At 35.2% G+C, this 144,179-nt stretch overlaps 4 protein-coding genes across 6 annotated transcripts in view; 2 read left to right on the forward strand and 2 right to left on the reverse strand.

Moving 5' to 3' along the window:
• Window positions 1-20,894: 20,894 nt before the first annotated feature.
• SA1 (stromal antigen) lies at window positions 20,895-91,079 on the forward strand. 2 transcript variants are annotated; one of them, XM_071589618.1, is made up of 23 exons: window positions 20,895-21,100; window positions 21,497-21,677; window positions 22,431-22,584; window positions 32,327-32,447; window positions 34,239-34,456; window positions 36,092-36,265; window positions 37,051-37,255; window positions 37,373-37,598; window positions 38,189-38,342; window positions 39,660-39,808; window positions 39,926-40,148; window positions 41,290-41,508; window positions 47,256-47,438; window positions 48,820-49,032; window positions 49,281-49,442; window positions 52,503-52,688; window positions 52,860-53,013; window positions 53,752-53,885; window positions 55,821-55,991; window positions 56,928-57,136; window positions 58,779-58,939; window positions 63,307-63,382; window positions 89,454-91,079. In XM_071589618.1, the coding sequence occupies exons 2-23, from the start codon at window positions 21,499-21,501 to the stop codon at window positions 89,797-89,799; spliced, it is 4,017 nt and encodes a 1,338-aa protein (XP_071445719.1). In that variant the 5' UTR covers window positions 20,895-21,100; window positions 21,497-21,498; the 3' UTR covers window positions 89,800-91,079. The 2 variants fall into 2 exon arrangements, with proteins under 2 accessions (XP_071445719.1, XP_071445721.1); XM_071589620.1 differs by lacking the exon at window positions 89,454-91,079 and adding an exon at window positions 85,708-88,022.
• A 3,601-nt stretch (window positions 91,080-94,680) lies between these two features.
• LOC139691932 (P2X purinoceptor 4-like) lies at window positions 94,681-105,043 on the reverse strand. Its single transcript, XM_071589884.1, has 10 exons — window positions 104,790-105,043; window positions 104,601-104,712; window positions 103,993-104,145; window positions 102,275-102,450; window positions 99,154-99,249; window positions 97,837-97,978; window positions 97,566-97,699; window positions 96,855-97,002; window positions 96,136-96,237; window positions 94,681-94,930 (listed from the first exon to the last, which is right to left on the reverse strand). Exons 1-10 carry the CDS (start codon window positions 104,918-104,920, stop codon window positions 94,901-94,903), a joined length of 1,224 nt encoding a protein of 407 aa, XP_071445985.1. The 5' UTR covers window positions 104,921-105,043; the 3' UTR covers window positions 94,681-94,900.
• Window positions 105,044-105,081: 38 nt separating this feature from the next.
• LOC139691931 (protein MTO1 homolog, mitochondrial) lies at window positions 105,082-141,117 on the forward strand. Of its 2 annotated transcripts, XR_011701700.1 has the most exons (14): window positions 105,082-105,686; window positions 105,795-105,913; window positions 106,294-106,507; window positions 111,412-111,588; window positions 112,718-112,830; window positions 113,820-113,965; window positions 116,993-117,150; window positions 119,314-119,477; window positions 121,690-121,861; window positions 129,170-129,332; window positions 133,737-133,976; window positions 139,018-139,078; window positions 139,182-139,351; window positions 140,383-141,117. XR_011701700.1 is itself a non-coding variant. In XM_071589883.1 (13 exons), the coding sequence occupies exons 1-13, from the start codon at window positions 105,470-105,472 to the stop codon at window positions 139,275-139,277; spliced, it is 2,040 nt and encodes a 679-aa protein (XP_071445984.1). In that variant the 5' UTR covers window positions 105,082-105,469; the 3' UTR covers window positions 139,278-139,442. The 2 variants fall into 2 exon arrangements, 1 of the variants encoding a protein (XP_071445984.1); XM_071589883.1 differs by lacking the exon at window positions 140,383-141,117 and having other exon boundaries at window positions 139,182-139,442.
• A 473-nt stretch (window positions 141,118-141,590) lies between these two features.
• The window catches only part of LOC139691947 (zinc finger protein 84-like), a 10,434-nt gene continuing 7,845 nt past the window's right edge, over window positions 141,591-144,179 (reverse strand). The window contains exon 3 of the mRNA XM_071589907.1: window positions 141,591-144,179. This exon is cut by the window's right edge and continues 5,662 nt beyond it. The gene's annotated coding sequence lies outside the window, so the exon portion shown is untranslated.

Here is a 144,179-nt window from a genome sequence, read left to right on the forward strand (position 1 = left end):
ACTTAATAGATTACTTAATGCTACTGTGAAACGACGGCCAGCAGAATACGGAGAAACGATGCAGAAAGGGATGACTAGGACGCGTTATCATCACGAAACAACCCAATTATGCCCCCGTACATAAGTAATCCCCTGCACACGCCTTTTTACCGCCTAATGACCTCGAGAATTGTGGCTAGCCAGCAAACTATTTAGTACCCCCACGGCAAAAAGCCCTCTACTCCGTCACTAGGCGTCATTTCAATTCCACACGCTCATTCACGATGGTTATTACTTACTGCGAAAAGGGCCTCAACCCCTGTCGCTTTCAGGCAATTGCAGTGATGCAATTCATTAGCTCTAAAAATTTAGGTCTTCCGAAAAGTCTGGCACGAAGTGTAGTTTTGACAATTGAAATACATTAGGAGCTATCGTGTGTTTAAAAATTTACCGTTAGCGACAATTCTCTTTCTCTTTTTATTTTCTCAGGAAACTTCACTGTTCACCTTAATAGATTTATTACGGAGCTAGCCATTAAAAATAAAGTGTTTCCTTGTCGACGTGAAGTGATTGTATTTGGGAATGCAATCAAGAGCTGTTGTAAAAGGTCTGATTTGTGCTCCAAATCCTATTTTGCTGTCTTAAGGGAAATTTCCCTTATCACACAACCTAGTTCCGCAACCTTAACCAATTTTCTCGACATACGAGTAGGCTCACTCGCAAATGACGTCAACGGAAGTAACCAAATAGAGAAACAATAGTAACAATTTTTCTCTAGATAAGTTAAATAGAACGACCGGGTTTCGATGTATCGCATCATCTTCAGGTCCACCTATTAAACTTATCTAATAATATTAAACCTATCGTACTATTAAACTTATCTAGTGGCAAATTGATGCTATCATTTCATTATTATGTTCGAATTTCAGCACATCATGCCTGAAACTACTCAATTTGAGAAATAATCATGTTGAACGTTTTTTTAGGTATTTTTTTTACAAAATATTATAAGGAAATCTATGAAAGACATTGTGACAAGAACTCCCTCATTTTGAGGCATTTAAGATGAGCACACATGCATTTTCCTCGGAAATTTAAGTCCATTTTATCATGCCACAACCCAATTACTTATTGGTTGGTTTATCACGTATTAATTGGTTACCCAAAAAAATACACGTTTCCTTCGTAATCAAAGATCATCCAAATGAAGCTAACACTTATCCCTATCAGATACAACTACAAAACTGTTGTTATGGTTACAGAGCGTAGGTTTAATCGCTATTATTTGGATTATTGCGTACGATCATCCACAGCCGCACTTTAAACGGCATGCGTTTTAAGTTGCTCATCCAAAGTTTAGAGCGTCCATATTTTTGATAATTTTCGATTGAGCTTATTTCAAATAAGAAAAATAACCTCGTAGTTAACTATGGGATTGAAAGTTACTCGCTTCCCAATAAAAAAAAATCTCAAGCAAAATAGTAAGCGTTTGGGTACAAAAAACACACCCAAAAATTAAAAAAAGAATAATAAAATAGGTTGTTTTTCCTCACATTTGGGGTACTTCTACATATTCAGTATCGTCGCTATAGACACAAGTAATTTAAAAAAAAAGGTAGCGACGCTGCGTTCAACGACAGCCGATGAAAATTCAGATATGGTACTGATTGAAAGCACTGCGAAAGACATTTTGAATGCATTGAACGTTGCCGCAATAACTATTACTTACTCTACAATTCGTTAAAGGAGAAACTTCTTTCTCCGTTTTTATGTAATTCTTAGGTATACGAGGAAATAGGCGTATAATGGAGACCCAAAAGTACCGTAACTTATTTGCATCATGAAGATGCGAGACTACACTAAGAAAGCAACATTTATCCTTTTATGTTAAGCCAATAATCGGAAATTTCACGGCAGCCATTAAATATATATAAATCTTAAAAATGCCATCTCCAAAATACAATTAATGAAATCAGGCCTCGAGCTTCTGTCGGGAACCGCAGCATGAAGTCTAGGCTTAAACAATCAATTCATGTTTTTCCCGTTTGCCTTGACGTAGAAGAAGTAAAGGCTTGGCCCGGAAAAATGTGTTATTCCATGTCTCGTCGGAGAAAAATCGCGTAGCAATAGAAAGCATTTAGAATGGTGGGAGCATTCTAGAAAACCCATAAAGATACTAAGAAAACTAGTTCCGTCCATTGCAAAAATATCTCCTTTAACACGAGTACGTAAATTTTTTAGGTACTTGGAGGAAATTTTGCGCAGACGTCCATTATATTTTAGTGTATTGCTTGGGAGAAAGATACCCATACTCTAAGGTTGGCTGTTCGTAAGGCATGTGACATTCTTCACAACCCTTCTTTGAATAGGATCTCTTAATGGCATGAGATCACACCCCCATCAGTGCTAATATAATTATTCCATGGAAATAAAGTGTAGGTAAGGGAGTCCATGGCAAGGGACAACAGATTGTAGCCATGCACTGAAGACGAATCAACCATATTGATTAGTGTCTCCGTTGAAAGTGCTTTTTATTCAAGGTGAAACGTCATTGCCACTCTTGCCTTTTTTCCGAATCCACCCCATTAGCTTCTTGTACACATGACTCCGTGAGTTGTAGACCCTCCTCATTATTTGACCCCATTTCAACCGAGTAGGTGGGGGACCTTTCCACACCCACTTTTTCTATCACCTCTTCTCTTCCGATGTACCAGACGACAGAGAACACCACTGGAATTTAGCAATACTTCGTCCTTTTGTTTAACCGTGTTTTTTAACAACTCACTCGTACACCACGTTGCGACCCAATTTGCTAAATTATATGTCTACATCTTAAATCATCTTGACTTAATAGCATAACTTAACGACGTTAGAAAATAAAGAATATCTTTGCATTGATCAACTTTTATTTTATCCAACATTAAGAAAAATACTACTTATATGTCGGGCCACTTAGTACAGCCTTATTTTCTGACACTTTCTCAAAGATTTGTCCACACTATAATCACCTTTTAATGATTGAGCTCACCATATATTACGTCGCTTTAGGTTAAAAATATTTCATTATCTTATAAATTACCCTTACATAATTTAATAAAAACATTTCGATTGTAATGGAAAGGTAAAACACAAGCACTTAATAATTATTGAAAAATTAAAGTAAATTACCCTTTCAAGTACCAAGATATCAATAATAATTCGAACAAAAAATGATAAATCGATTACATTAAATATTTGTTCATTGCTAGTGCCGCACTCCTCTTCCCATCATCTGTTAAAATGTACTCAGACAAACAAAGATACCGCGCAAACAAATGCTTAAGCAAACATTTTCCTAATTCAAGTTCCGTTTTTTGAGAGAAGAGAGGTTCGATGACACCCAAAGCATCATTTCCTCTGTCCTTTTCTTCCCTCCCCTTCCCATCAAACCCGATAAAGAAAGAAGAGGAAATTACTGGAACCAATCGCACCGACTAAATGACTCATCAGCTCGTTCTGTTTACATCTCCAAAAGGGTGAGAATGTAATCAGAAAGGAAAGGGTGAATGAAGCCAAACTAACATGAGTGAAACCCACTAAAAGTGGTCGAACGAAGGGAAAGATATAATTATCAGCAGGAAGACCCGTATTTGGATAGATACGAGTACGTCTACGAAACCAGTCGAGTACCATATATCATAGCTGACATCAGTTGCAAGCTTGCATAGTTATCACAGAAACATCGAATTACAACGGTTACGGAAAACTGATGGTTCTAAAAGAGAGATATGAAATAAAAAGAAAACAATGCTTTCAATTTTAATAATAAATCACCTCCATGTTGGACGCAAGATAATTTTGTGATTATTGTCAAACAAACACGAACTACATAGATATCTACAAAAAAATCTCAAAAGCATAGAACTAGCTGTTGCGGTTTGTTGAAAGTTTGGTGTGTACTTTCATTGATAATAATAGTTTATCCTATTCTTTGATAGTTTTAATGCTATTTTAAAATTTGACTTAGTATTCCATAGTTTTTGCGCTATTCCATTAACATGAAAACATCATTAAAACTGGGCAGGTCGCAAAATGATTATGCTAAGAATAACGAAAAATATCTTAATTTAAACACTAACAATAGCTCAATTCAATGGACACGTTGTTTGATATTACTGAGTACAAAGTGAGCGTCGATCATATGCATAACCGTAACGCAGGCAAAGGAGTTTTTAGAGTACAGCAAGCCTATAAAAAGTCCTGCACACAGACCCGGCAGTGTCACAGATTGTGCTGCATCTCGCCCTAGATCTCGGGCGATTGTATGACGCCTAGGAGAGGGTAGTGGGAAGGGTAAATGACGTCGTTGGAGAAATGTTTTCTCCTCGCGTAAGTAGATGTCTATAGGGACATGTCACTGCCTCTCTTTCCTCCTCTTCTGGTCAGTCCCATGTCCATGTATACTCCTACGCTTATTCCTACATCAAGTACCCCACCCCTTAATATTTACAGGGTACTTGCGAGAGGTCCCCGAAGACGCCTTCCAGGGTGCCTACCGGTCATGGCAGAGTCGCTGGAAAAAATGTGCAGAGGCCAAAGGATAGTGCTTTGAAGAATTTTAAGCGTTTGTGCAAATCCGTTCAATAAATTACTTTAATAAAATGATTGCATTACTTTTGGAAAGCACCCTGCGTACAAATTCTTGACCAAGTCATAGCTCTTCACTTATACGATAGTTAAGCATAACTGATGGCACCTGAAATGTTGTAATGTAGTAATATCATTGGATAGGGAAAGGTAAACGTGGAATGTGGAATTTTTGCACTAAATTGCTAGATGGCTCTGAAGTCCGAAGCAAATGAACTTCGTGATTTGTATGTTTAATTTTGTATTTTTTGTGAAGAGTCCTGGTAAATATCCACACTTTGGGAGAAAAAGCGGAGATACGTTCAAGTAAAACTGAATAGTTAAATTTTCGCTCAACTTTAATCTAAACGCGGAATAGGACGTATGGTTGGTCGTATACTTCTCGGTATTTGAAGTTGTTGGATGGTTGACTTTTTTTGCAAGTGTTTGGTATAAACTCGCAAATTTCATCGCGAGAGAAGTGAATTTGTGGCTTGAGATCCAAATATCGATCTCAAGCCACAAATAATACATTCTCGCTACATGCCCGTCGCGATCCAATTCACTGACAGCATAACTAGCAAGTAGGTCTCCTCTTAGAGTCACTTCATGGAAGCTCTCCTCTTTGCTGTTAGTATAGAATTTCCACTCCCAATTCACAACAGCCCCATCCAAGAGGTGTCAGAGTTGTGGGTAACTTTACTTGAATTGGGCAGGACCATGTCTTGACTGAGTGCCCTAAGTTCGACTCGGTACTCAGATGCCCACAATCAGCCGAGGAAAACTGTTGCCCGGTAGACAAGAGTTGGCTGTTGGCCCGTTGTTTCGTGCCGTTGTTGTGACAAGTTTACCTCCCCCCCCAAATTATGCAAAGAAATAGGAAGAAATAAAGATTTCGATTCATGGTATTAATGAGGGAAGAACATGTCCGTAAAAATTTGCAAGGTCGGCATTAATCCCCATTCCAAGAAAGATAGAAACAGCAGTTTATGAGGACTATCTATAGGTTTAATTCCGCACGCTGCAGCGGTATTACTAAGGATTTTTAACAAAATAAAGATGAAGAAAGCAAATGGCAAATAGAGAAAAGATGTTGGAGCTTAGAAATTTAAAAATTAGAAAAGAAAATTATCGAGACGTGTTATTTTATATTCACTATTAGATAATTCATAGTAATACAGAATAAAACAGGCGTGTTTTCGTTTTCTTCGAGGGTTTTGAGAAGTTTTTGACAGAGTACAATGGATAAATTAATAAAGGTGCTTCAGAAGATACGTAGGAGTGGAGTGGAGGGGCAAGCGTGTTGCTTAAAGCCCCTTCTTAATAATATCAGAGTGTCATGTTAAATAAGATACCGTTGTCAATTACGACCCATGCAACTATACTAATGTAATCCATGGCATTCATACTCCGCCCTGATTCACATCATTTTCCGTTGGTTTTCACAGTGGCTTTCGACAGTTTGAAGATGGCTTTGTATTGCCCCAAATGTAGTTTCTCAATTAAACCAGCCAATCGGAATACACTGGCTAAGATGTTTGGATACGTGAAGGGAAGATTGAAGAATATTTTGTACGAGAGTTTAGAAATTGGCAGTTGCTGGAAAGAGGAAGGCCCAAGTTAAGATGAAAGAACAAAGAATCAGAAGGATATAGGATGGGAAGAGAATACGTAAGTCCCAGATAAAGTAAAACGGATAAAAATAATAATTGGAAACGTCGATCCCAGTGGGATGAAATTAGGCGAATAGGGAAAGAGAGAGAAGGCATTTAACATATATAATATAACACGGAAAAGAATTACCTATCTAAAAGATTTCTAAGCATTTTTTTCTAGCTAATTCATTCATTGTTTTTTAACTTGTTAACCGTCTCTTTCTCGAGTTTGAACCCCTCTTTTTCCCCGTACAGACTAACAAAATACTTTCTGCGCCAATTATGTGGATTTAAGTTTGCAAAATTCGTGATTTTATTCGTGCTTGTGCCACAAGCATGTACTTATTTGGACGCTCAACAACTGGAATTGCTCCAACTAGAGAAGAAGTTCTAAATAAAAAGGAAAGCCATTTGGACGGGTAACTTGAATAGTTTACCTGATTACATTCTGCTGGTTCAAAAAATAGAAGTGTTAACCTCAAATTGGCGTCGCTTGAAAAACTAGCGATTGGGCCCTTCTGAAACCTGCCTACAAATGAATAAGCTTGGCCACTAATGAAATTACGCGGCCCATTAGTACTCAGTAGTGTCCATCAAATACAATAGTAAAATCTGCACACTACATTTTCGAAGTAATGCGATTTTTTGATGCTCACGCTTTTTTTTCATTATTTTCCCAGAGGTCTGGTGCCGAATATTTTCCAAGCATGGCGCCCCGCAAAAATATTAAATTAGTGCTAATTTTTCAGAATAATTTGTTTAATTAAGCATTGATTTTTCATTGCTGTCAGCGTTTTCGTTGAGCAATTTCAGAGTTCAAATAATGTACAAGTTTGGGTGAAATATAAAAGCGGTATTGCGCGATTGAAGGCGGATTGGCTCGTAGGCATTATTGGTTTTGGTCCATGTGCCCAGCGAGATTCCGAATCTAAAGTGAAATGTCACAGATCATAGACCAATGCATAAAGCAAAGCTAATAACAAAGGTTTTAAAGGAATTTTGGCTTCATCAAAGGGTAGTCAGCATTTCCTTTGTGCACTTACGAATCTCCTTGTGGTACTTACTCAATACTTGGACATATGCAGACATAAAGTCTAATGTCTAATCATCGCTACTAGAGAAATTGATCCAATGACGCATGCGATCAAACCATGATGAGCACCATTTTTATACTACTAAGCATTTTTTAAAATACGTATTCGACCAGATTGAAGAATGTTTTATTTTACATTCATATACCCGCCATATCCCAACGTGTTACTTTAAGTTCCGTTGAGTGGCACATGGGAGTTAAGAAGCTGCCATTGACCAGCAAACCATTTGCCCCCATATGAAGTTTAAACTTAAATTTAAGATAAAATGTTTACTACGGATCCATTCATTTCATCAACCAAATCATCAAATTTGCGTAATTTAATACCTTAGGATATTTTCTTTTAACAACGTTATAATTCAATTAAGATGCATCCTGTAATTTAAATGTGTTCATCTGAGTTCTGTCATTTAGTCATTTGTAAATATGCCATTATTAAAACGAACATCTTATACCTCGCCTATGGTACGGACATGGTATTATTTGAGCGAATTGTCCTTGACATCAGGAAACTAGTAAATCGTATACGCAAGAGAGAAAGCGTCCAGTGTCACGCTCACTCTGCAACGAAGAGAGCTCAATCATCATTGATCGGTTGAATCTTCGTTCTCATCGCGTGTAATCTGTTTACTCTCTGTTGGTGACTCTGCGGTGAGAGGGGATAAAGAGACACATATGTCACCCAAATGTCACCCTCGAATGTATCCACTTATCCGTATTCTAGTTCCTCCATAATCTCCTTCCACCCTTGGCTCAGAGGAAATGAACGGCCGTGGAGAGATAAGGAAAGGCGAAAATTCTTTCCCCAACATTTACTGCAAATTCGAACTCGGAAACTTTCGTAATTCGCGATAACGGAGAGGCTGTCCTTAATCGAACAATAATTCTACTTTTAGTTACATCATGCTAGGCGTATCTTCTCCCACGCCAAAAACACATAATGTTGTCAGTACGACCTCACTAATAATTGATTAAGCATCCATTAAACCTTTCCAGAAACTAATTTAATTGCGTGGGCAAGATCCAAATCAAACATTTCATAGCCATGCGAAGAAATGGAGAAATTATTGAAAATCTGGAGCGTCAAATCACTAGCAATCACTCGTATTTTCACAAAGATCGCCTTCTTTCAATGAGGACGTCAGCTAGCTGATCATATATGAAAATACATGGCAATAGGTAGCTACGATACAGGCGAATAAAATATTCCATTACAAATAAGCTAATGTTGAACATGCCATTGTATGAAGCGATATTAAGTACCTTCGTAACTATGTACATGGCAATTAGTTTGACTAATGAAAAAATACATCATGATGTGTTACGCATTGAACACGCATAATACGTCAGGTGTTACGCATTGAAGCCTTTTATATATATCATTATGACTAATATTTTTGATGTTCTACCGGTTAAGGTAGGTCCTAAAATAGAAAGACATATACCAGTGTTGAAAGTATGTTGAAATGAAAAGACAAAGTAATGAGATTCGCAAGTTTCCTGCCAACCGCCAAAAAAGTGCAGTATTGGAAGCTTCCAGGTCAGTGTATGGGCGCACAAGCAATGTCCGGTGTCCCTCAAGAAAGCGGAAAGGTCCCTAATGATCCTTAAAACGAAAACGAAACCAATTCAAAACAAAATAGCATATTGCCTTTGATGACACCGATATTTACAGAAAAATAACGAAGTATGTGGAGCTTTCACGAATGGTGACCCTGATGAGCCTTCATTATATGCTAAAATATGTTTCCGAATGCATACATGTACTTTTTACAATGAAAAGTAGACAAATTTACAGGTAATAGCTCGGAGGCGTCCAAAATGGCATTACTGACCATTCCTCCTACGTGGGTGTCCTACCTACCGTATATGTTTATTCCATCTTCCGGAAAATGAATTCATACTCTGCATAACCATTTCTAAAACGCGTAAATTGAAATAATAGTAAAGAAAACGTGGAGACAGTATTCATTGTAAGTCAGATCCCAAACGGATTATTTTAGCAGTCATAATGGGAGGCAACGGACACTAAGGCCATTTGTATCATTACGGATAAGTAGGAGGATTCTATTCATCTAAGAAGGAATTTCAGGGAGTGGGAGAGGGGTAGATAGAAAAACAACTTGGATTAGTCTACTCTTAACGAAAGGCACCAAGGGGTCGCACAATTTAACGTCCCATCCCAACTTTTAAGTGCTCTCCACATTAATTTAAATCTCCAACTGACTTTCAATTGGGGATCGGAGGAACACTGGAAAATTCTACCGCCGGCGGGATTCGAACCAAGGCCCCAGAGGTGATAAGCCAGTATATTAGTACCTACTACCCCCTACTCCCTTACTCTTACTGAAGCAGCCTTCCACCCGATGTTTTTAGTCTGCGGATTCGATGCACTGCTATTGACAAAATGAAACTGTAAATAAATATTTTATTTTCCAAGGAAGAGATTAGGATAGATATAGGCCTTCAACTATAGGAGGTAAAAATATGAATAGATACGTTTCCTTGTCAGCCATCCAGCATGGTAACCTGCAATACGTAATGTGTGCAGTTATTACGGTATGCAGTAACACGTAATGTCTTAAAATAAATATTCCAGCAGCCATTCTAGATATAAATTCCAGGATTTTTTCCTCGATTTATACTGGAAATGTCTCTTGAAAACCATTTCTAAATCGGAAAAGCTCCAGAAGGATAACCACAGGGAACTGGCAGAAATGAGTATTGGCGTCATTTGCTTATTTAGTCAAATATAAAAACATTAACAAAACCATTTCAGTTCTTAAGCTACCATTTGAATGAAAGTGCTTTCACCGCTCATGTAAAATTGACTCACTCCCTTGAATTTAGTTTAAAATAATGTGTGAACGTGAACATTTTGGTTAGAGTGACAATGTATGTGATCCCTCTAACAACTTGACAGTTTGGTGAAGCGATCACACGCTGACCGAGGCACAAATAAAAAGGCTAAATGATTCTTTTTGGCTCTTGCCACTAAAAATCCGAGATACAAGTATCGAAAATTCCTGCCACTTAAGTTGTCAATGGGAAACCGTAATTAAATTAAACCGCACTTTTGATATCGAAATTCCGATTGATCACGGTGATATTTTTTAAATTAAAATTTGGACTAATCATCCCGAACCCTTAAGAAATCTAATGAGGTCTTGTTTTCAGTAATTTTGAGCTTGAGAGGCAATACGAAACATTCCGCTTAGATTTCAAACTGCCTTCTACAAGGCAACCTATTAGCGATCGTACACCTGTGCTAATCGTTGTCGGCCCGGATGCCTAACCTGAAGCGATATCGGTCGTTTCCTCCACCACTATATTGAGTTTACAACTACGCAACCTAAACAACGACACTATTGCTAGACGTGACTCATTTACCGTAGGAGTCAAACAACTAAATTGAAATTTTCATGAAGGGCCATTGCTCATTCCTCTGCGCAGAATTCGTTACGATTCAAAAAACGATGAAGAGCAGAGTCTAGGCTTCTCTCACAAGGGATTTGAGCATCATTTAAGAAATGTAAAACCAGAGAACACAGGCTTCCTTGCTCTCCAAGGGTAAATTGTGCTGGTGGTGAAAAACCACTTAAATAACGCGAAAGATATCCAAGTCCCTGGTACCGCGAAATTTGTTCATCAGGCTAACGCTTCTTACAGAATGATAAAATCTTAAACTATGTCGAAAGCGGAACAAATCACCACAAACGCGAAATGTATTTCATATGACACTATCAAATGACAGAACCGCCGTTTATTTATGGAAAAGTAAATATTTTAGTATGTTCCTACCTGCCGTAAGTGCAATGTCTCCTCAAAAATCTTAAGGTAAGCTCAGATTACTTCGAATATTTCGCTGCAACCTGACTACCGAAGACCACTCCTCACTGTCTCTGGTGCAGTCTTGACAGAGGCTAAAACTTCAAGCTCAGGATAAAATCTACTTTTTCTCGCCTTCAGCCCGAATCACAGTCCACCACGGAGAAATCTGTTCTTCCCTCCTTCCCTTCGAACGTATGTTCACCTTACGACTGCCGCCACCAAGTGTTCCACACATTTCGCAAATAAACTTCTATCAGCCCGACAGGTGTCACGACTTGTCGACTATGGGCGGCAGTGACGTAATGTTTGAAGGGCAACGAAATAAAAACGCCCACCAATTAATTACCATTATAGATCGCCAGAAAGTAATAATAATTTTTAAAACTGAAGCTTTTCAATTCTTAGTCGTCAGAAAAGGCTTCAAATCGATTAAAATAAAGTCAAATACTTCCAGATAAATTTCCCATTTTTACTTATGGGTTGCATTTCGTTCAGCCTAGATTAACTGCTATTTATTACTTTTTAATTCCAATTGAACATCTCTGAAACCAGACATAGGGACTATAACTACAAATTTATTTATATATATATATATGGGTCGCGGTAGTCCAGTGGGTAGAGGGTTGGACTGCTGACCGGAGGCTCCCGGGTTCGATTCCCGGGCTAGGCACTCTGGGCAGCTGCAGCTACGCTCCACATCAAAGTTTTTATGAGTCTTTTCTTAACATCCTTACTCGATGTCCCTGTCATCAACTCCCTCCTCCTTGTGAAAGCCTCTTTGCCTAGCGCAATTCTTCTCCTTACGTCCTTACTACCTTGACCGTGTTGGTCCAAAACACTACCGAGATACGTAAACTGTTCTACCTGCTCTAGTTTTCGCCCTCCTATTTTAATGTTAAGCTTAGCCTTTTCATTTCAGAAAATCGCATAACCTTTGTTTTATTAATATTGATTCTCATCCCATACCTGTCGCACTGAATTTCCAATTCACTCAGCAATACTTGCAACCCCTTGGCTGACAGACAAATTAAAGCTTAATCATCAGCAAACTTAACTGATTTTATGAATTCCCGGCTGACTTTCATTTCTATCTCCAGTTCTTCTGATGCCTCTTTAATCATTTCCTCTGCATACAGGTTGAACAGCAATGGTGATAATGGGCAACCCTGTCTTACACCTCTTCCTAACACTGCCCATCCGGACTTCCCGTTCTCCCACCAGCACCTGAGCAGTCTGAGACATATACAGGTTGTGGATTAGCCTCCTTCCCCTCCAATCTATTCCTACTTTCTGCAAAATACTCATTAGTTTTTCCCAATTCACTCTATCAAACGCTTTTTCGAAATCTATGAAACAGGCAAATACCTCCTGGTTGTATTCTATATTCCTCTCAATTAATAATCTCATTACTGCAATAGCATCATGCATACCTTTCCCCTTCCTAAACCCAAACTGATCATCCCCTAATTAATCATTTGCCCTACTCTCTATCCTTTTGTTAATGATCCTGAGAACACTTTTAGCTACGTGGGATATCAAACTTATTGTCCTATAGTCCTCACATGATGTAGCATTTACCTTTTTCGGAAGAGGAAATAAAACTGATCTCAAAAAGTCTTCCGGCCAGATTCCTTCCTCATAAATACTACGAATCAGCCCATATAGCCTCTTCCTCCCACATTTTCCTAAACATTTCAATAGTTCCGTGGGAATGTTATCCTACTCCATGGCCTTATATAGTTTCATCTCCCTTAATTCCCTTTCTATCTCATCATCTAGTATGCCTGGACCTAAGCTATCTACCTCTATGTCATATGTATTCTTTTTCAATGTCTAACTTTATTGGTCGAAGTTCTTTACTATACAGTTCTTCCATAAACTCCTTCCATCTCTCTTGGATCTTTCCTGTATCAACTATTACCTTACCCGCCTTGTCTCTAACTGTTAGCATAGATCTCCCTTTCTTACTTCCCGATAAAGATTTAACTTTGCTGTACAGCGCACCAATTTCACCCTTCCTCTGCAGACTTTCCTTATCCTTGCACCGCGTCTTCCACCATGCTTCTTTTGCTTCATTTGTTGCCCGCCTAAATTTATTGTTTAATTCTTTGTACTTAATTTTGCCTAACTCTGTATTGATATTCTTCCATTTTTTCCTCTCATCTGTGATCCATGGTTTCCTAGTCCTTTTAGCATTAACAGTTCCAATAGGGTCTTTTGTGGCTTTAGACAACCCTTTCTTGATACTTTCCCACTTTTCTTCGATAGTACTTAGCTCTTTACCATCCTCCATGATTTCCTCTACCACCTGTTGGTACTCCTTCCTTTTCAAACCATTTAATGCTTCTGCATTCCATTTTCTAACTCGCCGCCCCTGCCTTATCTTTTTGAAACAGACGCTACATTTCATAACAACTAAATTGTTTTCAGAGTCCGCATCTGCTCCCAGGAAGCTGTGCGAATTTATCACACTGTTCCTAAACCTTTGTCTAACCAGGATTTGTCTAATCTAGGTGATACCTTTCTGAGTCACCTGGCATTTTCCATGTATACCTGCATCTTTTGTGGTGTCTAAACCAAGTGTTGGTGATTACTAACCCCTGTCTCCTACAGAACTCAACTGCTTTTCCCCACGGTCATTCCTCGTGCCTAAACCGTAGTCCCCGACCTCGTCACCATCTCTTCCTTCGCCTACCGTCGCATTCCAATCCCCCATCACTATCAAATGTTTCCCTGAAGGAACACACGCGATTATGTCCTCTAACTGATCGTATATCCTATCGACCTCTTCTTCCTTATGGTTGCTCAGTGGCATGTATACCTGAATAATAACCAAGTTCGTCGGTTCTGCTTTTATCTTTACTAGTAGCATACTATCCGTTACCTGCTCTATGTTGACTACGCTTCTCCCTACCTCTTCATTTAATGCTATGGCAACCCCTCGTTGGCTCTCATCCCTGCCGCTGTATTTTATTCTATACTTATCACTCCAGTAATCCCCACTATCTTTCCATCTCACCTCGCATAGACCTAAAATGTCGATATTTCCCCTTTCCATCTCTCGCTTGACATTCTCCAATTTCCCTGTCCTCATCATTGTCCTAACATTCCTCGTTCCTATTCTAACTAATTTGGTCTTCTTCTCCTGCGTCTTCTGTCCTGCTGCTGCTGGTTTTCCCTTGCAAGGGTTTCGTGGGATGACGACCGCGGAAGCCTTGCCTCCCCCGCTGCCAGGCACGACACACGGCCGATTGGGCCGAGCCCCGTAGTTGCCAGGACTCAAAATCTCTGTTTTGTCCATCATGTAAATCTTGGGAATGATAATTGAGGTGGTTTCCCATTGCCTTCCTCAATAGTGTTTTTAACGTGACACCATCACTTACTGGCCGCCCCACTGGGGTCAGACGCCATTGCAGCCGCCTCACTGAGGAACAGACGCTGCGTGAACTACCTTTCGTCTGGCTCCTAACCTTCGACCTATCTGGCATGGGTACCCTACCAGGAGCAATAATTATTGCTCCCGCCAGCACAGCTCTAGGGGTCATCGGAACGCACAAGCCCTTCCACCACGTCAAGGTTGTAGTCCGGGGAGGGATATATATATATAAATATATCTTAAAATTCACCTTGTACCTAAATGTGTAGATGCTAGGTGACAAAGATTGTTAACTGTCAGACGTACTTATGTCTATAGTGAAGAGGAGCAATACTTTCCAAGAGAACAAGTTAAGTATTTTAGTCCTTGACCACCTAATCTCATTTTAACTTTCACCAAAAATAGTGCTAATTGATTTTGAGTGTTCAAACAATAACAGCATTCTTATCTGGGCATCTTTTGTGAAAAATTAAGGAAGATTACTTAACCAAAATGGAATCCTTATTTCACTGGAAGAATTATGAAGTGCAAAAAATTAATTAAATTACCGCTAACCATGGGGCTGGCTTCCAATATTATTATTTTCTTCAATATTCATACTTCTAGGACCACCATTGAATTTCACAACCCCAGAATGTTCTGTTAAGGTTTCCAAGATGGAATAATAATAACAATAAGGGATTACAACAATACAAATTGTAGATTCCTCTTTGTCATTCACCTATTATATAATCATTTTCTCTACTTCCTGTGTCAGCACTTAATTCTTCATGAAAATCAGAATCATAATCAGCTATCAATTTGTCTTCATTTTCTAAAAAGTTAAGTTTGCATTTGGAAACCATTTCTGAAGGGTTAAATATTCTCTACACATTAATGTATAGATATGGTCACTTTTGCAGTCCGTTGATGATTAGGTAAAGCACTTTAAAAGACTAAACTAACATGTAAATGGATCAAAATGGGTCAAAATGGTACATCATATTACCTAGAGAAATTATAAATATGATGCTCAGCTGATCTGCTTTATCACTTTCTTTGTTGATCTGCATTTAGACTGAATATTCATTCTTACAAATATCTCCATGATGGGCATATTTTAGCCCAGCATCAATTTCCACTTGAATCTCTGACATGTTTATTTTGAGCATGAAATGTTTTTGGTGGACTCTAATGAATGAGACATTCTCCTGTAACTCAATCATCCTACTCAGCCACCTCGGAAATTAAGTGGCCTGCTGTGAATGGTGCTTGTACCTAGGGAATATTTTGGGTACTTACAGCAGTAAGTGAAGAAATTTAAAGAAGTATTTATAGTACTCAGGGTGGGTCAAGATTAATTTACTTTTGAATTAAAAAACATTTACTAATATGGAATAAAAATGAACATTTCTCTCTACCCTCCTATTTACCCTTTCACTAATCTCCTACTTCCAACCATTTCCCCTCTATTAATTAACCTATACCAGTCCATCTAACTTAGGAAGCGGCTTTGGATGATTATAAACAAAGGATTCCACAGTTTATGATTAGCTTGTGTCAGCTTTTTCATTTAAATGTCTTTAGCAAACAATACATACTTATATGAGCTATTTATTTTGAAAAAGGCCTAAGTCCATTTGTCAATTATTTCCGGTTGCCCAAGGTTACATGTACAACTTCAAGTTATTCATCAATAAAGCATTTGAGCTCACTTATATTCCGAGTAGATACGATAATCCTGGACACAAGTTTTCAGAGAGCATTTAATATGTGAGCTATTTACTTTGAAAGTGGCCTAAGTCCAGTTATCCTTAAATTAAGATATTAATTATTGATAATTTCTGAAGGCAGTCATGAAGATAATTTTGAATCATTAACATTTAACATGTTAACCTCAGTTTTTGGACAATTGAATTAGTTGATTAATCAGTACCTTTAATTAATGCAGTTTAACAATTTAAATATAAAACTTAAAATATAACATTAAAATTTAGAAATTTTTTCACCCATTGGAAAGAACTAAGCGACAAGACCATTCAGTTCAGATAGTGAAGAAGAATTACCTTATAACTAATGATTTCAAAGAAAATCGAAAAAGAATTATAGAATAATATTTGTCTTCAGGGGATGTAGATACAAATAACAATGGTGAGGCAGATTCACCTCACATGACTGCATATACTACACACCTATTTGTGCATAGGATATCAATGCACAAGTTAATTGCATAAGCGTCCCAGTAGTACACATGCTGACACGATACAGCTCCATGGTTCACATGCCTTTCTTAATATATTACATATGTTATTTGGATAGAATATTATTTATTCGTCTATATCAATACCAATATTGAACTCAATCTTTGGTGTAGCTTTTAGTTCTCTCAGCAATGCATTTTTAATACCAATTATACTTGTGGAATGACCGCCCTCTAAATTCTCTTCATTTTTGGGAACAGAAAAAAGTCACATTGAGACATGTATGGCGAATATGGAGGCTTGAATTGCTTCGCCACAAAAATGGTTGTTTTTTAATTGCTTCATATACACCGTGTTGAAACATGTTAGTAGCACTCTTTATTGATTGTTTGACCTTGTGGCAAGAACTCATGGTGCACTATGCGAAATTATAAAATTCTGCTACTTTTTTAACAAACCTCATACATGTGATACGATCACCGAAACGTGAAACCAACAATGGATGTTTGCATGGACATTTTAACAGGAAATCACATCAATTGGTACATATTTAATGAGTATATATTTAGTGCAGAGCATTTGTAGATGGAAGGAGTAGTCAGAATTATCTCGGCCATGAAAAATTTATGTGGTTAAACAGATTTTTTCCCCATATCACAGGAGATAAAGAAAGGATGTGTTTACCCACATATTTAAATCATAAAAAGCCAATGAAATAATGATGTCAGTACCATTATTACATATCTAACACTTGGAATATTGCAAGAATAACAAATGGACATGGTTAACATAAAGCAGATGTAAAAAGGTTATTGATTGAAAAAATCAAAACTGGGGCTCAACCACCAGTATAGTATGATTTGCCATCATTATAAGTCTACTTTACTTCCTTAATGATAAAAATCATAGACCATATTCTCCAAATTTTAAAATCAAAATACATAGGACGACACAAGAAGACAACATATAGTACTCTAAAAAGGAATAATAAAGAAATAGCTCACTTCATACTACCAATGGAGTATCAGTCAAGATGAAATGGTCACCATGGTCCAGTATCTTTATTGTATTCCAATGGATCTTATGGGGGCTGCACTTTATCTCTTCCTCCTCCATGATTATATTTATGGAGTTAAATGGAAAAAACTGAACGGTAACCTATAGGAGTAAAGCCAGGAAATAAATATGTACCTATCGATCGTTTTTAGGGCTGAATGTCTCAAAGAGTGCTCTTGAAAATATTTTTAATTCAGCATAAACAAAACCTTTTATGTACTCAGCTCACAGCCAACATCTCAACTTCTAGACACGATTTTTTGGTTGGTTAGAGTTAGTGAATAAAACTTAAAAATTAGATACTTTTTCAGTGGAAAAAATAATAGAATATGCATTTAACATTTAAAGCAAAAATCGTGGCATACAAAGCTAACTTTTTAACCTTTATTTATGAATACACTTTATAAATACCTGATCCTAAGCAAACTAAATTTGATAAACATTTTAGACACATTATGTGGAATTCTTTCACAGTTAAATGAAAAATTAAACTTTTCATTCACCTGGAAAACTTTTAAGCAGCCAGCCCTGGGACTCAACACATAATCATTTAAAACTTTTATTTTGAAAACAAAGACCTGATTATTTTGGCACTACATGAATCCTGCCTACACTTTCTCAATGAGAGAGGTCTTTGTAGCATGCTTGCTTTGTCTATCATGTTAAGAGGTAGTGACTTTTGTTTGCGTACCATAATTCAAATTATACATTACAAATTTCATTTATGACTATGAAAATGGAGCGTTCTATAGGAATTTTAACTGAAAAGGACAGTATTGCAAGGAATGTGGTAAAGTAGCCAACAGTAAAGCATCACAGGCTCCATGGCTGTAGGACTGAAATGAGTCATTATTTGAAGCTACAAGGGAAATTGAGAAAATAAATAGGTACAACTCTACTGGAGATTTTTCCTAATTAAGAAAATGGATTCTATCAGATATTTCTAAATAAAAAATAAAATAACATTTTGCTAACAGTTAAGCTGCTGAGGCTACAATCCAAAAATTGTCAAGGGATCCAGGCTCGAATCCTAGTCATGGCAAAGATTTTTACACTCTGAAATTATTGCATTGTACGGCACATTTAGCAAATGACCCCTTTAAAAATGACTGTTGCAGCATCTCCAGCAGTTTCTTGGAATTGGGAATACTTCTATTGGAAAATTGCTGGTAAGGAATTATCTCTTCTATTACGAATATAATAAATATAATAAGGAAATATACACAAATAGATTTTTGATTCTAACAGTCTAAATCAGAGCATAATTAGAAAGTCATACCATATTTAATCATACCATATTTAGAAAGTCAAATTCCTTCAGTCACAATTAGAATTGGCCAAAATCTTTGCACATGAACACACACTAAAGAGAGATGGTAAGGGCTCGGGATAAAGGAAAATTTACAATTACAAGGACATTAATTTTTATTTTATTTTGTTTTAATTGTTGGTGGTACATTATTTCATGGGATAAATAATTACAGAATCACTATGATAAACATGGAATGAGATCAAAGTAAATAAAACAAGGGCATCGTGATTATCCAAAAATAGGAAGTCTAAGATAAATATTAAGGTTGAAGGGGCTTAAAATATGAGCCCAGTAGACCCAGTAGAAAAGTTCACCAATTTAGGAGGAGTTTCTGAAGAATGTGGATGGAGTATTTGCGGAAAGATGAAAATTTTGCTACTGAAGCAAAGAGATGGGCATAGATTTTGAGATCTAGATGTAGAGGAGAATGGAAGGAAAAGAATACAAATGAGGAAGTACTAAGTATGGTGCGAGGGGAGAGTGTTTTTGAGAAAAATTCCACTAAGCTGGGAAAAGCGGATGCAGGGGCATTTTGAATGATGATGTGATATTGAGTTGTAGTAGTAGTAGATTTAGGTAGGATCCCCACCTTTGAGTGAGTACGCCATCCCTTGGATGGCGTACTCACTCAAAGGTGGGGATCAGGGGACTGCTGAAATATATTTGCCACCTCTGGGATTTGAACCTGGGCCCACTGGATGGGAATCCAGTACGTTAGCCGCCACACCATCCTGATCCCCATTGAATAAAGAAGACTGTGAATGTGAGTGAGTAGCGGGGAAAAATGTTTAGACAAAAAGAAGAGGCATTTTGGTCCGAATTAAGGAAGTCAAAAGGTATGCAAATTGAAAAATGTTTTACTGTGGTGTTGGGTACCATGTAAGTTTAGGCTGGGAGATGTAATAGTAGAGCAGTCTGAATATCCATATGAACCTACTTTAACCAGCAGACTACCATAAATAATAAATCACTATTTGCAAAATGAAAATTTTTTGACAACTGCCATAAATTGTAAGAGTCAGTCACAATCAACACTTTGAAACACATGAATATCCAGAAAATGGCACTACTGTCATGGGTACCACTAAAATCCAAACGCATAATCTGGAATCTTTAATGCAACTAACATTTGCACAGACTTGTGCATACTAGTGGGGTATGGAGCCAAACAAACTGACAGCAGTATTATGAAAGGAGATTCATAGTGGACTTATATTCATTTAGCAGGAGTCTTCACACATAAAACTATAGATAGTTCAAATTTATTTATTTGTGTGGTATTTCTTTTTCAATCACGTGTATGAAGAAATAAAAGAATTTCTTTCACATTCAAATTTGAATTTTAACCAGCTTTCAAGCATATGCGTAAGTTGCATGCGTACCACATTTGGTTCTGGATAATTTTATTCTCTAAATGATTGAAGAAAACAAAACTAAGCTTCAAATGAAAACTGTAAAAAATTGTCCTTTTTGGAAAAATAATAGGAATATTGCAGAAATAATGAATAAATGAGGAACATTTGGAACATCTTAGCCAATAGAAATAAGTTTTCGGAATTTGGCGGTCGTCGTAATTTCAACGCTCACCTGAAATATTTCTCATTGATGCAGTACGATATCATAGCTCTACAAAATCGAAGATATTAAAAAGAAGAAGATAATTTTTATCCTGCATGGACGGGTATAGCTGCTGAAACTACTATTCAAATTTAGAAGACTTAATTCCAGGTCGTCATTGCGCATGCGCGATTGCACATTATCAGAGTGACAAGGAGGCCGAGAGTGGTTTGAGGGCAGCACTATCACTCCATTCGGCTGTATTCATCAAAGGGTTTTACCGCGATTCCGTTAGTAGCCGCATCATAATGTTGTTAACTTCTCCAAGTCTAATCAGCGTATTCGTGGGTCTGATTGGCGTGATATTTGTGTTTCTTTTAAAGTGAAATCTATAACTTCCTGCGGAAGAAAGAGGGAAGTGTTTATTATTGTGTAGGTGACATCTTTTCTGCCCCGGTAAGGTCGTAAGTTATTTACAAAAACGTTTTAGATTTTTCGTTTGCTTCTCTATTTGTTAAAATCGTAAAATTTATTTGGTAAATCCTTGTACATTTTGAATAAAATCAAAGTATTGGCATAGTCTTAGGTATTGCAGTTTCTCCTAAATGTGTGTTCGCTGCAATGGTTGCGAATCTTAAAAATTTTGCGTAAAGTAATTGATATTAGCGCATTGGGTTCCTTGTAAGTTGAATGACATATGGTTACGCTGGTGGCATCACTGTTGAAGTACCCATTAATTAGCTTTCCTTGTAATTTCCTGGCGCGTGATATTTTAATTAATTGCATTTGTTTGATTTCCTATGTATGATTGAACTTGCGTATGATGTTTTCAATTAATGAATTGTCTCATAGATATGATGCAGAGAAGAACTGGTGGGAAGCGAATCCGTATGGATGAGCCTCCTCCCCCTGAGTATGATTCTTCTCCTCCTGCGACCCCTCTTGGTGATGGTGTAACTGATGGTCTTGAGCAGCCGTATACGCCTTATACCCCCTATTCAAATCAACCAGAGACCCCGCTTACTCAAGGAGGGTAAGGCTTATTTTGCATATTTGGACCAATAGTTTTATTCAATCTTCTTTTTATGAGAATATTTACGAAGGAGTTTTGTTTCACAAATATAGATTGTACAATTATGCATAGTGATAACTTGTTTAGCATTGGGATCTATGAATTTGCCTGCCTTTTTTGCCTAGAGCAAAATGTATGCATTGTTTTAGAGTCTAATGTAAGAAGTGGTCTAAATGACCCTTGCTTGTATTTACTTGGATAGTGAAAATAATGACAATGACCCGACTACTTGTGTTTCTCATTTTGTGATAACTATGTGTATCCGTTATGACTTTTAGCGTGATTGGTATTTATTTTTGTCATTGTTATCATCAACAAATAATATAAGCAGTTGGCTGCATAATTGAGTGTCGTCATTTTAAATAAATTCGGTTTACAATTGGGTAATTAGCCATTACAAGTCTAATGAAATACCCACCATTAAGATTTTTCTTTGAAGTAAGTGGCAATGCTAACTATCGAAGAAATAGTACTAGCATGACTGGAGCAGTAGAAAGTAGCAATGCCTGAGGACTATCTTGATAAGGTTTAGCTAATTATCTGATTTAAAAAAGTATGAAATTCTTGAACTGTGACAAAAAATTTACTATGATTGAAAAGAGAAGTAGGTTGAGCAGTCACTAAAAATCATATTCATAATAGTTACTTGCATTTACTGTATTATTAATAATTTTAAGATGTATTTCTAACGTTTCAAAATTAATCTTAAAACAGGCTTGACACTAGTGGAGAGCATGATGGTCTTGTGCAGCTTCATGCAGTGCCTCCTCAGTCACATCTCTCACACTATGTGCAGCAACCTCAAACTCCGGCCGGGCCTTTTGAGACACAGTTTGATCAACAGTGCCAGCTTCAGACAATGTCAAAGGTAAGGTTTTGAATGAAACGGTGGAGGCAGCAGCATTATTGAGATGACCATCTTGGATTGAGTAGTGATAACCTATTTATTTGGTGAACAAATCATTCTCGCCCAAAGCAGTGTAACAAATACTACTGCAGTTAGTAATGATACTGCCTCAATCACTTAAGGAAATTAGAATTCTTCTGATTTATAACAGTTATACCACAGGAATAGCAATGTTTACCAGCTGAACAGTGGTGAGATGAAAGTAGAAGGGTCCCATGCAATGTTTATCTTAAATTTGGCTCATCAAGGAAAATCTTATGTCGGGGACAAAGTCGTTAGGTCATGGTTAGTCAGACATTTATATCTGTACCCCTTCTCTTCATTGAAGTTAAACTTAAAGTGAGAGTACATAGTGCGAGAAATCATGTATTTAAAGGTCCTAACCACTGCGAGATGGATAAGATTTAATGTATGCGGATATTCATTCAAGTCCCATGGATACTGATGGAAAATTCCACTAGTTACAATAATTTACCATTGCATTAAATTATGGTTCGGCAAGAGTTTATTAATAGTCTCTTCAGCTTGCAAAGTTTGCTTATTTTTACCATAATATAGTTTTAATGAGATGCAGTTTAAAAGTCAAAAGAATTAGAAGGGATAAGAAGTGTGATAGTGAAATGTGGACGGGGATGTAAGTAGAGGATAGCAAGAAACTTTCAAAAACATTTATTTGAGGATACAGGGAATAGAATATATTAAAAACCAAGTACAAAGGTGCTTCTGAGGAAAAGTTAGGGAGGATAAATGGAAAAAGACCAGATCTCCAGAGTTCACTGAAGAGATGAGCGAGAGAGAGAGGAGGATGTGGAAGAAATTTAACGTAGACCTGAGAAGAATGAAGTCAGAAAGAGTGGTGACATATACAGAAATATCAGTGTAAAAATCATTTGCCTTGGCTGAAATTAAAACCTGGAATCCTTGATTCCTGGAAATTTAATAAATCTGTTTTAGATCCTGGTTCAGGCAAATAATTGTCTATTCAGTGAAATTTCTGCATTATAGTACACCTTGAAAAATGGCTCTTACAGTATCTACCACATTCTTTGAATTTATAAGATGGAGTTAAACAGTTTGAGGATTTAGAGAAATTCGAGAGGTGGAAAAGTGGAATTTTTCTATAGTGAGGTGAGGTTTCTAGGGAGGAGATGAGGATATTGTTGGGATATGTTGAAGAAAAACTAGTCCACCCAAGTGGGATCAGGTAGAAAAGTAATCATGGGAACTGGTAGGGATTCTGACAAGGTTGAAAGAATTAGTAAATACCTTAATGAGGATCGTATGGTTGTATTATTTTAACTATTGCCTTATGATGCCAGATTTTGAGTGTGGAATAGAGGTGACTGTGATGCAAATATGACAAAGTCTAATAGATATAGCAATTGCAAATTGGAGCGTGAATGGCAAAGTTTTGTTTATTGTTTGGGAAGGTAAGAGAACATGGTTAAATTCAAGTTAGACAGGAAAGTGGGTGGAGGAAAGATTGAGGGGTGGTGGAGTGCTGAAGACCAATAGGCAATTGGAGAAGAGAATACATGTACATTTTGGTTAATGTAAAGACATGCATGAAGAGTGAAAAACTGCAGAAAAAATAGTGTAGGACAAGCAAGAAGAATACCAGAAAAACTGTAATGTCATTAGCAAACAACTTCAACCTATTTTTAATGATGGGACGTGGAAATTCATAAAGTATGAAGTTGAAAAAGTTAACACAAAAAATAAATTACAATAATATGAATCAATATTATTTTTAGGAGTGTGCATTATGTTATACTAGCTGAATACCCGGCTTTGCACGGGTTAGGGAGAAACAGTAATATAAATATACTACATAAATAAAAACAACAAAATAAAGTACAATAATACACTACTTCATACAAATTTAAGAATCTTTTTTATTTAACACCTGTTTATAAACTACATTTTTTGTTTCATATCCAGGAGAAAGAATATATAAATTTTTAGGCGAACCTACTCTGGAGCAAGCAACATAAAGTTGCCCGTGGCTAAAACATGGCGATCTTAGATCAACACCACAAAACTTTAAAGACTGTCCCTGTGATTTATTAATGGTAATTGAAAAAGCTAGCCGGACTGGAAACTATAATCTTTTAAAGTTGAAGGGAAGATCAGTTGGGATTAGAGGTATCCGTGGAATAAAATTTATTTCACCTTTTCCTTTTAGAGTTAAAATGACTGCCTGGATTATATTTTTCATCAATTTTGTCACACACAATCGTGTCCCATTGCAGAGTTTTGGTGGATCTAAATTTCGCAATAAAATGATTGGAGATCCTACTTTAAGTATAAGGCGATGTTGTGGCAATCCAGCTGGATCAAGTAAATTTAGGAATTCCGTTGGATAATTGACGGCTTCGTCAGCATCCACTACGGTATCAACCGATTTATATTCAATCACGTCTCCTGGCAGCATGGCTAGTATCTCCTTGTTAATTTCATTAACATCATCGTTCTTAGGAGCAAGAATGGCTCTTTCTCGAACCAAATTTTTATAATTTTGATTAATGTTAGGATAGACTGCTTGTATCATATCGCGGACAGTTTTCACCGATACACATAAATCTGATGACAATTTTATCATACCAGATGCTTCAATAACTAATGTATCTTCTCCAATCTCCAAAAGTTGATTTGCAAAATTTTGAGCATTCCCATCTCTTAAGAGGATTCGCATGTTTTGTTTAAGGCTAATTTCTTGGACATGATTCCATAGAACAGAATGTTTTAAACAGGCATGAATTTCATCGGCTGGAGTCGATTTTGGAATGACAGGCAGAGTTTGACGGAAGTCTCCACACAGGAGTACCAGAGCTCCTCCCATTAAACTGCAGTTTCCTCTAAGATCTTGAAGTGTTGCGTTGAGGGCCTCAAGAGATTTTTTATGAGCCAACGTACACTCATCCCATACTATCAATTTACATTCTATAAGAAATTTTGCCTGGCCGCTTGTTTTATTTATATGACATGTGGGATTTTCTTGTCGGGAAATATTAAGTGGCAACTTAAGGGCAGAGTGGGCTGTTCTTCCTCCTTCCATTAATGTCGCTGCAATACCTGAATATGCAACGGCTAGAGCAATTTCTCCATGAACCCTGATTTCAGCGAGAACTAAACTAATTAAAAATGTTTTTCCCGTGCCACCAGCAGCATCAAGAAAAATGATACCTCCTTCTTGTTTATCTGCTTGATCCATTATTGTTTCGTACGCGAATTTCTGATCTTCATTAAGAAGTGGCTTTTTAACCGCGATGTATGCTTCTAAGTCTAAGACATTGTAGCTAGTTTCACGTATATAATCTGGATAAAATACACCCTGTTGATCTTGTACAGGTGCAAAAAGACCGAGTTCCACTAAAGTCTTGTTAACCATGGTGATACACTTTTCCTCCAAAATAATCAAAGTTTTATTAAAAATGTCGGAGTTAAACGTAATATCCAATGTAGGATTTTCACTTCGAACTTTAGCCAGTATATCCTCACTTATTGATTCTTTATATTTTTCCCATAGTGTTTTTGGGTTAGATGGATTACAGGAGGTTATTATGATGGCAAACAAAATTCGGATTTGTCCTGGAAGAGAAATCAAACTGGCCTCTCGCAATGAGTCATCCCAGTGTTGATCTCCTTCTAGCAACCCTAAATTCTGGCAAGCTTCTCTGAATGTCTCACATATTTCTCCGTTTACCGTTCTTAATTCTGCAAATGAGCGAGGTCCTCTAATGGTATGTAGAAGCATTCTTAAAAAATAACATTCGGCGTTGTTAGGATGGACTGTGTAGACTCGGCCCAATGCGTCACATGAATAAATATTATTCTCAGGATCAAAGTTGCCCATTTTTCTTCTACAAAAGACTTTCCTTGATGTATTCCACGTATAGTATCTCGGCACTTCTGAATACAATAGTGTTCTTGCAAAAGTATCCTGCTGGCATAGTTGGAAAAATGCTGTTTCTATGACAGCAAAAAAGTAAACAAATTACATACATACAAACAAACACTCTCCTTTATATATATAGATTAAGTACATTAATTTTTTAACTGTTTAATTTTCTTTTGACTCTTATTTTGCAACAAAGTCCCCTTTCTGTGGGGTTATGTAGTTATGAGCCACATGAGGAGATTTTAAAAATTAAAGTGCAGGATCCTGAAAAAATACAAACGCCCTACATCTAAAACACCCTGCATACATCTTCAACACCCTAAACTCGGCTATTGATTGCCCTGAACTGCTATCTTTCTTCAACTTCAGGATACCAACCCGATCCACCCGCACCCACTCCCTACTCCATCTGCCTATTCCTAGAATATCTCTCACCAAGCGCTCACTGTTATTTTGCCTCTCCTCCCTTCTAAATTCACTCCCCCACACTGTTGTCCCCTTTCACTTATCATGCAACAATTTCACCACCCAAGCTTTATCCCACCTTTCAGTAAATTAAAATTTTCCCCGGTCCAAGCTTGGTTCTCGTTGTTATTGTCTTTTGTCCTCTTTCATGTTTGTTATATTTTTTACTGTAAAATGGCACTACTGCTGTATGTGAATAATATTTTAAAATAAAATAAAAAATGTGATTAGAGGAGGAACAATCAGCACCATTACTCAATGTAATTACTACGTAGGAGTATCTTACAGTATTATTGAATTCAAGTAATGAAGGTGAATGTAAGGATAGCCTAATGCTAGAATATCACCCTGTGAACTCCTATGGGAAAATATTTATGTCAACTGGAAATCAAATCAAAATGCTTAGCTCATCCTGGTTTTCTTTAGGATTTAATTCAAATTTCTTTTAAATTAAAGTTCTTCCAAATCTTGTCTCTTAATATTCTATTTTAACGTGATAATGCACTTGGACCTTCATCTATGATGCAAAAAGCTAAGGTGTTCAAATACAACATAGGTTTAGGTTATTGCATGTTCATAATATTATTGGAAAGCCACCTGTTACGGTAGGTTTTGGATGGACTCAGGTGATGCATTGGCACAGCACTATGTTCCTACTGCTTTGACCATCTTATTCCAAAAACTTCCAAGATAGGTAAAGTGTTCCAACCTGCTCTAGTTTATGAACACCTAATGTTATACTTATCTTAGCCTTTCTCTTCCTAGAAACAAACATAACCTTTTTTCTTCACATTTATTCTCATCCCATTCCTATTGCACTGCCTGTCCGATGCACTCAGCTATGCATGCAATTCCTTGACTGATGGGCAAAATAAAGTTTGATCATCTGCAAACCTAACCGATTTTGTGATTTCCCCACCAACTTTCATTCCTGCATCTTCTGGCTTCTCCACATCTTCCCAAGCCTCTCTTTACCATTTCCTCCACTCCCCCATTGAACAGCTCAGGTGATAATAGACACCCCTGGCTTACTCCTCTTCCTAACACCGCCCATCCAAATTCTCCATTTGCGGCTTGCATCTGAGCTGTCTGAAACATGTACGGGTTGTGAATAAGTCTTTTATCCATCTAATCTACTCCTATATACTGCAATACATTCATTAATTTTACCCAGTTCACTCTCTCAAAGGCTTTCTCAAAATCTACGAAACAGATGAATACATCCTGATTGTATTCTATGTTTCTATCTATTAGTGATATCATTACTGCTACACATTAGTGATTTCATCTCCCCTTCCTTATCTTCTAGCACTGGCATTGAAATATTGCGAAATATTGCGATTTTTCAAATCCATTTTTTACACAAGTCACTCTGACACCCTGCCAACTTTTCCAGATCCACCGGCTTATTTCTTCATAAGACACTCTTTTAATCCTTCCAGATTCTGTGTAGTCTCTTATACCAGACATAATCTACTTTTCCCAACTAGAACGTAACTTTGATTTCACAGATTTATTAGTGGATAAATCCTGGCAGCCTTGTGATTTCCTTTTTCTTTCATGAAATTGATGACTTCTAGCTTAAATATTGCTGAATACGATTTTCTTCTCCATGGGTAATTTTCTTGAGAAAACTCTGAATTACCAAAGCTTAACTCAATTCAGGTTTGTAACAATCACCATATAGGTGGCACTTTGATAGAACTTGGAGGGTCTATAGAACAGCTTAGTGCCAAAACTAACAAAGCGAAGTAAAGCAAACAAACCAAGAAAATTCTAGTTCATTCATTCTCTTATTTTTTTATATTTGATTAGCTGAAATTTAATTTATATAGCAAATAAAAGGGCACTCAAACTTGTCTTGTTTTCACTTACAAATCATAGCGAAAAAGCAATAACGCGGCATATTGTGGCTTGTAAATATTGTTTATTTTTTTATCCTTTTGTTGTTTGGAATTAATTTCGAACACCTGGCTCTAATCATCTGTATACTTTCGGTAGAAGTACAAGGTATGCTCAAAATGTATCGTGATTTTGCATTTCTCAAAAATTAAATATTTATTCATGAATATTTATTTAGTCCCCTTCGAAGTAATCCCCATTAGATAATATACACTTGTGCCAACATTTTTTCTAATCCTCGAAGCACTTCAAAAAATCATTTTTTGTGATCTTGTTCAGCTCCTCCTTCAATGCAGTTTTTATTCCGTCAATCGTTGGGCAGCGTCGTCCTTTCATGGGCCTCTTCAGTTTCAGGGACAAGAAAAAGTCACTGGGGGCCAGATCTGGCGAATACGGTGGCTGCCGCATCATTAGTGTGTTGTTTTTGGTCAAAAATTCGTGCACAAGTAATGATGGGTGATCAGGGGCGTTGTCGTGGTGAAGAAGCCAATTTCCGTTCTTCCACAAAGCCGGGCGTTTATGGCAGATTACCTCGCACAAATTTCACATAACTTGCAGGTAATATTCGTTATTTACTGTTCAACTCTGTGGCAAGAACTCATGATGCACCACACCCCTGCAATCAAAGAAAACTGTAAGCAAAATTTTCACATTCGACCGAACTTGGCGTGCTTTTTTTCGGTCTTGGCTCGTGCTGCAGCTTCCATTGGGATGATTGAGCTTTAGTTTCCATGTCATAACTATAAACCATAGCATGATTCGTCATCAGTTATTACCCACTGGAGCAAATTTGGGTCGTCGTGGGCAGAGTCATTAGCAATGTTAATGCTTTGCTCTTTTTTGTCAAAATTGAGCAATTTTGGTATCAATGCAACCCATGTCATGTCCAAATAATTGGTAAAAATCGAATTGCACGAGTCAATTGGTATGATTAGGTCCTCGGCAACTTCTCTAACGGTGATTCAACGATTGGCCAATACTATTTTCTTCACTTCATCAATGTTTTCGTCTGTTGTTGATGTGCCCGGGCGTCCGGCACGCTCTTCGTTCTCAACATCTTCTCGGCCCTCTGAGAACATTTTGTACCACCGATAAGCGTTGCTTTGGTCCAAAGTAGCTTCTACATATGCCACAGTCAACATTAAGAATGCGTCCACTCACTTAATTTTGTTTTTCGCCCAAAATTTGATACAAATTCTTTGATCCAATTTTTAGAACAGGCAAAAATCGAATACAAGCCGAAACATGTCCAAGCAAAACAGCTATTAACAATTAATGGAACATTTTAAATGGCCAAACATTTCGGCATAAAGGAGAGACATAAGTACCAACATAATGCCACAAAAAATCGAAATTCAAATATACGTAACCCGCAGAAATTCAAAATTCATGATACTTTTTGAACAGATCTCTTAGCCACTGGCAATTATGATTCCATGTAGTCATTGGTTGTTACCATATGTTAGTAGATGGATATAGACTTATATTTACACACTTTCCGTTAATAATAACTCTTACTTCCTTCTATATAGCTCTGTATATACATTCTTCCATTTTCTTTGTCAGTCTTATGAATCATCTCATTCATTACCTAAGGTCTCCTTGTCCTTTTCCTATTTACTGTTTATGTTGTTTCACTTTTTCTTTTAAAATACCCTTTTTTTATGTTTCCATTTTGCCCCTATGGTAGTATCCAGCTCTCTCTTCCCACTCATGATTTTCTTTAAAGCCTGCTAAAACTTTTTTCTTAGTGTGCCAGTTAATTCTTATACATTCCATTGCCTAAACTATTCCCATACCATAGTCTCATACCTAATTATCATACCTAATTATCATATCTTCCTTTGGCTAATATCACATTCAAGTTGCCTATCACTATCAAATATTTCCCTCCAAGAACTCCTGCAATTATGCCCTGTAACTGATGATATACCCTGTCGACCTCTTCCTTCCTGTGATTGCTTGGTAGAGTGTATACCTGGGCCATGACTGAGTTCCCTGGTTCAGCTTTTTTTCTACTAGTGATATTCTGTCAGTCGCTTGCTCAATACTTATGATGCTTCTTCCTTCCTTTGTGTTCAATATTTTTCTTGTCCCAAATTGTTTTTATTCTGGAAGAGGGGTTTCAGCAAACTAAACAATGTTCAAAAGTTAATGGGTGTACTATTGTAGTAAACAGTTAACTTTGCATTTGTTATGCCCAGAACTATTTATGGAGTTTATGCCTGACGAACTCATCTCCCAAAATTTCTCACTCCTGGAGAATACTACAAGACAGAAATCCTAGCATTTTTTTATCCCATTAGATGTGTATGCCCTGGCTTCATGTCTAAAGTAGGGCAAGTGAAAAAAATGCTGTAATAACAGCATCTATCTGAGATGCTGGCCAGCTGGCAGTTATGTTACTGATCTAACTGAAATGAGTTGTCTTTTTGTGATACATTTGTTTATGAAGCTAAGGGATATAACTTTAAAAGTCATTCAAATGTTTCACATCAGTAGGCTTCACAAATTGATAGTAAAAGATGAATTTTATTGGGAAAATTCAGACCTTAACCTATGTTTAAAAAACATTATTGAAATTGTGTTAGACATCATTGTGTTACCTTAGAGAGAAAAACTATTTAAATAATTGAAAATATTGCAGTAATTAATTTAATGGTGGCCGATCAGATGTTTGGAGTTTTGATTAAACTGCTTATCTGTATTTGAGACAAGAAATCACTGTTAGGAGCCTTTACTAGATTGGCAGTTGCTAGACTGAAATCCTCAATTCAAAGAATAAGAACGATAATAATAAATGCCAACTTTGAAATGTACCCTCCGAATCTTGGAGGATTATATACATAGTATTTTCAGGTTACTGTGAGTGACATGATTAGTATGTAATGAGAAGTACAGAGGAGCTTTATGTTTGAGGGACTTTATAATGAGACACTCAGTAGTTATAAAATTTTAGCACTCAATTTTTTGTTTTCTATACTGCTCAAGATGCTGAGATGATTCAGTGGCTAATATAATGGCTTCCCACTCTAGGGGCCCATTGACTGCAGATGGGACGTTAAATTGTGAACCCCTTGGTGTCTATCATTAAGAGTGGGCTATTACTGAAGTCAGTTACTCTTTTCCTATCTATCTCACTCCTAACAAATTATCCACCTATTGTTAATGATGTAAATGGTCTTAGATGTCAGTTGCCTCCCCTGGTAATTAATGCTCTTCTATTTATTTTCATTCCACAAAACCACTTCAGCTGAAAAGAATTTCCAGGTAGACTGACCTCTTATCCTTCCCCTATCAACAGTGAATTTGGATTATTGATCTCAATATTTTGGTAGAGGAGAAATACCAATAAAGCTTGTTAAACATTGACCTAAGATTTTAGCTGATATTAATAATTTCGTTCTTCCCCTTGTTTTCTTCCTTGATTTTTAGGTGCCTGAAGTACAAGGAAATGGCACTTATGAACAGAATGAGCAGTTTGAACAGCCACCAACCCCACCTCCACCATCCCTGAGTACACGACCTGTTAGGACTGCACGGGGTCGGCAAAGAGGTGAGGTATAGGAATGTATAAGTAATGTGCTACGTGTGTTCTTTTCGTGTTTTGTTTTCTTATGCATTCGGTAAAAACTTGGTTGACCCATCTCAGGATACTGATAAAGTCCACAGATCTGCTAAGACTTTTTAAGAGTTGTCCTAATGATATCTTTGCAAATATTATCTGTACTAAGTTACTATTGGTTCTTTGTTTATTTTCATGATATGGTAATATATCATTTGAACATACATCACTAGGAATTCTTAGTATTAACTTTTTCTCAGCAATATGGGCTCAACATTTGCTTGTTAAATAAATATTTATTTGTAATTTGTTGCTGATATTTCCTGTGGAACCTCGTGCAATGAACATAATTCATTCAGGCATCTTTCTCATGAAACGAAATGCTGATTTAGTGGAACAATTTTGCCCATATAAATTAATGTAAAATACGATAATCAGTTCCATACCAAAAACATAAATTATATTCTAGTTTTATTTCAAGAAAATTAATGGTTTCTGGCGTAACTTTATGGAACCGATTCATTATAAATAAATGAAAGGACTAACTTTGTAGTTCCACACGAAAACGATTTATTCACACGACCCAGGTTTCGAAGTAAAACTTCATCTACCTGATGATGAAGTTTTACTTCGAAACCTGGGTCGTGTGAATAAATCGTTTTCGTGTGGAACTACAAAGTTAGTCCTTTCATTTATTTTCAAGAAAATTATTAATATATTGTTCAGGATCGTGGATCATTTTTATCTTTCATTCTATCGCAGAATGAATCAACCTGGAATGCAAACTCAAGTTATAACAACAAAAAATCAAAATAATATGTTTATTATTTATGATACATTCCTAATTCTTTTTTATCAGAAAACTATCTAGAGGTATTTGTTTTGGCCGACACTTCAAAATTTTGTGCAAGTCCGCATTATCATTAACCCTTTTGATATAGCTCACTCTCGAAAAACGTGCTCCTTACATGTGCGAAAAAGGGAGGATATTATTTCTCCATAGCTATCATTAATTGAAGGCATTTTTTTTGTTACATCTTACTGTCCCACTAGAACCGGTTTAATTCTTGAGCAAAAACTTACAAAGCACTAGACCTGTGTTGTATTTCTTGATGTATATAATATGACTTTTGCCTAAATATTTCCCAATGATTTTTTATACCACTTCACCAGACACACCTAAATGACAACTTGAAGACTTCTACTCGTAAAAATTCCTTTTTTCTCCCTCTACACGGCTAAAAGCCCAGTCAATGTTATCACCCAAAGGTTGTTTGACAAGTGAGAGGTAGAGCTTACCCAGTACTCAGCCCAACAGCTTGTAAAATTCCTACATCAGGGCAGGGGGGGGCAGCTTTCCCTGTGTTTCCTGCAACCTCCCAGGAAGATCTGGTACATGTGAAATGACACAGCTTGGGTGAAGGTGAGCACTCAGAGGCATCACACAATTGAATCTAGGCCCTCCTGTCAGTCGGCCAACACTCTTCCCAGTATACTACCATATTCTACGTACATAAATATGTGAATTTATTTAGCCAGCATCTGTACACCATCATAAATTTAAGTAGTAATTATAAAATAAATTGTATTAGTGAATGAATGCAGTTCGAGTCAATCCTTAAAAATTCAAGAAGCCCTGCACTCTACCCTCTGGTGGTCTATAACCTCTCCCACCACGCAAAATGCACATGGAATGGCTATTTAAAATGAAAGACTTTACATTTTTTTACACTACACTTTTAACATAAAGTTGGTAATTTGTATATTTGTCATCAATTACAGCTGCAGTTACTCCAGCAGCTGGAGGAAACACAGCTCACTCAGTGAGACGAGCAGCTGTTGTTGCTGCAGTAGCTGTAGCAGCTGCAGCAGCGGCATGTAGCTCACCGGATGAGCCAGTCAAAAAGAGACGTCAGAACAAGAAGCCTGTTACAGAGTCACTTTCTGAAGATGAGAATAGTTTATGTTTTGTTATTCGACTTGGGCGAGCATCTTTACAGGTGAGTAATTAAGGTTAAATGAAAACTTCAATTCATGAAAATTCAATAAATTTTTCTCAGGATTAGGCAAAATCCATACCATTTGACACATGTCAAATTGAAGCATTTTTGCCATCTATTTCGTGATTCCTTGGTGACTGTTGATTCCTAAATATTTTAATGACGTTTAATGGAATCCCTCAGGTGTAAAACAATGCCATATAAATATTGTGTAATCCTACTTAAATGAACTATAATATCCTTAATATGAATACCTTTAAGGACCATTAACATCGACTGCAAGACCAAATGGCTTTGGTAGAAAGGCGATGCTCTGTGTTTGATGGCACTAAAAGGGTGTGGTCTATAATGAGCTGGTAAACCTGGTAAAAGGGTTAATATTGAATGCTACCAACAACAATTGTTTGATTTTAATTGTTCGTTGCTTGAAAAAAGACCAGAATACCAAAAGAGGTTACATATTTTTCTTCGTGGCAATGCTCCATAGCATACAGCAAAACCAGTGCGCGACAGGTTGGAAGTACTCAGCTGGGAAGTCCTACCCTATGTGGTTTATTCACCAGACTTGGCTCCATCTAACTATCACTTGTTTGCATTAATGGGTCTCAAACTTGCTGAGCACCGCTTTGGTTCATACGAAGATGTGAAAAAATGGCGAGATGAATGGTTCACAGCAAAAGGGAATCATTTTTACTAGTGTGGTATCCACAAGTTGCCTGAAAGATGGGTGAAAATGTCTAACTAGCAATGAGGTATACTTTGAAGCTCTTATTTATCATTCCGAATTTTTTTTTTGAGAAAAATCTGCCTTTCATACTTGTACTCTTGGTATTTGTCTGTTTCCTAGATTTTGTAAAAGTGTTTAATAAAGTGAATTGGGTGGAATTAATGAGTGCATTGCATAAAATAAAGAGTAGATGGGCAGGATAAGATCATAGGCTTTCGAAATGTGAGTGTGGATCAGAATTGAAAAGGTGAAATTGAAGTATAGGAAAACAAACATGGAAGTGTTGGGCATGGTTGGAGAAGATGGAGAATTGTTGGGAGAAATCAAAAGGAGGCCGGAAAGATGGTTTCATAGTGTTTTAATTGGGAATGGGATGTTGAAGACTGCGATAGAGGAGAGGACATTAGACAAACAAGAAAGGGGAAGGAATAGTATTATAGGCATAATGAATAACTGATTGAAGCACTTTTCCACTTGATGAAATTTTTATTTTTCGACCGGGTTTCGATGTATTACTGATGATGATGTAATACATCGAAACCCAGTCATAAAATAAAAATTTTATCAAGTGGAAAAGTGCTTCAATCAGTTATTCATTATGTTCGACTTCCACCATATCACGACTGAAGCTACTCAATTTATTATGGGCATGTTAGATGAAATGAAGGGAGGGAGAAAGTATATAGAATTGAATGACTTCCTTTAATGTCCGATGTTAGGTTGAATTTTTTGTTAACTGGGTCAAGTAAATGCATTGTTATACAATTGTGTTGGCTGAGTCCATGATGGTCCACGCCTGGTGTACAATTGGCCCATTGCCATGCACTCTAGTATAGGCTTATATCGTGTAGATAATTTATGGTTTCAGTTCATTACATTTAAGAAATTCATTTTCTCTCTATTTGCAGCAAGTGGTTGATGACTGGATTGAGAGTTACAAAGCAGATAGGGATGGTGCTCTTCTGTCTCTGATGCAGTTTTTTATTAATGCCTCTGGATGCAAAGGAAAGATTTCACCCGATATGCAAGCAAGCATGGAACATGCTGCTATCATCCGTAAAATGACTGAAGAATTTGATGAGGTAAAGTTTTATTGTTTTGTCATAGGTAAAGTACCTAAGTGTTTTGAATTGACTTTTTAAGCATATCATGGCTCATGACTGCAGCCAATCAGCTTCGATGTTATACCATTATTAGGCTTTGTGTCATTATAGAGGTTGTTTAGATTTTGAAGGATATCAAAAAGATAATTATCTTTAATATGTAGCTACTAACCTGATGCTTGTTATCTTCAAATGATAATCAAATATCAAAAAGTAGTTTTTGAACTTAATTTATCGGTTGTGGTAAACTCTTTTGAATCTTCAGATCTTTTTTCAATCAAGTTTATTAAATAAATCTCAATAAATTAATCAAATAATAAAAATCAAATTAGGCCGAATCTGAGCAGTAAGACTGAAGGTTCTCTCATATTTTAATGAAAATAAAAATTTTACTGTGCAGAGTTATCAACAACTAAAATTAAGTATGTTTTGTATTTTTGGAACTCACTAACTAATATAAATACTAGGAACTGCAGTCTATAGTATAATGGAAGAAGTAAATATTGTGTTAAATTTGCAGTAAAGAGAGTATATGCATGTAGGTGAATTTGGAAACGCCTTATGATGGCTTTAATTAGGGCTTTTGATGAGAGTTGCCTTTTTTTTCAATAATATTTTTATTAATTTTATTATTTTAAGTTAAATTGTTTTTTTAGATATATTTATCTTTGGATATTAGTTATCCAGTATTATCTCCAGAAAAGCTGTCACTTATTAGCCTTCCTGATAAGGCATCCCTAATGGTTTCTCTCTTGCTCTTGTAGGAGAGTGGCGAGTATCCCCTCATCATGACTGGACAACAGTGGAAGAAATTTAGACAGAACTTTTGTGATTTTGTGCAAGTTTTAGTGAAACAGTGTCAGTATTCAATTATTTATGACCAGTACCTTATGGACAATGTTATATCCCTTTTAACGGGATTATCAGATTCTCAGGTCCGAGCATTTAGACATACTGCTACATTGGCAGGTTTGTATGCATTCCACATCACTTCGACATGGACATTTTAAGATCTGTTTTTTTCCTATTTATTTGATTTATGATACCTGATTTATCCAATTAATGATAATGTTTCTCTCTTTGAAGCTATGAAGCTAATGACAGCTTTAGTAGATGTGGCACTGACGGTGTCGGTAAATTTAGACAATACGCAAAGACAATATGAAGCTGAGAGGCAAAAGGCAAGGGATAAAAGAGCATCTGATCGACTTGAATCTTTGATGGCCAAGAGACAAGAGCTGGAAGAAAACATGGATGAAATAAAGAATATGTTGACCTACATGTTCAAGTCTGTTTTTGTACACAGATACAGGTAATCTTGAGTAGGAAGATTGAATTAATAATAATGTCTGTTAAAGTTCTAATGTTCCTCTAAGCTACAAAGCAATGTTTTCACCGTGGATAATGTATATCATGCTGGTAAATCCAGTAGGATTAAAACATTGAGCATTATTAGCAATTCCTTGTCAACTGATTCTTAAAATGTTTGATGTATTACTTGAATGAAGCTGCAGAAGCCTCCATATTCACATAAGTTGATGCCTAAGTTATAATTATTGGAAATTTCAGCATGCATATTCCTGCACACAGCCTTTATTGGAGCATGTGTAGTATAAATATGTTGAAGGGGACTCTTTCCTGATTCTCCTAAAATGGACAATTCATTAGTAATTTATTTCTGACTTAGTTTTAGGGCATCAATAGTTTCATCCATTGGGTAGTAGCTCTCTTAAATATGTACTTTTTTCCAACATTTTTTATTCTTTCGATTGTAATTCTCAGTTGCTAGGGAGGTATACATATTTGAAGTATGGCCTAATATTTTTTTGTTTTTCCAGATTTGTATGTCTAAGTTATTCCTTACCTTATCCTTTTATTAAATGTTATTAAAATATCTTCCAGGGACACATTACCTGAAATTAGATCCATATGCATGGCCGAAATTGGTGTTTGGATGAAGAAATTCCATCAAAATTTCCTTGATGACTCCTATCTTAAATACATTGGATGGACATTACATGATAAAGTTGGAGAAGTCCGCCTCAAATGTCTTCAGGTGAGTGGTAGGTTAAACAGGTTATCTTCAGAGTAGTAAAATTCATTTTGTGTATTAAAGTGCCATGAATGTTTTTATGCCAAAAAAACTAATTGGGATCGCACTTTGAATTCTTAAATATATTTAAAATCTTTTCATTGAGTATGATTTTCACTCTTTTTGCAAAATGTCTACATTAGGATTAATTTACAATTGGAGAGTAATGTGTATGGGCCAATAATATTTAAGTATAGTGCTTCAATTGTATTCCAATGGTATTAAGTATAGTGTTTTTTTTATCAAATACTGTTTTTTTTTAATTTTATTTTGTTGTGATAAATCTGTGTATTTCTCTTATAAAAGCTTTGAAAGCTCTTTTTCATTCCATGAATTTAAGGTCTTTGGTTGATAGTGATATTTTCCCTGTGAAGATCTTCAATTTAAGAGATGGAGACAATATGCATGCAGATGAATAATGTAGTGCTGATATGCTATAAGTTTCTCTTTAAAAAATACTGGTATTTGCTGTACCTATGCTGTAAGCCATCACTAGCTTTTAAGTTATTTTATCCAAACCTTATTAACTTTCAATTCATCCCTGTGCACCTGTGTACGAGAATCAGCAAGAGCATTTTCATATTTTTATATCTTGCATTTAGTTAATTTGTGTCCTATGTAATTGATATTTTCCACATTTTCAACCTCTGCTAGAGGGGAGGTACTGATGAACTCTGGAGAAGAGCTAATTAAATTCTGCAATGCTAGATACATTTTCTATTCACTTGAAAGTTTTTTACTGCTCCATGATAAACATTCTTTATCACATGCCCTTGCGGTGGATTGTGGGGTATGATGTAGATGTATCACATGCAAGCCAGCACATTCTTGAAATTTCCATTGTCGTATCCTTGACTGTGGCAGGAGGCTTAATTGAGATTGCCAACCATACACTCTTTGCATAGTATTACTTAGTGTTCCAAATTTTTTCAGAGTACAGAAGTATAATTTGATGTTGCTTAAGGCATCATATATGCCAATCCTTGAGGATCATCTTCCACTGTGGCCAAATAAGTCTACTCTCTGTGTCATGGTTCTACTTGTTACAAGACATTTCTCCAGTCTTGTAGAATAATATAATTTGGCTGTACTTCTCAACATAAAATTTAATTATGCCACTGAAATGTGTTATGTGAAATGAGTAGCAGCAGTTCATTTTCAAGATTATGTCCGAATGTAACTCCCTTGCTGGATGAAATCCTGAAATAGGGGAAGGTTATGTAGTAAGGAATTTTGTGCAAATCTCTGGTGCTATGATAAACTTTTCATTTTTATTTTCAGGCTCTCCAGCCTCTGTATGCGTCTGAGGAGCTGAAGGGAAAGCTAGAGCTCTTCACAAGCAAATTCAAGGATCGCATTGTTTCTATGACGTTGGACAAGGAGTATGATGTAGCTGTTCAAGCTGTGAAGCTGGTTATCAGCATCCTCAAGTGAGTGGTTTTATAGTTTTCTCAGAAGAATACACTCAATTCATGCATGTTAATTCCTATTCGCCTGTGACCTATATATGCTTGTCTTTCAATTTGTAACAAACAATTCCATAATAGGCACCACAGGGATATACTCACGGACAAAGACTGTGAACACGTGTATGAGTTGGTGTATTCATCTCACCGAGGTGTAGCGCAGGCTGCAGGAGAGTTCCTTAACGAGAGGCTTTTTGTACCAGATGAGGAAGCTGTTGCAGGTGTGCGCACAAGGCGTGGGAAACATAGACTTCCAAATACTCCTCTTTTGCGTGACCTTGTGCAGTTTTTCATTGAGTCAGAAGTAAGTGAAATTATTAAGACTAGTTAAATTTACAATCCTTACCACACTTTAGGTATTTCAGGGAAATGTCACAAGAATGTGCATGAATTCATACTACATTTTGCTGATTTCATATATTTTACTTGAATTGTCTTGTATGGTGCATAGCTTTTATGATGAAATAATATATATAGATAAATATGGGTCGCGGTAGTCCAGGGGGTAGAGCATTGGACTACCGACCGGAGGGTCCCAGGTTCGATTCCCTGGCAAGGCATCTCCACCCAAGCTTTGTGATTTTTCGGGTACCAAATCTTCCTGGGAAACCATAACCGGCACAGGGAAAGGAACTGGCCCCCCTACTCTGATGTGTGAATTTCACATGCCATCGGGCTTAGTACTGGGTGAACTCTACCATCACCTACCAAACCGACCTTCGGGTTGATTACTGTGTTTATGGTTTTTTATATAAATATAATATATACAGGTATACATGTGCACAAAATTATTGCAATGATTCAGTAATTTACTATAATACATGTTTCCAAAATAGAGATTGACTCCTGCAGTTATTTTCTGAATAAATTGACTGTAGCATTTCCTTGTGGCAATTACAAATTAATTTTTTATAAAAAATATCATTAGGCCTTCAGAAAATAAGGTCCCGTTTAAGTTTTACTGTGTTAAAATGTCACAATGTGTGTCATTTTCAAATATTTGATGATTATCTGTATGATTTATGATTATCTTAATATGTATATTAAATATGTATATGAAATATATATTTTCATCATTCATGTTATGCTCAAATTTATAGCTGAGGGATTTATTGGTCTATTTTCAAGCACTGTTAAACACAAAGGTAACGTCAGGGGCTGCATGCTACATGGCCTTCAGTAAAACATTGATCAAAAATTCATGCTTACTCTTTAAGTGTGTGCTTTCATGACTTATTTCTCCTGTGCAATTTTATTAATTTTTATTTTCTTGTTACAATACTCACGTAATAGTTCCCCACTATGAGAGAAAGCAAAGGGCTATAAACAGAGGGAAATATTCAGTGTAACAAATTTTCTTGACACAAGAAACATTTGGCCATTTAAACTTAAAATGTATTAGGTTAGTATTTTGTACCTCCTTACATAATTTTTCTCATTTATAGTTACATGAACACGGGGCTTATTTGGTTGATTCACTCATTGAATCTAATGAAATGATGAAAGACTGGGAGTGTATGACTGATCTTCTGTTGGAAGAAGCTGGTCCATCAGAAGAGCCCCTTGATGACCGACAGGAGACCTCACTAATTGAAATAATGGCATGCTGCATCCGGCAAGCTGCTACTGGAGAACCTCCTGTGGGAAGGGGTCCCACTAGAAAGGTATGTACAGAGATCATTTCAAATACCTGAATGGTTGACACCCAACAACCTGAGGGTAGCTTTCATTGTTTTTTTTAAGGTGAATTAGCCAGCCATCTAAGCCTTTAAGCTTTCAGTAGAATATCATTTACACACATTTCAATTTCATTATGGGTCCAAATTTTAGCATTATTATCTATGTTACCAAAACCAACCAAAGAGGGCAGATTTTTTATTTATTTGGGATACATTGCTGTTAGGCGATAAGCCGGGTGGCAATGACATGATATAACAAACAGTAGTCATTCTTAAAACATATCACAGTGTCATTAAATAGTCGCCATTAAATAGATTTGATTTTAAGCGGGTGATCATTCCTGCCGAGATAACATGGCTTATTTACACTCTCGTTCAGTTCTTTCCAGCCTCCGTCAGCTTTCAATATTTTAAAAATGGCACACAGTCTATTCAGCTTCCGTCTGTTCTTTAGTGACCCCCATCCTAGTGAGCCTAGCATGTCACTTACACTGTCGGTCTGCCTATGTCGCCCTAAAACGTACCTGGCAGCCTTCCTTTGCACTGCTTCTAATTTTTTCACATGCCCTATTTCAAAGGGATCCCATACTGTGGTCGCATATTCGACAATAGGCCTTACAATTGTTTTGTAGGCCAATTCTTTAGTTGATTTAGTGCTTCCTTTGAGGCTCCGCATGACCCAGTGGAGCGATTTAAAGGCCTTGCCTACCACATAATCTGTGTGAAGTCCCCACCCTAAGTCTTTACTTAGGTGTACCCCTAGATATTTACAATTATCTTTTGTTACAATCGTTTCTCCCATTATTTTATATACCCTTCCCTCACCTGCCTTCCTTTTGGAGAATGAGATGTGGATAGTTTTTGCAATGTTTATCTCCATTTTGTTGATTTTGATCCAATTAGCCACGTTATCTATGTCACCCTGCAGAACGTCGCGATCACTGCTGCTGCTGATTTCCCTATAGAGTATACAGTCATCAGCGAACAATCGTATTTTGGAATTGACACATTCCGCAAGGTCATTCACGTAACAAAGAAACAGAGGAGGACCAAGCACGCTACCCTGAGGTACTCCGGATGTGACGCGGGTTTCTTCTGAGATTTTGTGCCCAACACGAACCTGCTGGGTTCTATCTTGTAGGAAGGCCTTCGTCCATAGTAGTACTCTTTTATCAATATTTAGTTTTCCAATTTTATCTAACAATCTGTCATGGGGAACCCTGTCGAAGGCTTTTGAGAAGTCGAGTATAACTGCATCTATTTCTTTACCTTTGTCTAAGCAGTCTGATATTTCCTGGCAGAGTCCAAGTAGTTGGGTTTCGCATGAGTACCCTTTGCGAAAGCCATGTTGGTATTTAAATAGCCAGTCCTTATCCTCCCAGAAGTCACGTAGATATTTTGCGACCTTCTTCTCCATTAGTTTACAGGTTACAGACGTTAGGCTAATCGGGCGATAGTTCTCTACACTGCTATTGGTCCCACCCTTAAAAATTGGTATTACATAAGCCTTCCTCCAATCATCGGGGATTTGATGATTATTTAACGTAATGTTAAAAATGGTGCGCAGATATGGTATCATTGCCTCTGACCCTAATTTGAGTGCGTCTCCAGAGATGTTGTCAGGGCCAATCGATTTGTTGACTTTAAGCTTTTTTACTTTGTCCATAACTTCGCGGTCACAGATCTTCATATACTTAGGAATAACAATATTACTCTTTGAAGGTGTGATGACTAGTTCACCCGGACATAATACGTTCTCCCCTTCACAAACATGAAAAACACGTGGGGGGAGGTTTCCACTGAAATCCTTGCTAAACACACTTCCATACCACTTGTTGAGCTCATTTGCTTTCCCTTCATCATCTGTTATAATGTCCCCCCCTTGGGTTTGGATCACGCCTACCTTCACCTGGCTGTTTTTTCGTCTTCTTAAGTATTTGTAAAATTTATTTGTATCGTTTTTAGTGAGAATGTTCACTAAGTATTCTTCTTTTGCTACCCTCTTTTCCCTATTCAGTTCTTTTACTATCGATTTATATTTGCACAGATATGGATTCCCATACTTGATCATAGAGTGACTCCTCCTAGCCTTTCTCTTTAGTTTTTTTATTGCGCAGTTATAGTACTCGGGGTCGGTGTTACTTTTGAGAGTCATTTTTGGAACGAATTTTTCCAGCCCTTCGTTGACAATGTCTTTGAAACTGTTCCAGATGTCGTTTACAGTTCCCCCTGTACAAGCCCAGTCCTGAAAACGTTCCTTCAACAAGGTACGAAACCCATTGCTATCTCCTTTGCTGTATCTCCACACCGAATTTCTTACTACCCTATTCTCGGGTACCCGGAATTCCCATTGAATATTGATACATACCGCTGAGTGGTCGCTTATACCAGGAATTACCTCTCCTTCCGAGAACATATTGTATGGTCTAGCTAGAAACACATCAAGGATGTTCCCCTCCCTTGTGGGCTTGTTTACAACTTGGGTAAAACCCTCTCTTTGAATGAGACGATTAGCGAGCTCTTGGGCTTTGCCACCTCTTGCCGTGGGGCCACTCCAATGAACGTTGGGGAGGTTAAGGTCCCCCGCTATTAGGGTTCGACTACCTGGGTTTTCCGCGCACGAGGCGGCAAGGGCCTCTATTACCTGGAGGCCATCGGTGGGTTTTCTATAAACGGCAATGATGTTTAAGAAGTTTTTGTTATTCTCGCTTAATAATTTTACGCAGATCATTTCATGGTCCTTATCGGACCATTCTAGTACATTACGAAGGCCTTCCTTAACGCAGATAAAAACACCCCCTCCTCTCGTATCTCGGTCTCGGCGGTATATTGTAAAGCCTTTCGGAAAGATTTCATTCGAGAAGACGTCACTACTCAACCAAGATTCCGTTCCTATTACAATGTCAGCCTCGCTGACCTCGACCAAGGTCTGAAAATCATCCCGCTTATTGATTATGCTGCGACAGTTGACCTGAAGAACTTTTAAGCCCTTACCTTGCATGAACCCATTACTGCCTGGTATGTCACTTCCTGGATCGGCATTTGGCTCAACTCCGCTCTCTTTGCAGGTCCGGTGAACATCTCTGGTTTCCTTTAGTAGTTTCCCCGTTTGGTGATCTTCTCTACAACTTCGTTTAACAATTCCGCGAATAAAAATGATCCTTTTCTATTCAACTGAATACCATCCCGTCCCAGGTGATAGTCACTTATTCGACAATTAGGATCAATGAAGGTAACCCCCATTTTGTCACACACCCATTCTATGCCTTCATTTACGTATCTGATTCTTTTGTAGTTCACGTCTCTTCTTTGAATAATACCTGTCACTACAATTTTTGCATTACTAAACTTTGATTTGGCAGCGGTACACAGGTCCCATATATAACCGGTTACGTGGTCATCAGATTTGGCACTTTTGATGTCTTTGGATCCAACATGTAAAATCACTACTTTTTCTTCTCCACGACTACTCATGTTATCGATTTGCCTCTCCAATTGTTCCGTTCCAATACCCGGAAAACACTGAACGGAGGCTCCCTTCCTTCTGCAATGGTCTCCGGCAAAACGTATAAGGGAATCCCCGATTATCATCGCCTGGGGTGCTCCCGAACGTCCGCCATTCGCCGGGCTGGCCGCCTCCGTCGCTCCGCCGTTGGCCCCTCCGCCGTCTCTCCTTTCTCGCTTGCTTCCACTCTTCGTACGCGGCGATCTCCACTCCGCCGCGGCGGCTCGCAACCTCTCATTTTCGGCAGTAAGAGATTTAATTCTCTTATTCGATTCCTCCAACTCGGCCCGCAGCTCAGCAATGGTGATTTCCCTCTCCTTCAAGAGTCTCCGGCCCCTCTGAATGTCGCAATCACAGCACTTCCATTCCTCTTTTACACAATCCTCCAGCTTGGATTTAGTACATTTAAAATGGTACCAGCAGCTGCATGCTTGGCACTGGACACCATTTTTCAGTTTTTTACTGCACACTATGCATTTAACTTCAACAGCGCTTCCCTTACCCATTGCACCTCGCTCTGGGTCCCAGGTACGGATGCTTTCACTACGGGAGGAGCGGTGAACACGACCTTTCTCCTCGGCTGACCACTATAATGTAGTTGTCCTCTATTCCACATTTACATTGGATGACCATGCTTATGGAATTGCATGGCTTATTTTATTTTTTTAAGTTTTGGATGTGTGATGTTAATGTTTAATGTCCCTAAGGATTAAGTTGTCTAATTGAAATCTCAAAGTTGCATGGAAAGTAAATGAGCTGTGAAAAGTTAGTATGAGGAGAAAATATTAGGGAGTTTCATCACCAAGTCAAATACATAATTATTTAACTTAAATAACATTCAAGCAAACAGGCATCCATCTAAGTTGCCTCTTTTTTCTGGATGGCATATTAATTTTTTAAATCACTGTTGGTAGGGTTAAGATAGTGAAAATCGCAAATGATTAGAAGTTCTTCTCCTGTCAAAATAATGTACACATTCACCATGGTACAGAAAAGTTTTTTTTAGATTGAGGAAAAGGACACACTGCAGTGTTGTATGAGTGTACATAATTGCTTAAGGACTGACCATCTGTACAAATTGCTAAACAATTTTTCCAAACAATTTTTGTATTACAAAAATAAAAATGTTGACAAAAATTTTTGTGCTAAATAGTTTATATGATCATAATCAAAACATTTATTCAATATATCCCCCATCTCCTTGAATGATGGCCTCTATTCTCAATCTGAAGCATTCACGGGCCCATTTTCTCATGGTACGGTCCATGTTGGCGAATATCATTTCAATGATGGCTCTCAATGATGCGATGTTGAAATGTCTGGACTTGTTGGTGACTGTTTTGGCCATGCTCTACTCGTAGTATTCCAACAGATTAAAATCTGGGTTGTTGAGAGACCAGAATTCTTGGGACGAAAACAACAAAATTGTCAGACAACCAGTTTTGTATCAAATGACTCGTATGGGCTGCTGGAAAACGAATGACCTTCCAGATGACACAGTTTCATCCACTGCTTCAATACACATGAATAAACTTCTTTGTTGATTTTTCCCCTTTGATATAGAAATTTGGTGACATGACATCATCCTCACTGGACACAACTCCTAGGCTCTGAACATTTGCCAGAAATTTTGTTCTGGAAACAGTGGGGACATATTCAGGGTCTTGGGCAAGCCAGCGGTTGTTCCTATGATTGAATTTAGCTTACAGAATAAAATATGTCAACTGAAAAAATCTTATTCGTCAAGTAGCTTTGTTTTTTAAGGAACATAAAAGCAGGTTGCAACATTCAACTTGCTTTCTGAACTGAAATAACGGAAGAGCAAATTGGGCTCTATTGGTCTCATACATATGCATCCCCTTTTTGTTAAATTCATTCACATTTTTGTTTGTATATCAATATGTTGTTATCTTTGTGGAAAGTTTTTCCCTGTGCTCATTCCTTAGGGATGTGATTTTCTGGCTTTCTTTACCCTCTGCCCGTATGCTTTTTTTTACCATCTGGGAAATGTAAACATATGCCACAAGTGATTGTTCTGAACTGAACTGTTTCGATGTAGTTTTGAACTTTCCTAAATTCTTACAGCTGAACTTCTTACAGAAACTGAGATGATATTATTATATTGCAAATTTAAATGTGCTGCATGATAGATATATTTTCTCACTTTGTGTACCCTTTTTGTCATTATTTCCTCATGTTTTATGTTCTCACTTATTTTTTACTTTAGGTCCTTTCAGCAAAAGAAATAAAGCAGGTGCAGGAAGATAAGGCTCGCCTCACTGAACATTTCATACAAACATTACCAGCTTTACTGAGGAAGTACTTGGCAGATCCTGAGAAAATTGCCAATTTAATGTCAATACCCCAATATTTTGATTTGGAAATGTATACTACATCTAGGCAGGAGAAGGTTTGAAAATTTTTGTTTATCCTTATAATATTGTTGTAATCATTTTATACATTTAACTTTGTAGTCCTATAATTGATTATAGTATTGCTTGGTTTGTTTTGAAATACAAGGGTAGGCTGAAGAGTAATGCCCACATGCTTGTAGACTTTGAACAAAAACAAATAGTAAGATCGGGCAGAAAGTGCATTAAGGTACAATTCGTAAGTTTCAGAATCATATATTTATTTTTCAACATAGTCACCATCAAGGCTAACTCATTTCTCCCAAAGTGTAACAAGTTTTTTTCATTCCGTCACTGAAAAACCCCTCCAACTTTTCTTGAATCCAAGACTTGGCAGCTGCCTTTACTTCATCGTCCAAGGTGTAATGATTATCCTTGAGGTTTCTCGTGAGTTGAGGAAAAAAATCAGTTCAAATTTCAGGTTTCGCAGGGCCTCTCCAGTTGTGCGCAAGGTGTGTGGACAAGCATTGTCATGTTGCAAGATTATTAGCACCAGGCTACCTTTAACATGACCAACTTCTTCCTTGAATATTCCAATATGGTTTGCGATACAATTTTGAGTGATTTGCCGGTCATTTTGAATTAAATCTGCAACAAGTTTGCGATGTTTATTGTCTGTGGCAGTGATCAAATGTCCACTGAGTGTTTCATCAACAATTATGGCTTTTGCAGGCCCGCAACCACGAAATTTTACTATTGGTCGATTTACAGTGTACCTATCAACAGCATTGTCACCATAAACAGCCTTTAAAGGACGATGAAGCTCAGTAGGAGCCACATTTTCAGCAATTAAAAATTCGATAACAGCATGCTGTTTAATTCGCATTGATATAGCACTAGAACAACTCCATACTTCCGCTTCTCAAAATACAAATACATTGGATGAATGAAACGAACTCAAACCTGCGCATGCATGTTAGGGGGAATGTTACTTCCACATGCCACCAGGAGTGCTCCTGAAGGTCATTTTGTTTATGGTCTACAAGCATGTGTGCATTAGTTTTCAGCCTACCCTTGTATTTTATTTAAATCACAAATTATTGAAATTCACCATTGCCATTTCCCTGCTGATATCTATCTTTTTAAACTATAGGTGTCGGCTTCAAACCTTAATCCTTTTACTGCACCTTTTATATTATTTTAGAATATAACTTTTTGTTGTTTGTCGTAGTAATGGATACATTTTTATAGTGTGCTATGTATTTTAGTACATATTTTTATAGTGTGCCATGTATTTTAGTACGTATTGAAACTCTTAATTCCTGGATTCTTAATAATCACCCCAGTTCTGGGGAAATGCATTAATTCTTATGAAGTAATCTGTAAAATTTAAAACCTTGTTCTTTGGCAATGTGTAATGCCATGACTTTATTTTCATAGAATTTGGATTCCTTGTTAAAGCTGATAACTGAAATTGTGGAGAAACATACTGATTCAGAAGTGTTAGAAACATGTGCCAAAACACTTGAAGTTCTTTGCACTGAAGATACTGCCATCTATACACGCTGTGATGTTGCTCGGTCTACATTAATTGATGGTGTTGTTAATCACTTCCGGGAAGCCATGGATGACTACATCACTCTCATTGCAGGGGTTCGTATTTACTTATTAATATTTTTAATCATTTAAGTGTTTTTACATTCTGTATGACCAACTGGAGAAGATTTTGGTCAAGCTGTTTATGACATTTAGGGAGGCATTTGGTGTTAAAAATTTCAGTTTTGATAGCTACTGTAATTTCCTAGATGATGAGAGTTTCACTGAATTTTATGTCATTTCTAAGTATTCCTTAACTTTTGTTAGTTCGTATTAATTTTGATTATTTATTTTCTTATTTTTAGGAAGAAGAACCTGATGAAGATGAAACATTTTCTGTTGTCCACGGTCTCAAAAAGGTTTCAGTGGTTTATTCCTGCCATAATATGGGGCCATGGCATCTTTGGGATCACCTGATCCGGTGTATTGTTGAAGCCAAGGATGGTGGGAGAACTCTTCCGGATGAGGTGTGAATAATTTTCTTAGCCTGTGTCTTGTGCTTGTTAAGTATTAAGTTGGTTATATTCTTCTCATAATAAGAGGGAAGATAATATTCTGATTTAAATACTACAAGAAGCCATAGTAATGTGGAATCATGCAGGAGATTATACCACAGTAATCAGCGCAAAGATTGCTTTTAGTAGGTAAGAATAGAGCTCACCTAATGCTATGCCCAACTGTGTTGTGAAATTCACTCGTTGGGGAGAGGGGTAGTTCATTTCCTTGCAGAAGAAACTGTAGATATTTTTATTGATAGTGAACCTATACTGTATGAACTGTCATTCTGCAAAAACTCCTGCAGAGGTAAATGAAGTCCTGTTCATGGTCCCATTGCATGTATAAAACCTTCTTGGCAATGAACTCCTTTGAACCATGAAATTGCCATGGTATAAAGCATAAAATGCGATCACGACATGAAGTTCATCTTTTTGCAATTGAATTGATACGATATATCCAATTTCACTGGACCATGTGTGTGGTACTGTTGTAGCCGATCTATCATTGAGCTGAGGGAATGCATCACACCTACATCTTCATTCTTTCTCCCAGTTACCCAGCCTGTGGTTTTTCATGTGAAAGTGTATTTCCTTACGCTATCTCTGCAACCCGAAAGAGGAGCATCCTCTTTGGCCAAATGGAAGAAGTTTTTCAGTGTCTTAACTAACTGACTTTAGGTGGAATTCTTTTGGAAATGGCCAACTCAACTGCTTGCTAATTATTCCTTCAGAGGTTCCTATTGTCAATGACCAGGTCTTTAAGTATATACTATGAGTCAGTCTTTTATTCAGATTCGTCCCCTGGTTGGAATTATTTTTTCTTTGAATTTGTCTCTGTTTTAAGGAATTTATTGGCAATGATTATGTGATAGACATGCTACTTTTCGACCTTATTAATTTAACTAAATAAATGATGTGGAAAATTAAAACTTCTTTGAATATATTTCACTTTTACGAAGTTACACCTGAAGTTTCTTTGCCATGGTATTTATTTTGATTAGAGGAAGGGAAGCGGTTGGTGACCAGCAGACTTTGGCAAGGATCAGGATTGCTTGCTCAAAATCCCTTCTTGCAAATAAGAATAGTTGTCAAGTAGAACAGATTAAAGCAAAATGATAAAATATTTTTTTTTAAAAATAACGGCATGCACACCTGTCCTTATCTCTTTTTTGCTGTTTAAATTCCTGCTGGGGTAACTTTCATGTAGTATTGTTAATACTGCGATACATTTGTTGTTATATGTTCCTTCCACCTGATTATAACCTTATCTGAATTTAACATTAGATAAATATTTAAATCTTATATGTTCTCATTTTTTTATTGCTTTTATTATGTATAAATGCAATTCAAACTAGTTCATCAGTTAGCAAGTGCATGCTATGTTCCTAACATTTCAAACTGGTTTCATTCTGATGAAGGATCCATGCTGCTTAGGGGCATTACCGTCGCATTGTTTGATTGTTAGACGACTGTTTTGTATCCAGTCCTGGAGGTGTCGTCAGGTCAAAGTGATTTGCATCGAAATTTTGCTGCTATATATAGGAGAGACTGGCTGGTTTGAAGAGCCCTGATTGGCTCTTTCTTGGTGGCAAATACAAACCCCCCTTTACACATGGAAATAAGGATGTAGCCGTTTTCACGGGTGAAATTATTAGGCCTTTTCATTATTTCGACAGATTCTCTTATGATTCTTGGAAAATAATGTTTCCATCTTGCCAGCACGTTTGCTCGGTCAAACTCAATTGTGTTTCCTTCCAGGTTAAATTTTCATGGAGAATTTTTAGCAGAAAGCAAGTCTTTCCCACAGAAATCATCTCTTTGAATCCGATATCTTGATGACACCTTAGTCATCTGGGCACACTAGAATCGTTCCGAAAACTCTTAAATCAGTAACATTCTGCCATTAAATTCACCATGAAAATTGAACGAAATGCTAAATCCTTCCCTTTCTAGATGTATTGGTGAGCAATGTATCTCAAGAAAACCCAGCCTGACTGGTATTTGGATGCGCAATCACACCACCATCCCACCCAGAATAGCTCACTAGTCAATACACTAGTTAATCATGCCTACATCATCTCAGATGCCATATCGCTTCCAATGGAAAAGCTATAATTAATCTCAGCACTAGACAAAAATGGATACCCTGAACTAATGGTCCAAAGAAGGACTGCCGAGAAAGAAAAAGAGCTGACAAAAAATTGGATTCTGACATAGAAACAGAGCTAGGAGAATTCTGAAAAAGGAAAACCGACGACATATGCTACCATCCCGTCTATCACCAGAAAGATAAGTAAGCTCTTACGGAAACATGATGTAATTACTAGGTTCTTCACCACAAGAAAAATCAGCGGCATTGTCTCTAAACCTAAGGACCAAATCCCAGATATCATGTACGATGGAGTATATGAGTTCAGGTGTACATGTGGAAAGTCCTGTATCAACCAAATGGGAAAGTCTATTAGATGCAGAATAAAGGAGTACCAAAGGGCCACATGCAAGAAACAGCTTTGATTCTCGGCAATTGCCAAACATGTGTGGTTGGAACCTGGACACATGATTGAGTTGACCAAGCAAAAGTGCTGGCAAGAGAAACATTATTTTCTGAGAATCACAAGAAAAGCTGTTGAAATAATGCAATATTCTAATAATTTCAACCGTGAGGATGGCTACTCCCCAACTTCCACATGAAAAAGGGTTATTGCTATTCGCTGCCATGAAAGAGCCAATCAGAGCATTCCGAGCCAGCCGGTGTCTCTTATATGTAGTGATCAAATTGCGACACAGATCACTTCAACCTAAAGATGCCTCTAGGACTGGGGGTGAAACAGTTGTCTAAAAATCAACCTACACGATGGTAATTCCCGGAAGCAGCATGGATCCTCCATGAGATAGACATCCCGGAAGCCTTAGAATTACTTTGGTTTCATTCTTGTTTTCCTAACTGAGTTGTTTACAAACAATCTATGATAAAGTAACTATTTTTTTCTCTCTGTAATAATTTAAAACTTTTTCTTGTCTCTTGTCAAGGCTGTTAAACATTGTATGTCTGCAGCATTTTATGCTATCCTCTGGGAACAGAAACATGTTGAAGAGGTTGCAGAGAGAGGAGGTGGAGGAGAGGAATTAGAGCTCTTGCGTTCTCACCTGCATTCACTCATGGATCTCATGAAAGAAATTCTTCTCACCTCCAACAACCAAATGCTTAAAGAAGAGGTATTGAATGCTCCCTCTCATTTTAAATTTTTACCTCCCATGTCTGCTCCTATAATGGTATATATGTGAATTGTTACTGCGGAAAATTCTCATGTATTGTGCCCATTCATTACCTGCTGATGTAACTTTGCTAATATTGGATAATGTAGTGTTATTTTTTTAATTTTCTAGGCTTATATTACCATATGTGACCTGTTAATCCAATTCTGTAAACAATTGGAGAGCAACCCATGGCAAAGAGCCCTCGTGTATGAGCCAGATAGAGCCCTTCAACAAATGCTCAATGACTTCATACAAAGTTATGTCTTCATTGAAGATGATGATGGTAAGTTCATATATTCAGTGCAATATCAAAGTATCAACAATTTTTTAATTTTATATTGCCTTTCTTAGGCATTAAAAAAAAGGCAGTAATGAATGTTAAGTAGTAAGTTTTAAGTAAGAAGTAACCTACATGTCAGCCTAGCTTGGTGGTGGGTTGGGCTAGAGCCATCATCTTGGTGTCCAAATGTTCCTACACTCAGTATGTATCCTGCTGTGGTAGTGTACAGACTGCAGTTCTACTTTGCTCAGTGTAAATTATTCAAATTTGCCCTGCAATAGAAAATCCTGAGAGTTGCCAGCGAGGCCTTACCAGAAAGTAACTTGCTCTTTGAAATAATATATGAACTTAGTGACAAGACAAGTTTTATTATTTAAATTGGAAAAGCACATTCTTAACCTATTTTGCTACATAGTCACCTTTCCGACTGAGGCATTCATCAGAACGATACACATGCTTTTCAATTCTAACTCTAAATAAATCTGCTGCCATACATTTCAACTATTTGTTTACACCAGCATGCAATTCTGCATCACTTTCAAAGCACTGCTATTAAGCCCCATCTAGCGAGAAATCTGTCTTAACTTAAATTGAATTTTTTTAAAACTATTTATATTTATTTGTTCACTAAGAAATCTTTTATTGTTAACATTATGGGTAAATGTATGTGTTTCAGTGTGATTAGCTATTTAATTCAATAAAAATGACAATTGCATTAATGTAAACCCTCTTAATTTACAGATGAACAGGATGAGCATACAAAAATTGAAGAACTTCACAAAAGACGAAACTTTCTTGCATCTTTCTGCAAGTTAATTGTGTACAATGTTATGCCCACCAAAGTTGCTGCAGATGTGTTCAAACATTACGTGAAGGTAATTATAAATATTGATGAATTGTTGGTGGATGCGCATCCATCATCCCCTCACGCAATACTCTGAGACCTACATACAGTGGTATCCTGATGTAATAAGTAAAACATGTTTTGAGAATCTTGCTATAGCAAGTAATACCCAAGATAGAGTTAATTGCATATGATTAAAATGTAAAATAAATCTATGATAGTGAGGGTAGGTATGGCATCATTGGTGTTCGTTCAAAATCTGGTGATTGAAAATCTATTTAAACATGATTTTCATTAAAGTGCATCTTTACTAAATCTCCAAGCATACATTTTTCACCATCTCAGCCTGTTGGTTCATAATTTTTAGGCGTATCTGCTTTACATGACTTATTTGTTTTCCATGGGCATAAATGGATTTGGATTTAAATTGTGGATGCCACAGAGCTTGTTATAACTCTATAAGCTCATGTGAGTGCATTAGTTCTACATCTTGTTGTTTACATATCAGTTAAAGTGTTCTATGCCTATATTTATCATCTTTGCAAATTTTGATTTAAAGTAATACACTCTTGAAGTACAAACAAATATGACACAGCAACATCTGCTGCCCTATAAGGAGTATTAAAGATGCATTTACTAGTTAAAATTAAATGAAAAGGGAAAAAATGTAGTACAAGTAGATTACATTTTCTACTCATTCTAAGACCATTTGTAAGTTACATGCTTTAATGCTAAACTTCCAGATTAGCCAGAATTCCCAAAATTGTTCAGATTAGATATGTCCTAATTACTGAAGGTTTACTGTACTTGTACCTCTTATACCAATGCATGGATACCAGCTACATTTGTGGCCTGGGAATTTCCAAGTGTCACCAGTTTTCATTGATTTTTTCATTAAATATTTATACAGGAACAATATTTATCCAATTTTATAAGTGTGAATAAATGATATCATATGTATGCACCTTATGTATTTTTTGTGCCATTCACAGAAACTTCACTCAAAATATGGGAAGTGCAAAAAGTTGAAACTTTAATTATAAGAGAATGACTTACAGTAGTGACACACTCTAAGCATATCCTTTAAATTTTACAATGATCATGTTCTACAAAATAAATAATAATTTAAAACATTTCTTACAATACATTTAGCTGAGAATTATACCATTGGTTATTTAGAAAAGCATTAATAGACAGGTATTTGAAATCACTAATTGAGTGATCATACAGGTTTCAGATTTAAAAGTAACTTGTTATAGCGGGATATATACTCCATTCATTTTACCATTCATTGGCAGTTTCGAATCTGAATGAAAAATGTCCTCATTTAAACTTGACCATAATAAAACTTCCTAGTAAAGTATAAATGAATGCAGAATGTGTACTTTTCTACTTACTGGAGTTATTTTAAATTTTTTCAAGTGGCACTTGACATGAAGAGAAATTTTTTTCTGTATTGGCTTCTTTAGTACCTGTTCCATTGTTGACCTTCCCATTGTCCACTTTTCACCAAGACAGTATTTCCCTATTACTAATTTGCATGGAGAAAGTAAAGAAGCAAATTTAGGGCCTTATAGTTAAGTACTTGGTAAGGTTTCCAGAGTGTATTCTCAAGTGTTTAATATGAATATTAAAATGCAAACTCAAATGCATAAATGAAGCAAATGTACTGTGCTGCCTCTTTATAATGATTTTGTGACTTTATAATAACATCATAAAATGTGGCAGAATGAATGTTCTCTCTAAAATATAGTTGTTTTGGGGTATTTAACTACTATCCACATTAGCAATTAGTCTCATCAGCTGCCCTTGGCTTTAATCTCTTGTGAAATGTGGCCAAGTTGTATTTTATTTTAGTTCTGTGTTTTTAATCAGAATAATTGCATACCAAAAGTATTCATCAAAGTATCTGTTGCATTTGATAGAATTTTGCGAATAGAAGTTTAATGTTTATTGTTTTTTTCAGTATTATAATGATTATGGAGATATCATCAAAGCTACATTAGGGAAAGCAAGAGAAATCAACAAAGTCAATTGTGCTAGAACAATGGCTCTTAGTTTGACCATGCTATTTAGGGATTTGAATGGAGAAGGTATGAGAATCAACAGACAAGGAGAGGATTTTATCAGCTTGAAGGTAGGTCATTTTTTCTCATACACTTTATGAAATAGTATTACGATTAGCTTTTATGATTGCCTTTTAGGGGAACTCAGACAATCCAGTCTGCTGTGCATTCCATCATGGTACAATCATTTAAAGGTCTATAGGTAACCCAGTACATGAAGCACAAGATGTCCATACAGTAATAATAATGTGGTTCACTCTTCCTTATTAGGATTGGAAAAGAGGATACATGCATTGCATGTAGAATGTTACTGTTCTTATTAAAGGAATTGGTTTTCTTACTTAATGCCAAATCATTGAGTTTACAGTCATTGCATGTTATAAATTAATTGAAATAGCTGTTAACTTACCATGGTTAAAATAATCATTTGGAACTGCCTCATTCAAAATCATTGTAGGATAATCATTGAGTATGTTTGGCAATATTTCTATTAATGTCTTATATGTGTACTTAATAGAAAATATTTTAAAAGTCAAAACATGTGGAAGTTGGTAGAACCTTACCAAACGTACTATGTAGTTGCAATGGGTACAAATAAATATAAAAATATATTACATTACCAGGTACTCTATCAATATCTAGTCTTCAAGCTGGTCATTTTCAAGAAGAGAAATACAGGGTGCAGCAACATAACTTATTCTTTTGAAAGCGTTTTGTGTTTGAAAAAATGGAGTTATGTTGCCTGAACCTGTATATGTAGAGACTTCTACTTAAGAAGAGATTGGTGCAGAGGCTCTGTTCATAGTTAATTGATCTCAGGATAATCTAATTTAAACAAAGGCCACTATAATGGGATTTTTTTTATGATTTGAAATAATGCATCCCAGCTGACTGACTTTGATATGTTATGTTTTATTTCTCTTTAGTAGGTAGAATAATTATAGCAGTAAGTAAGATGATTAACGGATTTTAATCAACCATGCTTTTGGTGAAATTTTGTTTTACAGGAATTGGCAAAGCGATTTGCTCTCTCATTTGGACTAGATGCGGTAAAGAACCGTGAAGCCATCACTGCCTTACATCGAGAAGGTATCCTCTTCTCAGTAGATCCCTTGGAAAATCCTCAGGATCCCACAGGGCCACCACTTAATTTGCCATTCTTGGAAATCCTTACAGAATTCACCAATAAGCTCCTGAAGCAAGATAAGCGTGTTGTGTAAGTAGTGAAGCAATATTGTTCATACCTTTCAAAGCATCTTTCCTTCTTCTCTAGTTTTGTCTAGCAGTTAATGAAAACGCACAAATAGGCTAATGTTCTCCAGTGTATCCCAAATCTCAACAAAAATACTTATTATAACATGTTTTTCCCATTTTTATTAACTTTACAGCTTTATTTCCTGCAAAAAATTAATGATATTATATATTTTTTATGTTGTCAGTGTGTGACAGAGATAAGAGTATGGAATGTTTTTTTCCCAGTTTTTTCAGCTTTTTAGTTATTTAGATAAAGTCTTAATAATTTCATATACAGTATAGGTATATGCATCACTTATAAAAAATCTGATTGATATTATATGAATAATTTTGAATCAGAGAGGTTTAGTCCCCGGTAATTAATGCTCAAAATCAGATTGTATCTACAGTGACAACTTGGCATTTTAATCTCGCAAAATGTTATCCAATACAAAGCTAGGTGCGGGTCCCATTCAAAAACTTCACATGCTTATAAATATGGATAAATCAGAATATTTTGAAAATGTAGTTCTAAGTCCCAAATCTTCTTCCAAAGCATAGCATCGTTTCTATAAAATACTAAGTAAATGCATTACAAAGTTCTGTTCATACACTATAAAGCGTTGAGTTTCTCTTCTTTAATTATTTCAATACAACTCTATTGCTCTGGAAACGAAATTTCTTTTTGCTTAGTCTGTAAGTCAAGAAGGAATAATATTGGATATGATATGAACAAAGTGCATGGAACCTTGAAACACTGGGCCTATTATGAATTATTGTATTTGCTTTTGGTATATTTTGTAATTAGTTGTCCAACCATGTAGGGCTCCTTAATTCCTAAGAGTATGCATTTTATTTCCCCTCTCCCTTTTCTTATTCAGAGGATTATTTAAACCAAAGGGAGGTTACTTTAAATATACCATAAACCCTTGGCTCTCATAAGAAGGGTAGTTAGTTGTTGGAAAAGTAATTGGTAAACTACTGAGATAGGGGAGTAAGGAGGTGGTGGTTATTATCCTCCACCAATAAAATGTAAAGAATGAAAATGTTTCAAATATCAAGTTCCGAAAATGTTAGATTAGTTTAGAATCTGTATTCTAACTATTATTTTTCTGAGTTGTTTTTCATTGCAACTAAATAATTAATAATATTCCCCTTTTGGAAATCATCAGAACTCTAAAGAAGTTTGTAATCAATCATTTTGAGATTTCATTCATGTGGGGTTCATGAACAGTGTTGCTTGAAGTCAGGGTAGAAAAGACTCTGTCAAGGGCCCAACTTTCCAATCAATGCATCTTAATGAACTGAATATCAAAGTTATTTTGAAGTGTAGGTCCACAAATATAAATTGCACTTTGGAAAAAGCTGAATGACCTTTTTGTGATCTTCATTTGGGGTTTCCTCTACATTTTCACCTCTCTTTCAAATCTTGTGACTTTTACTACTTTATACTTTTACTTGTGACTTTTACAACTATTACCTTGGTAGTAGGTACTCCTTTCCAATTTTTAGGAAAGGAAATAGTTGAAAAGATTTCAAAGTAAGATTTTATATCAATAACCTTCTCTAATAAAGTAATCTGTAAAAGACTATGTAACTAAACTATTAATATCTTAAAAATACAGGCTAGCATATTTGGATCGCCGAATAACAGCGGGTATGCCATCAAGTAGAGGAGAGGATTGGCAGCCTCTTCTAATGTACCGCAACAGTTTGGTGCATGGGGAAACAGATCTTCCTCCACAAACTTCCAAGAGAGCCTACAGTCGCAAGAAGAAGGAAAATGGTAGGTATCTAGTGCATGTACAATATTAATTTGTTGATGATCATAGGACTAATGGATTGACTTTGTTTCAGATGAGTCAATCAAGTTGAATATTTATTTTTGCATGCAGTGAAACCTTCTTTTAATTTAAAAGTCTCTTTCCTTTCATAGTAGAAGAAATCATTAGCTGTCAAATTGTTATATCTGGTATTTACATATTTTCCGTCTCATTGTATTCTTAGAACATCCCTGCTGATCCTCTAAATGACATAGTTTCATAGTGCTTTTTTTGTTATTAAAAGTAAGCTTATTTTTGATGTAGTGAATGAAAAGATTACTTTTTATGGAGTGGAAGTATTGATTTTGATACTTCATTACTATGGCAGCAATAATATTTGATGAAAAATTACATGATTCATGTAATGTGTTTGGTTAAAATAAACATTAAAAGTTTCTTCATTTACTGATTTAATTGTCAAGAGAATGGTTCATCTCCATTCACAGGGAAAATTTTAGTGTCACTGAGCTGATATCTCTTTGTTGTCATTGAAAGTTCTATTAATTTGAAATCACAATTTGCAAGAAATCTTTTATTTTGAGCTATTCTTCATTATCACTTCTTTAAATGTGGTTACATCTCCAGTAGCAATTTGTTTTTGACCTTATACAAAGTCAACAATGCTTTCAATTTTTGCAATAGTTTGCACATGTTAGTTTTCAGGAAAAAAGTTTCTTAACCCTCAGTGGTTTTTGTGATCAACTCTAAAATGTTTAAAGTAAGTAGTGCTCCATTTTTTTATTCCACAGTTATTGAACATTTTTCTAAAAAATATCAAGTGTACAAGTCGAAATAAGACAACTGATTTTAAAACTTGTTTATTTCGATGGATGCAGCTTAGTTGAACTTGTTGCCCTCAAAGTACATGCCTTGGCTGACGACAGACCTTTGCCAATGTTTCTTCCAGCTCTCAAATATTGCCTGGTGAGCTGCCTTTGGGATCCTCGTCAGGTCTGCCTCTTTCGGCTCACTCCGGCCCTCAGCCTCTTAATATTCTTTAAGTAGAAATCTTTGTTGACGGTTTGACCTTGAGGGATGTATTCGTAATGAGTCAGCCGTTGCCGATCAAAGAAACACACTAGCATGACCTTCACATTGGACCGGGACTTGGACCGGGATTGGAAGCTTTCTTTGGTGGCTGAGAATGAGGATCTTTCCACTGAGAAGGCTGGGCCTCTGTCTCAACATCATAACCTTAACCCCATGTTTCGTCACTGGTCACAATGGTTTTAAGAATCTCTTAGTCGGCATTGGCTCTATCCAGGAGTTATTGACATATGTCCATACTTTTTTTCTCGGTTCATCAGTCAGCACACGTGGGACGAATTTTGATGCGATGCCCATCATGTCCAAAATGTCTGTCAAAATTGTCTGACAGGATCCAAAACTAATGTTCACTTCCTTGGCTATCTCCCTAGCAGTTAAATGGTGATTTGCTCGTGCCAAATCGTTCACCAATTTGATATGGTTGGGGCTTGTCGAAGTGGAAGGCTGCCCTGTTCACGAATCTTCATCTTTCGAGTTTCTGCCCAATTTAAAACAACTGTGCCACTCAAAACAGTGCCTTCGACTCATAGCTTCGTTAGCAAAGGCTTGCTGAACCATTCGAAATGCCTCCGTAACACTTTTGCCAAGGTTGAAAAAAAATTGCACGCACACCCGCTGTTCCTCTAGCTCCTTCATTGCTGCCGTTGCAACGATCAGGTTAAGGCACGTACAGCAGCTGCTGCGTAACGACTTGACGTAAACAAACGCAACACCTCTCGTTTTAGTCATCAGATGTGTCGCTAGATGGCACACTGTCTCGTTTTGATCCGTTGAACGGTTTGCGCATAATAAAATCAGTCCAGTCTTTTTTGATAACACCTTGTATTCCTTATACCATTATGATGCTTAAACATACCTCTTGGACATTTCAATGTGTTGTGTGGCAGTATCACATCTCAGTTTGGTTTTTCCCAGAAGTGCTGCTAAGTACTTGTCTATAGTCATAATCACTTCTTGAGTGGAAGAAAAACCTTGACCGGCAAGGAAAATTTTGAGTTTTCGGAAGAGTTGGAAGTCGGAAGAAGCCAAATTCAGGGACTAGGGTGGATGCTCCAGCACTTCTTGGCGCTAATCCCTCAATTTTCGCATTGCCAAAAACACTTAAGTGGGTGGGTGTAATGTCCTGAGGAAAATGGTTGTTCTCCTCCACAAGGGTTTGTTTTCACAAATTTTCCTATCCGGTTTCATTGGAAGATTAGAAAAGTACTCTTCAGTTATTGTTTTACCTTCATCAACGTAGTCGATCAACAGAATTCCTTTTGCATCCCAAAAATCAGCATTATGACTATTCCCCTGATGACACCCTCTTCACCTTTTTGTCACGGCATTGTGAGGTCAGTTCTTCGGCTGAAGAACTGACCTCACAATGCCGTGGATGCCAGTACTTTTCATAATCTTCTTGAAACTGGCATGGCTCCCGTTAAATACTTGTTTGGCCTTTGATGATCCTGACATCTTATTAACGAGGTCAGAAAAACACTTTCCCCTTCTTTCAAATCATATTCCTGCTAATGGTTTTGTATTGCGATTACTTTTTGTTTATGCATTTGAGAAACTTTCAAAGGAGTGAAAATGTAACTGTTGCATCAATGATCTTTTCACTATTTGAAGCTTATTACTTATATACACTTATATGTTCTTGAAGAAAAGGCCAGTCATTAATGTCAACCGATATTTGATGTGCGTACTCAATCAGCCACACTCACACACCTTGCTCTCATTTTTCAATGATTTTACTTTTCATTTCTAATGTTATTTTTAATTTTGACTCAATTAAGGCTTTCTTCTTCAGGAATTTTCTTCAGGGTCAATTTTAAAACTAAACAAAAATTATGAAACTTTGCACAAAAAAATTACTAATAATATATATGAACACAAGTTTGGAAAATGGTGTGATCACTTTCAACACTAAGATCCTAGCAGAACGAGTGCTAGAGACCAACTGAAGTGGCAGGCATGTAATGAATCTGGGCATTCCCCTCTTCTCGTCACTCAAAATTGGCAAAGTCACTCGTTAATCGAGTTGTTTTCTGAACCAATGTTTAGCTAGTTGTGGAAATTACTTGCTTTGTAAGGTGCTTGTTAAGCAAGGTTCCACTGTACTTAATGCAGTGACACACTTCCGCATTCCCCGCTAGTACATCATTTTATGTAAGAACTGCCCCTTTGTGAAAATAAGTGATAATAAGCAGGTAGTATCATGCTGACAATATTTAAATCATACTGATCACATTTAAATGAACAAGGTTTGGTTGGTTTTCAAATAATTTATAATCTTTTTATGTTTTTCGTGTCACTCAAATTTCTAGTATGTACAATTTTTCATATTAAAACTACCATTTTACCAATTATTGTTTAAATCATTTTCCCCCAAGCATTTAAGCCACTATTTGAAATCATTGACCTACTGATCTACAACATTTTGAGGCCTTAACTTTGCCCTGGGAACATCTTCTTCAATCACACATATTCATTGTTCAAATAGTTAGGTTAAAAGAACTGTCCAATGCTGCAAAAATATGGTACCAGTTCGTATGGTGAATTTATGGTATACTGCCTCATACTTTGACTTTTACTTGAACATAAATAATATATTCAAGCTACGTTGAACTATCAAGCTTGGCTTTTGTGGATCATTAATAGGTGTCAGATAGTGATACCAGTTTTTTCAGTTATTTAAATAGTTCTTGTGCTTATGAATGTAAAAAAGTAAGATGACATGAAAACAAGTACTTTTTTCAAGAAATCAAGTTTGTGAGAAGTATGTTTGACTTGTTGATGGGATAAATTTTGCCAGTGAAGCAAATGACCTAAGGGTGCATTATGAAGGGTTTTCATGGAAAATTCAATTTTTTCCCACATGATAAAGGATTTTTATTTTTAACTTCAAACATTAGCTGCCTTATAAGCATTTTATTTTTAGATTTTGAAACTTGCATCCAAGTTTTCCTGAAAGTATTAGAAGCCTTAAATATTAGCCATTATGGTATGTCCATTATAATATTTATTGAACATGTAGGGTGTGATACAGTATACAATATAGCAAACAATCAAAAACAAAAATTTTTTCCTGTGTGAGATCTATGTACATCATGTTTCTTGATATTAATTATAATAATACTTTATTTTTAATACTGGTTAGCTACATGTTAGCATATCTCATTGAGATATTAGTATTGCAACAATATCGGTAATAAATTGTTTTCTTTGAATTTAAGTTTAATGCCCACACCGACTAAGTTTTAACAGCCCCTTAATGAATCCTTGAATATTTTGTTAAAAGGCGGTGCTGCTGCAGATGAAGAAGATGTGGGAGATGATGGAGACGATGGTGGTTCAGACACTGAGTTCCAAGCACCGTAAGTGTACACTTTCATTTTACCTTTTTCATCCATTAATTCTTGTATTATATATTGATGGTGATGGTGTTAACAGTGCTTATGGATCGTATGTTTACCAGTCATTGGCTTTTCTCCTCTCTGCCAGTAAAATGCAATGAAAGGTTGTTACTTCAAGGTGACTCTTACATGTGTGTATATATATTGTGATGTACATTAGAAAAAGCTGAACTAGCCATGGTGAATGGGACAAAGGAATTTACTTCTCTCCTATACATTTATTTCCCTCTTATAGGTGTGATCACTTTTATGGACTACAGGAGTTTGTTGATCTATCACTATGCACTCCATTTTAGTCATATAAAGAATGATTTGTTATATGCAATAGGGATACACTTTTACTTGTAATTACCTTTCTTGTAGATGCTTAAGGTTTTGGGAACTCTTTATTTTGTGGCCATGTACTTATCTTGTCATTCTCTTTGCATACCAAAGTCTTGAAATGCTTGTTCACTATCAATTTTATTGGGTCATCTTTTGTGTTGGATGAAATCAATATTTTTACCAAAATATGTATTTACATAGTTTTGGCATTTCTTGTAATGAGTTGTGTATGATTATTAACTACTGGAGCATGTATAAGCATTAAGCATGTTAGGTCATAGAACACCAAATGAGGACTGTACAAAGTGCCCCTAATCATTAGCAATGTAAATTAGTGGTAGAATAAGCCACACCAAAAAGGAACATGAAATATTCAGGGAATTTAAGTTATGGCTGGAAATATAAATTGTGTGGCTGAAAAATTAGCAGCTATTTGTTGGTTAACCTAAATGTGGATGGTGGCTTGGTAACTGGATTCAGAATTTTGCCAATTGGAGAATATTTTCAGCTAGTGTCTCTTGGTTGAAATTTTGTATAAACTCTGGACTCCATGGTGGATATCCCCCAAGAATGAAACTAATCCTGGCCCTGGTTTTTGCCTCCTTCCTCTCAATAATTCCTGCATCACTAATTGACTTCGGCTGCTCTCAGAGGTGAATTACTGCTACTATACAACTACTGCCTCTAATGGCTACTTAATATTTTACTAATCAAGGCTTAATGGTTGCTATTACTGATTCTTATAATTATCTTTCTAAAAATAATAAACCATAAACACAGTAATCAACCCTTAGGTCAGTTTGGTAGGTGATGATAGAGTTTACCTAGTACTGAGCCTGACGGCATGTGAAATTCACACAATAGGGTAGGGAGGCAAGTTCCTTTCCCTGTGCCGGTTAAGATTTCCCAGGAAGATCTGGTATCCGAGAAATCACATAGCTTGGGTGGAGCTGCAGGTGCCCAGAGAGGCTTGCCCGGGAAGCGAACCTGGACCCTCCGGCCAATAGTCCAACACTCTACCCCCGGACTACAATTACCCATTCTAGAAGTAATATTGACAATTATTTCTTTTTTATTTTTTTGTGTTAAGGAAGGATTCATACCCTTCCATGCATCAAGATTTCAATAAAATCAAGATGCAAATAGGTTATGAATTCACAAGTAGAAAATGTGGGAATAGGATCAGTATCACCATATTTAATGACATTAAAATTTAGTTAAACTCGATGGTTTCAGGCTTCACTTTGTGGAAATCCATTCTAATAAATCAAAAGAGAGATGGTACTTTTTTCCACACTTTATTTAACAAGTCGACCGGTTTCGTCGCATGTCGCCTATGCGACGAAACCGGTCGACTTGTTAAATAAAGTGTGGAAAAAAGTACCATCTCTCTTTTGATTTATTATTAAAATTTAGTATGTAAAAAATATCATAATCATGAAAATTATGGTAACTGAGATGATGATATGTAATGCTATTATATTGGGATGAATAACAGCAAAATTTGGAGAATTTGGTTAGGAAATAAGGTTAATTAATGGAATTTGAAGCATTAAAGCTGTGTGATCAATGTAATTCAACTATATCAAACTATTTAGTGTGGTTTTCTATGTATGAAGCGCCCAGCTATTAATTTGATACTTAAGTGGACCAAAAATGAGAGGCAAATTGCTTTAAACTGAGAATGTTGAAATATATTCCTGACAAAATATCTTGAGCGCAGGCTGATTGTATTTTGCTCGTATCTTTTGGAGAGTAATCCTACTGTGTCAACTAATGACTTGGTAAGTTAAGATCCTAATAAATGAATCCCCTAATAAGCTTATATTCAGTTTCCAAATTTCAACCTTTGAGATATTGATTGCAATTAGATTGGTAGAAAGTTTTAAGAAATCACTGTAATGACATAAAAATGATATTTCTTTGGAGGAAATTATTTCATGGTACATATTGTCTGTCAATATCAGTGAACTACCAAAATATATGCCTCAGGTGCAAGGAGCAGGTGAATTTAAAAAATGAATTAATAAGGTAGTGAGTCTTTCTAAAGTAAAAAGATAGCACTGTTTTTCTTGAAAAATAAATCACCAAAATCGAGTCCATATGATGCACCAAGATGATTGTTGTCTTAGTTCTATACAGATTAAAATTACTGTACTTAAATATAAGTTGCACTCTTACTTATTCCAACTGCTTTAGTTTTTGGACTAGATCAGAGTGAAAAATTTTGCGTCTAATAAGTTTTTCAGTCCCTAGTACTGTATTTCCAGTGTAAAATTTTACAATCTAATTTTCCCTTCCTATGCATAACAGTTTATTTAATGATGCCTGTAATCTATGGTTTTTAATTATTTTTTCTAAATTCATTGACTAATGCTAGTACTGAATATGATTTCCAGTTTGAGAAAAGGTGATATAATTGTTTCATTAATTTTATTAACACATTGTTGGTTGAAGTTTGTCTTATAAGTTTTGGTTAACAGTATTAGGTATATTAAGTATGAATTTACTATTAGGGATCTCTCAGTTTTTGACTACTGGGTTTTAAATTATTAGGAAATCATAATACACACTTTTTAAATGGAGTTTGAATGTCTTCATTGAAAGAAATGTGATAAAATTAAGAAGAAAATTTTGATTGAAAGTATGATATTATGTATCTAGAACTTTTGTTAATGGCATGAAATGGCTATTGTGTTAAAATTGGAATAGTCAATTATTGAATAATTTTAAAATAACTTTTATTATTTGACCCCTTAAGAAATATTATAATCATCTTTTTAATAGCACTTATCTGAAAATCAATTTCTTTTTCAAAATTTAAACCTTAAATTAACACCTTCATACAGCATTTATATTTTGCACCTGACACTCTCATACACTTATTTATCTAATGCACCTGGTGATATGGTACATATTACACAAAGAAGCTGTTTAGAACCATTGTGTGTAGTAACTAAAATTAGTATTAAGACATTTTTATTTATAAGAAATATACAGTATTCCTTTGAACAGAATGAGATAAGGATTTACTCTTTTATTGGAAAAAATCATAAAATGTTGTTGCTGGAATTAAGTCTCGTAGGAAAAGCATAGGAAATATCTTATCCATGAGGAATATTTTTATTGCTGTATATGCTCTAAGTATAACCTATTCCTAAATGTATATTTTGGACATGCATCTAGTTTACTTCACTAATCTTCTTTGTGGAATATAATTCATTAAATTAACCTTTAAGCCATGGTCTTGGATGGGTGTCATCACATGCAGTGTGAACTGGAAGCATGTCAACTGAACACCACGTGTTGTAATTGACAAAAACATGTTCGGTTTGCCAAAAATGTTACAATATATACTTCTGACCTCTATTATATGCCATTCTCATGAAAGGTCAATGGAATATACATAATGCAAATGCAAATTAAAATTCATCATTTTGCATGTAATAGGTTTTGTAAATGTAGTTCATTGAGAATTGGTGTTACTAACTTTGTACATCAGCCTAGAATTAGTCAGTGTCCTATTTTATTTAATTGTATAAAATTGTGGTTAATACTGCATGCATCATAAATATTCTAACATAATTTTTCCAGAGGTGTTTAACAGTTGGTTTTTTAAAGCAAATTTTTTTAAATGTTGCTTCCTTGTTAGATTGCATAGGAACTGAAGGACAGTTAAAATGAATCAGTGCTTATCATGCTCCTTTTGCACTAAGAATTAATGGATACAGGTTTGTCAAACCCTATTTTCATCAGTTGTGGTGTCTAGAACTGAACCCTCTTCCTCTTCGTAAGCAACTCAACAACATAGTCATACTTTTCTGGGAAGTAATTGTTGTATCAATGTCATGTTAGTAGCCATTTAAAAGTTAATAATAATCAGTTACTAGATTATCCTTAAATTGTGCAGATTTGTTGGAATTACCACCCAATGTTTGAAAAAAAAATTGAGAGTTTGCCAAAAGATTTTTTGGCACAAAAAATTATGATTATGTTCCAAATCAACATTAAATTGCCTTTCAAGTAATTTTTTTTTTTTTAATGGATCAGTTTGGATGTTCAGTTCCTGGCTTCACCATTGGTTGATATATGACCTGGAATTAAATTTTAAAAGTCATTTCTAGGACCAATATTTATTCTGAGTTAGATTTTCATATTACTAAAGCGTTGTAGAAGATTTTAGTAGTCTTGATAGATAAATAAAGATACCATAAAATATTTTTTAATTAAGCTATTATATCATGTTAATCTTTATACATGTAGCTGTCTCGCAATTAATTTGGATGCGTCTAAAAATATTTATCTATCAAAACAATCTAATAATTTGAATGAGAGTAGAAATCCGCTGGAAATCAATTCAGAGAAATTAGCCTTGAATATTTATATATGTGGTTTTATTTACTCAGTTCATGATGAAAATACATTTTAATTTTTTATGTTCTATGTGCATGATGTATAAAAGTATCTCATTGACTGTGCATAAATAATTTCAAATACGGAAGGTAGCTGCTGGAAAATGATGCACAAAATGGAATGTACTTATTTTTATAGTCCATCCATCCAATATGTGTGTGAACACATCATATTGTATTTGCTTCGTGCTTAAAAACGTTCTAGACTTAGATAGACTTGGTGCAAGTAATTTAGTATTGGAGAAGGTACAGCTGAAAATCTATGAGTAAAAGCTGGTTGTACTTAAATAGTTTCATCTAGTCTGGTTTGTGGATTTATTTATCTCACCATGTGTTGATACAGTTGTTACCTTAAAGAAGAACTTAATAGGGATTGAGAGCTAGGTTGTCAGTTTAAAATTAATTTTAATTTTTGAATTTTTCAACTCATAAATACTCATTTAAATATTTCTTAATTTTATAATAATATTAATCATGTAATTAAAATACACATTGATAATTTTATCAATATGCGAGCAAACTAAAGAGACAGCGAACTCATTCGAGCAAATTTTGTAAAATGTGTGCAATGTTCAGATCCTGCCCCCTACATATTCTGTTATCATCATTACTGCCATCTAGCAGAAAACCTATTTACTTCTTGAATGTCATTTTTACCAATAATGGTTGCAAATACAGACAAAAGCAATGAAATAAATCATCACTTCCATCTTACTGCAGATGTACTTTGAGTGGAAATGTAAATATTAATCCAAAGATGGGTGGTGGAACTTTGGTTAGTATTGCGATATTCTTTCGTGGCCACTATCTTTTGGGGTCATATTACCCAATGAGTGTTTAAGCAGGAAAGAGTTTGAGTAATTGTTCTTTTTTATTTCATTCTACAATAAATATTGATGCCATATATTCAGATGTCATTGAATTGGAGCCAGTCTTTGACAGCTAATCCATACTTTTTCTATTATTCAAGTTAGTCCTCAGAACATTGTCTGTCACTGATGTACTTTTTTCACCTTAATTAGATGCCAATTTAAGTTTCTGATATGTATTAAGCATCTTTTACTGCAGCGTAACTCTTCTGTCAGCACCATTCGAAAAGGGCAGATTCCATTATTTTTCTTAAGGGAAAAATTTCTACTAATATTTCATTGTTGTCTATATTCTACATGTTGTTCGTATGATGATAATGCATGCCTGTATGCTAGCTGTGACCTGTATTAATTAATGGGTCAAGTCAACTGGTTTTCCAGTCTTAGTAGAATGCCTGTGAAATAATTAGGTGCATGGGATGCAGTGTGTGTGATTCCTTTTTGGAAAATTAAAAATAATGTGCCATTTTAAGGAGTAGGAGAAAGAGTTATGGGAGAACAGAAGAAGAACCTTGGTACAAAGAAATGCATATGCCTCTTAAGGTTACAATAAGTAGCACTCTGCTCTTCCTGGTTTAGTGAAGGTTCACATGTCCTGGTGAACCCGCTGCTACCCACACTTTTTCTGATTTGCATCCAAAATTCAATGATTTGCATTTGTAAGCCTGGAATGAATGGAATGCTTTTTCAATCAGAGGATTGAGAGAAAGACCTGTATTCTGGTCTATCTGAAAGTCAACCCCCAGATCTGCTCCTAAGCAGCAATCCATACTCAGTCATCAATTGGCATACTACCTTGATCAAAAAGTTCCCGGAATAACCACCGTGTGGCGCTCCCATCGTTCCGATTTGGGTTCTGTTTTTTTTTGTTAAATTGGTACATCTGTTGTTGATATTCCCTTTAAATCTTAGTGTCATAACTTGACATTTGCAAAAGTTACGTAGCCAAGAGTACATCTATCTCTGTGTGTGTTGGCGATTTTTTACAATTTCAGAAATGGATTTAAATTTGCAACAACGAACTTGTATTAAATTTTGCGTAAAAAACGGATTTAGTGGCGCACGGACGTTGGAAATGTTGGAAAAGTGTTTCGGCAACGATTCTCTAAAAAAAACGGTCGTTTACCAGTGGCACGAGCGGTTCAGAAGTGGTCGTGAGTCAATCGAAGATGATGAACGCAGTGGCAGACCATCGACATCGAAAGTCGGTGAAAAAATTGATAAAGTAAAAGAAATGTTGGTCAATAACCGCAAATTAACCATCAGAGAAATAGCGGAGGACTTGAACATTGCCTATGGATCCGCCCAAGACATTGTGGTTAATGATTTGGGTTTCCGTCGTGTAGCAGCAAAGTTGTCAAGTGCCAAAAGACCTCAATTTCATGCAAAAAAGAGACAGTGTTGACGTCGCAAAAGACATGATTTGCGAGGCTGAATCCGATCCCACATTCATCAAAAGGATCATTACTGGAGACGAGACGTGGGTTTATGAGTACGACACGCAATCCAGACATCAGGCAAGTGAATGGCGTTCACCAAATGAGCCGAGACCAAAAAAACCACGTCGTTTTCAGTCAAAAAAGAAGGCAATGCTGACGGTTTTCATGGATTACAACGGTGTAGTGCATCATGAATTTTTGCCAGAAGGCCAGACAGTAAACAAAGAGTATTATTTGGGCGTTATGAGACGTTTGCGTGAAGCAATTCGCCGAAAGAGACCAGAAATGTGGGCAGAAAACTCGTGGATTTTGCACCAATGATAACGCACCGTCGCACAGTGCTATCATTATTCGTAATTTTTTGACGAAAAATGCAACAAATACCATCCAACAGCCACCGAATTCACCTGATTTGGCTCCCTGTGACTTCTTTCTGTTCAATCGAGTTAAAAAACCATTACGGGGAACGCGTTTTAGCAGCCGAGAGGAAGTAATGGAAAAATCGCAGGAAGCACTGATGGACATACCGAAAACCGACCGTAACTTTTGCAAATGTCAAGTTATGACACTAAGATTTAAAGGGAATATCAACAACAGATGTACCAATTTAACAAAAAAAACAGAACTCAAATCGGAACGATGGGAGCGCTACACGGTGGTTATTCCGGGAACTTTTTGATCAAGGTAGTATGTAGCATAGTGGGCCCTACATACAGTATTCTTAGATGCTTTGTATTGGTAATGTCGCTACTCTTGGATGCCATATAGGGAATTGTAGCCAATAAGCAGTGCAATCTACCTAACATTGGTTAGCAAAGTTGATCTGTCTCACTCTGCGATGAAATTATCACCTGCTTTAAGCTTGATGCAAGTTTTGCTTTGTTTAGAATTTTGTTAAACAGGGAAACTGAAATGTTTTGTTACATATTGACTACCGATTCAAATTATTTTTATGGGAATATACTAATGTCACCATCCAGTAGTGCTCAGTAATCCAATTGATATCAGAATGTAATAATTCATAAATGCTTTTAGTTCAACAAAGTTCCATTTTATTGTACTTCAATGGTTAATACAAAGGGTATATTGCGACAATCAAATCCAACTTTTTCTTTTAAGCTGTATCGGTTTATCATGCATATTTTTATGTAGAGCATGCATCTCTTTTGGATGTGATTGCTTGACATTATAAATTGCTAGTGAGTTAATTTGATCATTCTCGCTGGAAGGGAAACCATTAGGAAATTATTATGAAAGAAAAAGTTTTGCTAAAAACGTTAGAGGTTGGCATACAAATTGCCGAATTGAATTTCAATTAAATAAGTTTTTATAAAATAATAAATGTACGCATCCTAGTACTAAACTGTCAGCATATCATAATTCTAACATCTTAACCATTACATGCTCGTTTACAACGCGCTGTATTATTCAAAAGAACTAATTTAATGCATGACGTTATATTATAGTAATCTGTAATAGAAGTATTATAAAACCAAAGTGATGAGATTTTCCAGAAAGAGAAAGGACGAGGGTAAAATTAAAATAGGAGGGTGAAAACTAGAGCAGTTAAAACAGTTTAGTTATCACAGTCCCTTCATGCACCTAACCCTTAGCCATTACATTGAAGACAATTACGCACAGCCAATCCCTAAATGAAGGAAAGTCCACCTAGGCGAGAATGAAACCCCCACAACCTCTTTAAGTTGGCAGGCAAGGACATTACCCAGTCACTACTGGGGCTGGCATTGCATTTATCACCTTTTTTGCTGTTATACTGTGCAGTTCATAGAAAATTCAAAAATTCAAAATTCATAGAAACACATGCACTGCATGATAACTATCATGAAATTGTGGAGGAAAAGTGGCTTCTAATACTTTTTAGATACTTCAAAAATTGTTTTCATAAACATTTTTTGGAAAGGAACCCTTTGCTTCAGTTTCTCTTACTTCCTACTGACAATGAACTGAAATTAATATACTTTACAGATGATAAAGTTCATTAAATTCCATGTTTGAATTTAGAGGAATAGTTTAAAAATTATGGAGTTGCATGACATTATAGATGTTAAATGTTCATCAATTAAAATTAGCCTAACAGCTTGTACACAATAGCATTTCTTTACGTCATAAGATGTGATGACATGGTACTGATGCCTAACAATATGTTCAAACAGGAAAACTGGAATGTGTTGCTGATGTGTTGAAAAGGTTTTACCCATCACTTAAGTTATAGTGTTTTCTGTTGCAGTGAAAATCTATGTAGACTGAAACTTTTTCTTAACTGGGATTGACATCCAAAAAACATTTTCATACAAAACAATGCAATAATTTTGGATCAGACAACTCTGCCATGGGAAACAATCCTCAAAAACCAATAATTTAATAGTTTCTTCAACCTGATCAAGGTGATGAAGATACATATAAATGGTTTATTGCTTGTGCTTCACCAATAAAAATATTTCATATACTGAACATAAGTAATTTGAAGCCTGGAAGACTATTGCTGAAAAATATAGCCCAAAAGCTGATCATATTCACTAGTTCTCTTTACCCTGTGTGATAAAGAAACATATCATACTTGACATTCTTCATGCCTTAAAACATCTCAGAGATACATCTAAATAATTTGGAATTAGAGATGGCAGCTGCAGAAAATAGATATGGCAAGGACAGTCTTACTTAGGAGTAGGTGCAAATGTTATCTTACATGCACACTAAATTGGAATCAAGAACTAGTTTGGTAGATCAGAAATTCCTCAGCTAAAAGTCAATAATCCCCGTTTGCTGAGGATGCATCATCAAATCAGTTTTTAACTGTGGAGGCCAATGGAGTTGTTGGATTTTTCATAATATTTACAAAATCAATGTGTGCTAAACAATGTTTATACCGTGGAAAGTTTTTGGGTTAGAATATGTGCATGGTGGATAACATCTGAATTGTGCTGGTGGTTAGGGCTTAGTGTTAACTCTAATTTAAAAAATTACATTCTACAGGAGGAGGGATACCTATGTAAATCCTGCATTTTTCATTTGTGGAGAATTTCCCCTGGGATTTTCATTATTCGGGATAATTATTTCCCTTTCATTCTAGATAGTCGAGTATGTATTTCCAAAGTTTTAATTAAGGTCTTGGATTAAGTGTGATACACCGATAAATGTGATTTACCGTACATTTAACTTGTACTTACAGGTGTGCAAACAGATAATACATAAAACCATGTTACACCCCACAGATATTGCCGAGTGTTACTCTCCATCCATCCATTTAGGATGTTTAATTTTAGTCCAATTCTTAATTTATAAATATAAGATTTCTACTTCATAGTGGTCAATAAATAATAATAATAATAGGCCATAGAAAACCAGTGGAAAGTCATGAAACTGGCTATCAATAACATTTTACATGTACGGTTTTCGCAAGCATACATGCAGTGTGACTTCTATCTGTATATCTCCTAAGTAATTAGCTGAGATTACATGTTTGACAAACTCATCTTGCTTCAATTGTTATAAGCAGCATATAGCCATAGGCTACTTCTACAAAATATATATAGTTAAATGTTTTTCTCACTAACCGGCCAGCTATTAATTTTGTGTGTGCCTTTTGGGAAATGCCTTGAACCTTTCTTCTGTGCTTTATATTGTATGCAAACTAACAATCACTAATGATATTTGGTATTTAAGAAAGTATGCAATTTGGCAACCAGTTATGGAGTCTTCTCAGCTAGCGAATCATTTGCAGATGATTCAATTCATGGTTCATTATAATTTTGACGCATTTTGCTTCAAAATAGGTAATAACTAAAGTTTCACCTACCCCTAGAGACCTTGTAGATCCTTGTTTCACTCTTACACTCTCAATTGACCCACATCAATTTTATAGTATCCAATAATTGTTCATTAACTCCATATTTTTTTCAAAATCATTCACAACTTTCATTTATTTACTCAATGATATGCCTCCTAGAAAATGACAAATGCACAATTAAATTTTTTGCGCCTCCATGTATTTTCCTTGTACTTGCCGAAGAGTTAATGTTTTTGCCGTACATCCCTTACCAGGCATTAAACCACATTGCATTACACTCCCTAGATTTTGTCTAAAGTTACCTTCCATTAATATTATTTGAAGTGTGACAAGTTTAGAGTGAATGCATTGAAAACCACTGGTAAAATTAAACCTAATTTTAGGGTAAAGTTCAAATTGGCGTAAATTAAGATGTAGTAAGTAAGTATTTAGAAATTCTGTAAATATAATGATCAACAGTATAAAATTACCCTTGCCATTCATATTCTTAAGGGGTACACTGGGAGGATAAGCAATCTATTTTAAACATACATAATCAAACTGCACAGGTGAGAAATGGGATAGCTAGTGAGAAACAGGAGTGTGAGACAGGGTTGATAATTATCACAATTACATTTCTACATTTATGCCTAGGATATGTTAAGGGTGGCACGGGAAGGGGCATGAGCTGAGAATAAAGACAGAAGGTGAGATGATTAATTCAGGTTTGGAGATGTTCAAGCAGTCGTAGTTATACTGACAAGAGGTTGCAGTACTATTGAGTGCTCTACAGAAACAGTACAAGAGGTTTGAGATGAGGAATGTCTACAAGAAAACAAAGTAATAAGATTCTTAAGAAGTAGATAAGCTTGGTTATATGTTAAAGAAGAAGGAAATGAACAAGAGCAGTTGAAGTATTTGGGCATTATTGTAGAGGACTTGTAGTGGGAGGAGTGTGGGATAAATAAGTGGAGGTTCTCGTAGTGCATGGAAAATGATAGGTGATAGGCACCATCAAAATACCTACTTAATTAGGTACAATACATTGAATGAATGTATGATGATATGCTGATGACAAATTACAATTAATAGTAATAATGTACTCTTTTTAATAGAAACAGAAAATTTATTAATTCTTTCCTTGAGCTGTTATTAAATTTCTGTTATCAAAATTCGGTCATATTAAGTCATGTGAGTTATTCTTGTGGTATACTATGTGCATCATCCCATTTCATTCGCCTCATTCACATTTCTATAAATTTTAATGCAAAAAACTATCATACCTATGGGTTAATTGATTAATGCATTTCTCTCTTTCTTACCCATTGTAGTAAGTATACTTTTTAGTATTGATTAATGCAGTTGAATTAGGAATAGGTCTTGACTTTCTTTTGTCATAATTGTTGGGAATTATGTTATATACTGTCAATTAGATATTTATGCCTATCTTCAACGAGTTATTTTAGCTGTTTTAAATTGGCCGATGTTAACGAAATGCTACAAATGAAGTAATCCTGCCTGCTGACAAACATTTTATTATTGTTAGGAATGGGATGTCCCCTATTTGGTATCTATGATCTAACGTAATTACCTCACCATACTATGCATAAAATTGGTTGTAAATACATTTAACTAAAACATTTTAGTTTGGATTGAAAAAGAATTGTTTCATCTGTAATTTAATACTCAATTTGTTATCAGAGTAATAACTCTTAGCATACACTTCTTAACTAGTGAAAAAGGGACTGTCTTTTGTCCACCAATATTCTTTGAAATCCGTTCACAATGTTACGATCAAATCGGAAGATCAGGTGAAAAAATTGCATTGGATTGCTCACATCAGTTTTCATAATAGAATGTGTTAGATATTCATCTTCATGGACTAGGGAATTTATACCATGTTTTATTTCATGACCGTAGTAACATTCTACAATATTATATTAACAGTTAATTAAGTTCCAAGAATCACTTAAGAAGGCTGAGGTTGAGTTATTGTCATGTATCCTTTCATCTGTGACCATGAGAGAGCATTCATGCTTGAACATTGATGTAGAAGCATTGGTTTGTCAAAATCTTGAAACTTTACTTTACCATAGATCTAGTTGTTAAGCTGATCTTTATCTTACACATGCATTATCCTGTGGTTAGGTAGCAAATTATGGAAGACAGCATGAAAGAGCTAGTGCAATGATTGTGAGGCATTAAATGATTTTCAGGACAGGCAGTTGATGTTAGCCCAACCAGAACTACCCAGAATTTTGTGGAGGCATGATCATTTAATTAAAATACATACCTTTAATAAATGTCATAGCTGATTCTTTATGTGCGTCATTGAAAAATAAGTGCAGTTTGAGAAGCCATAATCCTTATTTGTTTAGAAAATACATAAATGTTGTAAATTGGATTAAGATCTGGCAATGACAGCATATCTGTGCATGAAAGTAAATTTGATTCATTGATAAACTCATTGCATACAGTGGAAATATATTGTGCTGTAAATAAAAATCTATGATGGAATACAAAGTTCTCTTCTTTGGCCTTATTATGGAGAAATACTCAGAGTTATGGATGATATGGTGTATTTTATTTTTCTGGCTCATGTTCATGAAATATTTTCGTATGTGTGTGGGTGTGTATATGTATGTGTATATATATATATATATATATATATATATATATTTTTAAATATGTATATATATGTATATATATGTATATGTGTATATATATATGTATATATATGTATGTATATATATATATATATATATATATATATATATATATATATATATATATATATATATATACTATCTTGATCAAAAAGTTCCCGGAATAACCACCGTGTGGCGCTCCCATCGTTCCGATTTGAGTTCTGTTTTTTTTGTTAAATTGGTACATCTGTTGTTGATATTCCCTTTAAATCTTAGTGTCATAACTTGACATTTGCAAAAGTTACGTAGCCAAGAGTACATCTATCTCTGTGTGTGTTGGCGATTTTTTACAATTTCAGAAATGGATTTAAATTTGCAACAACGAACTTGTATTAAATTTTGCGTAAAAAACGGATTTAGTGGCGCACGGACGTTGGAAATGTTGGACAAGTGTTTCGGCAACGATTCTCTAAAAAAAACGGTCGTTTACCAGTGGCACGAGCGGTTCAGAAGTGGTCGTGAGTCAATCGAAGATGATGAACGCAGTGGCAGACCATCGACATCGAAAGTCGGTGAAAAAATTGATAAAGTAAAAGAAATGTTGGTCAATAACCGCAAATTAACCATCAGAGAAATAGCGGAGGACTTGAACATTGCCTATGGATCCGCCCAAGACATTGTGGTTAATGATTTGGGTTTCCGTCGTGTAGCATGCCAAAAGACCTCAATTTCATGCAAAAAAGAGACCGTGTTGACGTCGCAAAAGACATGATTTGCGAGGCTGAATCCGATCCCACATTCATCAAAAGGATCATTACTGGAGACGAGACGTGGGTTTATGAGTACGACACGCAATCCAGACATCAGGCAAGTGAATGGCGTTCACCAAATGAGCCGAGACCAAAAAAACCACGTCGTTTTCAGTCAAAAAAGAAGGCAATGCTGACGGTTTTCATGGATTACAACGGTGTAGTGCATCATGAATTTTTGCCAGAAGGCCAGACAGTAAACAAAGAGTATTATTTGGGCGTTATGAGACGTTTGCGTGAAGCAATTCGCCGAAAGAGACCAGAAATGTGGGCAGAAAACTCGTGGATTTTGCACCAATGATAACGCACCGTCGCACAGTGCTATCATTATTCGTAATTTTTTGACGAAAAATGCAACAAATACCATCCAACAGCCACCGAATTCACCTGATTTGGCTCCCTGTGACTTCTTTCTGTTCAATCGAGTTAAAAAACCATTACGGGGAACGCGTTTTAGCAGCCGAGAGGAAGTAATGGAAAAATCGCAGGAAGCACTGATGGACATACCGAAAACCGAATATAAAAAATGTTTCGAGGATTGGATCAAGCGCTGGCATAAGTGTGTTGCAGTCGATGGGGATTACTTTGAAGGGGACAATATAGATTTAGATGAATAAACTTGTATTTTTAATTTTCTGAATAAATTCCGGGAAATTTTTGATCAAGGTAGTATATATATATAATAATGGGCTGACACAATATAACACAAATATAAAAGAATAGACACATTTAAAAGAACACTCACACGGTAAATTGTTCGAGCTTTCGGCCCTCTCAGAGGTGTCTATTCTTTTATATTTGTGTTATATTGTGTCAGCCCATTATTGTGCCGCTCGTGTGAGTTTTTCCGTACAATCTTTATATATATATATATATATATGTATATGTATATATGTATGTATATATATATATATATATATATATATATATATGTATGTATATGTATGTATATATATATATATATATATATATATATATATATATATATATATATATATATATAAAATATCTTCGAAATGGAACGCTCTTCGGCGACACACAAATATATGTGTATATATATATATATATATATATGTATATGTATGTATATATATATTTGTATATATATATATGTATATGTATGTATATATATATTTGTATATATATATATGTATATGTATGTATATGTATATATATGTGTATATATATATATATATATATATATATATATATATATATATATATATATATGTATATCCCTCCCCGGACTACAACCTTGACTTGGTGGAAGGGCTTGTGCGTTCTGATGACCCCTAGAGCTGTGCTGGCGGGAGTAATAAAAATTGCTCCTGGTAGGGTCACCCATGCCAGATAGGTCGAAGGTTAGGAGCCAGACGAAAGGTAGTCCACGCAGCGTCTGTTCCTCAGTGAGGCGGCTGCAATGGCGTCTGACCCCAGTGGGGCGGCCAGTAAGTGATGGTGTCACGTTAAAAACACTATTGAAGAAGGCAACGGGAAACCACCTCAATTATCATTCCCTAGAAAAATATGATGGACAATAGAGATATTTTGAGTCCTGGCAACCACGGGGCTCGGCCCAATCGGCCGTGTGTCGTGCCCGGCAGCGGGGGAGGCAAGGCTTCCGCGGTCGTCATCCCACGAAACCCTTGCAAGGGAAAACCAGCAGCAGCAGGACAGAAGACGCAGGAGAAGACAAAATTAGTTAGAATAGAAACGTGGAATGTTAGGAAAATGTTGAGGACAGGGAAATTGAAGAATGTTAAGCGAGAGATGGGAAGGGGAAATATAGATATTTTAGGTCTATGCGAGGTGAGATAGAAAGATAGCGGGGATTACTGGAGTGATAAGTATAGAATAATATACAGCGGTGGGGACGAGAGCCAACGAGGGGTTGCCATAGTATTAAATGAAGAGGTAGGAAGAAGCGTAGTCAACATAGAGCAGGTAACGGATAGAATACTACTAGTGGAGATAAAAGCAGAACCGATGAACTTAGTTATTATTCAGGTATACATGCCACCGAGCAACCATAAGGAAGAAGAGGTCGATAGGATATACGATCAGTTAGAGGACATGATTGCGTGTGTTCCTGCAGGGAAACATTTGATAGTGATGGGGGATTGGAATGCGACGGTAGGTGAAGGAAGAGATGGTGATGAGGTGGGGGACTACGGTTTAGGCACGAGGAATGACCGCGGGGAGAAAGCAGTTGAGTTCTGCAGAAGACAGGGGTTAGTCTTCACCAACACTTGGTTTAGACACCACAAAAGACGCAGGTATACATGGAAAATGCCAGGTGACTCAGGAAGATATCAGCTAGATTATATCCTGGTTAGACACAGGTTTAGGAACAGTGTGATAAATTCCCACAGCTTCCCGGGAGCGGATGCGGACTCAGACCACAATTTAGTTGTTATGAAATGTAGCGTACGTTTCAAAAAGATAAGGCAGGGGCGGCGAGTTAGAAAATGGAATGTAGAAGCATTAAATGGGTTGAAAAGGAAGGAATACAAACAGGCGGTAGAGAAAATCATGGAGGATGGTAAAGAGCTAAGTACTATCGAAGAAAAATGGGAAATGATCAAGAAAGGGTTGTCTAAAGCCGCAAAAGACACTATTGGAACCGTTAATGCTAAAAGGACTAGGAAACCATGGATCACGGCTGAGATGATTACAAAGATGGATGAGCGGCGAAAATGGAAGAATGTAAATACAGAGTTAGGCAAAATGAAGTACAAAGAATTAAACAATAAATTGAGGCGGGCAACAAATAAAGCAAAAGAAGCCTGGTGGAAGACGCAGTGCGAGGATATGGAGAGTCTCCAGAGGAAGGGTGAAATCGGTGCGCTGTACAGCAAAGTTAAATCGTTATCGGGAAGTAAGAAAGGAAGAGCTATGCTAACAGTTAGAGATAGGGTGGGTAAGGTAATAGTTGACGCAGGAAAGATCCAAGAGAGATGGAAGGAGTATATAGAAGAACTGTATGGTAAGGAACTCAGACCAACAAATTTAGACATTGAAAAAGAAAATGACGTAGAGGATGACAGCTTAGGTCCAGGCATACTAGACAATGAGATAGAAAGGGCATTAAGGGATATGAGACTAAATAAGGCCGTGGGGGTAGAGAGCATTCCCGTGGAACTTTTAAAATGCTTAGGAAAATGTGGGAGGAAGAGGCTATATGGGCTGATCCGTAGTATTTATGAGGAGGGAATCTGGCCGGAAGACTTTGTGAGATCAGTTTTAGTTCCTATTCCAAAAAAGGTAAAGGCCACGTCATGTGAGGACTACAGGACAATTAGTTTGATATCCCACGCAGCTAAAGTTGTTCTCAGGATCATAAACAAAAGGATAGAGAGTAGGGCAAATGATTACTTAGGGGATGATCAGTTTGGGTTTAGGAAGGGGAGAGGGACGCGTGATGCCATTGCAGTAATGAGATTATTAATCGAGAGGAATATAGAACACAACCAGGAGGTATTTGCCTGTTTCGTAGATTTCGAAAAAGCGTTTGATAGGGTGAATTGGGAAAAACTAATGAGTATATTGCAGAAAATAGGAATAGACTGGGGGGAAAGGAGGCTAATCCGCAACCTGTACATGTCTCAGACTGCTCAGGTGCGGGTGGGAAACGGGGAGTCAGAATGGGCAGTGTTAGGAAGGGGTGTAAGGCAGGGTTGCCCATTATCACCATTGCTGTTCAACCTGTATGCAGAGGAAATGATCAAAGAGGCATGGGAAGGACTCGAGGTAGGAATGAAAGTGGGCGGGGAATTCGTAAAATCAGTTAGGTTTGCTGATGACCAAGCTTTAGTTTGTCAGTCAGCCAAGGGGCTGCAAGCATTGCTGAGTGAATTGGAAATTCAGTGCGACAGGTATGGGATGAGAATCAACATTAGTAAAACAAAGGTTATGCGATTTTCTAGAAAGAAAAAGGCCAAGCTTAACATTAAAATAGGAGGGCAAAAACTAGAGCAGGTAGAACAGTTTACGTATCTCGGTAGTGTTTTGGACCAACCTGGTCAAAGTAGTAGGGACGTAAGGAGAAGAATTGCGCTAGGCAAAGAGGCTTTCACAAGGAGGAGGGAGTTGATGACAGGGACGTTGAGTAAGGATGTTAAGAAAAGACTCATAAAAACTTTGATATGGAGCGTAGTTATGTACGGCGCGGAAACATGGTCATTGAAACAGGAGGATAGACGTAGATTGGAGGCTTCTGAAATGTGGGTGTGGAGAAGATTGGAGAAGGTGAAATGGACAGAGAAGAAAACAAATGAGGAAGTACTTGGTATGGTGGGTGAAGAGAGGGGTTTGTTGGGAGCAATCCTATGGAAGCAGGAAAAGTGGATGAAGGGGTTGTTGACCGGCAGTGGGATGTTGAAGACGGTGATAGAGGGTAGAATGTTGGGCAAAAGAGGAAAGGGAAGGAACAGGATAGGGATGTTGGACGGGATGAAGGGAGGAAGAAAGTACTCAGAGATGAAGAGGGACCTGATATAGAGTAGGATGATGATTTTTTTTTGTTTTGTTAGGAATAATAAAATGCTTGTTTGGTAGTTGTGTCCATCCAAAAAAACCTACCTTAACCGGTAGATTACCTTAAAAAAAAAAATGTATATATATATATATACTACCTTGATCAAAAATTTCCCGGAATTTATTCAGAAAATTAAAAATACAAGTTTATTCATCTAAATCTATATTGTCCCCTTCAAAGTAATCCCCATCGACTGCAACACACTTATGCCAGCGCTTGATCCAATCCTCGAAACATTTTTTATATTCGGTTTTCGGTATGTCCATCAGTGCTTCCTGCGATTTTTCCATTACTTCCTCTCGGCTGCTAAAACGCGTTCCCTGTAATGGTTTTTTTAACTCGATTGAACAGAAAGAAGTCACAGGGAGCCAAATCAGGTGAATTCGGTGGCTGTTGGATGGTATTTGTTGCATTTTTCGTCAAAAAATTACGAATAATGATAGCACTGTGCGACGGTGCGTTATCATGGTGCAAAATCCACGAGTTTTCTGCCCACATTTCTGGTCTCTTTCGGCGAATTGCTTCACGCAAACGTCTCATAACGCCCAAATAATACTCTTTGTTTACTGTCTGGCCTTCTGGCAAAAATTCATGATGCACTACACCGTTGTAATCCATGAAAACCGTCAGCATTGCCTTCTTTTTTGACTGAAAACGACGTGGTTTTTTTTGGTCTCGGCTCATTCGGTGAACGCCATTCACTTGCCTGATGTCTGGATTGCGTGTCGTACTCATAAACCCACGTCTCGTCTCCAGTAATGATCCTTTTGATGAATGTGGGATCGGATTCAGCCTCGCAAATCATGTCTTTTGCGACGTCAACACGGTCTCTTTTTTGCATGAAATTGAGGTCTTTTGGCACCAACTTTGCTGCTACACGACGGAAACCCAAATCATTAACCACAATGTCTTGGGCGGATCCATAGGCAATGTTCAAGTCCTTCGCTATTTCTCTGATGGTTAATTTGCGGTTATTGACCAACATTTCTTTTACTTTATCAATTTTTTCACCAACTTTCGATGTCGATGGTCTGCCACTGCGTTCATCATCTTCGATTGACTCACGACCACTTCTGAACCGCTCGTGCCACTGGTAAACGACCGTTTTTTTTAGAGAATCGTTGCCGAAACACTTTTCCAACATTTCCAACGTCCGTGCGCCACTAAATCCGTTTTTTACGCAAAATTTAATACAAGTTCGTTGTTGCAAGTTTAAATCCATTTCTGCAATTGTAAAAAATCGCCAACACACACAGAGATAGATGTACTCTTGGCTACGTAACTTTTGCAAATGTCAAGTTATGACACTAAGATTTAAAGGGAATATCAACAACAGATGTACCAATTTAACAAAAAAAACAGAACTCAAATCGGAACGATGGGAGCGCCACACGGTGGTTATTCCGGGAACTTTTTGATCAAGGTAGTATATATATATATATATATATATATATATATATATATATATATATATATATATACATGTATATATATATACATGTATATATATATATATATACATTTATATATATATATACATGTATATATATATATACATGTATATATATATATATATACATGGACTATTTCAATGTACTACATTATTAAGTTTGTGAAAGATTTGTTTTTATAATATCAATAAGATAAATAGTAAGCATAACGTGCTTCTATTATATTTTTGATTAACCATGACAAGTTTATCACACTTTGGATTTAGAATTAAGGATGTTATCATGTATGTACAGGAAAGGAAGACAGATCACATATTTATGCGTAAAAAAGATGTTTCTCTTCAATTTTTTAAAGGCTTCAATTTATAAATTTAAATAGAAAAGTCAGTTACACAATATTCATTAATATTCTCATAGGAAGCCTGTTGACATTATGCAGAGAAATAATTTTTTCATTATCATTAAATGGTGCAGATTTCAAGCAAACAGGCTGGTAGATTATGTCATCTTTCTTAATTTGTCCACTAATTATATGGAAAATATAGACTGATTACGATCTTGATTTTATTTAGTTTCCATCTAACTTTGCTTTAGAAGACTAAAAAACGATGTCATAAAGGAATTTGTATTTCTTTAGATAAAAGATAGGCCAAATTATGTAACTCTGCGATCTTTATTGGGCTCGCATAAAATTAAATGGGAGATGCAAAGAGCTGACCCTTAAATGGCATTTTAGAAGTTTATCAAGGTAAAATATGTGGAGAAATAGGGGTAAAGGTGGATGAATAGAATTTCAAAGAGAAATTCTGAATTTATGAGCATGGTAATGTGTATTGAGCTATTGGTCCCCAAGTTAGACTGATGATTACACAAAATATCCATTTTAATTTATAAATGGAAGCAAGAGTGTACAATTGACCTGAGAGGTAAGTTTTAACTTCATTTTGTTAACCTCAGAAAGTGCTTTACCCAATGGTATTTGAATAAAAACTAATTATAATAGAAATGAAAGGGATATTTAAATAGCTAAAGAGTTACTTTGAGGAAATAGAGGCACTTTAACGTATGTAATGCAGTGAGCCACATCTATACTGATGTATTTTGAATAACTTAAAATGTTCATGAGACAATAATCTGGAATACAGTATTTTTTAATAAGTATTATATATATAATATATATTCCCTAGGGTATTCACTTCAGTGTTAGTTTCAAAATAGTACTTTAGTATTTCAAAGTGATTATTCATTGTGTTATCTTGGTGCATGAAAGTTTTCTAGATGTGTATATTGTTTCATTGAAATTGGTCATTAGTTGTTCTTGAAGGTGATAGTTATTAATATAAGTCATTTAATATAAAATAGGTATTTCAGTGGAGTATGAACTACATTTTTTGATGTTTGTGCCTTTTGATCATAAATTATATGCTTGCAAGGGTGAGCTCTTTAGTGGTTAGGATAATTTTGGAAATCTCATGTTATTGTGTTTTCAAGATGTGCTCAAATTCTGCTAGAAGGACTTATTCATAAATATTCAAAATAAACACAGTAAAATGTAATACATTCTTCAAGTAAAAATGAAATTTTATTTACTATTTCTGCCTCTTATCAGTTAATTTGCACACATGAAATATTATATAACAAAATATCTTTTTATCTGTATGAAGCCTTGATCTTAGATGTGTTATGTATTTTCATCATTTTTCATTAATTAATAGGTATATAATAGATTTCTTGCTTTCACTGACAACACAGTAGTTCATAACTATTATGGATTCTTTTAAATTAATGATAGCATATTTAATTTTTGCATATAAATATTTAATATAATGGTTTCAATTTGAGTAAATGTACCTGCAATATGAAATAATCTAGTTGCCCCGTCATTGATGGTATTGCCATTTAAAAGGGCTTACAATCAGTTCTTCCCATTCATGAAACGAATATATAAAATTAACTTTTGTGTTCTTAGTTGACATGTGTAGTTATACTCTTTTTTGTTTTGTTTTCCAGTTACTAACCCCTGTCTCATGAAAGTCAGGGAACTATGTTGTTATTAGGGTGTTTTATATCACATCATCTGGGAATCTTCAAAAGGATCCTGGCCTGGAGTGGTGATGATGATAGTTACAGTAACAAAACCAAATGCAATCATTCCTCATCCTGTATTTACCCTTCTTAACCACATATATGTCCTTATTTATGTCAAATTGTTCATACTGTTTTCTTATAGTGTTTTTTTATTAATTGGGTGTTTTTATTTACTGAATAATAATGTTATAGTCAAAATGTGGCTCTTGAAATATTGGAAAACAATTTCCTTTTACTTGAGGGACCTGTTCAACAACATACAAAAAGAAGCAAACTTTAAGAAATGGCTTAGTCAGAGCATTAGCTATGATGGTGGAGGTTCTTTTTTCAATTCCATTGTAATGTTTTTATGGAGCATTTTTCTGTGTGTGTTATTGAGGGGTGAATCATTCTATATCCTCTACCTCAATTTTTGTAGTACAAGATGTTCATTGAAAATATTTATAATTCAATTGTTAAACATATGAACTTGAAGATGGCAATTGCTTATTTCCAATATCAAGAATCATACATGATATTTTGTATCATAGGTATTTGATTATGTATTTAATTTATAAACTTCACCTGTTGTTGGGCAGTTTCTGAAGATAAATATCAACACACTAATTCTGGTTGATTTTCCTGTTGTGAAAAGACAGTATCATTCTAGACCTGGATGTTACCAGAAAAAAAATTATCATAGGCATTTTGTTTTGACTGAAACCAACAAAAATGGGTCACGGTAAATTTTATCATTTGGCAATCTGGGACACCTGTTATTTTCACAGAAAAATTTTGTATTATTTAATTTACAATACAATAAATTCAGCATTATTTGTCAGGCTTGATTTGTGTGTTGTTGAGCACAAGTGAGTGGGATGAATGAAATAGTGGAAGAGGATTAAAGTAATTTATTCCAACATGGAACTTCCATAAATTGGGGCCTGAATCAATTGTATACAAAAGAAATAATTCTCTAAGAGAATATTTTAGGCTTAGTATGTTGAGTTGGGATTGGTATTCTTCATAGCTGTTGCATTTATTTTTCAAGCTTAATCCAGTAATGCTTTTTAAAAAAAATATGTATGTAAATCAAGCGGTGGTCAAACATGTATCATTATGAACAAATTTAATAATTTCAGTTAAATAATTTTGAAATAATTTAGAATCAAATATTCAGTGGTTTTACCTTTTCTCCTTTGATTGTTGTTTACATCTATCTATCATCATCAGAAATTGGTATGGTGAAGGGCATTTATGTGCGTTTTATGTTTGCACATAGAGTGGTTCTTGTGCCTTCTTAAACCAACTGCCAGCATGATTTCAAAGGAATTGGTGTTTGAGTAGGGTAGCTTGGTAATATTTTTTTCTGTCCCTTAGGACTATCTGAAGAGAGGGATGTTTTGACTGATGTTATTGTCATATTAGCCCACACAAAATAAATTTGTGAAAAATCAGCCTGCTGACTGATGGTTGAGTACTCAGTTGTGAAGCATATCTTGCTCTTAGACTTAGTCACTCATCCAAACACTTACTTAGTTCTTAAATTATGAGTTAAAGGGAGGCGAAAATGCCTATATAGCTATTCTATTAATATTAATATAAAAATAATATTTTGTTTCATAGTGATATCATACTTCTTGGTTTGGTATTCATCATTCTGTTTGAGTAATTAAAATGATATTTTTATTTTATAAATGCATGTACCCATTTGATGGCTATTTCTGTAATTAAAACCTTCATTGGGACTGAAAGTGTATTCAGGGCTTACTCAGCCTTAAAAGTACGTTACTCGGTTAAAATTCTTTTTTAGTGTATTTACCATTATGTAGTGTTCTCATAAATCCTGGCAGACTCTAAAGAAAAACAATTTCAATGTATTTGCAATAATTCTTAATGAGGGAAGAGACATGTGACAAGATTAGCCAAGACTTCTTTTTGTGGCTTGTATATATATTTTCTTGGCAAAAGGAGTAACATAATGAGTGTATATTTCTTAGCATTAATTTGTACAGATAAATTATTTTTCATGTAGCATGAGAAAAATTATTAGCAGTAATTGAATCCAAAGTATTTTTAAGCAGTGTGATGTTTTATAAATATATACAAATTATTAAACTTGATCCTCATGTATAGGACAATTTCCACATGCAGTGATTTTATAATTAGTAAATGTATTGCATTGCTTTTGGGTTAAACCTTCATTGTAAAATACAGTCCAGACTACACTATTTTAAAATAAAATTGCATTGCTTTTACTTTTGTGTTTTTGTCTTCATTTACAAACCTTTACTATTTGAGAAAAGTTAAAACCTTTTGTCCCATTCTCGAAAGGGTATTTAATTGTAGTAATGTTTGAGTTGCCATTTGTGACTGTGACCTCTAGAACTGTTTTCATATTTCTTTGTAATCTTTACAATCACTGAATTTTCATGTACATTTTCAGTTCCCCTGAGCCTTTTCCCATAGTTACTTGCTTGCCAAAAAGAATAATCTTAGAATTTCGGTAATATGTGATACGTATAATAAGTATGAAAAACGCACAGAGAATAAAAGCCAATGATTGCGGTAAATCAATTTGCTTGATAATGTATTTAATTATATTTCATGACTTCAACTATGTTGAAGGTAAATTGACATTTTTCATGGTAGTAGATCAACTGAATAGATAATAAATTTGTCAATTGTTTTCAAATGTTGAAATTGAAATGCATATTAACCAATAAAGCAAATTAATTATAAACCAATATAAATGTAATATTTGGTAATTACAGGATGGAGAAATGAGTTAGTAGAAACCTTACTCATAAACTCGTTTTGTAATGTTGATAGTAAACAGGAAAACTTTAAATTATTGTTCTTAGTTGATAAATTGATTTAATTTGTTACATACTCAATCTGCCAGATGGAACATTTTATTTGATCTGCTTTAATTAAGAGTTTGTAGTTTCAACACCAGGGTTTATTGCATTTTTCCTCCTCTTTTCACTAATTATCCTAAAATACATAGGATGATGCAAGCAGGATCCCTCACAGTAAATGTTGATTTCTTAAATAAATATTTTATTCCTTGGCAATTCTATTACTGGATTGTCTTAAATGAATGATTCATTTACAAAAGTAGATGTTATTACATATGTAAAACAGTTAATTTTAAGATTTAAGTGCTTATCAAGTAAAAAATACATTATCTTGAAAAAAATAATTTCAAATTCATTATTAGGAGATTCATCAGGAAAAAATTGTTTTGTCTAGGTGAAATATAAGTCGTGCTTTATTTTATTCGGAAATTCACCAAAGATATCCATTTCTCCATGCTACATGTATACAATGAATTTGAAGGTGGTGAATAGGCTATTAGTTTTTTATGTGATCTTCAGTCTAGACACCAGTTTCTGTGTATGCTACGACTCAATAATCTTTCACATGTAATTCATAGCTGATAGAAGACATTTTGAAAGCCAGAAAGGAAAGGATTGAGCATGGGCTATTCACAGTAAATTCTTAATTAATTTTCTAATATAGAGGAGTCGATTCAGATATCCTTAATCAAAATTTACTGGCATTAAATTCTATCAGAAAAGAGGTAGTTCCTTTTGATATCACTGATTTGTAAATAATAGAAGAGTAAACCCTATATTATTTGTGCTGGTCATTAAATGAACCTTTATATCCCATCCCTTAATAAGATCAAGTACTTCCCGCAAGACATCGCGGAACAAATCTCGGGGCCGTGCTGCTGCACCTATTGTCCCATTACCACGTCCACCTTCCACCTCGCCATCTACCAGAGTCAACAGTGAGTCATCCCCATCAAAGGGGAGTGGCTTCCTCCCTCCTGCTACTCCTTCAGAAATCTCACCAGATAGAGTCACTGGTAGTCCTCGTCCATGGAAGAGGACGCGGTGGAGTCTGGATCGACCAAGGCGGTCAAAACTGTACCCAGCGAGTTACAGAGAAGAAGAGATGGAGGGTTGGGAGGAAGCAAGTCAAGGTGTGCCAGAGGAAGAGGGTGAAGGAGGACCCACCTACTAATGAGTGAAAGAGAACACTCTTAAAGGAGAAAAAGTTTTTTTTTTATTTTATAAATAATTACACTGTTAGTAAGGGGTTTGAGAATTATATAGGATTGTGCAAAAGTCTCACGCCATTGATATCATCATCAATGATATTAAATCGTCATCCAAAGAAAGTGAATGTTGGAAATGTAGCCTTTTTTTCTATGAGCGGAAGGTCATCTTTCATCCGATTGACCATCAATTGTGAAATTTCAAACAAGCTCTGTGATGTAGCCAAGTAACAATATTTATTAGCAAGCAATGGTTGGGAAATATTAGCATATAGTTTTTTGATACCATTTCCATTGATTTTGTTGAAATTTTTTTCTGAATTTTAAAGTTTACTCTGTCGTTAGCAGTGATATTGTTCTTGACTTTTGCACTTCCTTGTAACTTGAATTCTCTTACCTGTTTGTACCTGATAGCATGATCTCTTGTCTATGCTGCCTAGTTCTAGCCAGTAGACATTGTTAATTAACTCTTACTTAATTTTGTGAAAGTTTCCACTTAAAATCATAAGGTCAATATGAGCCCTTTTAGTTTATCCAGATAATATTAATTTATTAATGCTCCAATAGATAAATAATTCCCTTTGAAGAAGATAGTTGGAGAATCCAAGTTATGTCAACAATAGGGTCATATTGACAAAGTAAGAGTTAATGGTAGCTACATGGTTATAGTTTTTGTGATATATTCTTTTCTGGCTAAGTTTATGTGAGCCCCTAGTCGTTGATGTTCTACTGATTCCAAGGAAAGTTGCTGAAGGTTTTGTTGCATTAGATCTGTTGTGTATGTGATTGATGTGTTAATGTCCTTGGAGTCAGGAAAGTTTATATGTTTAATACTTTCTAAAAGAGATTTATTATTTTCTGTGCTCAAATACTTGTGTGTAGCTACTGAATTTGAGGTGGGGTAGGAGAAATTTAACCAGTCATTTTAATTAAGATATGTTCTCTCTGAATTATATATGATTTTTATGTTTGGATTCAGAAAACTTCTTTTTTTCCTCACTATTAGAGAAGAAAGTGTTGGCTTGCATTTTAGAGAGGAAAACTATTATGCATAATTTAGTGGGTGTCATATCTTTAGTTGATATTTTTAAACACAAATGTCATACAGGTTCAGTGATGTTTAAATGCTATGTTATATTTTGTAAAAGATGTGCGCCTAAGCCAGCAGTCCAGTTTTCATTCTAGGAAAAATATATTTAAAATTATAGTTCCTTTATATACATACATATTATATATATTCATAATAAAGATGAAATCAAAGTGTTTTACCATCTTAATTCTTCTCAATCCAAAAAATATCCTACCTAATTTCTCCATTACAATATTTGGTACCAAAGAGTGGGAAGTCATCGGATTATAAAACAATGACTAATCAAGAGTGAGTAACTTACTTTTCCTTGCAAATTTTTATTTTCGCCACCACATACCATGGATGGCCATCTTCAATCCATAAGTAAATTTTCTATAGTAAACATTTGGCATGTACACTTACTGTTGAAGTACATGTCACCTTGACTTTAGAAAAATACTTCATTTTATAAGAAAAAAATGAGCCTACTGGTCACTGCAGATTCATTTACCCAATTCATTTCAAAACTAAGCAAAGAGCGTAGACTCCTAAGAACTGCTACTGTTGAATTGAACTTCAATCTTTAGGCTTTTGAACATGGCATTTTCCAGTAAATTATAATCTTGTACTTGCAAAGATTGTGGATTTCCTATTGCAAAATTTCAAAATGTTGATAGAGAAACTAACCGAAATGTATTTCTGCAAAGTCGTAAAAGTATTGTCAAAATCTTCAATGGCTGTGGCCAACTATGAATTTCCATGGCCACATTAACAGCTTCATAATATTCGGCCCTCATCTTTTAAATTAAGCAGTTGAACACTAAGTTTTAAAACTTTTCAAAAATCACAATCTCCATAATTGATCTCAACTCTCATCATTTATCTGATTTTATTTTCCCCTTCAATTAGGTTCTTGTCTTTCCATTGCACATTCACAACTGCCTCTTTTTGCTCATTTCTAAACCTCTCATTTTTGGTAATTTTTTATCTTGTTTAAAGGATAAATTTTTAATGCTTGAAAATGAATTTACCAAAATTCATGAAAGAACGATTTTCTGAATTATCAATAAGGTATCTTCTTAGAAATGTTTTGGTAAAACTGGAATCTCAAATTAAATTATTTACTAATCTTTATGAATTATTATACTATATTAATTCATTAGCATTTGAAATGAATACAATTTTTTGTGTCTACATCTTGTTTTAAGGTGGTTAATAATTAAGAAAATTAAATTTTTCATTTGCATCTTTTTAATGTAGCTTAAGCTGTATAAAAAGTGCGTCTTGGCTGTCGGGGTGCAAGGTTCTGAGTTAAATGTTATAAAACTCCATGATTTTGTCAATCTATTTATTGCTATTAATTTTGTTGCATCTAGTAGGTCAGAATAGATATTATCTATGTAATAAATTCAAAGAAAAGTGGGAGATTCTGCTACGGTAACTCTTAACAGAGTCATCCACTAATGCATTAAACAATGCAAAAATTTCAAACTGTGATATATACACTCCAAGCATAGTTGTTCAGGAGCTTATAAAAAATTTACTAAGAACTCTTAGTGAGAGATAATATAATTTATTCACAGCACTAACTTTCTTGGACAAAAAAATTCAAGTCTACATCACTTCAGGCCTTGTTATATTTCTGTTTAGAAATTTTTTATTAATGTATATTCGTATGATGATGTCATTAACATAAAGACTTTAAATTATATTGTTGTTAGATCCTGGCATAATCTCTTGGCTCACATGCAGTATGCAGGAAGATTCACATTTTTACAGTCAAATTTACTGCTTTGGACAAACATTATTTTAAATACTCCTTGTAAAACCAACAATAGTTCCCCTGAATTTGCATGTCTTGTGATTTCTTCACCAATCATCTTTCACTAACATTCCAATAAGGTATGTAATATTGTAACCCTGGGTTCAAATATTTTGCACTCTACCCTTGGAATGAGATCATTCTCTGTATTTGAGACTACTATTTACATCTTGAATAAGTTCTCTCTCAATTTCATTCTCTCCCTAACCTAACTGAAGCCACCCAAGAACCCATGTAATTCTTATGGGTTCTGAGCCAGCAATGCCATATCATCAGGCTACAGAAGAACAAATGCATTAGCATATATAATAATCACCCCTGATTTAATCATAAATTCATCTTTGTTCTTATTAACAGTGAAGAGCTATGGTTGTGGTTGCATACTTGTATCACTGTAATTCCCTGATTTCAAATCCCTCTCTAAATGTCCTTTTCAGTCTTACTATCACCTTAAATATTTGCAAACTTCAATTTTATTGTCTCCAACAACCCTTCATTCACTCCTTATTTTCTCATAACCTTATACACTTTCACTTGATTTACTCTGTGATATAAATTCTCCAAATGTACCATAAGCTTTTTTTGGCATCCATTCTTTCTCCCACACTTTCTTAAGCGCTAGGTACTAGGAGATGCATCTCCTGCCATCAATGATGCCACATTACAATCTGGGGGTTAAATTTTTCTGATAGACTCAATTGCTATATAATTATTCCATTTACTTAATCATATTCCATTGACTCCTCTCCTTTCTGTGCGAAAGTACAATAAATGCCTTCTTCCATTTTTCACAATTTTTTTCTTCGGCTATAATGTTCATTTTCACTTAAATGACTTACCTTATTCGCAATGTACTGATCCATTTCTGTTTTTTTGATACCTCATTATTTTAAATGGAGCTATCTTGAAAGTTATATTCCATAGTTTTTTAAGTCTTTTCTACCGTGTTTTTTTATTGAGCTCTTATTGAAGTGAAATTTAAAATCCAAGTGTCCTCTTTTACTGCTGGTCATAGTCTTCCGTTGATAAATTTATGATTATTAGTATGATTTTTTCCTGCTAAAGAATTTCGCTTTCTCACTAAACTATCCATTTGAGAGTTTGCACGATGATAGTAAATACTGTGTCTGAGACCTATTCTTCCCCACCCCTTTTTATGAGAGTAAAGAATCATGCCCGACTTCTAAACCTGCTGACAAACAAGAAAAAAAAGAAACTACCGATTTTTTCTTAGTGGTAGTAGTTTTTATGGGAGGCGACGGACAGCTGAGGTCATTTGCACCATTAGTGATGGATAGGAAAGGATGTAGGGTGGAGAGAAACCCGGCATTGACATTAGCCTGCCCTTAACGAAAGGCACCAAGGGGTCTGCAGCTTAACGTCCCATCCGATGGATGGCGTTCTCACTCACAGTGCTCTCCACAAAGCAACTCAAGTAGGGATTGGGACACCACTGAAAAATATCTATTGCCACCAGGATTCGAACCCAGGCCCTCAGGGTGGGAATCCAGTAAGTAAGCCACCGCACCATCCTTTCCCTTGGGTCAAACGGTATTGCATGGCTTCTCTCGTGCTTCATTTATGGCACCCAGTAATCAAAATCCTTTGATACATGACAGATAATACTACTTACAGTTAAGAAAAAAATTAAATCACAAGATTTAGGATTGAAATCTCGATGTCCCCAAAATATTGATTAATCTAATGCCACTTCCTTCAGTTATACTAAATAGAAATATTTGTTTCAATATTACCCTTGCGGTCACTATAGTGTTTTAAAAAAATATTTAGTATTCATTTGTGTATTTCACTAATGCCTAATTTTTTAATGTTATTGGCATTAGTATTTAGCAACTATTTGATGGTAATCACATTGGTTCTTCATTTTCAATACACATTATTCAATAAATTTAATTCATTAATTAAATATTGACTGTTGCCAAAGGAAAAACAATGTGAAGGAATTTCTTTATTTATCAAATTAAACACTTCAAAATAATTTGGAATACCATAAAATGTAAACAGTCACAAGAAACAATGTGGGAGTACATTCACATTTGATGATACCACTGGATATTTACCAATTAAAAATACTCTGTTTGCCCTTTTTAATAATCCAGGGTATTGTGATGGAAATCAATAACAATTCCCCTAAGTCACATTTGTGGGGTGAATATTATAAAGCCTGATATTCTTCTCGGTTTACCTGCAAAATGCAATAACAGTTAAATTAGTACAGCAGGAGTTTTTGGCACATAAGGCATTTCAACTTGCATCATTTTTGTTGTCATAACTCCATTTAATGACAGTCAACATCATATAAGACAACTGCTTTTATAAGAACTAACAATTAATGTGTCTCGAAAGAAAAATTTTTTAAAATTTAGTCAAATTAATACAGAACCTTTTCATCCATGGATCATAATTCCATTTGTCTGATTTTATGTGAGGCATTGAGTACAAGTGTATATAACAATTATAACATCAAATGTACTTCAAAACTCATTATTAGGGTATTGTCTCATCAAGCATACTTGATACTATACAATAATCATACATATGTATTTAAATGAAAAATGGCATACAAGGTTTGTTAAAAAGTATCAGTAACAATTTTTTCCTGACGTCTGTTTGAAGTGCTGAATTCAGACCATTGCATAAGTGTGTGCAGATCATATTGGCATGAAGAAGATGACAGCGCACACCATTATCATTGAAAATTTGGTAATGTGTAAGATCTGCGCTAAACTCATCCTAAAGGTCTTGACAGATGACCAAGCAGAGTTGAGTGTCTACTAGCCAAGTCCTTCTTTAACGGCATGATGATTATTCCCCAACCCCCATTACTGTACCGACTTGGCACCAGCAGACAATTTCCTATTCCCAAAAGTGAAATCCTCCCTCAAAAGACACCACCATGGGATTTTAAGTGCCGTCAAAGAGGCTTGCATGCTTACCCTTAAGGACCTAACCGTTATATATATATAGATATATATATATATATATATATATATATATATATATAATAAGTCTATATTTACTTCAAAGATAAATGATTATTGAAAGGGAATTTATTATTCATTGCAAAAAAATTAAAGGAAGTACATTTAAATTTTTACACTAACTTTGCATTGGCTAAATTTTTAGCGGTACTACTACAGCTACCATTATGAATGAAAATGGGGTTGAAATCAGTCATAAACTGATATTAATTGCACTGACATTCCTGATTTAATTATCGTTTAGTGTACTACTTTCACTCTACGTAATTGACAAGCATCAGTACCAGCTAATTAACTAGGATATAGGATCTTATAAGGAAAAGGGATAAATAACACACAAAAGTACAAAGACAAAGTAAGTAAAGAAGAATCAGGACTTAAAGATAGAAAAATGTAGTTATTTACTCACCCCAAAGGCATCATCACCTTCGACATACTCTATCTTGCTATCTTTGTACTTATCCCTTGACTTGGTACATTTCAAGGCAATAAAATCACAAATAATTGGAGACTGTAATAAATAACACACTAATCAATTTCTACCAGTATTTGGACAAAATAACATTTTTAATTCTGAATTTCCAGAAAACTGCCCTCACAAACCATTTTCTCAACTCGTACTGGAAACTTTCCAATGGATATTTGAAAGTAAAAAGAAGTTAAGGATTCATAAATAAGTGAATCAACATTTTGTCCTATATATTTTATCAATCTTGTATCATGTCTGTAATCAATCTCTACCATAGTTATCTAAGGAAGGGACAAAAAGTTGAGTAATTTTCCAGCCCTCACAATGAAGAGACAACAAAGTAACACCACTTTTAAGTTGTTCTTTAAATAACCATTAAGACAAACCTCTGTATTATTCCACTGGAAAATGAGTCATTTTCAACAAGTATCAATTACCAAGGAACTAACTGAAAACACCTGAATTTGAATAATGAGTTTAATGTACTAATGAGTCAATTATATTACTCAGATATGATTATAAAACTTTGAAGATGCTCAAGTATTATCAGCAAATCACAACTCTTATTGTATAATAACAAATTAAGTATATTTTTAAGACTTGTGAAAGTTTTAGAATTACATCCAGTATTATCTAAGTACATCAAGAACTTAACTTACCAAAACCAACAAGCCTAAACCAGCACCAACATTCAGCAAAGTTGGAATGAGATCAAATTTTCTAGCTTCCCCACGTGTTTGTATTACGAATTTAATGCCATGAGCTTTTAATAAGGTTCTTCTCTGAAAACCATCATAAATGGCAAACCTGAAGGAGAAAAATAAAATTTTGATGACTGACAAAAATGCACAGAAACCAGGAATTTTCACGCTACATGCTCTTGTAGAGCTTTGAAATTATTTATTTATTTCTGTGAAATAAGGCATTGTTAAATCAAAATGAAGGTGCAGTGAAGGATTCCCCTCATCAAAATTCCTTGTAAACATATTCCTGCATGTACTCAAGCAAAAGGTGGTGGTGTTATATGAATAAAAATCTTAACTCTTTGTGCAGTGTGTGTACGAATACGCAACGGCAGCACTTTATAAGCAAAGGATTAGAAATTCACACAAATCCAAAATGTATATAACCATCTGGTCATTACTTCTAACACTGGATATTGAGTTTACAAATATTTGCATATTTTATAAGACATAGATAATGTTTTACCAGTCAAAAATGAAAAAGAATTGACTAGTTATGCATAACCAGGGAATAAGATAGGAGAATACTCCTTGGTAAAAATGAGGTTACATGAATAATCTGGTGATAATAGTAAAGTTCCAAAAGGATAAATTTAGCTTAAATAACTGGATGTGGCATGAACAAACCTAAAATTAATCCCAGGAGATATTTTTGACTTGCTGTCATCTAGCCGAAGGAATGAATACTTAGGTTTGCAATATGTCATGAAATCCCAATCAAGGTTACAATCCCATCTTATTATTATTGACATTATTCCACCCTATAAAGGAAAATGTACACATTATTTAAGGATTACTGAAGTAATATGAAAGAAATAAAATATCCATTGCCATGCCATAAAAATAATGCAGAAAATACAATCAACAGGTGATATAAAAACATGCAATGATTGCTCACTTTATAAGCCATATCAGTAAAATTTTCTCCTGCTGCATCGACTATGTCACCAATTTGAAATACAGGACAAAATGGATCAGTTTCAGGATTGAAATGACATGATTGCAAATAAGTTGAGTTATATGTGTCCATGACATTGTTCCTGTGAAAACCAAAGTCAAGTCAGTGTTTAGAACAAGGGCATAAATGCTACTTATTTAACAAAAAAGATTGCTTCAATGATGCACATAAACAAAAGAGCAACAATGTAAAAATTTTAATTCTTTGTCAGAAGTGTAGTGATAGTTGATAAATGATTGGAGAGCTAGCATTAATGTACACAAATTCAACAATACTATTTTGATGGAACTGTTTTCTTGCATCATTATTTCATTACAACCAATATCATCCTCGATTGGTAGGGATATCATGTGATGTTCTGTTCTCACATGCACAAAAAGATCCCAATAATTTGTAAGGTTAATCAATCTATAAATGATGCAACAATATCAGAGTTTAAAAATCATTCACCTTGACCAGGATTCGAACCCGGATTGTTAATCAATAATAAGTTAACTATTCCCATAGTCATGTTTCATCAACAGCTGGAGTCATCATAAAGTTAACCCATTTAGCTTGACCCATTCCCTGCGAAAGGATGACATGCAAAATCATGAAGTGTCCCACATTTTTACATCAAGGGATCTGGGTTTGAATCCCGGTCAAGGTGAATAATTTTTACATTCTGAAATTGCTGCATTGAAATACATATCAGCGAATGACTCCGTTAAAAGTTACTGTTGCAGCATCTCGTGCAGTTTCTTGGAATTTGGGGCAATCTATAAACTATAAAATATTTATGAAAGTGATCCTTTCACTATTCTTTTGCAGAATGAAAGCATGTGATTGTTGGTGAGAGGGCACTGATTTCCCTCTGTACCCTCACTGAGATGCAAACATATCACTTTACAAAATTTGTCATTTTAAATAACTTTCGGTAGAGATTAAACTTACACCTCAAATTATTAAATCACCCTATTTAAAACTTTTTAGACAAAAAGAGTTTAAAATATAATTTAGAGCTTAGAAATAATAGCTTTGGGAACAAAAATCTCATTCACAATGGGCATATGAGATAACGTACCCAAATAAACCTCAAAAATGAAAATTAAGGAGTAAGCATTAAAAATATATTTTGGATTGGTAAATGCAAAAAATCCCTAACTTTATTGCCCATTTCCTTAGTTCAGGATGTTTCATCAAGTGGTAATATTATATCTCTCTTGCCTATCATATTTGCATCCATCATAATTAGGATGAATAACTCAACACAATTACCTTCTATAAGTAGGTCCAAATGAAGGAAAAGCCATGCTGCTCTTTATCAAAACAGTATAATTCACAGCACCTTTAATTAGGACTCCATTCCCTTTTCTAAAATAGAAAAATTATAGCAATAAGAATTTGTAGTTACACATGCATGCATGGTCAAGTGCTACAATAAATATGATATCTAAAGGTGATATGACAACATTTAGGAAAGTCTAGTTTTGGATATATTCAGTGATTTTTTAATATGTGTGAAGAATGAGCAGTTTTAGTAATACATACCACCTGATATACTCTTATCTAAAACATTTTTCAGATTTAAAAAGTGAAAGTACTACGCATTTCAGAAACAATTATCTTGACAATTAGATTTAGGTACAAGGGAAACTATAGAATTGTATCCCAAGTAGAAAATAAGACAATATTTTGGCAACTCCATGAGATCAATGTAATTTGGCTCAACAAAAACAGCAGCTACAGTATAATACTGCACAGACTTGGAAACATCCAGACGAAAAGTTTCATCTTCATTCTCCTTTGAAGAGGTATGTCACTCTATATTCTTATTCATTAGCTTTTTACTTAAAATGAAATACATTTTCACCTAAGGGTTTTATTATGTTATTAATGTAAGAGACCTGTCAAAAAATTATTTGACCTTCAATTTTACCACGAACAGTACTAAGATGGCACCACTGTGCCTTTGAGTGAGCCAGCCTGCTGGCCGCCGAGTAGGTGCTGTAATATGTATTCATCGCTTAATGTAGCCATTCTTCATACTTGAGTTATTGGATCTTAGCTACCAGACTAGTATTGGGAACTGAAACCAAACTCTTTAGCAACCTGCATTAGATTTTGAGATATTCATCAAAAAATATTTTTTCATATGCAAGGGTAGTTTGAAAGATTCTCAGAATCACCACCAGTACTGTGCACAACGAGTTTCCCACTTAGTAATAGGTGATCCTTGATGAGTAAACATGTAATGCATCAGGGCTCTGGGAAGAGATCTGTGGCGCAGATGCCTCTCTGTTGATGTTCCCCATGAAGTGATTGGTGAAGATGGAAAAATTTAATTTCGAGCAGTTATTAAATAATATGTAAAGAAAGGTATGAAAGGAAAGAAAATATTTTATCCCAACTTTCAGAACACTCTGCTCCTTCTATTCAACTGTTACAGAGTGGACAAACAAGTTTAAGTTTGGCTGAGACAACTTATATGACGTTCCACGTAGTGATCGGCCAAAATGTGCCACTACCCCAAAAATTATTGCAAAAAGCATAAAATGGTCATCAAGGATTGTCAACAGTCAAAGAGCGAGAAATCACTAAAGCCATAGGGATCCCATCTAAATGGGCATATCAAATTTAAACAGTGTAACTGGATATGGGAAAATCATCAGCTAGATGGGTACCACTACCTTTAATGCTGGATCACAAACGTATTGGAGAGGAAATTTCCAAACAATGTTTGACCCATTTTAAGAGCAACCAACTAGATTTTCTATGCCAGCTTGCGACCACAGATAAAACTTGAGTCCTCTACTATACCCCAGAGACAAAACAGCAGTCAAAGCAGTGGAAGATTCAACATTACCAAAGAAAGCAGGGGCAATAGAGTCGGCCGGAACGGTGATAGCTTCAGTTTTCCGGGATACAAAAGGGATTCTGCGGATAATTTATTTTCTCACTGGTTAAACAATTATTGGAAAATACTACGCTAACCACCTGAACCAACTACAGCAAAAGATATATGAAAAAGACCAGGTTTGGTATGGAAGAAAGTCATCTTTCATCAAGATAATGCACACCCACACACAAGTGTCATTGCCAAGGCAAAAATACGTGAACTAAGATATGAATTATTGCCATACCAGCCTGATTTGGCTCCACCAGATTTCCAACTCTTCACCATGTTCAAAATTTTCCTTGGTGGATCGATATTTTCTTCAGACTAAGAACTAACAGCTGAATTAGACAAGAATTTGCAGGGCTGAAGGAATCTAATTTTTGTGATGGGATCAGGACATTGGAACATTGCTGGACCAAGTGCTTAAGTGTATAGGGAGACTACAATGAAAAATAAAAAAGTTTCACAGGGGTTAGTCCTATTTCTATACATTTCTATTCCATTCCCAGAACTTTTCAAATTACCCTCGTATATAAATAATGTTCAAACATTGGCTTTAACCTCATAGACAGAGGCAACATGCAAGACTAAGAATGCTTGTGATGTTGTACGTACAGTATTTTATCATAAAATCTTGTTTCTCTAAAGCCCTTAAAATTTCAGAGGGTAAGAGGCTGCCTAAGCAGCTTGAGTCGCTAAAGCACTCAACCATTTATCATGGATTAGGTTTGAATCCCAGGCAAGGCAAAATGACTTTTAGACTTTGAAATTGTTGCATTTTAATGCACATAGCGCATAAATCCATTAAAGTTCCTGTTGCAGTATCTCCCACAATTCTTTGAAGACATTCTAAGTTTGGTTTCACTTAACTCCTCTAATGCATGTGCAAGAATTAACTTGTAATTCAGTTTCTAGAACTAGGTGGATCATTAAAGGCTTTTACCATGTAAATAGAGAATCACACATTTCATCTTCAAGCTAACAAAAGCCTAAATTTAATGTACATACAAGATATAATTTAATATCACTTTTCTGGCTAAACAAATAGAATGGTTCAGATTTAAAATAGGATATGAGGCAACTGAAGTGATAAGTTTCATTTGATTTCAAAAGTTGTATCCATTTAATTGCAAATCTATTTATTCTTGATTCACTTCCATCGCAAATTTCAGAACCAACTTATACTTATTTTCTCAACTTTCACTGTTTCAAGCCAAGGATTTTAGATCAACTTCTTGTGCTAAATGATTAGTTCAATTTCATTGGCAATTGAACAACTCCATTCTGAAAGATATAAAGCATATCTCAACTCTACCAACAGTCATAACTGGACTGTAATGCAGTTTTTAAATATACCACAAATGACATGCTAATTTGACAGATGCAAACTTTTGCCACAGAGTGGTCTAACGGTGCTGATAAATTTTGCAACCAATGTACCCACTCCATTGAAATTCAATTGAAAACTAATATTAAGAGAACAGTCTATGTTCTTCTCACAGAGGCAATTTATCCCTTTCAACCGGGCACCATGCTTCTACTTCACAGACCAGGACGCCAGGTTTTTGTGAGCTGTTCACACACTTCCCAGTGGTTTTGCCATTTCCAAGCAAAAGTTCCTTCCCTTTAGGACACTGTTGATCTTCATTGCAGAGAGCACCTTGAACATCCGGATCCTATAAGATTGATACCATGTATGTAAATGCCTTAGATCTTAAGTCTCCATTAATAGGTGTGTCTAACAGTTTGAGAACTATTGGTTCAGAGCATGTTAAATCCATGAGGCACAATCTCCTTAAAAGACAAGACCAATCAATAACCACCCTTGATCCTTATAAAATCTGAATTAGGTGGCATGAAAATGTTCTATCTCTCAGGTGAGGAACACTAAAACAAATTTAGGAACCATTTCCAAAACCAATGCATGTATTCAAATAACCAGAACTTCTGCTCTTTGTCAATGGGGACATTTTAAAAATTCAAATTTACGAGGCAAAGAAAGCACATCATAAATACTGTTTTGTGGTTGTAAAATGTATTATAGGTCCTAAAAAATATTTCTCTTGGTGAACTATATCCCACAAAGTCAGCTGAAACTACAGAGATCAAAGCTGTCTTGAGTACGTCAAAAAACCTTGCTGCACCATTATTTGGATTTAGCAACCAAAGCTTGTTTTTAATTACCCCTACTGAACCTTCTTTTTCATGTATATACACTTCTTTTCTCCCAAAATATACAAGCACTCAGAGCAACTGTCATAGATATTTCCAACAATACAGGTTAATTGACTGAAAAATAATCATTTACATTATACTTTAACGTCAGTCACAGTAGATAAGAAAGCAAACCTCCATCATGAACCTCTATTAGGACAGTTGAACTTGTACACTTCTTACATTATTAGAAATTATAAAAAAGCTTTTGGATATAATTCAATTATTTAACATAATATAGAAATTATGAGTTCTCCAACACATATCACATAAGGTGTACTATGCAATTGTCCAGAGACCTTTAAGGTCATATTTGCAACTAAAGTGCCATTTTATGTAGCATGTATTTAAAACTGCAACTATTTTTGTAGTGCTGGAAAAACAGCTATAACATTGATCTACCTAATGCATATGTTATCTTGATCAATCATAATGATTGCATTATTTGATTTTATTAGTAAAAAAAACAGGAAAGAATATTATTCTGGCTCAGTAAATATAAGGAGGAATTATGAAGGGCCAATTTCTCAGAGCTACTTACATTTACTAGGTCATGTTTCTCCATGGTTTTGCAGATATTATGTATGATGTTTCATAGTGTTTGTGATACCATCATTTTGAAACGAATTACTTATGAAGGCACACATATCTTTGGTTGACATGGATAGGATTAAATATTAACGGAGTCAAAGGGAGTATTCTAATCCCCAAAAATCTCTAAATCTTTGCATCTCATGGTACTCTCATTCAATATTTTTCTACTGAAAATATACTTTAGTAGGGTACGTAGGTTAAAGACTGTAACTGACTTGGAAAGGTTACCCATATGATGTAATATTTGCCCATTTGGAATAGAGCTCAAGTCTAGGCCTCAACTTCAGCTTGCTTTCAAGGGTAATATTTGTAAATTAGACATTTCTACTTTCATCAACACACAAAAATACCCTGAATAATTCACATAAAATCTTATCATATGCAACTTCTAGAAAACAATTAATTAATACCTCATCACACTTTGACTGAGTCTGATTGGGGGTAATTACAGCATTTGTCATGATGAAGAATGCTCCATTCTCGGACGGTGGCACAACATATTCCGCGGCATCCCATACTCTATTGTATAAAGCCAGAGTGGCATTAGTTGTGTTGTCTGGAAACTAAGAATGCAATTATTAACATAACAAAATATTCTACTAATTTTAACAATTTTAAATTTAAAAAGGAGACAAGACATCTCTAGTGAACATCAGCATAAGGACTGAGAGATTTCGGGGAATAAAATTAACTGTGGGTGAAATGGAAAATCAATGGTAAATAATTGTTATCAATGATAAACATGATATGACAAATCACACATATATAATATAATTAAAAAAATAAGGGACATCACTGAGATAAGACATGATGCACACAATCAAAACGTAAAATATTACTATGAAATCGACTTCGATGAAAACCTTCCATCTAACTCAAAAATCAATTTGAAAATATTTTGCAGAGTTAATCGTTTTTTTGTTTGTTTCTGAACCAAAACTGGTTTGATTTCCACACTGAATTTTTACTCTCATAATAAAAATTGAACAAAATAACAAATGTGCGACACATTACATACCTCAAAATCTGATAGGGAATAATCGGTGACTGTGACTCCCTTAACTTTCGTAGTGGTTGCGCTTTCTATGTCACCAACTGATTGATATCCTCTGTTGTATACGAGAACGTACCTGAAAAACCATGCATTGCTTGAAAATTAATATCTTTTACCATCCGTTGCATTTTTTAAATGATCTACACCACTCACCCTATTATGTAACTTAGAATACACAACTGAATGAATCGATTTGTAAGGCTGATTTTTTTGCTGTTTATTACTACTACTTTAGTTGTTTCATACTGAAAGATTGGAGAAATGCAGTAATTTGGACATGCCATTATGGGAGCCAGGCAATCTTTTCATAATATGTCTACGGTAATACGTTTTAGACCAGCTATATCATGCCTGTTCAGGAAATTAAATTCCATGACTTAAACGAGATAGCAACCGGTCGATGTTGGTGACACTGGAGATGTCGGATATATGAAGAAATTGGTAACTTTGGTAGCCAGAGAAAGAAATATAACCAATTGACAGACGAAACCACTGGAAACCCCGGAAATTTCAAGGAAACAAGTGCGGGCAAAGCAGGATCCCGTTTCCCTCGGAGAATAAGATTATCCAGTCGCTTTTCAATGCGGTAATGAGAGTTGAACGGCCAAACTGAGTTGATTGACCCTATTGGAGACCAATCGACAGTATTCTCTCCTTTGTGCTTCCAATAGCTTAATTGAGAGTTCCTCCCGTTTAACACCTTGTCAGTTGTTACATAAATATGAATTATAGTCGATCCTTCAGATGACAGTTATTATCGACAGTTTTAATTAAAATGATGGTGAGTTCCATGGACAGATTGATGTTCTAGACAGGACATTAATATTAGGGTTATGATGAGGACGTATCTATTTAATCAGTCCACTTGTAGAAGTGTTAGCCGTCGGATTTGCCATATATTTAAAGGAGTCAGAGCGAGTAGTTGCCAGAGTAGTGATATTTATGATGTTATAGTCGTAGGAGGAGGTCATGCAGGCACTGAAGCCTGCGGCGCAGCCTCCCGAATGGGCTCCAAAACTCTTCTAATAACTCACAAGAAAGAAACTGTGGGTATGTATATCAAATAGGACATTTATCAGCGTGGCCGTGGACGTAGTGTTGCACCATTTCCCACTGCCAGTATCATCAATTACCAAATTATATTTTTTTTACCCATAGGTGAGATGTCGTGTAATCCATCGTTTGGTGGAATTGGTAAGGGACACCTTATGAAGGAAATTGACGCGCTTGATGGAATATGTGGACGTATTTGTGACTTGTCAGGAATACAATATAAAGTAAGTTATGATTGGGAATATAAATGGGTTTCTTATCCTCGGATGGGGAAATGAAATTTTTCAGTCTTATCGATATTATGCCAAAAATGTGGTGTGGATAACTTTAAAGATATTTCCCCCGGAAACAATTGTCACAACTCTCTGCAGTGTATTAAAAAGGTGGCTCATTATCCACATTTTTATGCTACCTATGTGCAGCTGGTGCCTCTATGCAGCCAGTGTGCGTTAGCATCATTCACAATAATGTTTCAAAAATGGCGTACATATTGATACTGAATATTTTTGTTCTTGAATACTAAAATATTTATTTGTATTCCAAATGTAGCACCTCTGCAGTCTGCCCATGAATTAAGTTCACCACCTTTATATTTATTTTTTAGTTGCTGAACAAAAGTAAAGGTCCGGCAGTCTGGGGACCAAGGGCTCAAATTGATCGTAGTTTGTATAAGCAGCACTTACAGAGGGAACTTTTCAATGAAACCTGTAATTTGGAAGTGAGGGTTGCTGCTGTGGAAGATCTTTTATTGGAAAGGAATTGTTCTAATGGTATCCCTGGGCCAGAAGCTGTAATCAAGTGTGTTGGAGTTGTTCTTGGTGAGTTTTTCAAAGATATGAACAACATCTTGAAGATATGACCAACTTATGTTCGTTATACTCCAAAATATCTCATTTCTTACTAAACTAAACTTCCTCTACCCAGTAGATACATTTCAGTGTGAGATGAAAAGACGTGAAAATATGTCTTCGATAGCCCTTTGATTGAATGAATGGAAATGTGTGTGAATTATGAATTTTCACGTTTTGTGTTTATCCATTTAGGACATTAGTCGTCCATTGGCTGCTTGTGCTCCAATTGCACACATTACTATACTTTTGTTAATGATACCAGCAAGGTTCTTACATGTTTCTCAAGGCTAAATAAACACCATAATTATCATGAGTCAAAGTCTCAATTTTAATTCTCCTCAGTACATAAAGAGAAGTCAACTACCATTATTTGCAATCTCACAAATTCAACTTAAGTATCAAAATTTCGCCTATAATATTGAATAATAAAGGGATATAATTTTTCTTCAAACTTATCTCAATCCATGGACTACAATATTGACAAGGTGGAAGAAATTATGCATTCTGATGACCCCTAGAGTTTTGCTGATGAGAGTAATGATAATTACTCCTGGTAGGGTCACTTAGTGAATTGGCTGCAAGGGCAACTGACCCTAGTGAGATGGCCTTTAAGTGATGAAGTCACATTAAAAGCAAAAAAAACCATTGAAGAAGGAAATGGGAAAACACCTCAATTAACTATCCCATGAAACAATAGTGGACATTGATCTGAGAATGAGTCATGCTAATTACAGGCACAACACCAAATGTCATGCCTGGCAGCAAGAAGGAAAGTCTTCTACAGTCATCTTATGAAATCCTCGTAAAGTGAAAAAAGAGAAGATGCCATGTAAAATACAAAGAGGGGGAATGAACCAGCCAGAATGTGACAAAGGAATGTTAGGATGATATGGAGAGAGAGAAATTGGAAAATATAATTTGGGAGATGGAAACGGAAAATATGTGTGCAAGGTGAGATGGAAGGATAGTAGGCATTGCTAGAGTGATAATTTCAGAATAGCATATAAATGAAGGAAAGATATCAAGCAAGGGGTAGTTATAGTATTGAGCGGAAAGGTAGGAAGAAGTGTAGTAAGCACAAGATAAAGGCATGTAACAAAATATTTTTAGTAAAAGTGGAACTAACGAACTTAAGTTTTGTTCAGGTCTGAATGCTAAAAAAAGCAACCATTGGGAAGAAGAAGTTTACATTGTATTCAATTAGTTAGAGGAGATAATACAGCCTCAGTACAACCTTAAATAGCTGCTAGTGATTTATGAATAAAATAGCTTGGACAACGGTTAGCTAATCATATTCTACAAATAAGCCCATCTTCAATTCTGCATATTTCTTTCCTCCCTTCATTTCATGCAATATCCCTATCCCTTTCCTTCCCCTTCATCACTTGCCCAATATTCCCCCCTCTGTCACAGTCTTCTACATCCCATTGCCAAATCACAATACACTGCATCAATTTTTCCTGCCTCCTTGGAATTTCTCCCAACAATACCCTGATCTCCCCCATCATGCCTTGTACTTCCTCGTTTGTTTTCCTTTATGTCCACTACACCTTCTGCATTCCTTCTCCACACTCACATTTCAAAAATCTCCAATCCATGCCTATCAACCTGCTTCAATGACCATGTTTCTGCACTGTTTAAAGCTACACTCCATATCAAAGTTTTGACAAACCTTTTCTTAACATCCGTGGTCAACATCCTTGTCATCCATTACCTCCTCTGTGTGAAAGCCTCTTTGCCTAATGCAATTTTTCTCCTTACATCCCTGCTACTATAAACATTTTGGTCCAAAACATTCCCAAGATAGGTAAACTGTTCCACCTGCTATAGTTTTTGCCCTCCTATTTTAAAGTTGAACTTAGCCTCTGTCTTTCTCATTTTCAAAACTGCAAAACTTTTGTTAGATGTACATTTTTTCAACCAATACCTGTTGCACTGACTTGCCATTGCACCCAGCAGAGTTTGCAACCCCTTGGCTGACTAACAAACTAAAGCTTGTTCATCCAAAAACCTAGCTGATTGTATGAATATCCCTCCAACTTTCATTCTCATCTCCAGTCTTTCCCATGCTTCTTCAACCATTTCCTCTGCATATATATTGGACAGCACAGGTGATGATGGACTCCGCTGTCCGTCTAGTCTTCCTAAGAATACCCACCCAGACTATTTGCCACTCATACCTGAGCAGTCTGAGACATGTCCAGGTTGGCCAAATACAGTTACAGGAGATGCACAGCCTGGCCTAATGCCTTTACCATACTGTTAATCTATATGTATATTCCTTATATATCTCTCTATAATCTTCTCTGGTTCAACTAATATTTTTCTTGACTCATCTCTGATTATTATCTCCGATTTACCCTTATTACTTCCTGGCAGTCATTTAACCCTCCTCTATAAATGCACCAATTTCACCCTTACACTGTAAACTTTCCATATTCTCAAATATTTCTCCATGTCCTTCTCTTGGCTTTCTTTCCATTCATCTCATCAATGGGTTAAATGGAAGAAGGGACCATTTGGTCTCAATTTCGCCCAAATAAAGACCACTATCTATCTATCTATCAATAATCCATGGTTTACTTGCACTTTTACTTTTCACAATTCCAATCTTTATGCTTTGCAGCTTTTGATATCCCTTTTTTGATGTGCTCAAATTTTGCCTCTATAGACGACCCCAGTTCACTTTCCTTTCTCATGATCTTCTCTTAAGCCATGTGATTCTCCTACCTAATTGGTCCTCTTTATGCATTTAAATTCCATTTCCTTAGTCTTCTTCTCTGTTTCATCTTTTTGGACCTGACGCTACACTTCATAGTTACCAAATTATGATCCATATCTAAATCCTTTCTCAGAAAAGTGGTAATTGATCGTGCTGTTCCTAAATCTCTGCTAAACTTTGGGGACAAGAAATGGGGAGAAAGGTCTGCCAACCACACTATCATTTCTTCCTTTGCCTACCACCGTGTTCCAATCCCCTACCAAATTTCTCTCCAGAAACACCTGTAATTATATGCTGATCATATACCTTATTGACTTCTTCCTCCCTAAGAATGCTTGGTAGCATGTAAACCTGAACAATGACCAAGTTCGTTGGTTCTGCTTTTAATTTTACAGATAATATTCTATCAGCAGCTTGCTCTATGTTAACTATGATTTTTTCCTTCCTTTTTATGTAACACTATTGCCACCCCATGCTGGTGCTCTTCCCCATTGCTGTATTTTACTCTATAACTATCACTTAAGTAATCTGCACTATCCATCTCTCTCACTTCACATGGACCTAAAACATCTATATTTTCTTTCTCCATCTCTTACTTAATATTATTTAATTTGCCTGTCCTCATCATGGTCCTAACATTCCAAGTCTCTATTCAAACTAACAGTTGTCTTCTGTGCTGCTGCTTGCTTTGCAAGGATTTTGTGAGATGATTACTGTGAAAATCTAACCTCACCCATTGCAGGGCATGACACATGGCCTATAGGGCTGAGTCCCATATTTTCTAGGACTCATTCTAGTAATCCTGTCTATTATTGGTTCATGGGATAATAATGGAGGTGGTTTCCCATTGCCTTTCTCAATAGTGATTTTAACGTGACACCATCACTCAATGGCCACTCTGCCAAATGGGGTCGGACAACTTTGCAGCCGCTCCATTGAGGAACAGATAATGTGCAGACTACCGTCCGTCTGACTCCTATCTTTCAACCGAGCGGACATGGGTGATCCTAACAGTAGCAAATATCATTGATCCTGCTGGCATAACTCAAGGGGGTCATCAGGCAGTGCAAGCCCCCTCAACACATCAAAGTTTTAGTCCATAAGGGGGGTGAAGCATAGTAAAGATCAGTAATTTATCATCCAGAGACTGTCCAGTAGCAGATGGATTAACTGGGAATAATGTCAGCTATTTATATCCATCACCATGATATCAGAATTCTTCAGCCACTATAGGAATGCCTTCAGCAAACATACTTTTTTATTTAATATAATAGAATTATGGGCTTTGAGAAGTTTACTCTGGTCTATTTTGTCATAGAGTAAAGTATTAAAATTATATTACAGATTCCGAAATCATGTATGCATTAAAAATATGAAATAAACTCAATGCTGTCAAATAAAATCAATGGCTTTAAGATTAAACCTGACATATAGTACATACTTAACTGCACTCGAAAAAAAAACAAAATCTGTTTTGTCTACTTTTCGTAACTGTAGCTTTTATTCAGGCTGATGGAAATTCTGAATTAAATAAAATCATCTATTTAGTTACTGTTGGTGCTTGTAGATACATCAATTCATCCAATGATACTGATTAATATGCAAAATTTTTATCAGACTTTAGTTTGTTCATTTTTAGTAACACCTCACATACCTATGCGAGTCATTTTTTAAACATATTTTGGAGGAAAAACTGTAAAAATATCCTAAGGACTTCTTTTGGAATTGGTTAGCCACTCTGCATCATGCCAAAATAGGCACCAATCCAGTGACGCTAGGCAAATACAGGTATTACAATGGCACCTGAAGGAGAGCTCAGAGTTTTGTCCTGACATGTAATTAGGATTTCACCTGGGTTGACCCATTTCAGTTTTTTCACTCACCCTATCAAAGTAATGTTGAAATAAATGAGTAAAAATGATGTGCCATGCATGAGAAATGTATAGGTGAGGCTTCATCCATGGCAAAAATTTGATTATATTGTAACTAAGAAAAACATTAAAATTTCAAAATTCTTAATTGATTTGATTTTACCCTTCATGGAATCACCTGGTACATTGCTTTCTCAAAAACTGGATTATTTTCATTGATATTTAATTGGCTTTTTGATAAAAATTGATGGGGTAGTTAATTAACATTTTCCCTGCAGGTGATGGCAGTGAAGTTCGAGGAAGGAGTGTGGTAATAACTACTGGAACTTTCCTTCGAGGCCAAATAAACATTGGACTGGAAGTGAGGCCTGCAGGAAGGGTAGGAGATGCTCCAGCTGTTGGACTTGCTAATACTTTGGAAAATATTGGTTTCCGGATGGGCAGACTTAAAACAGGTTTGTGTTAAATTCAGTTCCTTTTGCATATAGATTGTTTGAGAAAATAGATCTCCTCTGTTTTAATGAACAATGTGTAACGCTTCAACTTGCAACAACTGCAAATGAGGCAATTTTGGAGTCAAATAATGAAACTTCATCTACATAAAATTCAATCATGAAGCTAACAGTAGTATATCAAATGAAATTCTTGCCCAATAAATTATGTTAATAAAAAAATTATGACAACTCTTTATTGAAGAGCCGTTGTGATATATTTTTGAAAAGTAAAAAATAAAAAAGGAATGTTTATTGCATTTATTGAAATTTATTGAGCTTTGGTATGGCAGTTGAACATCTTACTCCTAGATCTGGACTGTTGACTGTGTTATTTCTTAAGTATTTTGTACATAATATTTCATAATGATAACTGACTGACATAACTCTGTATAATAACCGATTTGCAAGTTGCCAGTTTTATGTGCCTTTCAAAATTCACCTTAATTGTTAATCTACACTTCAAATCTTGGCAATATTAAAAACCAGTTAAATCAATGTGAGCAACACATTGCCTGCATATCTGTGTATTAGCTTTTGCAAATGATGAAAATTAGAATTCATTCAACTGAATTAAATCTCTTATTTCTTTTAATATTAAATTAGTTTCCTTTATTTTGGGAGAACGTGTTTCACTATACTATTTTAAGTCGTATTAATAATATTAATTTTTATTTCTCTTTACAAGAAATTATTAAAAATTGATATGTACAGCATACCTTTTAGAGTTATGTAAAGTAACTATTTTTGTATCTGTATAGAAATGAAACCCAATATTGTAACCTCTGTATCACACACATTCTGTGAATGCATATGTTCACTTCCTTTTATCCAACTATTACAGTAATCAGTAGTAAACATGTAACTTATGACATTAACCAAATCTAATGAAAGGCATTTGTATTTCAGTTCATTTTCATTTATTTTAATCTGCAGGTACCCCTCCCCACCACAAATTCTGTGAATGCATGTATTCACTTTCTTTAATCCAACTATTACAGTAATCAGTAGTGAACTTGTAGCTTATGACATTAACCAAATCTAATGAAAGGCATTTGTATTTCAGTTCATTTTCATTTATTTTAATCTACAGGTACCCCTCCCCGCCTTTTGAAGGACTCTATAGACTTTTCAGTGTGTGCAAAAAACCATGGCGACAACCCCCCACAGCCCTTCTCTTTTATAAATGATTCTGTCTGGATAAAAGTAAGTATATCAGGCATTAAAATGGAATGAAAATTAGCTCTGCATAGTAAATGAATAAAGTAACTAATTTAAACAGCTTCATTTCTTGATTTCATAACAGTTGATGTTTATGAATTTTATAAAAAAAATTATTTAATGTAGCATTTCAACTTAAGTTAGATGGTAGCAAAGAATCTGTGGTAGAGAACCTTTGCTTTTTGTCCCGTCATTGTTGTTATTATTATGGTCAATAAAATTGATGAGGTATTTGACAATCAGTTCTAAAATGAGCTATCATTTCATACCACCATCACAGCTGCAGAAAAAATTCGATACCACATATGAAACTAATTGAAACCTAAGCTACTATATTAAATCCTTACTAGTGATGGCATTGGTTAAAAATATTTAGTTCAAAGTTATGCCTCTGAGAATATCTATTTTATTCATTCCAGTAAATCCAGAGGCTAATGTGGCCATTGTAACTAGCCACAACAAATTATCTAGGCTCATATGTGTTTTTACTCCTCATTCAATGAGAATTTCACTTAACATTATCTTTGTGGAGCCAGTATTGTTAATCTAGGAGCACTGTACTGCTTTTAAAATTGAAATACCTAATTAAAAAGATTGTAAATGAGTTTTTCTTTACCCATTTGGGAGTTCACAGGTGTAATTGACATAGTTTTAGTTTATCTTTCATTTTGCTGATTGTCAAGATTTTTTCATTTCCCAGTGTTCCTTAATTAATAGGAGACTATTGTAATGGCAAGTTGATTTTAAGGAATTCAGATTTTAACAAAAAATTGATATACTACAGGGATAGTGCTGTGGGCAGAGGAGTAAAAATTCAATCCCATCTCAGAACCATTCTTCTCTCACCTGCATAGATTTGGTGTCACTAATTAGTAGTAAACAATGCATTGGTGATTTAGTATCCAAAAGGTCTTGTATTCCTTTTTAATGCCCCTTATCTTGGTAAAACAATTTGTGTTTGGGCATTAATACAGCCAGAAGACCAACTTCCATGCTACATGACATACACTGTTCCAGAAGTTGAGAAGATTGTCAGGGAGAACATGCACCAAAATCGACATGTGGCAGAGGAGATAAAAGGCCCGCGTTATTGTCCATCTATTGAGTCAAAAGTCTTGAGGTAATGTTCATATTTCATGATATTCTTGATAAAGACTAATGATTCACATTTTACTAAGCTTGGGGTGCTACTCATTTAAATGTATTTTGTGAATGAAGGGCTTCTGTTGAAAATGTGGGAGTAGAAAATATGTTTACTGTTTATCCCATTCAGAGTTTATATAATTCAGAAATTATATCATGGTGTTACTTGAATATTCGTTATGTATCCATAGTTTTTTTCTCAAACTTGAGCTTAATACTTTGGGCAAAATTGACAATTTGTTAAGACGATAACTTAAATAAATACATTATTTTTCTATCAACTAGAATATGAAATTTTGTCGCTAAGCAATATAATAATAACCATGTGACATACGAAAAAGCAAGCAAAAACCACGTCATACTGAGAAGAACCACTGCATCTTGTGAAATTGGGTAGGAAATGTCTTTGGAAAATCAAATGATATGAATTTACTCAATGTGAGGGTTCAATGTATATTTTGATCATCCATTGCTGCTCAGTTATTTAAAAAGTGGACTAAATCCATCGATGAACCTTTTTACAGGTACAATATGGGTTGATGAATTGTGAATTGACTTGGTTATGTGGCAAACTGATAATTTTTTGGATGCTTGTAAAAATTAAAATGGTAGAGGTGGCATTATTCTAACTTCAGTATAATGATTTGCAACATTTTAATCTTTAGGATAAATAATTGGTCACACTGTTAATTTGAATTTAAAGAAATCAAGTGATTTTTTTTGTAATTAGCACTAATTAAATAGCAATATGAATAAAAGTTGTATTTGGGTTTGGAATATTTTGTGAATGCCTGTGAATTTATCATTTTTTTCATTTTTTCTTCTTTGTTCAAATCATTTCAGAGGTACCTTTGTGTGAAAATATCCATTGTATTTGGGCAGATCTTACATGCAAAGAAAATATAAGCTTATGCAGGATTAGATATGAAATAGGAATTGTGCTACCTGCTAAAGTTGAGGTTCGATGATGAAATTAAGTTAAGGATTTATTCTACTGTGATTTTCATTAGAAATCTCTGATTCTAATCATAATTAGTGTAAAATTACCCTATTTTTTGGTGCAGCAAATAGAAATTAATGGTAAAAATTATAGTCGACTCCTAAATATGGCAAGGAAATATATCGTCTTTCCTAAAGTACTTAATAATATCTGTTGTCAAAATTATTTGGAGAAATTTTGATCAATTTAATGTTTTAATTTTCAAATAATGTACTGGAAAAGTATATGCATAAGACTATTTAGGTTGACTATACAGGGTGCAGCTGGACAAAATTCAATTTGAAATTCCCACTGCTTCACATTTAGAGGTTGCTCTTGGTGCCCAAATAAGCTTGACATATTTACTGAATAGGCATAAACTCAAAACAGTCGCAGTGCTGAGAACAAATGTATAACCGAAGACCCGCAATTATTGTATGTACTGAATAGTCATAACCTCAAAATGGTCGCAATGCTGAGAACAAGTGTATAACTGAAGAGCTGCAATTATTGAAAGTGATGCATTGGTCACTCGGTAACAGAGTATATTTGGTTCTTTGGGTACTCAAGATGGACAGTTTAACGGATGTTATTGCAGAGTATAATGAGTCGGAGAAGTCTGACAATGGTTTTGCAACACCAGCAAGGAAGACTCACTTAAAGCAGCACATTATCAGGACACCAGATGGTTATCAGGGTGATGCCATGCCAATTCATTTGGTATACATAGGGGAAAATATCAGCAGAGAAGTTCATTTGTGTGTTTTGACAGATGAGGTGAAGCCAGGGATGGAAACTGTATCATCTGGAAGGTCTTATGTTTTCCAGCAGAAAGCGCCAGCCTATACGATACATTTGGTGCAAAATTGGCTGTCAAACAATGTTGTTATGTTTTGTGTCAAGGAATTTTGGCCTCCCTACAGACCAAATTTTAATCTGTTGAACTACTGTGTGTGGAGTGTGGTCAAAAGGGTTACCAACAAGTCCAGGCATTCAAATGTTGCGTCATTGAGAGCCATTATTGAAATGACATTCGCTGATATGGATCGTGGTGCATTAAAATGGGGCTGTGAATGCTTCAGACTGAGAATTGAGGCCACAATTCAATCAAGTGGGGGATGCATTGAATAAATTTGTTGTTTATGCTCATCCAAACAATTCAGTTGTTCAAAACATTTTGTAAACATTTTCATTTTTGTAATAAAAATGTTTGGAAGAATTTTTTAACTTGTCCAGATTTTTGAACCGCACTCGGTTGTTGGAAATGATGGTTTCATTGTGAATTCAAGTTATATTTTAAAGAATAGTGAGGAAAAACATGATTCTTGGACCTGAAAATCTGAAAAATGTCAGCAATGTTGAAATGAAAAAATGAATGATAATCCTGATGGATCAAATGCTGTTTATGCCTTGTGCATTAGAAGTTCAATGCTATTTATAAGAATTTTCAGGGACCATATTATTGGCAGGCTAGTTGTAATAGTAGTGTTCATATACAACCTGTATAAAACCTGTTTTTTCCAAGGTGACACTATATTGTCTTCACTTGCTCTCTAGTCTAAATGTCTAGGTTAGCAAACATATTTTGCCTTATATTCCCTCATCCACAAGGATAAAATTACAATTCTTGCCCATGAAAATCTTGTAAAACATTACATATTTCTCTACTAACTTGAATATTAGCTACTCTCCTAGAATTAATCTCCTTCCTATGAGTAAGCTATTATCTTTTGCTATGATTTGAATTCTCTTTCAAAATATCTTTAAAAGATCACTAATTTGTAATAGTTTTCCCATAATGTATATTAATTGCATTGCATCACAGTGAGAACTAATTGTACACCTTTCAATGAAGTCATGCCGAATAAATTTTAAGTTCTGGTAATATACATAGCATGAAAATTCATTGATTCATGTTGAAAACTAATTTCTAATTTACTGGGTGTATTTTAAAAATGTTTCTTTGTGAATGAAGTTACAAATATATTCTTAGTTTAACCGAAGACCTCTGTATCATCTGAACAGGTTTGGTGGCCGCCCACATCAAATATGGTTGGAGCCAGAGGGATTGCACTCGCCAGTAATATACCCAAGTGGCTTATCATGTACTTTACCTGAAGAAGAGCAAGTAAAAATGGTAAGGACCATACCTGGACTCAGGAAAGCGGTTGTAGTACAACCAGGTAAGATTATTATGAATTATATAGTAACTTATGGAAAATGTTTTTTCAAAGAACTACGGGAGATGCCACAACATTCGTGAAGGTGATTTGAAAAGTTCTCGACCTGATGATGGAAATGACAATTTATATTTTTGTTTCTTGATTGGATGCAAATTGTTGACCAGTAAGGAAACTTTTGAGTTTTCAGAAGAGGTAGAAGCCCTAGGGAGCTAATCCAGGGAATATGGTGGATGTTCCAGCACTTCATTGTGTAAATCCCTCAATTTTCCAATCGCCAAGACAATTTTTTGGGTAGGTACATTGTCCTGATGGAAAATGGTTGTTTTCCTCAACAAGTCCAAACTGCTTTCATTAATTTCTGCACCCAGTTTCATGAGAAGGTTAGATAAATACTCCCCAGTTATTGTTTACCTTTTCCAAGATAGTCAGTCAACAGAATTCCTTTCACATCGTAAAAAACCAATTCCATGACCTTTCATGCCAATGGCGCTGTCTTCGCCTTCTTAGGAGCTGAAGAACTGCCCTCAATTCACCACGTGGGTTGTTGTTTTGATTCTGCTTTGTAATGGTGAATCCATTGTCACTTATCAATGCAGAAAATCACTCGATATTTGTAAAGCATTTCTAAGCACTGTTTAAAAAGTGTCATCCTAATGCATTTTTGATCCACGGAGGGCATGCATGGTATCCATCTTGTGGAAAACTTTTGTCATGTGTAATTTCTTGGGCAAAATGTAACTAATGCATTCTTTTGATATCCCTACTGTATTAGCAATTTCATACTTCTTCATATACCAATCTTCCATAATCATGTCATGCACTTTTTTGATAATTTCCAATGTTGGTGCTTGTTTTGGACAGCCTTCATGTGGATCATCTTGGAGGCTTTCATGTCTACGTTTAAACTCTGCCTCCCATTACTTCATGGGGGAAATTAAAGAAGAGTTCTTATACACTTTTAAATTCTAGACTGAATATAGGTGGGCATAAACCTTTTCTTACGAAGGATTTAATCACTGCACATTACTTGATTTTTTCCATTTCTAACAACACACACACTTCAACTGATTCAAGGGGCTGCATACAGCAAACAGCTAAATTTAACAGTGTGCATTTTCACATTGTATCTATTCACCATCGTGCCAACATAAGATGAAAAAGTCATGCAAGAAGTGATGCCATTTATGGGCAAGGCTGAGAACTCTTCAGGTCACCCTTGCACTTAAACATAGTCCTATGAAATTGCTAGAAATCCTGTGTTAAATTCATTTGTTTGATTGAAACTCAATTTTAGGCAGATTACTGTAACCAGTTGAGCTACTGAGGCTAATCTCTTATAATGTGAATTTCTAAGGGCATTTAAATGAACAAGACACTGTGTATAAGCTGTTACAAGTAGTAGCAGTTGTGGGTTTTGTATCACAATCCGTGAGGTCAAAGCCAACATTTAAACACCCAGGTGTTTTCCTTTGACAACTTCAAAGAATTGTGAGTGGTGTTATGACAGTTACCCTAATGAAGTCATCTGCTGATGTGCACCAAAATGTAAAAAATTCAGTGTTGAAATCATTCACCTTTCCCCTCTCATGGTTTTAAGGTATTGGTAAGAAAGAAATTCAGGGCCAAACCTTAGTGCACCTAGAGACCCATTTCAAATTTGTGTAATCAGATGCACTTGCTCAGAAATATTTTTCGTATTCACTTCATCTGGCAGTCTTGTTCACTGATTTCTCCAGGCTTCATACAACTGGCTGTAGAACCTATTGGTAGGATCACTAATGTGCTGCATCATTCCAAATGATGTGAAATATCAGTGTATTTGTGAATCTGATGGCCTCCTGCAGTCCCTTCCATCCCTGGTTTTAAAGGTAGGGAAATGGTGGTGGAAATGTATGTGATTGTCTGAGAAAATGTTCACTTCTAGGTAAGGTACAAATGAGAAATACATTGCATCATAACAAGAAACTATGAAAACAAATGTATATCAGTACAGGGTATGTCAGTGAATCAATTTTTGTCTTTTTATTTTTCAAGCAAATTCTAATTTGTAGGGTAAACTTTTGATTATCTATGCTAATCAATGCATGATGGAGTACAGGAAATCAAAAATATGGAGCCTTTGTAAGTAAAATTCCTTATTTCTATTATGTATTCCTTCAATAGGTTATGGAGTGGAGTATGAATATGTAGACCCGAGGGAGCTTGCCCCTACTCTGGAGACTAAGAAAGTTAATGGATTGTTCCTAGCTGGGCAGATTAATGGTACAACAGGCTATGAGGAGGCAGCTGCTCAAGGGCTCTTGGCTGGAGTGAACGCAGCATGCAAGGTGGAACTCTTTTTTCTCTTTCTTTTTTGAAATGAATCAGGTTGTATAAAATTATGTAGTTTCTTTCTGGAAAAGGAAGATGAAGTTAAATCAGACTTTTCTACCATGACCTTGAAGTTCTCTGACAAGTGTGGCAAAGTTTGTTCTGATCCATGGTATAATAAACAATGTCACATTCAGTACCTTACAGTCATAGATCAGGTTGTAGAGGAAACATAAAAATTCAATGAACCATGTATTTTCTGCACATGTACTTTTACAGATTAGCATCCTTTCATTTAACAATAACAATTCAAAATTAAACGGAACAACAACCACTACTAGTACTCGATACATAACAAGAAAACCTTCAGTCTTTATATAAGATAAGATATACCACCGCACATACCAGGGTAGAGTGAGAGCCAGAAGGCAAGGCCCTTCTTGATTTAGTGACTGCCAAGGAGGGAGGTAGAGCATGCTAGACCACAATTGGATGTCATCTGAGTCACTGAAATCTCCACTAATGAATCTGGAATGCCACTGCAGGTTCTTATTGGAGGAGGGAGCATGAAAACTTGTTTACAGCAAGGATTTGGCACTTGAAATAGTTCTATATGTATCCTTGTAATAAGTAATTATATAAAGGGCACTGTCCTCAAATATCATTAAGCTATATATGACAGCAAGTAGGTAACAATGAGTAATGAGCTGCCCGTTATGATTTTTAGCCAACTATGAATTTGAAACCGTTGAGATATTATGGCCATTAAATTTCAATGTTTTAAAGTATGAAATCCATCTCAAGAGTTGAATGTATAACAAAAAATTAATGGCTCACTGCTAATAATTTTTATAAGAAAATTCTGCTTGAGGTTGAAATCAATGTGACTGTTGCCTATGAGTGCTCAAGATATTGAAGAGACAATCTGATTAAGAGTGAAAAATGAGGGTAGATAAAATATAGTTGGAACCATAGCTTACAATTGGATGACAAAAAATAAGTTGAACCCTCATGTGATAACTGAGTGATTTATGTTGGTGAAAGATAATAATACAAAATTCAAGGCTATTGCTACATCAGCAACCAAGATTTTTCCTCCGTTTACCAGTGAAACATGCTGTTCATGCAATAAAAGACCTTTGATTTGCTAAGTAAAGTTATATTGTATATGATATGAAATTTTATCATTTTACTGGCGAAGATACATTTAAAAAAATTGGTATGTAGATAGTGTTTACAAAAAGGTTATTGAGATCATCTTTACAAACTTAAGGGGAATAAACAGTTCAGTGTGTATTTCTCATTTTTGCTGTACTTGTTAGTTCAGAATTCAACTGTACTCTTACAATAAAAAGTGGCTTTGTTACCGAACTGGTTAAATGGGTTCTGAAATATAGAACACTTGCAAAATTGATAGTTGAACAGTGATTTTCTCATTTTTAGTAGTTTCAGTCACACTGAAACCACTGAAATTATTTAAAAAATATTTTTTCCATAAATAACTATGTTGGGCACTTCAAAAAAGATTTGTCAGTTTCCACCAAGCAGTCTATTTCTGTTCTAAACATATTAATGGTAAAGTATGACTCCATGAAGCCAATTGGAATAATGGGACTTGGCCACACTATAGGAAGATATATAGAATACAACTCTTCAATGTTTAGGCCCACCCATGCAGCTATAATATTTTATGATAGGTGAAACCTTTTCTTGACTTGATTTCATAGCTAAAGATAAGTTTTGACTGCATTTATTTATTAAAAATATGAAGCCGGTTTTAGCACTGTTTTCATATGTAATTTTCCAGTTCTGTAAAACAATCATTTTAAACAAAATTGATCAGTGAACATCTCAGAAAGACCCTGCCAGCTCAAATCAACAGTATCAAACATTTTAAATATTTTATAATCTGATGTATGTTTACCATGCGGAGTACTCTTGTGATTTTTTCATTAAAACTTGTTTCACATGAATATGTATAGAAAAGAACAGTTCTAAGTTGTTGAGAAACTGAGCATTTTGTATTCTTACATCAATTACCTGTTTTATCATAATTCATTGGAAGAATACTGATTAAGCAAGAGGAAACTCTTTGGAAAAGAAAAAGATGGGAAAACCAACAATCTGAATCCTTAAGTCATCCTGTGTCCATCCCTGTTTTCTTTTACATTTGGAAAATAGTTTTAGAGTTGTTTCTGTAGCTAAATGGAACTTTTTTTTTCAAAGTAGGCACTTGAACGACCACCGTTGATAATAAGTCGGTCTGAGGGTTATATTGGAGTCCTTGTGGATGATCTAACTACTCAGGGCACATCAGAGCCATACCGAATGTTCACCAGTCGAGCTGAATTCAGACTGACCCTTAGGCCAGATAATGCTGATTTACGGCTTACAGCAAAAGGTAAGCATGCATGAAAGTTTTTATGCATAAAGATTGCTTTTTGACAACCTCTAGCAATCAGTTAAAAGCTTTCTGAAGAGTTACAAAAGTAAATTAAATACGGGAAATGAAGTAGGAAATTTAAGCTGTTCAATCAAAGTGTTTCTAGTCAAAGGTATATGATGAAGTGAGCCTTTGGATTTCATGAAAAATGTTTTAATTTAACTTCAAAAATTTCCTCAGGAAAACATAGCAAAATGGCTATAGAATCAAGAAATCCCTATCAACTTCAGGATTCATGTTCATGAAATCAAGTTCAATCAAGTTCATGAAAGACGCAAAGAATGGTAACATGTCACATTTTTCTCTGATTGGAAGTAGTCATATAGCATATAATGAGGAAAGGTAAATGTAAAGATGAATCAAATGATATGTGTCACCTTTCTTACAATTAGGTAAATTTTGTTAGTGATGGGTTGATATACCTTTTGTCCTCAATTATTTTAAAGAAATTTGTTCCAAAATATATGTTAAAATTACCCAACTTAATTAAACTTTTAGATCTCCTAGCCATCTGGAATATTTACTTCAGTTCATTCTTGTCATTTCAAAATTTAAGGAGCCAACAAAGTTAGACTACCATATTTTTAAGTTTAGAATAAACAAGAAATCTGGATTTCTTGCAAAGGATTTCATATCGACAGTAAAATTTCAGTGCGATTTCATAGAAAATATAATTGACATATGAAATGGAATTGCGGTTATAATCTCAAATATGAAATTTGTATTTATATCATTTATATGCTGATTAAAATACTGCAAAGCTGAAGCTGTGAAGTTAGTAGTTCAAATTTTGTATTGCATGGTCAGTAATCAAACTCCAACAGCCAAAAGTATTTAGTAAAACAAAATGAATGCCCCACAATGATTATGATTTGGCAAATATGTCCACTGACCAAACCACCAAAATCAGTGCAGCTTTTATTTTAAGGACATACATATCCTGAAAGTGTCTTTTTTTCAGTAGGAAGGATGACTCTCATTTATAATCTAAATATTAATGCTCTAGCATACTAAAAATGTAAGAAAATGGTGCGGTAAAAGTTTTTTTAAAATTTAATTGAGATGGATAGCATTTAAAATTGTGCCAGAGCTGCTGCCATGCCCATTCTGCAAAATGACATATGTATTCCCATCGGCCTACACCTTCGTGACTTAGAAAGTAAAAGACAGCATGGTTTCCCATAATACAGCAGACAGCTGCTGTATTTTGGGAACATGAATCTTTTGCCTATTTACAGTATGCAGCAACATACCTTCCTTTTTTGAAAGCATTTTACATTTTAAAAAAGTAAGTTATGTTGCCACACCCTGTATAAGGATACCATGTTTAAAAAAATGAATATTTTTTTACCTTTCGGGACAACCGTTCAAAAGAATTACTTTACCATGTCCTATCATGTAAAAAGTGTTTCATTCTGCTGAAATAAAAATGAAAAGATGACCAATTGCTTAATGTTGTTTTCCATAGAACTAATAGTGCATTTTTTCAATATGGCTTCTTTAATATCTTTTACTTTTCCTTTGCAAAGAAAGTTATGGTGGCAAATTAACTTAAGCATGTCAATGTAAGTTGTCACACTGGCAGCCTGTAATTAGTGGAAATTCTTCAGGTATTATAGAAAAATTTGTATATTTTGTAATATTAAACAGAGATTTGTTCTTACATGTCAATGTGGACACAGCTGATCATAGGGTACAAATTATAACCTTTCTTACTGTATCATGTGTCATTTTTTCCATACTATGTATTTCAAGGATAGTGACAGTGTGTGTGACAGCTCAGGTGTTTGCTTTTGTAGGATTGTGTGCACAACATTTTTAAGGATAGTGATGATAGTAGGCCAATCCTTTCCTCAGTGATTTGATTAGTCCTTTCTTGCCATCCCTTAGCACACAGCAAGAGTCTTCTTTTCAGCCATCCACACTGCTCCACACCTTCACATTAGTAAATAGTTCACATTTGAAAACCATATAAATTAATAAAATGAAAAGATGAAATTTGTGTCTAACTTTTATAAATTTTTACTAATATTAATTTGGAGCGTTGTTTTCATATGCTGGAAAATACTCCTAGTATTAGCATTGGACAGTGATAAACAATTTTAAATCGACTGGAAATGTTATAGGTATAGGCCGGTGAAATGGCTGTGTTAGTGGAAAAACAACAGCTTTAGCTATCATTTGCCCAATTCTTAATTACATATATTTTAAATTATTCCTGCAATTGTGCATGGAAAATGATACCTTGCATCTATTATATTTCTGCTAACATCAAAATATGGATTTTTTTTGTCTTGTTTTACTAGCAAAACCACGCACTTCTTCAAAATTGGTAAAACAGCTTTGTAAAAGTTAAGAATTTTTAAATTATCAATAATATTCTCCCCATTTCTGATTATTGCTACATTAGCTTAACAATTCTTCAATTCTTTAAGATCACTATTCACCATTGTTCCACATCAAGAGATCTGTGAAATGGCTGTGTGAGTAGAAAAATGACAGCTGGAGCTATCATTTGCCCTATTCCTGATGACATATATGTTAAATTATTCCTGCAATTGTGAATGATAAATGATACGAGGCATATTCATAAAGTTAGGGCCATTTGCTTATACTTAAATATCGGCGCTTCAGAACACAGTTTTACTCCTGCACACCATCTACTGACTCATTGAGAAGCTATAGCAGTATTTGTTTTGTTTCAGAAGTGTTTGCTTGTCCATGCATGCAAACAATAATGTCTCCAAAAATCATTGATTCCGCCAGCTGTGAAGTGCGTTTCGTCATACAATTCTTGTATGCAAAAGAATTGTCGGCTGCTGAAATTCATCAGGAGTTATGCCTAGTTTATGAACTTACAGTTATGAGTGAAGGAAAGGTTAGACAATGGTGCCGTGATTTTAAAAATGGATGGAGAAATGTCCATGACGAAGAGTGAAGTGGCAGGCCCAGTATTCTGACCGATGAAATTGTTTTGCAAGTAGAACAAAAACTGCAATGTGATCGTCGATTAACAATTAATGGCCTGGCTGAACAATTTCCTCAACGTGGACGCCCTACTGTCTACAATATTGTCACGGAAAACCAATAAGAAAAATCAATATTTTTGTTGGGAACTCTTTGACCACCCACTGTACAGTCCTGACCTTGCACCTAGCGACTACTTCCTCTTCTTGCGCTTGAAACAGTGGCTCGGTGGGCAACATCTCGAAACCAAAGAGGAACTCAAGAACAGCGTTGTCAATTGGTTCAACTCTCCTGCGGCAAGCTTCTATGCAGAGGGTTTTAAAAGAAGCTGATTCAGCGGTACAAAAAATACATAGAAGTGAATGGCGATTATGTAGAGAAGTGAAGTAGATTTGTAGCTAACTAAAAGTGCCAATTAAAATGTTTCAAATGAGTATATTTTTTCCTGTGACCAAACGGTCCTTACTTTAGAAGCATGCCTCGTACTTTGCATCTAAATATTTTTGGTACCTGGTGTTTATGTACCCTGAAACTGAAACACATTATAGGAAATGAAATGCTCTGGCGAATGACAAATCTGTATTATTTCTGGGCATAAATTACTTGCATATATCTATTCTGTTAAGAAGCAGATAACATTAAATAGTAATGAAATAGTGTTCAGTATGAGATTTTCATGAAGACATCAAAACTACTGATGCCTCAGTACGAGCAACAATACATATTATCATATACTGCCAACAATATCATCATTGGCTGATAAATAAGTTTTCTTCATGGAAATCAAATCATTAAGTTCAAAGCACGATTTTAGCAAGTTATTGGTTCTCTAAGGTTCAAAATTTTTGGATGCCTTTACATAATCTCTAAAATTTCTAACCATAAGTTAGCTAAACAGTGGTATCACATATTGATCCCTGATTGGTGCCAATACATTTAATTCACCGCATTTTGGTTGAAGGTTGTTAAATATTTCATTTTCCAGGGAACTAAGTGGAAAATTGAGTGCATTTCAAAAATATTTTATGTAAGCTTTATAACTTTTTGAAACTATTGATTGGTGATATTAGTTGTGGGGGCTGTATCGGGTTTTAATTCGTCAATTCTTGAGCCCAACATTATCAATGTTCCTGTCAGACGTTGGATGTCCTGCAATGGAAAAATTATTTCTGTTCGAAAGATGGAATGGGAGAATAGAATTCTCATCTTACCATTCCATTCATACTAACGATAATTATTTTTTTATGTCAGACGTTTGTAATTTTACTTGATATAGTTCTGATCTACAATTTTTCTCATTAAATCAAAAATATGCGGTTAAAGTTATTGTATTGCTCTTGTTGCCATGTCGTCCTTCCACCTCTCCCACTCTCCATTCCCTATCATTTTGTTTTTCTCCCCCTCCTGAATATTCAGATATGGATTCTAGTCTAAATTTTAAATGAGGTGCACTTGATGATGTAGTTCGTCAATATCAGTCCAATGGTTTTTACGCAATCAACTCTTTTTAAATGTTCGTGTATCCTTGATTGCACGCAACCTGCAAGCACCAATACGTCAATGCGGTTGCATAACATATAGTTGGTGTTTCGATGCGTTTGAATAATTGGTAATCAAATATAAACAGGTAAAAAGTAATGCGATAATTTCATATCTGTACCCAATTTTTTTTTCTTGACTAGGTATCATGTTTCAAAAATAAAATCATTCAAAATTTAAATAAAAACGTGTTGTGTGTATTTGCAATATCAATGTCAAGGATAGTCTCCATGGTCACAAAGAGGAATGTTTAAGATAAATGGTGTTTGTTACTGTTTTTATGCATCTTTATTTTCAAACTTAATTTGTTCAAAATCGCATGAACTTTGCCTGTGACAAATAAAATACCTTCACTGTGTAGGCACCCCATCATCAGATTGATTAAAAATAAATCTAAGGAGATATTTATTTGAATTGAATGTAATCGAGTACTATTGATACAGAGCTGGTAAAGACTATCAGTTTATGTTATTTATTTTTGAGATGGTCGATGAGGAACATGAAAAATAATTTGTGAAAGCTCAGCTTTATTTATACCGACAGTTCCCACTGCATCCAATTTATGCTCTGTCAAAAGATTTAAAATCTTGGAAAAGGAATAGTATTTTCCATGAACACCATATAGCCTTTATCTAGCAAATCATCCATGAGTGTGAGAATGAATTGCAATGATTCATCTTGCTTTTCAATGTGATGCCAGTGACACTATCTGTTGTGCAGATTATTTTTCAGGTTTATATAACCATCTTATTAATGTGCTCACATGAGGATCACATAATTGGATTAATATCATTGCAAATCAAGCCCTTTACTTTGGGATTTGAATCTTCTATCCAAGTTTACCTTTCCATAGATGGAAGCATCAATTCACAACCTTTTTTTCAGCTTCTCATCTCACGAGTTGTTCTTCCAGCACTTCTGGAAGAACACTGCATGGACAAGATAGCAGGACTGGAACCTCCCTGGATAAAATGTATTAATACTTAAGGTCATTATGTTGAAAAATACAACTATTTGAAAAACAAATTATCATTTTCATCATCAGGCTGAAGTCTTTTCAGATCACCCTTGTAAGTTGATTACCACTTATTTAAACAAACTCAGAACAGGCTTTATTTATACATAGGTCCAGAATTCGGTTCACTTTTTACATCATTGTCATTGAAGTGCAGGAACTTCAAAGTCAGATGAAACCTATGATTTCTTATATCTTCCTTAAAGAAATACAATTCAAAAATTATATTTTTGTAAATGTACATAGAATCTTTGGGCTTGTAAACTATACCCTGCAGAATGAGAACCCTGATTGTGTTTTATATTAACCGTGACTTATGTCAATCCACATGATCCTTCCCTTCTTCTATGCTTTACTAGAAGACCTGTTAATAACCTCTTGTCTATTACTTATTTTATATATTGATTTTATTTCATTCATAGTAATTTCCCGAGGTTCCTTTGGGAAGAACTGCTCCATCACATCCTGATTTAGAATAATTGCCAAAATCAAACTGTAGTTCATCTCTTATCATCTAGAGGAGAGAAATTTTAAGTTATCTTAAAATTGGCCCAATCAAGAGAAAAATTTATGTGGAATCATCAACAAAATTCAGATAAAAAATATCTTTTATGTGGAAAACCTGATTCACTTGAACCTGATAAAATCTTTGTGATCTCAAAAGATGCCAGTACTTTGCCATTACATTTATGACTACTAAAAGCCCAGTCCTAAAGCACTACTAAAATCAAAAATGCTTAACTGATGATTTATCTTTCATTCATTTATTGGAGCAGTAGAATTAACGAATGTTGAATGTATGATCTAATTTCATAGCCAAATCAGTAACTGAGGACTTCATAGTTAAAATATGGGAGCCAGTAAAAGGGTCACTATGTAGTAGTAGTTTTTAGGGGAGGCGACTGACACCTAAGGTCATTTGCTTCATTAGAGATGGAGAGAAAAGGATGAAGGGTGCAGAGAAACCCAGTGTTGGAATTAGCCTACTCTTAACAAAAGGCACCAAGGGGTCTGTAGCTTAACGTCCCATCTGACGGACGGTATACTCGTAATTATCATTAATAATTTAATGGATGGAATCAATTTGGAGCGTAGACACTCTTAGCAGAATTTCTCACCAATTTTCCTTTTCTGGTCGGCAGAAATTAAAAATATGTCCATTTGCAGCAACAACAGTGTTGTAGGCTGTTACTGGCTGGTGTGTGCCTGTCCGATTGAAAAATGACTATCAACATTATCTCTGCAGAAATCATCAGGCAAAAGTAGAATTATTGAATTGGCTAAATGTTGTTCATCTGATTGAGAGTTTCATGTAAGATAATCAAAAGCAAGCATGGACAGAAGCTATATCAAAGTTTCTCTCCTCATATTTGTAGTGAAGGCTTTCTTAATAGAAATGGCATAGTAGGTCATGCAGGATTTTTTGTCTATGGTTCAAATTACTATGATCATATTTTTGATGTTGTTTCATTTGGCATATTCAGCCCAGGAGTGTTTGATGCTGGCCTTTTTTAACATAAATATCTCAATTCATACATGTATATGCACGAAAACACAGTGAATATTAGTTCTAATTGATTGATAGAGTTTTCATTCTTTTCAAAAGTATTTTCTTATACACCATGATATAGATTGTTTCCGAATGACTATAATTTTGCTAAAGACTGTTACCATATACCATAAATATATCCTATGACTCTTAATGCTATGATTTCTTCAAATAACATTTTCTCTGTACTTTCAAGGATATCAGGTGGGATGTGTTTCAGAAAATCGATATCATCATGTATGCAGAGTTGAAAAAGAGATTTCAAGGGCCAAAGATCTCTTATCATCAATTGAAATGTCATCCTTTCGGTGGCGTTCCTGCTTAGGCTTAGCTCCTTCTAAAACTTCACTCAACAAAACGTAAGTCTCGCTTCATTCAGCTTTCAAAGATCATTTATAGTGAAGAATAGATAGATGGATAGATCTTTATTTGGATGAAATTGACCCTTCTTCTATTTAACCCATCATCGTATACATATTATATTAGGTATTAAACTTAAAGTTACATTCATATGTACATATAAATACATATAGCCTGGCAAAAAATCATTTAGCACAGATTTGAACATTGAAAAGAAAAAAAGCATAAATATATACACACACACATACATACATGTACAATTACATATTGTACATATGTGTGTGTGTATATATATATATATATATATATATATATATATATATATATATATATATATATATGTACATACATTCACATGTATAAATTAAGGATACACGTACACATACACACTTAATCAAAGTAAATGATAGTGAAGATAAAGAGCAATGAAATAAGGAAAGTCTAAGCAAAGAATGAGGTTTGTGGGAAAAGGTAGGGAGAGCATGGCATTGCTCACCTAGTAAAATCCCACGCAGGAAAATACCCACGCAGAGAAAGGGGATGTGAAAAACCTGCAAAAACCCTATTAATTAGAGGAAAGATACAAAAGCATTGTAACAATCATTTTTACATAGTATACATATTATTAAGTTACTGAAATGGAAATGGAGAAATTAAATATATTGACAACACATGCGGAGTAATGAGAAGCGTAACATTAACTAAAAATAATGATGCAAAATCCTACTGCTTGAGATGACAAAACAAAAAAAAAGTAGAAACAGTGATCTGTATAGCAGCTGAGTGGAATGAGGGAAGATATGCTGGCTAAGTTAAGTACCTGATTGAACATGAAAATATTTGTGATAGATCTCCATGCAATGGTGTTGGACAAGAAGTTTATTATTACCCCTAGTATTTCTGTAGGTGGATTGAGCTGATGAGGAAGAAATTTTTGTATAGATATTTAGGTGTGTGGTTTGAAAGTATTCTGTAGAAAAGTGAAAGAATATGTAAATGCCTGCCGCCTTCTGGCTTTAACCAGGATATTTTATTAAATGAGTTGGAAATATGATCGTATTTTCTAAGATCACATATGAACCACACACAGGAATTATGGGTCCTCTGGAGTTTGGTTTTCAATACGCCTGAAAGGTCTTGGTATACTACATCACAGTAATCAAAGTGGGGTATGAGAAGAGAGGACACAAGAAGCATCTTTAAGGAGGGGGGAGCAATAATTTTAGCGGTGGTAGTTTATTAATACTTATTTTAGAATGTAGTTTATGGTATCCGATTATAATGGACTGACTTTTGATTGGGTTTATTTTCAATAAATTTTTTATTCCCCATAGCAACAAAATAGCAAGATCTGAATTAATTTCTATAATAATGATAGGCAGGTCTTGATGGCGGGAATGGTGATATATTTGTAAATCATCGGCAAAAAGGTGATGATTGCAATTTGATTGATTGATTTAATATCGTTTATGTACAGGGAAAAAACCAAGGGTCCAAGAATGGATCCTTGTGGAACAGCCCTGTGTATTTGAAGCCAGTTAAAAGATGAATTAGGTGGGATGACTCTTTGAAATGGGTTAATTAGGTATGAGCGTATCCACAGTAAAGACAATGAAGAAAAATTCAGGTCTTGAAGTTTTGCTAAGAGAATATCTTTGTCAATAGAGTCGAAGGCTTTGGTAAAGTCTAGGAGAGTCATGTCACCTCTTTGTGATCCATGGATAGTCTATAGAATTAATATTTTAATAGATTTTTTTAATATTAAAACATGTCTCGTAATGATATTGGCACTTAAACCAGAGGGAAGGAACAAGTACCTGATACAGACCAGGGAGATGGCCTGCTTCCTTTGATTCTGTTTTGTGAATTTGCATTGTTAGGGATTATTCATGAAACCCAATCCAAATAGGAAAAGCATTCTCACTCTTAGGATGTGTAATTAGTGGATGTATATGTATGCAGACAAGCATTTTAATGTCAGCTAATCCAAAAAAATATGTGAATGCATCCTTCAGTATATTAATTTCATATTTATTAACTGGAATCACAGCACTGGTTGTTTGTGTGGAATAGTATGATAAAAATCCACACTAACTAATGAGAGTAAATAGATTAGCATGAATGAGAGTAAATAGATTAGCATGAATGAGAGTATGCTTGCACAAAGAAAGATATTCTACAATGTGGAAAATATATCCCAGTGAACATTTGGTTACATTTTTTTTGTAGGAAAGTGTTACAAGTTGTCAGTTTTTCTGATGGCAACATACCCTCAGTTTACATTTATGCATAAAATTTCACATTAAATTTTGTTTTACATGCATTGCAACTATACTTAAAATTTCATTTTTATGTAATTTTTGTTTAAACTGTTTACTTATTTTTTTAATTAAAAACTATGACTAAGACATAACTCTAAAATAGCAAAGCACAAAAATGAAGCTTTCTAACTTTAGGAAGTTAAAAAGATGGTGGAATGTGAAGGTCACTAGCAAGATCTCATTGTATGTAAAAAAAAATGCAAAACATGATTTTTCGTGTTGTACCTGATTTCAGGAAAGGAATAAAATTATGAAGGATTGATTGGAGATAATTCCTGTTTCTTTTGGACTCGCAGGTTGATTGGGGAATTTTAAACCGTTTGAACAAAAATGAAAATTTAATCAAAAGAAATAGCTAACATGTAACCATTCAAAAGCCAAATTATGTAATCAGTTATAAGGTAAACTTTACCATTTAGTCTTTAACTCTCCAAATTTGGCAACTCTGTTATTGATAATAGATGAATGATAATGTTCAGAGAGACTTCAGGTATGGCGTGACAGGCTCCATGCTCATGCCAATAAATCCTGCATCAAACTCAAATATTAGTGTCAGTTTAATTTACAAGAAAGTGACAAAGTCAAGGAATTATAATTGAAGAGTTTTGTTTTTTTTTCATTTCTTTGAAGAAACTGTTAGCAATGCTCATGTAACAACAAAATATTTGGTGAAAATGAACACTTAAGAGTTTATAAAATGGCCAGGATATGGCAAAGTTGCTAAGCCAAATATGGCAATCCCATGTAAAGTAAAAACTTATCCGATTTTGGCCAAATGAAATAAAATTTACTGGCACTGGTTTTATCTTATAATGAACATGTAGTGGTTACAATCCTACTTCTAAAAAATCATGGTTTTTTTTTAAATTAAAACTCAGTTCTTACGAGGGTACCAAAAGTACCTGACCCAATGAAAAAACCCAAATTTTGGAAAAAAATGTATTTTTTTCAACATAATATCCTTTCAGCACTATACACTTTTCCCTGCGTTGTTCAATAAGTTTGATACCCTGTTAATGGTAAGAACTGTCTTGTTCCTCAACCCAGCTATTAACTGCCGACATCACTTCTTCATGGTTGGAAAATTTTTGACCACCGAGCTGCGAGTTTCTTGAGATTGCAAGCTGTGAGATTTTTTCAAGTTTACGAACAGAAAATAATCCGAGGGGGCTAAATCTGGCAAATAGGGTGCAAGAGGTAGCAATTCAAACTTTAATTCATGTGTTTTGGCCATTGCATTGTCTTGATGAAACACTTTCTTCTTAGCCAAATACGGCTGCTTTTCTTGATTTATTTCCTCAAACGTTGCAATTGGTTGGGCTGAGGCCTTTCAAATAAAAGTATTGTATCACAGAACAATGACCAGTTTTCTCCATTTTCACTAATTCACTGAAAAAGTTCGCTATTGATGGCTGCCTAACAAATATGAAACAACGTGGCGCCTTCAAACTTGAAATGTATGCTTTATAGAATGCATACTTTCTAATACAGTGATTTTTCAAACTTCTACTACGATCTCTAGGTCAGGCTTTTTTAGTTTTTTTTAGTTTCATCAAGGGGAATAATTACCGCCTAGATATTTTGAAAATCTAGAATTTGAATAGTTAAGCCAAACATTCTAAATGTGATTAATCTCAATGTCATATACCATAATGTTATTTGAGTTGCCCTGACTCATTCATTAAAAAATGCTAGCCTTGTGGGTATAATTCACTGTAGTGCATTTATCTTTTTGTTAAATGTACATTAGTTCTTGTCATCTACTGTTAGGGCTAATAGATATTCTGAAATTTATATTTGAATTTGATGAGAAAATTCAGTGCCCCTTACCTCGACTATTCACTTTCAACTAAGAGTTATATATGTTGGTACATTAAATTCTAAAACTGTATTCTTTAAATTTTACAGTACTTATGGTATATTTTCAATGTCAAGAGAAAGGTTTTGGGGTTTTTTTAACCATCCTCTTTAACCTGTAGCTAGTTTTCTTGGTATTGATAGCAATATGGAAAAATGTTGCTATTTACTTTATGTTACCTCTAATTTGCTGAGAACTGGAATTTCTGCTTGCTTTTCTTACAGTGCTCTGGAAATGTTATCCATACCGGACAATTCAGTCACTGTGGAAAAACTAGTTGCAGCGCTACCAGAGGAACTTAAGGATCTTAAGCAAGAGAGATGTTCTGTGAATATATCATCACTTAACACCAGATTGAAGGCTGAAGCAGTGTATGCCAAAACATTAAAAGAGCAACAAGTTGAGATAAAAGAAATCCTCAGGGATGAGGCCCTTATAATTCCAAAAAATTTAGACTATTCAGTGTAAGTAAACACTATTATACTTTTTTGCAAACATTTGGCAGCTCTCCAATGGCTTTGAATAACTGGCTATTTATTAAGTAAAAAAAAGGTGAAGCAAGTATTTATCATTCATCAGATAGGAAAAATTAAAATAATTCCATTTTTAAAATTAATGAGACTTCACTACTAAATCAGCAAAAATGACTCTTGTTTTTCATCAAGTGGATCTGAGCCATGGATGCTGATAATGGTGGACGAAAATCTGCTGTAATGCTATATTGCCACTACAGCTAATTCATCTATCATAATTTATGAAGTCTGTCCTGAAAGGATCTAGCTGTGCTATATTTTGAAAAAAATAGCCTACCTAGAACAATGAGGTATTAGTCCTCTTCCTTCAAAGTACTCCCCTTGAGACCTCACACACAGCTATCCCTTCTATTTTTCAAAACTATTGGCAAAGTACTTTTTTGGAATGGTCATCAACTGCATCATCGCATTTTCTCTGACTTCATCGATGTCAAGAATTCCATGCTGCAGTTGCAGAGACCTTGCTCCAAGCCACTAACGATGACTTAGGTTTTCTAAAAGAGTCATAACTGGAGATGAGTCATGGGTCTTTGGATATGACCCTGAAACAAAAGCCCAGTCTTTCCATCAGTCGGTTGACAAGAAAAAAGAGAATTTCATTTGTATGTTTAGGGAACCACAGTGATAATGACTTCCAAGTTTCACCTAAATCTATTGCCTATTGACGTGGCTCTTCCTATTTGAATATAATTAATTTTTTGCTCAATTTCATTATAATATGTTTAATTTAATGGTTATGAATTGATTATATTATTTAACAGTCCATTTTGTGGAGGAAAATGATGACTATTTTATACTACGTTATATTAATACATTGCTAAATAATCCCTCCAGTGGACTGCAACCATGGCACAGTGGAAAGGTTTGAGCATTCTGATGATCCCAAAAAAGTGCTAGCGGGAGCAATGATAATTGCTCTCGTTGGGAGAAAGCTATAGTTGTGCAGGAGACAGGGTTTAATAACAGCAAATATGTCATTTAAGCACCATGGTAGGTAAAGGATTCAGAATAATGTCAGATTATGTTATGGTTAGGCACAGATATGGGAAGAGCGTAATTAATTTGAACTTTTCCTGGAACAATTGGGGATTAAGATCATAATGTAATTTATAAATAGCGATATGTAAAGACAGATTCAAGAAGATAAAACAGGGAAGACGAATGAAGAAATGGAATGTAGAAACATACACTGGAATCATAGGAAAGGAATGCCAGCCGGCTATAGAGAAAATTATGAGTGAGGGAGATGAGCACAATTAAAGGAAAATGAGAACATATAAAAAAGGGATATCAAAAACTGTATTAAAAAACTGCAGGAACAGTAAATTAGAAAAGGACCAGGAGAATATATATTACAGATGTGAAGATTATAATGATAGACAAGAGAAGGAAATTGAAGAATGTAAACACAAGAGGTAGGTAGAAAGAATTATAAACAGTTCAATAATAGCCTGAGTGAGAAACAAATAGGGCAATATTAGCATGGTACTTCTAAAAAGTGTAAGGATGTGAAATACTTGATGGCAAGATTGAAAGGGTATTGAGGAAACTGAATTAAAATAAGGCCGTGAGGTTAGACAGCATTCTTGTGGAACTACGCAAGGTTTTAGGAAAGGAAGGAGTTTTTATGGGCTAATTCATTACATTTATTGCAGAGGATGAAGGAATTTGTCTCATCAGTGTGAAACCCCTTCCAAAAAAAAAATAAATATAGCAGCATGTAAGGAATATAGAACAGAGTTTGATTTCATATTCTATTAAGGTGGTACTTATATCACCAATGAGAGGAGTGCTAATGATTCATTTGGAGATGTTTAATCCAGGTTTGGGAAGGAGAGAGGCACGCATGATACCCTCGCAGTAATCAGGTCATTAATAGAGAGGAACATTGAATACAATCAGGATGTATTTGTATGTGTCATAGATTCAAAGGTGTTCGATAGAGTGCATTGGGTAGAATAAATCAATGTACTGCAGAAAATGGGAGTAGTGTGGAAAAGGGGATAACATATCCACAAGCTGCACATGTCTCTAACTGCTCAGATGTGAGTGGTGCATCAGAATGGGCAGTGTTTAGGAAAGTGGTGTCCATTATCATGCATGATTTTCAACATATATGTGGATGAAATATTAAAAGAGGCTTAGGAAGAACTGAAGAATAATTGTCAGTCAGGTAAAATTGGTAAGGTTTGTAGGTGATATAGTTTTAGTTAGCCAATCAGCATAGGTGTTGTAAGCATTGCTGAGCACATTGGACAGTTAATGTCATAGGTACGAGATGAGAATTAAAGTAAACAAAACAAAGGGAAGCGATTATCAAGAAAGATTAGTTAAACATTGATATAGGAGGCCATAAACAAGAGTAGGTGTAACAATATACCTATATCAGAATTGATTTGGATCAAAATGGGCTAAGTCATGGAACTTAAGAAGAATTGTATTAGACAAAGTGACTTCCACAAGAAGAAGGGAATCTGTGACAGGGATGTTGAGTAAGGATGTTAAGAAAAGACTTGTTAAAACTTTTATATGAAGCATGATTTTGTGCAGTGTGAAAACATGATAATTGATGCAAGATGATAAGCATAGATTGGAAGTAATTGACATATGGGATTGATGGAACATGGAAAAGTTAAAATGGGCCAAAAGGGAAACAGAAGTGATATGGTAGGGTAGGAGAAATTTTTAGGAGACATCCGGAGTGAAGGCAATTTCACTCTGGACTGCCTTCAAAGGTAACCAATGAAGGAATAGGGATAGGATAGGTATAGCTGATAGCATGAAGGAAGAATATGAAATTAAGGAAGGTTTAATTTTAGTTTTGGATGTCAGATTGTGAATTGTTAGGAGAGGTATAGAAATGATATGTGTAGCCTTGTATAGTCTGTCTCCATCCAAAACCTATCCTAAGTACAATAATGTTAACACTTTATTCATTTTGAGAAATGGTACAACCATATTAAATGTCATCAATATAAATATTACTTAATATATAAACATAAGTTCTTAAATGTGATGAAGATTGTCACAGAAGAATTCATCAAATGAGTAAATTGGGTGAGCAAGTAACCAGGTACAGGTATATACCCTATTCTTGAAACTCTGGATACAGTGCAAATTCAACTAAGAAAGCAGATAGTTATAGAGGCGTATGTTCACATTATGAAATGTGTTGCAAGTTGATGACAATCTACAATAAGTTGTATTTAGATTTGCTTTACCCCTTGTGGTGTAGTTATGGATGTGAGATCTTACGACGACATGTTCAGTTCATTGGCAACCATCTTGATACGCAATCAAAGGTCAGAGTCCAACAATTGTTGAACACGAGCCACATTGTTGTCAGTTTTGCTGGTTGACGGACACCCAGAGTGTTGTTCGTCGTGAATCTCTTCCTGGCCCTCCTTAAAGGCCTTTAGCCACCTTGAAACTTGTGAGTGAGACAGAGTAGAGTAAGCCTCACGAATCATTTGTTAGTCTCCTCAAGAGATTTTTTCAGTTTAGCACAAAACTTAATAATGGCATAACGTTGCTCGATTCCATTTTTTTTCGTGACAAGGTCAGCGCACAGAGGTTTACAATAACTGGCATTCTGCCACTTCCACAGATCGGAGAGCACTGAGACCAGTTTTGCGACAAGGCTTAGCTTCCCCCCAACCTACTCCAAGTGGTTCAATCCCACTCCAACCAATAGGAGTGGCACGGAAAATTCAATTGCATTACTTCTGGAACGCACCCTGTGTAAACTAAATGCAGTCATGATTCCATACCTGATAAAAAAAGGTTCGCAAGAATCACATGGTGGTATATTATTAAGAAAGCAAATAGCTCTCTTTTGTAGTAGCAAAATTTGTTTAACATTTTGGGAATGACCCCGTAACTCAACACCATAATTCAAATGACATAAAGTTTGTATCATTATTAAGTCCTAGTATTTTAGGTTTCAATATCAGTTATTTTTGCTGGAAGACTGCACACTGTATGCTGGTTGTTTAGTATTTGAATGTAAATGATTAATATCAAACCATTCCTTAGCCTGTCTTTGGGTGGTGCTAGATCGTATCTTTGCATCCTCTAGCTGTTGACATTCTTGTACAATCGTAGTGTCATCAGCATATAAAGCAGATTTACATTTCATATTATAGGGTAAATCATTAATCATGATGATGAAAAGTACAGGGCCAAGCACAGAGCCCTGTGGGACACCACATTTTACTTTAAGAGCAGCAGATCAACAACCATCAAGTTCAAACAATTGGTGGCGATCATCCAAATATGACTTCATTAGTTTCAGTGCAACTAATGAAGTCATATTTGGATGATCGCCACCAATTGTTTGAACTTGATGGTTGTTGATCTGCTGCTCTTAAAGTAAAATGTGGTGTCCCACAGGGCTCTGTGCTTGGCCCTGTACTTTTCATCATCATGATTTACCCTATAATATGAAATGTAAATCTGTAACCCTAAACAGCATAATATTCTAGATTTCATAGTTAAATTGAATGATTTAGACAGTCAATAGCCTAACTAAGATCACATGGTGTCACAGAGATTAATTCCTTCTCTTCAAATGCATTAATGACATAATTAACGATGGAGACTTCATCCATACTGGTAGATTAATAATATTAATCTAAAGTAATAATTTTAAGAATATGATTTTTAATAAATTTTAATAATAACATCAATATAATCCTTTCGCAATATTTACTAGTCATCCTTTCAATGCAATGGTTGACCCATCAATCTAAGGGAACTAATTTACTCTATGTAACTGTGTTTATCTGCTAAATGTACATCAAATTAATTTTCCTCAGTGCTCATTTACTGTGGCTATGTATACAGAACTTTACCCATGACATGGACTGAGTATCATTGTCGCTGGAAACTTGATAATTTGTTTGGAACTGAGGAGGGTATCTGTACTCCTGTTTTCTGCCCTGTGACTCAATGTGGCCCAATTCTTTTACAGGCCATACTTGTGTCTTTCATATGAGGAGCAAGAGAAGTTATGTGCCACGCAGCCTCATAGTGTAAGATATTTTTTATTTAAATATTTTCTCTGTTTTTGAGAAGTTTGCTGTGCTATTTAACCTGATACTCAGCATCTAAGTTGTTTTTTATTTCTCGGTTTAGATTGCTGCAGCGAGTCGCATCCCAGGAATTACTCCATGTGCTTTATTAAAACTAATGAGATACGTAAAGCACCACCACCATCATGCTGTCATTTAATGAACATTGAAAATCATCATCCCCTTTAGTCATCATCACCCCCTTGAGTGTTCATTGGGGGAAAATGTGACCTTGTAAGAAAAATGGAGTTACACCTAGTGAAAATAAATATGAAATCCTAATGGATTTCAAAGTATCAATGTGGATTTAATCAGGCCAAATTAAATGAACCTTTTTAAAAAAAAGATAGTTTCATTTTCTAAACATTGGATGCACCCAATTAAAATCATATTTAAAGACATTAAATATATCTAATAGATAAAATAAATAGGCATTTAAAAGATAGCATTTATGAAACAGATGAAGATTATCTAGGTAATTATTTGATTGACCAGTATTCATGTTCATTTTGAATACCAACATACAGAAATGTACTATCTTTTAGATTATCTAGCGTAGATTGTTTAGATGCTATTAACAGCATTTTTAATATCACAATTATTCATGATTAATGCTGAGTAATTCAATTCCAAATTATAATTTTCAGTAGCTAAAACTTATATTTTTGTTTAGAAGTTTGGTAAAAAGTAGAGGCACAGTAGGACAAATTATTGGCAAAATGTCTACAAAATCTGAAAATCACAAAATATATTGGTCCTTAAAATTATTAAAATATCATGCCACATCTATTTTATTTTTATGTGAGAGTAGAATTCCCCATGCCAAAGAAGGAACAGGCAGACAAATTTCATAATTTTCAAACAGCCTGACAACCTATGATTCAAATATTGTTATCAAAATAATCTAACATTGAATGGAGAGGAGAGTGGGTGAATATTTAAGCAAGGGCTATTAGGGAATGATAACAAGTAGAGGATCTAGAGAAGTTGCTCTAACCTTTGTACAGAATAGGATACAGAAATACCAAACTATTTTCATTGTACTCACTGATGTAGAGAAAGATATTCACGTCATGAACTGGGACATAAGACTATCTTCAGTAAAAGAAATAGGAATACACTACACAATGACAGGAGATTGATACAGGGTCTAAATAAAGTTAAGATGTGGGAAAGCAGGGAAGCTATAATGAAGGAGTAAGGTACAACTTTATTGGCCCTGTTCTTACGAGCTCATTGTGAAGGCAAATTTTGTCTACTTTCAGAGAATGCTGATGGCTGGGAAAGGATACTAGTCAGTATGAAGGCAATGAAAAAGCATAGCCTACAAATAAACAAGAATAAAAATTATGTGATGGGCTGATGACAAATAGTGAAGATAGTCTTCTAATAAAATTATACTGGAACAAGTGGAAGAAATTTGCTCTTTAGGTAGCAAGATCAACATGATTGAAGAAGTAAGAAGGATATTGTAATGATGGGAACGGCAAACGGTTCCTTCCAGTAGAAACAACTGATAGTATTAATGTAGACATAGGGAAGCAGTTCATCAAAAGTTAGTTTAATTTTCTACAACTCTGAAACATGGATAATCAGAGTAAAGAGTATTAAAGGTAAAGTGGTTCTATGAATGATAGAAATACATGTCAAAAGAATGGACAGAATAACGAATTAAGAAATACTTTGAATAATGGAAGAGTAAAGAAGCCCAATGACTCAAGAAAATGGAAACTAGCAAGTTGAAAGCCCCCGAGTCATGTTGACCGAAAATTGTTATAGAGGTAGGACAAGTATAAAATATGCATGAGAAGCAGATAATGGAAGATACCAGAGCAAGGAAACAGAAGAGAATGAATTGATAGCAGGATATCTGGGAAACATATTACAAGCCAATATTTAAACTGATAGCCTTCTGACAATGATGGTCGCATGATATTACCAGGGTTTCCGTCGCAATAAAATATTTTATATTATAATTATTTTATACATCACTCCTTGAAATTAACACCGAAAAAATTCCTACATTTTATATTTATACTTTAATTTTCCAATCTCATAATTTAAAAATCAAATTAGAAGCAACTTATCACAAGGGCCTCCATCAGACTGACACACATGAAAAGCAAATTAAAAATTCTTGTGAGCATGTCAAAAGCAGCAGCTAATAAAAATGAGATATTATTAGCGTATAGATAAGGCCCTGGCAGGTATGCAATATGAAGCTGTGAAAGTTATTGAACTTCTAAATTGCTTAGCCTGTTCACTTTCATCAATTTAATGGTATATTTTGGTTTCAATCTTTTTTCCCATTTTCTGTTCATCAGAAATTTTAAAGTAAAAAATATTTCAAGATTTATACTCAAAGTTAAATTTCCTGGTTTCTATAGATGTACTATGATGACCCAAAGGTCACCTTTATTTTAAAATTGCAAAAATAACAGTTAAACATTCATAATATTTATTTTACATGCACTTTTCACCAGTAATCAGTCTACAATAAATATATTGGTATAAAGGTTTCTGATAAAATAACTTTACATAGGTTTTGCTGGCCAACATAGAGATAATATATAATCATTGACAGCACATTTTGTTTTGCTTGAGTATTATTAAGGGCTTAAAACTTACAAATCCCTCTGGACATCTCATCGTGTCAATATATAAAATATCAAGGAACCTAAAAACTAGCTATACATACCTCCACTAAATAGTCATCATTCATCTAAGTTCTCCAATTAGATGATGTACCACTTTGATTAACAAATACCTGTATGAAACTAGAGCTCCAAAAAGAAATAATGTCTAAAATAATTAAGTATTAAATCCAAAAATCACACAAGGTCCATGGGCAACAGTGTGTCTTACATAGTCACATGGGTACACAGCAGTGGTTTGCACAAATCTACTCCAACTTACAAAAACTACAGTACATTGTACACTTGCATCTAAACCACCACAGTTGCTTTCATGTTTGTTTTCCATCCTCTGATCTATCCCCTAAGTCTTTGTCCCATTCAAAGTTAATGTTGAATAAAATTTAGTTGGTTATTTAAAAAAACCTAAGCACATCCAAGCAAACGTTTGTTAATTCTGAGTATTTAATAAATGCTACAATTACTAATTTGTTTATTCATTACAGTGACTTGTATATTTTATTGTACATAGTTACACGTTTCTTATAAAAAGGGCTTTATAATTACATGTTGCTAATAAATTCAAATGGCAACATGACAATGCACTATTAGTCGAAAGCTTTCAAATCTACTCTCATAAACACTAAACAATTTCTATTTACATGGTTACTTTTGTTTGTGATCAATTTTTTCTTGCATCAAAAGTTCATTTACAACTCTAATCCACAAGTATTTAAAACTAAACCAGTTACCTATTCATATGATCTGGAGACCCCAATGCTGCATATGTACAACACAATTAGTATGTTTTTCTGTATTTGCCTCCACAATCTCTATCATATGCATTTACCTAAAGGTGACTGACCATCTTCCCAATTACAGGATGCTTATTTATATGTGGAAATACTTCAATTGGGTCACTGTTGATTCCTTCAGTTTGACTATACATACTAGATAATGTTGTCAATGTGAAGTCATCTAATGAGTTTCCAAATCATTACATATTGAAAATTTATTTAGTTAATATAAGGTGGTACACACTGTTTCCGTTTCATACTCTTCATTCCTGTGGCCAAATATGAATGTTTCTCTCATTTTTTTGTAACACAAACTACTCCATTTCCAAATATTTTCGATAGAATAACTACCACCATAGTTGTCAACCCAATGGTTGATTTGATGGGTAAGGATAGAGCTCACCAAGTACTAAGCCCAATTGTGTATGCAATTCACACATGGGAGGGAGGGGGTTCAGAAAAGGTATCTTAAAAGGAAATTTGAATCAATGATCTTTTCAATTCATTTTTACTATTTCTAAAATGTCACAAGTATCACAGGATACCAAGACCAAACCCCAAAGTTAAATTAGTTACATCTAATTTACAGACGAACTTCAATCAGCATGTGCAATCATCTGAATTAGGCATAAATGAAATGATGCTAAGTATCAAAATAATGTAAAATAGTTTTGCAGTATGCAGTTTTCATTTTTACAAGATATACAGCAATAACTGTAATATTTAATTATTTCACATTGCATTCTAATAAAAGCAGTTGATAACAATGGAGAACAATTATCCTTCACTACATGAGCAACATCTTTTCGCTTCTATGATGGGGGGGAATATATTGGAGCTTTTATATAGTAGCTCCCTATGGAAGCCAATCTTTTACTTGACATAAATAATAAACTATCATATATTAGGTTATGCAAATTTCTTTATCATACATTTTGAAGATTCCACTCATGTGCAAATATTCCACAATAACATGAGCTCATGCAGAAAAGGATAATTGCGTAACAGCCAATAAATAAACGTCTTTATAATAGGAAATGCCCAAGTGTTTATACATCTGTTCATAATAAATTAAATGCATTTATTGACTCAGATTTAATCCACTTAAAACACAGGAAAAACATCCGTATTAAATGAGTCTGTAATTTTCCACAGGCTTAAGTCTGTGGAAAATTACAAACTCATTTGATATGGACATCAAACAATCCCACAAAGTGTAGCCTGAAAGTGTAAAATAAACAGGAAAGATAGCCAGGGGTGGATCCACATACTTGACCAGAGGGGCTTGAAGGAATAGACATATGATACTATGAAAATTAGAGGTATATTAACTTTTGAGAAAGTAATAATTTTTCATTAATCACATATTAATCTAATTGAAGTGCTAAACCTGAAATTCGTCATTTTGTACCCGGAATTTAAAAGGAAAATTATGTTTAACCTCTAGCACTTAGCTCTGATGGTAGGCTATCACCTCCTACCCTCCATGAATCCACCTCTGAAAATAACCACATCAAAGAATTTGCAATCAACAACAGAAATAAGTTCTGAACATGGTCATTCAAAGGCTATGAAAAAGAATGCAAGTTTGTACACATCAAAGAAACAACATAAAGTAGCAATCATTTTCAA

The sequence above is a fragment of the Hetaerina americana genome, unplaced genomic scaffold, assembly GCF_022747635.1.
Source record: "Hetaerina americana unplaced genomic scaffold, ioHetAmer1.1.p SCAF_4, whole genome shotgun sequence".
Lineage (NCBI taxonomy): Eukaryota > Metazoa > Arthropoda > Insecta > Odonata > Calopterygidae > Hetaerina > Hetaerina americana.

What these genes read in the sequence shown, in the direction of transcription:
- SA1 (XM_071589618.1), top strand. Translation starts at nt 21,499, where the DNA reads ATGATGCAGAGAAGAACTGGTGGGAAGCGAATCCGTATGGATGAGCCT. An exon ending in AGTTTTTCATTGAGTCAGAA is followed by an intron (nt 40,149 to 41,289) that starts GTAAGTGAAATT and finishes TCTCATTTATAG; the next exon opens with TTACATGAACACGGGGCTTA. An exon ending in TGTTCAAACATTACGTGAAG is followed by an intron (nt 53,886 to 55,820) that starts GTAATTATAAAT and finishes TGTTTTTTTCAG; the next exon opens with TATTATAATGATTATGGAGA.
- LOC139691932 (XM_071589884.1), bottom strand. Translation starts at nt 104,920, where the DNA reads ATGGCATGTCCAAATTACTGCATTTCTCCAATCTTTCAGTATGAAACA. An exon ending in ATTCTAAGTTACATAATAGG is followed by an intron (nt 104,713 to 104,789) that starts GTGAGTGGTGTA and finishes ATGGTTTTTCAG; the next exon opens with GTACGTTCTCGTATACAACA. An exon ending in CTCAGTCAAAGTGTGATGAG is followed by an intron (nt 102,451 to 103,992) that starts GTATTAATTAAT and finishes TCAATCTTATAG; the next exon opens with GATCCGGATGTTCAAGGTGC.
- LOC139691931 (XM_071589883.1), top strand. Translation starts at nt 105,470, where the DNA reads ATGATGAGGACGTATCTATTTAATCAGTCCACTTGTAGAAGTGTTAGC. An exon ending in GAGTGAACGCAGCATGCAAG is followed by an intron (nt 119,478 to 121,689) that starts GTGGAACTCTTT and finishes TTTTCAAAGTAG; the next exon opens with GCACTTGAACGACCACCGTT. An exon ending in GTGCCACGCAGCCTCATAGT is followed by an intron (nt 139,079 to 139,181) that starts GTAAGATATTTT and finishes TTCTCGGTTTAG; the next exon opens with ATTGCTGCAGCGAGTCGCAT.